The sequence below is a fragment of the Trichosurus vulpecula genome, chromosome 3 (assembly GCF_011100635.1).
Source record: "Trichosurus vulpecula isolate mTriVul1 chromosome 3, mTriVul1.pri, whole genome shotgun sequence".
Taxonomy (NCBI): Eukaryota; Metazoa; Chordata; class Mammalia; order Diprotodontia; family Phalangeridae; genus Trichosurus; species Trichosurus vulpecula.
In genome coordinates, this window is record NC_050575.1 from 45,760,036 (window position 1) to 45,904,214 (window position 144,179).

General features: G+C 37.6%; 2 protein-coding genes across 2 annotated transcripts; both read left to right on the forward strand.

Annotated features, from left to right (window-relative positions):
* The first annotated feature begins 284 nt into the window (after positions 1–284).
* LOC118842015 (ferritin light chain-like) lies at positions 285–35,381 on the forward strand. Its single transcript, XM_036749711.1, has 2 exons — positions 285–357; positions 34,966–35,381. Exons 1-2 carry the CDS (start codon positions 285–287, stop codon positions 35,379–35,381), a joined length of 489 nt encoding a protein of 162 aa, XP_036605606.1.
* A 22,479-nt stretch (positions 35,382–57,860) lies between these two features.
* On the forward strand, positions 57,861–58,537 carry LOC118841747 (myosin light polypeptide 6-like). The gene has a single exon (XM_036749338.1). It carries the CDS (start codon positions 57,883–57,885, stop codon positions 58,336–58,338), a length of 456 nt encoding a protein of 151 aa, XP_036605233.1. The 5' UTR covers positions 57,861–57,882; the 3' UTR covers positions 58,339–58,537.
* Positions 58,538–144,179: the final 85,642 nt, after the last annotated feature.

Consider the following 144,179-nt stretch of genomic DNA (forward strand, 5'->3'; position numbering starts at 1 on the left):
GAATAGGGCATGTGGAGCAGCCACTGATAAATGGAAATGATATATTAAAAATCACACTTGTGTAGGTCACTTTGGTATTCTTCAAAAATATATTGGAGCACATAACAAGACTTCCAGTCCAGGCCTTGGAACTTTGCCTCTTCTGCTAGACTGATAGGACCCCACCTATAAGAACCTATCTCCTAAGTAACAGTAAATGGCTCCATCCACCATGAGAGTCAAAATGATATTTCAATGGACACTAATCCAATAAAGGAGGATACCCTAGGCAACTAGATGGTACAATGAATAGAGCACTGGTCCTGGAGTCAGGAAGACAAATCCAAAAGCAGCTTCGGAAAGTTTTTAGCACCTCAGGTAAGTCACCTGACCTCTGCATGCCTCAGTTTCTTCAACTGTAAAATGATAGTATTAATAGTATATACTTCTCCGAATGGTTGTGAGGCTCAAATAAGAAAATACTTGACAAGTGCTTAGTACAGTATCTGTCTCATATAATTCTTGTTTTCTTCCTTCCCAGGTAAATACTTCTATTGGGCTGACCTCTAGGTTAGATGGTAGAGGGCAGAAAAAATCTACACATGCATCGATTCCTAACCTTGGCCCTGGGATAAACAAAGTGATCTTGGGGCCAAAGAGAAAAAAACTGGACAACCAAAAGCTCTCCCTTTTGGGAGTAGGAAAAATGGAGGAATTTAGTTGATACTTCCACTGTACACAATTTTTGTGGATATGTCAGCTCCCAAAAGATAGTATGTACTAAACAAACAAGCTGGAGTCATTATGCAACTAATAGAGGTTGGGGAATGGGTCAATTGCCAATTTGGATGTTGGCATGGTGAATCTATGTTGTGCTTTCATGGAACCACACCTAAAGACAAGGTAATTACCTATTCCTACCCCCTGCAGCTTCTTGTTCCAGTCAGATCTTTATCCAGCCAGATCCCACTTAACCTCTCCCCAAATATCAAAATGGTACTCTCTCCCCTCAAGACAAGAATTTTTCCCCTACAATCTGCAGCATCTTCATGCACGTAACTTCTCACGGTCAAGTATCCAGTCCACCAGAAGCCAGTCTGTGATGAATCAACAACATCATGAGGAAAGGGTAAGAATCTCCATTTCAATGACTTCTGGGATCTAGACTCCAGTAAAACTTAGCTGATAAGGTCGGACCACTTTCATAGAGTTTGCACTCTCCAGCCTTCCCTTCTTTCTTCTTGCTGCCAAGTCACTTGGGCTATGAAATGTTTGCCCATTCAGAAAGCTTCATATACACTGGAGAAATAGCTCAGGTCTCCTATAATTTGCAGGCTTACTTTCCACTAGGATGGTTCAGACAATTCCTTCCCATAAAGAGCTCAAAGGACCAAGAGGCAGTATTATTGAGAGATGCCTTGCTTTCTAACAACTTAAAGGAAGTGAAACTGTCATTATATCACTATGATGAATGTTTATTTACTTGGAAGAAAATGGATCCTCTACTGACTGGGTAATAATTCTGAGATGGTGGGTAAAGATGAAAGAGAGACTCCTTATTTCCTTGGGGAATAAGTTGACAACCCCTCCACAGAGGGTACTCAGTGGACAAAGACTTTAGTATCATTTCTCTAATGTAGTTTTCAAAGAGGGTAAGGTTTTACTTGGTCAACCACGAAATACTGTATAATGGAAAGCTTGGGAGAACATTTGGAGGAGGAAGAGGAAAGGGATGATTACCATATATAGTATTTTAAAGTTTGCAAAGCATTTCACAAATATTTTCTTATTTTATCCTCACAACAACCCTAGAAAGTAGGAAGTATTAATATCCACTTTTTACAGACAAGGAAACTAAAGCAAGGAAAGGTTTAAAGATTTGCCTTTAAAGAGGCTAAAGGCCATGGCTGCTAAGAATCTGAGGCCAGGTATGAAGTCCCTTCTTCTTGACTCCAAGTTCAGTGCTCTAACCACTATACTATCTGGCTACCCTGGAACAGACTGCATTCAAGAGGTTTATGATCTATTGGTCATTTTACTACAGATGGCATTGATGTTTGATTGTCAGCCATGCAAGAGATATCTGTGCGATGGTCCTAATTTTCCTGGTGCTGCTACCTTACATTAGGAAAAGAATCTATGACTATGCTGAAAGTGTGATCATCTGTGCTATTTCCCTGATGTTCCAGATACTGATCTAACTCATCATCATCACTTTTTATCAGGAGATGAATTGCTATTTGGGGCACCTAGGTGTCACAGTAGATGGAGCACTGGGCCTAGAATGTGAGTTCAAATCCAGCCTCAGACATTTACTAGGTATGTAAACCTGGGCAAGTCACTTGACCCTGTTTGTCTCAATTTCCTCATTTGTAAAATGAACTGGAGAAGGAAATTGCAAACCACTCCAGTATCTTTGTCAAGAAAACCCAATGGGGTCACAAAGATTTGTACATGATTTTTCAAAAGAATTGCTAATTTATGGAATTATGAAATGGGGGGTACATGCTTGGTTCTTTGGGTACTCGCCAGGAAAGAACATAATTGCAGCAGGAAGTGAGGCTTCAATCAAACTTTAATAAGATTCAGAAGGGAAAATGGCACACCTAGTCCAGAGACAAATAGCACAAAATAGGGAATACAGAGGCAGATGGTATGGGGACAGGGATGGGGTGCTGAAAGAAGGCAGGCAGCGTAGTGAAGAGAATGGGAAGGGAAAATGTCACAGAGAGTAGCTGTGTAATCACATAACTATGGATTGGAGTTGGGAGTACTAAGTAGCAAAGACCCAGATGGAGGTGGAAGAAGGTTCAAAAGGGTAGGAATTTGGAGTTTAATTTTTTATCAAGCTTTTATAAGGTTGGTAGGAATAAACTAACTCTTATGCATTACACCTTGGGGTTGTTTCATTAACACATACACATCCTCTCAAAGTTTTCAGCAATGTTTTGTGTGTTCTGCTGATCTTAATGTGGATGTCTAGAATTTATCTGAGATCTACATATCATAGGACCAAAAGGCCTTCACAGCAAGACCTAGCTGGCTTCCCCTAATGTAGCAAATAGTCTCAGACGTGGTTTTTGGTTACTACACGTTATAATTTACAAATTATGCTCCTGTGATCTTTGGGATTGTCTGTATGTGACTTCTAGATTCCCCTTTGAAATCTTACTTTCTGCTATTGTTACTTTATACTGACTACTCATAAACTTAGTTATAATACTAACTAGAAGGGGAAGAGGTTTTCAGGGGGACCAGAAAAAGATTCAGTATTAACACAGGGAGTCCATTGTGAACTGCCAAGATCTGACATAACCTAAATGCAACAAACTTTTGAAATCTGATGTTTGGTCCTGAAGGCAAAAGGAAAAGCCAAGAATTTCTGACACTTTTGGCTTCCAAAGATTTTCTTTTGTTTTTTTTCTATTTTCTATTTATGGTGACTTGTTGATGGGGTTGAGGAGATGTATGTAATTTTCTTTCTTCTTTCTTCCTTCTTTCTTTCTTCTTTCTTCTTTTCTTCCTTAATTCTTAATTTCTTTCACCTTAGTGCAGTCTAAGCTGGATTGTTATTGAGTAAAAACCACAAATGCATTTATACGGTGGAAGGGTCTTCCAGAAGAACCTTAGGGTCTTGCTACCATGGTATGTAATATGTCCAATATTTTTATGTATAACTAACTTATTTATTTTTACTTTTCAACATAAGGTTATGAGTTTTAAATTTTCTCCCCCTCCCTCTCCACTCCCCTCCCTGAGATGGTGTACAATATGATATAGGCTCTACTTAAATATTCAAAATAAACATATTTTCACATCAGTGATGATATAAACAAAAATTAGAACTAATGGAAGCAAAGAAAAGAAAGAAGGAACAAAACAAGAAAACAAAAGAAAAGAAGAGCAAATAGTATTCTTCCATCTGCATTCAGACTCCAAACTTCTTTCTTGGGATGTGGATAGCGTTTTCCATAATGAGTCTTTTGGTATTGTTTTAGATCCTTGCATTGCTGAGAAGAATTAAGTCTATCCAAGTCATTCATAAACACAATGTTACTGTAGCTGTACTGTCATTGTTACTTTTCTCCTGGTTCTGCTCATTTCACTCAGCATCACTTCCTATAAGTCTTTCCAGGTTTTTCAGAGTTCCATCAGATCATCATTTCTCATGAAACGATCACATTCCATGAAATTCATAAACTACAACTTGTTCAGCCATTCCCCAATTGATGGATATCCCCTAAATTTCCAATTCTCAGCCACCACAAAAAAAGAGCTACCACAAATATTTTTGTATGGCTCAGTGGAGCCAAGATGGCGGCTGGAAAGCAGGGACTAGCGTGAGCTCCCCGCCAAGTCCCTCCAAAAATCTATAAAAAAATGGCTCTGAACCAATTCTAGAATTGCAGAACCCACAAAATAGCAGAGGGAAGCAGGGCTCCAGCCCAGCACAGCCTGGATGGTCTCTGGGTGAGGTCTATCCCACACGGAGCTGGGAGTGGAGCAGACAAGAGCAGAGCCCAGCGTGGGCAGCACAGACCGACCAGACCAGGAGCTGGGCGTGCCCTAGCACCCTGAATCAGTGAGCTGCAGCAGTTACCAGACTTTTCAACCCACAAACATCAAAGACAGCAGAGAAGTTTAGTGGGAAAAGCTGCTGGGGACAGAGTGAAAAAAGGAGTTTGCAGTTCAGCCACCACCCAAGGGGCAGTGGGGGTGGGGCACCTACAGAACTACAGCTGCAGTTGCTTCCAACCCCAGGCCCACCTGGTGGGAGGAATTAAGTGGCAGATCAGAGCAGGAGTGAAGAGCCTGCTGAAGATCTAAGTCCAGTCCGGGTTGGGGGTTCTTGGGGAAGGATGAGTGCTGGTGTGGCAGAGCTGGCACACCCCACCAAGCTTGGAACATAGTTTTCTTAACTCTACAAGCAGTCGTACCCCACTGAAAAACTCAAGGGTCAGGTTAGTTGGCTCGGAATATGGCCAGGCAGCAAAAACGCACCCAGATTCAGTCTCAGACTCTGGAATCTTTCTTTGGTGACAAAGAAGACAAAAACATACAAACAGAAGAAGTCAACAAAGTCAAACAGCCTACAACAAAAGCCTCCAAGAAAAACATGAACTGGTCTCAGGCCATGGAAGAGCTCAAAAAGGATTTGGAAAAGCAAGTTAGAGAAGTGGAGGAAAAATTGGGAAGAGAAATGAGAAGGATGTGAGAAAACCATGAAAAACAAGTCAATGACTTGCTAAAGGAGACCCAAAAAAATACTGAAAAATAGACTAACTCAAATGGCAAACAGCTCCAAAAAGCCAATGAGGAGAAGAATGCTTGAAAGGCAGAATTAGCCAAATGGAAAAGGAGGTCCAAAAGACCACTGAAGAAAATACTACCTTAAAAATTATATTGGAGCAAGTGGAAGCTAGTGACTTGATGAGAAATCGAGATATTATAAAACAGAACCAAAGAAATGAAAAAATGGAAGACAATGTGAAATATCTCATTGGAAAAACCACTGACCTGGAAAATAGATCCAGGAGAGATCATTTAAAAATTATTGGACTACCTGAAAGCCATGATCAAGTAAAGAGCCTAGATATCATCTTTCAAGAAATTATCAAGGAGAACTGCCCTGATATTCTAGAGCCACAGGGCAAAATAGAAATTGAAAGAATCCACCGATTGCCTCCTCACGTAGATCCCAAAAAGAAATCTTCTAGGAATATTGTCACCAAATTCCAGAGCTCCCAGATCAAGGAGAAAATACTGCAAGCAGCCAGAAAGAAACAATTTGAGTATTGTTGAAAAACAATCAGAATTATCCAAGATCTAGCAGCTTCTACATTAAGAGATCGAAGGGCTAGGAATACGATATTCTGGGGGTCAATGGAGCTAGGATTAAAACCAAGAATCACCTACCCAGCAAAACTGAGTATCATGCTCCAAAGCAAAATATGGATTTTCAATAAAATAGAGGACTTTCAAGTTTTCTCAGTGAAAAGACCAGAACTGAATAGAAAATTTGACTTTCAAACACAAGAATCAAGAGAAGCATGAAAAGGTAATCAAGAAAAAGAACAAGAAAAAGAAATTGCAAGAGACTTACTAAAGTTGAACTGTTTTCTTTACATTCCTGCATGGAAAGATGATGTGCATGATTCATGAGACCTCAGCATTAGGGTAGCTGAAGGGAATATGCATATATGTATATATATATATATATATATATATATATATATATATATATATGTTTATGTATATATATGTATATTTGAGTGTGTATGTATGTATGTGTGTGTGTGTGTGTGTGTGTGTGTGTGTGTGTATATATATACACATAGAGAGAGAGAGAGAGAGAGAGAGAGAGTGGGCACAGGGTGAGTTGAAGATGAAGGGAAGATATCTAAAAGAAATAAAATCAAATTAAGGGATGATAGAGGAATATATTGAGAGAGGGAGATAGGGAGAGATAGAATGGGGTAAATTATCTCGCATAAAAGTGGCAAGAAAAAGCACTTCTGTAGGAAGAGAAGAGAAGGCAGGTGAGGGGGAATGAGTGAATCTTGCTCTCATCAGATTTGACCTGAGGAGGGAATAGGGAATACTATACATGCTCAATTGGGTATCTTACCCCACAGGAAAAAAGGAGGAAGAAGATTAAAAAAAGAGGGGATGATAAAAGGGAGGGCAGATGGGGGTGGAGGTAATCAAAAACAAACACATTTGAAGAGGGACAGGGTCAAGGGAGAAAATTCAATAAAGGGGAATAGGTTAGGAAGGAGCAAAATATAGTCTTTCACAACATGAGTATTGTGGAAAGGTTATACATGATGATACACATGAGGCCTATGTTGAATTGCTTGACCTCTTAGGGAGGGTGGGTGGGAAGGGAAGAGGGGAGAGAATTTGGAAATCAAAGTTATAAAAACATATGCTCATAAACAAAAAAAAAAGTTTTTGCATGCAACTAGAAAATAAGATACACAGGCAATGGGGTGTAGAAATTTATCTTGCCCTACAAGAAAGGAAGGGAAAAGGGGATGGGAGGGGAGTGGGGTGACAGAAGGGAGGGCTGACTGGGGAACAGGGCAACCAGAGTATATGCCATCTTGGAGTGGGGGGGAGGGTAGAAATGGGGAGAAAATTTGTAATTCAAACTCTTGTGAAAATCAATGCTGAAAACTAAATATATTAAATAAAAAAAAGAAAAACAATATATTTTTGTACATGGTTGTGTTTTCCCCATTTTTATGACCTCTTTAGGATACAGACCTAGAAGTGGTATTTCTGGGTCAAAGGGTATGCACAATTTTATAGCCCTTTGGGCATAGTTTCAGATTGCTCTCCAGAATGGTTGGATCAGTTCACATCTCCACCAACAATGCATTAGTGTTCCAATTGTCACACATCTTCTTCAACTTTTATCATTTCCCTGTTTTGTCACATTAGCCAATCTGATATATGTGAGCTGGTACCTCAGAGTTGTTTTGATTTGCATTTCTCTAATCAAAAGTGATTTAGAGCATTTTTTCATATGATTATAGATAAATTTAATTTCCTCCTCTGAAAACTGCCTATTCATATATTTTAAGCATTTATTAATTGGGGAATGACTTGTATTCTTACAAATTTGACTCAGTTCTCTATATATTTTTAAAATGAGGCCTTTATCAGAGACACTAGCTGTTTGTGTTTGCCAGATTTCTGCTTCCCATCTATTCTTGGCTGCTTTGGCTTTCTCTGTGCAAAAACTTTTCAATTTAATGTAAATCAAAATCATCCATTGTGCATTTCATAATGTTCTCTATCTCTTTTCTGGTCATAAATTCTTACCTTCTTCATAAGTCTGAGAAATAAACTATTCCTTGCTCTTCTAGTTTGCTTATAGTATCAGTCTTTATATCTAAATCATGTACCCATTTTGACTTTATCTGAGTATATGTCATAAGATGTTGGTATATGCTTAGTTTCTACCATATTGTTTTCCAGTTTTCCCAGCAGTTTTTCTTAAATAGTGATTTCTTGGCCTGGAAGCTGGAGTTCTTGTGTTTATCAGTAGATTACTGTAATCATTGACTATTGTGTCTTGCATACCTACCCTAATCCACTGATAACCACTCTATTTCTTAGCCAGTACCAATTAGTTTTGATGTTTGCTGTTTTATAATACAATTTAAGGTCTGGTACAGCCAGGCCACTTTTCCTTGCAATTGTTTTCATTAATTTCTTTGAGATTCTGGACCTTTTGTTTATCCAGATTAATTTTGTTAATTGTTTTTTCTAGCTCTAAAAAATAATTTTTGGTGGTTTGATTGATATGGCACTGAATAAGTAAATTAATTTAGGCATAATTGTCATTTTTATTATATTAGCTCAGCCTAGCCATAAGCCGCTGATATTTTTCCAAGCATTTAGACTTTTTTACTTGTGTGAAAAATGTTTTCTAATTGTTTCCGTATAGATCCTGAGTTTTTCTTGGCAGGTAGACTCCCAAATATTTTATAATGTCTACAGTAACTTTAAATGGAATTTCTCTTTCTATCTCTTGCTGTTGGGCATTGTTAGTAATATATGGAAATGCTGATGATTTATGTGGGTTTATTTTATACCCTGCAAATTTGCTAAAGTTGTTTATTATTTCAAATAATTTCTTACATGATTCTCTAGGATCCTCTAAGTATACCATCATATCATCTTCAAAGAGTGATAGCTTTGCTTCCTCACTGCCTATTCTAATTTCTTCAATTTACTTTTCTTCTCTTATTGCTAAAGCTAACATTTCTAGTACAATATTGAATAACAGTGGTAATGTCAATTAACATCCTTGTTTCACCCTTGATCTTATTGGAAATGCTTCTAGCTTATCCCCATTACATATAATGCTTGCTGATAGTTTTGGATAGATACTACTATCATTTTAAGGAAGATTCTATTTATTCCTATGCTTTCTAGTGTTTTGAATAGGAATTGGTGTTGTATTTTGTCAAAAGCTTTTTCTGCATCTAGTGAGATAATCACGTGATTTCTGTTACTTTTGTTGTTGATATGGTCATGTATGCTGATAGTTTCCTAATACTGAACCACCCTTGCATTCCTGGTATAAATGCTACCTGGTCATAGTATATGATCCTCATGATAAGTTGCTGTAATCTTTTTGTTAATATTTTATTTAATATTGTAGCATCTATATTTATTAGGGAAATTGGTCTATAAATTTCTTTCTCTGTTTTGGCTCATTCCAGTTTAAGCATCAGAACCATATTTGTTTCATGAAAAGAATTTGGTATAACTCCTTCTTTGCCTATTTTCCCAAATAGTTTATATAGTATTGGAATTAATTGTTCTTTAAAGGTTTGATAGAATTCACTCATAAATTCATCTGGCCCTGGAGATATTTTTCTTAGGGAGTTCATTGATGGCTTGTTCAATTTTTTTTTTCTGAAATGCAGTTATTTAAGTATTTTATTTCCTCTTGTGTTAATCTGGGGAATTTATATTTTTGTAAATATTCATCCATTTCACTAACATTGTCAAATTTATTGGCATACAGTTGGGCAAAATAGCTCCTAATTGTTATTTTGGTTTCCTCTTCATTGGTGGTGAATTTGCCCTTTACTTTTTTTATATACTGGTAATTTGGTTTTTGTGTTTTTTTAATCAAATTAACCAACACTTTATCTATTTTATTGGTTTTTTTTCATAAAACCAGCTTTTAGTTTTATTTATTGCTTCAATAGTGCTCTCACTTTCTACTTTATTAATCTCTACTTTGGTTTTCAGAATTTTTAATTAAGTATTTAATTAGGGATTTTTAATTTGTTCTTTTTCTAGTCTTTTTAGTTGCATGCTCAATTCATTGATCTCCTTTTTCCCTATTTTATTCATGTAAGCATTGGGAGAAATAAAATTTTCCCTAAGAACCACTTTCACTGCATCCAATAAGTTTTAGTATGTTGTCTCATTATTATCATTGTCTTGGATTTCTTGTTTGTCCCACTCATTCTTTAGAAATTCTGAAAACCAAAGTAGAAAAAAAGGAGAAAAAGAAATAATAACTATGCATAGTCTATCAAAACAAATTCCCATGTTGGCCATGTCCAAAAATGTATAGCTCATTATCAATTTTAATTTCATCACCTCTCCAGCAAGAAATGGGTGCCATGTTGAATCATCAATCCTCTAGATTTCTGCTTTGTTCTGATAGTTCTAAAATCTTTCGAAGTTTTTTTTCTCTAAAATGTCATCATCATATAAATTATTCTCCTAGTTCTTCTCTCCTCATTTTGCATAATTTCATAGAGATCTTCACAGTTTCATTGCTAACTATCCATTTTGTCATTTTTGTGGCACTTTTATATTCCAGTTCATTAATATGCCGTAATTTTTTTAATCCAACAATGCAGCATATTCGAAAGGGTACTAGACTTGGAGTCAGTAAAACTGGAGGTCAAACACTGTCTAAAACAGCTCACTTAACCTCTGTCTGCCTCAGTTTCATCAACTATAAAATGAAGATAATAATAGTACCTACCTCACAGGGTTGTTGTGAGGATGAAACAAGATAATATTTGTAAAGTACTTAGCATAGTACATAGTGGGTCCTTAAAATATGATTGTTTCCTTCTTTTAAATAATAGGGCACTCCAATACCTTCCAATTTGCCTACTATGAAAAAAAATTGCTATAAATATTACTATATATATGTATATAAATCTTTTTTTTCTTTCTTTTACCTCTTTAGCAAATAGGCCTAATAAATAATATAGCTGGATCAAAGGTGTATGCACAGGTTGCTAACTTTTGGGGTATAGTTCCACACAAGATTCCAGAATGATTAGATGGACTTAGATCTCCAGCAATAGGCACTAGTGTCCCTGCTTTTCCTCAGCTTTGCACTGCTAATTTTCTTCAAGGTCTACTTTATGGTTTTAAAAGAAGCGTTTCTTGATTTCCCCTATAGTTAATCTTCTTTCTTTCCTGAAATTACTTCACATTTACTTTTCTGTGTATATATTATAATGATATAAAAAGTTCTTAATAAATATTAGTTTGATTGAATTGAGAAAGCCTTGTATCACATATAAACATTATATACATATATGTGTGTATATATATGTATGTATATACATATATATACATATATATATATATACATGAAGTAAAATTCTCTAAATAACTTAAAAGTATAGAATGGAATTCACTCCATGTCTGAATAACTGTGTTAGACTGTTAGACTCACAGTTCTTCTCTCACCTTACACTGTTGTTCAGTGGTTCAATCATGTTTGAATCTTTGTGATCTCATGCACCATACCATGCCAATGCTGTCCATGGGTTTTCTTAGCAAAAATACTGGAGTGGTTTGCCATTTCCTTTTCCAGGGATTTAAGACAAACAGAGGCTAAGTGACTTGCCCAAGGTCACACAGTTAGTAAGTGTCTGAGGCCAGATTTGAATTCAAGTCTTCCTGACTCCAGGTCTAGCACTCTATCCACTGAGCTACCTAACTTCCTCATCACCCTACATAGATCACTCTACATACTGTCTTCCTATTCCTTTGAATTTTGCATACTAATGACAGCAAAAAAAATTTGCCTTCAGATTCTCCATTCCAGAAAGCAATTTTTACTATGATCTCAGTGTTAACTACCCAATCATACCCTTTGACCCAGAGAAGCCACTTTTTGTTGTTCAGTCATTTTTTAGTCATGTCCAACTCTTCATGATGCCATTTGGGGTTTTCTTTGCAAAGATCCTTGAGTGTCCTGTCATTTCCTTCTCCAGTAGACTTGTACAGATGAGGAACTGAGGCAAACAGGGTTAAGTGACTTGCCCAGGATCACACAGCTAGTAAGTGTCTGAGGCTGGATTTGAATTTTAGAAGATGAATCTTCTAGACTTCAGGCCTGGTACTCTCTCCACTGTGCCATCTAGTCACCCTAGAAATACCACTACTTAGACCTTATAATCCCAAAGAATCCAAAGAAAAACAACCTAAATATACGAAAATATTTACAGCAACTCTTTTTGTGGATGCAAAAAAACTGGAAACTAAGGACGTACACATCAACTGGACAATGCCTGAATAAATTATAGCATATGAATGTAATGAAGTATTATTGTGTTGTAAGAAAGGATAAAAGGGATGATTTCAGAGACATCTAGGAAAAACTGGATGAAGTGATACTGAATAAAGTCAGTAGGACCAGGAAAACTGTATATTTATACTCTTAGCAATAACATTGTAAAAAGAAATGAAGTTTTGAAAGAATTAAGAACTCTGATAAATGTGAACCCACCTCCTGATAAAGAGGTGAATGACAAAATACAAAGAATGAGACATAAATTTTTGGACGTACCAGTCAATGTAAGAATTCATTTTCAAATTTGTATTTTTTAAAAAGTTCACACATGCACACTCTTTCCCCCTTTGGAAAGAAGTAAACTAAGAGGAAGATAAATGCTTAATACTTGGAAAAAAATTCAAATATATAATGTATAGTTATGTATTTGAAGTAGGAAAAGTTTTAAACTCTGCCTTGTTTAAAGCCACTCCAATGCAATATCCCACAGATTATACCAAAAGTTATAATATCTATGGCAAGATACAGTCTACAAACTTGAAATATTAGAGCTAGCTATCCAAAAACGAATGTAAGGTTATGAATTTAGAGGTCTTCAAGCAAAGGCTGATTAATCATTTGTTTAGTGTATCATGATGGGGACTTACAGGAGTGGAAGGAGGTATGGTTTGGCCCCTGAAATGATGAGAATATTGCAATGATGAAATGTTATGAATCTGCAGGTTTTTTAAGAGCTGAACTAATTCTCAGTGCCCTTTATGGGGAAAAATAATAGAAATAATCTTTTTTCAGAGGTGGTATATAGACTGTTTTGAGCCTTCTATCTCTCAAATCTTACATCAAGAGAGAGAGAGAGAGATCAATAAATTGAGCACAAAATTAAAAAATACCTAGAAAAATAACAAATTAAAAATCCTCAATTAAATACCAAAATGAAAATCATAGGAGAGACTGATAAAATTGAAAGTAAAAAAACAAAACATTGAACTAAAAAATAAAACTAGGACTTGGTTTTATGAAAAAAGCAATAGAATATATTGGTTAATTTGACTTAAAAAAGAAAGAAGAAACCCAAATAAAAGGCATCAAAAATTTAAAAAGTGAATGCATTACTAATGAAGATGAAATTAAAGGAATAATTAAGAGCTATTTTCCCAATTATATGTCAATAATTTGACAATCTAAGTGAAATAAATGAATATTTACCAAAAAATTGCTCATATTAACAGAAGAGGAAGTAGAATACTATTCAGACCTTATCTTAGAAAAAGAAATTGAACTATTAATGAGCTCCCTAAGAAAGACTGCCCAGGATCAGATGGATTTATGGGTGAATTCTACAAAATATGTAAAGAACAATTAATTCGATTACTATATAAACTATTTGTAAAAACAGGCAAAGAAAGAGTATTACCAAATTTCTTTGATGATGCAAATATGATGCTGATACCTATAGCAGGAAGAGCAAAAACAGAAAAAGAAAACTAGAGACCAATTTCCCTAATGGATATTGATGCAAAAAAAATTTTAAATAAAATACCAGCAAAGACATTACAGCAATATATCACAAAGATCATACACTATGAATACGTGGAATTTATAGCAATGCCAGGGCTGGTTCAATATTAGGAAAATTGTCAGTATAAGTGACCATATAAACAACAAAAACCAAAAACTTTATGATTCTCAATAGATGCAGAAAAAAACTTTTGACAAAATACAGCACTCATTCCTATTAAAATACTAGAAAGCATAAGAATAAATGTAGCTTTCCATAAAATGTCAAGTAGTATTGATCTAAAACCATTAGCAAGCATTACCTATAATGGGGATAAGCTAGAAACTCCAGTAAGATCAAGAATGAAACAAGGATGTCCATTATCACCACTGTTATTCAATATTGTTCTAGAAATGCTAGCTATATCAATAAGAGAAGAAAAAGAAATTGAGGGAATTAGAATAAGCAATGTGGAAACAAAACTATTGCTTTTCAGACGATATGATGGTATAATTAGAGAACACTAGAAAATCAACTAAAAATCAAGCCAAAACAATTAAAAACCTGAGAAAAATTGTAGGTTATAAAACAAAACAAATCATTGTCATTTCAACGCATTACCAACAAAGTCCAGCAAAAAAAAAAAAAAGAAAGAGAAATGCCATTTGAAATAACTGCAGAGAGTATAAAAAACTTGGAAGTCTATTTGCCAAGACAAACCCAGAAACTGCATGAACCCTTTTCACACAAATAAAGACAAATTGGAGATGACTGAAGAAATATTAATTGCTCATGGGTAGGCTAAGCTAATATAAAAAGGGCAACTCGACCTACATTAATTTATTTAGTGCCATACCAAACTCTCAAAAATAATTTAATTTGTAAAGCCAGAAAAAACATCACGAAATTCATCTGGAAGAACAAAAGGTCAATAATATCAGTGGAATCAATGTTAAAAATGTGAAGAAAATCAGCCTAGCAGTACCAGATTTCAAACTATATTACAAAGCAGTAATCATCAAGTCAATCTGGCACTGGCTAATAAATAGAGTGGTAGAAACAGCACAGAATAAAATAGGTACACAATACACAGTAGTAAATGATCATAGTAATCAAGTGCATGGTATAACCAAAAGATCCTAGTTTTTGGACAAGAAATTATTTTGACAAAAGCTGTTTTTATTCATGAGAAACTAAGCAGAACTTATATGGCCCAGTAGCGGAAACGACCCAGCTGACTTCTCCCAACATTACCCTCCAAATACTGTTAAATAACTCCTCAAATCTAACATTGGAGCAGCAGAGCCAACAGTCAACAGTCAGAGTGAAACATTTTAGTGGTCTGTAACACTAGGATAGGAGTCAGTCCAGAGGATTGCAAGTACCCCTGCCAGGGGCATTGGAGGCAACTGTGTCAGAGGTGGGAACAGTAACAGTGTTGGGAGCTCTCAAGTCCAGAGACAGTATGGGGGAGGGGGTTGGATGAACAGTCAGAAAGAGATTACAGGGGATCCTTTGCTTGACTGGGTGCAGCTAGCACTGATTGGCAACTCTATTGACCATACAGAGTTCTTAGTTGCAGTTCTAAAGCAAAAAGGAGCACTGCAGCTTCAGGAACAGGGTAAAGAACATAGTGTAGAGCAGGAAAGAAGTATCCACATCTTTACCAGGATCATGCCACCTTGGAACAACCAAAAACTTACTGACCCCAGAATTAGCTGAAAACAGCAGATCAAAAAAGCCTAAAGCATCAGACCTCCCCAACCCCAGGTGACCAGATTCAAACTCCAACATAACATTGAAAGTAAAAGTAATAGGCTGTGGAAATAAGCAAACAAAAGCAACAAAAACAAAGAACTTGACTATAAAAAGCTTTAATGGCATAGACCAATATAAATTCAGAAAAAGGCAATAAAGCCACAAATAAAAATGCAAATTAAATTCAAGCCCAACAAGAATTTCTGGAAGAGATAAAGAAAGAGATACAAGCAGTACAGGAAAATTTAGGAAAATAAGAGAGAGTGATGCAAGAAAATTATGAAAAGAGAATTAATAGTTTAGTAAAAGAGGCACAAAAATTCACTGAAGAAAAGAATTCCTTAAACGACAGAATTAACCAAATTTTAAAAAAAGTTACAAAAGCTCACCAAAGAAAATAATTCCTCAAAATTTAGAATTGGGCAAGTGGAAGCTAATGACTTCAAGAAACAAGCCCAAAAAATGAAGCAAATATAAAATATATCACTGGGGGAAAAACTTACATAGAAAATAGATTTAGGAAAGTTAATTTAAGAATTATTGGACTACCTAAAAACCTAGATATTATATTTCAAGAAATTACAAAGTAATATCTTCAATTATCAATATTTTCAATTCAGAGGGTAAAATAGAAATGGAAAGAATCCACAGATTGTCTCCTGAAAGAGATCCCAAATGAAAATCCTCAGGAATATCATAGCCAAATTTCAGAGCTCAAAAAATAAAAAGGAAATATTGTAAGCAGTCAGAATGGTACAATTCAAATATTGTGGAGCTACAATAAGAATCATAGAAGATTTATTTGCTTCCAGATTAAAGGAGGAGGGCTAAGAACAGGATATTCTGGATGATAAAGGAGCTAGTATTACGACTAAGAATCACTTACCTGGAAAATGGCGAGTGGAAAGCAGTGACTAGCATGAGCTCCCCACTGAGTCCCTTCACAAACCTATAAAGAAATGGCTCTGAACCAATTCTAGAACTGCAGAACCCACAAAATATCAGAGGGAAGCAGGGCGCCAGCCCAGGACAGCCTGGATGGTTTCTGGGTGAGGTCTTTCAAGCATGGAGCTGGGAGTGAAGCAGAGCGGAGCAGAGCCCAGCATGGGTTGTGCGGACCAACCAGACCAGGAGCTGGGCAGAGCAGGCCCTAGCACCCTGAATCAGTGAGTTGTGGCAGTTGCCAGACTTCTCAACCCACAAACACCAAATACAACAGAGAAGAATTGCAAGAACCAAAAAATAGCAGAGGGAAGCAGGGCTTTAGGCCAGGACAGCCTGGATGGTTGCTGGGTAAGGTCTATCCCACACGGAGCTGGGAGTGGAGTGGAGCAGATCCCAGCGGGGGGCGGCATGGCCCAACCAGACCAGGAGCTGGGCGGAGCTTGCCCTAGCACCCTGAATCAGTGAACTGCAGCAGTTACCAGACTTCTCAATCCACAAACACCAAAGACAACAGAGAAGGTTAGTGGGAAAAGCAGCTGGGGAGAGGGTGATAAAGCTCATGGTTCAGCCACCGCCCCAGGGGCAAAGGAGGTGGGGCAGCTACAGAACTACAGCTGCAGTTGCTTCTGGCCCCAGGCCAATGTGGTGGGAGGAATTAAGTGGCTGATCAGAGCAGGAGTGAAGAGCCTGCTGAAGATCTAAGTCCAGTCCTGGCTGGGGGTTCTTGGGGAAGGAGGAGTGCTGGTGTGGCAGAGCTGGCTGTAATAGCTCTGAAATCAACAGCACATCTCCCCAAGCTTGGAATAAAGTACTCTTTACTCTACAAGCAGGCATACCCCGATAAAAAACTCAAGGGTCAAGTAATTTGGCTGGGTACATGGCCAGGCAGCAAAAATGCACCCAGATTCAGTCTCAGACTTTGGAATCTTTCTTTGGTGACAAAGAAGACCAAAACATACAGCCAGAAGAAGTCAAAAAAGTCAAACAGCCTACAACAAAAGCCTCCAAGAAAAAAATGAACTGGTCTCAGGCCATGGAAGAGCTCAAAAAGGATTTGGAAAAGCAAGTTAGAGAAGTGGAGGAAACATTGGGAAGAGAAATGAGAAGGATGTGAGAAAACCATGAAAAACGAGTCAATGACTTGATAAAGGAGACCCAAAAAAATACTGAAAAATATACTGAAGAAAACAACACCTTAAAAAATAGACTAACTCAAATGGTAAACGATCTCCAAAAAACCAATGAGGAGAAGAACACCTTGAAAGGCAGAATTAGCCAAATGGAAAAGGAGGTTCAAAAGACCACTGAAGAAAATACTATCTTAAAAATGAGATTGGAGCAAGTGGAAGCTAGTGACTTGATGAGAAATCAAGATATTATAAAACAGAACCAAAGGAATGAAAAAGTGAAAGACAATGTGAAATATCTCATTGGAAAAACCACTGACCTGGAAAATTGATCCAGGAGAGATCATTTAAAAATTATTGGACTACCTGAAAGCCATGATCAAGTAAAGAGCCTAGATATCATCTTTCAATGAATTATCAAGGAGAACTACCCTGATATTCTAGAGCCACAGGGCAAAATAGAAATTGAAAGAATCCACCGATTGCCTCCTCAAATAGATCCCAAAAAGAAATCTCCTAGAAATATTGTCACCAAATTCCAGAGCTCCCAGATCAAGGAGAAAATACTGCAAGCAGCCAGAAAAAAACAATTTGAGTATTGTGGAAACACAATCAGAATAATCCAAGATCTAACATTAAGAGAGCAAAGGCTTGGAATACGATACTCTGGAGGTCAATGGAGCTAGGATTAAAACCAAGAATCACCTACCCAGCAAAACTGAGTATCATGCTCCAAGGCAAAATATGGATTTTCAATAAAATAGAGGACTTTCAAGTTTTCTCAGTGAAAAGACCAGAACTGAATAGAAAATTTGACTTTCAAACACAAGAATCAAGAGAAGCATGAAAAGGTAATCAAGAAAAAGAACAAGAAAAAGAAATCTCAAGGGACTTACTAAAGTTGAACTGTTTCGATTACATTCCTACATGGAAGGATGATGTGTATGATTCATGAGACCTCAATATTAGGGTAGCTGAAGGGAATATGCATATGTGTGTGTATGTATATGTATGTATATGTGAGTGTGTATGTATGTATATATGTATGTGTGTGTATACACACACACACATATATATATATATATATATATGGAGAGAGAGAGAGAGACAGATTGAGAGAGAGAGAGGGAGAGAGAGAGAGAGAGAGAGAGAGAGAGAGAGAGAGAGAGAGAGAGGGCACAGGGTGAGTTGAAGATGAAGGGATGATATCTAAAAGAAATAAAATCAAATTAAGGTATGAGAGAGGAATATATTGAGAGAGGAAGAAAGGGAGAGATAGAATGGGATAAATTATCTCGCATAAAAGTGGCAAGAAAAAGCAGTTCTGTAGGAAGAGAAGAGAAGGCAGGTAAGGGGGGAATGAGTGAATCTTGCTCTCATCAGATTTGACCTGAGGAGGGAATGCCATACACACTCAATTGGGTATTTTACCCCACAGGAAAAAAGGAGGAATAAGATAAAAAAGGGGGAACAATAGAAGGGAGGGCAGATGGGGGAAAAGGTAATCAAGAATCACTTACCTGGCAAAACTGAGTAACAGAGATGTCTAACTTATTTGACCTACTGCCCCTTTTCGAAAAAAAAATACTCAGTGCCCTCCTTGAAATCTACTTTTTCTTTAACCGTTTTTTAAATTTTTATCATTTCAAAAAATATAAAATATATATTTTTAAATGACACTTCTTACATTTAATAATTTATTGTGAATTTGTGGGGTTTTTTTCTTGCACTGAAATTTTATAGCACAATATTGCATCATGTAATTGTATAGTGTTGTATCATAAAGCAGTCATTACTCACACATATTCTTACAGATGCATGCTGGACTTCCAGACAATGTGCAACACAGTTACCTGTCAACATGTGTTTGTTAAGACCTGTCTGTGGACTTGACCACTGTGCAGTTCTAACTTGCATTTTGTGTGTTTATTTGGAAAATAATGTAATCACTATAGCTTTAACTCTAAATTTCATTCCACATAGGAATGATTTTTCGAAAATGTTTTAATCTTTTCTTCTTTCCTTATGCTTCCACTGTCCCCTTATTTTTATCCAATGCCCCCCGTGGCACCTGAGGCTACTACTTCCCCCCATTCTAGCACCCCCAGGGGGTGGTATTGCCCACCTTGGGAACCTCTGCTGAGTATTCCATTGAGGGAGAAAATAGATATTTAATAAAACAGAATACTTCCAAGCATTCTTAATGAAAAGACCAGAGCTGAACAGAAATTTTGACATTCAAACAGAAGGCTCAAGAGAAGCAAAAAGAGATAAATGTGACATAGTAATCATAAGTTTAAACTGTTTACATTCCTATATGGGAAGATGATACATGTAACACCTACGAACTTTATCAATAGTGAATTAGAGAACTCTATATAGACAAAGAACATGATAGTTGATTTTGCTGAAATGATCTCTTTTGAAAAAAATGAAGGGATAACAAAGAAGGATGCAACAAGGAGAAGGGGCAAGGGAAAGGTGGAATAGGAAAATTTTCTCACATAAAAGAGACTCGCAAGGAAGAGATTTATAGTGGAGGAGAAATGGGAAAGTGCAATGCTTGAACCTCACTGAGGTGCAAAGAGAGAAGAATACACACACCCCCGAGAGAGAAAGAGAGCGAGAGAGAGAGAGAGAGAGAGAGGGAGAGGGAGAGAGAGAGGGAGAGAGAGAGAGTTGGGTATAGAAATCAATCTTACCCCATAGGGATATAAGAGAGAAATGGGGGGGGCAGCTAGGTGGCGCAGTGAGTAGAGCACCGGCCCTGGAGTCAGGAGGACCTGAGTTCAAATCCGGCCTCAGACACTTTACACATGTACTAGCTGTGTGACCTGGGGCAAGTCACTTAACCCCAATTGCCCTGCCAAAAATCAAAAAAAACAAACAAAAAAAAGAGAGAAATGGGATAAAAGATACAGTGGGGAAGCATAATCAGAAGGCAGGCAGATTAAGGGAGGCAGTGGTTAGAAGCAAAACAAATTTTTCAGGAATAAAAGGAGATGAATAAAAAGAGAGCAATAAGGATAAGCAGAAGAAAATAGGATGTAATGAAACACACACTAATTATAATTGAATGTGAATAGGGTGAATTCACCCATAAGACTGAGGTGGATTGCATGATAGATTAGAAATTAGAATCCAACAATATGCTATTTACAGGAGACATACTTGAAACAGAAAGATACATACAGAGTAAAATAAAGGGCTGGAGCAGAATCTATTATGCTTCAGCTGAGTAAGAAAAAAAAAGGCAGGGGTAGCAATCATGATCTCAGAAAAGAAGCAAAAGGCAAAAATAGACAGAATTAAAAGAGATAAGTATGTGTTGTGATCAAAATTAAGATAAAGGGAGGCACCAAGACCTGAGCATGTTCAATTTATTGATAAGTATAGCATTTACCAATAAAAGGGGATCGTACCTCATTAGCAAACCAAAATACCCTGAATGAGGACTGACATATTATTTTATGGATAAAAGGAGAAGAATCCAAAAATTAGTAGACAGCATCATAGTTAGGGAAAAGAAATTCATTATTAGATTAGAAGCATCAGAGATTTGGAGCATAGCATATTTGGTTGGAAATTTGGAATGTAGGGTTAGCAACAACCCCTCCTTCCATTTTGTCACTATGAAAAGCTCATTGGTGATGTCCAACTGCAAGGCTAGTTAGTGTCACAGAGATTACAAAGAAGATTTTCTTGAAGGGCAGCCAATGTTGCAGAGATAACAGACCAAATTCCTGGCATCCACCTACATCTTTCAAGAATAAAAGATTTCCTTGACACAAGGATAAAATAGTGAATAGCAGAAAAATTGAACTTCTAAACTGAGTTAAATCAGAGAGGAAATATGAACTTTTAAACTTATCTCAGAGAAAAAGAAATGTGATGTAGCGTACAAAATGTTGGCAGTGTTAGACAATAGAATCAATTGCAAAAATGGAGACAATATCAATTTCATTTTTTCACAAGGACACTACATTTTGCTGAAAGGTGAAAAGTGATATTCTAATTTATTTTAACATTTATTTAATATTTTATTTTTCCCCAATTACATTTTAAAATAATTTTAACATTCATCTTTTTAAAATTTTAAATTCCAAATTGTCTCCTTATACTCCCCACCTCATTGAGAAGGCAAACAATTTGATATAGGATATTCATGTGCATTCATGCAAAACATTTCCATTCATTTTGTAGAAGAAGAAAACCAGAAATGGGAAAAAAAAGAGAAAGTTTTTAAAAAAAACTGCTTTTATCTGCATTCAATTTTCATCATGAGTCCTTCAAAGATGTCTTGGATCATCCTGTTGCTGAGAATACATAAATTAATTTACAGTGGTGTAGTCACTATGTACAATGTTCTCCTGGTTCTTCTCATTTCACTTTGCATCAATTCATGTAAGTCTTTCTAGGTTTTTCTGAAAGCATCTTACTCTTCATTTCTTATAGTACAATAGTATTCCATTGCAATCATTTACTCTGGTCTTTTCATCAAGAATGTTTGGAAGTGTTATATTTCACTAAATATCCATTTTCCCCCAATGGATTATAATCATCTTTTCTGGGTAGGTGATTCTTGGTTGTAACCTAGCTTCTTTGTCCTCTGGAATATCAAATTCCAAGCCCTCCAATCTTTTATTGTAGACACTGATAAATCTTGTGTTATCCTTAATATGGCCTAACAATATTTGGATTGTTAGTTTCTGGTTGCTTATAATATTTTCTCTTTATTCTGGGAGCTCTGGAATTTGGCTATAATATAATATAATTTGGCTATCTATACTCCTGGGAGTTTTCATTTTGGGATCTCTTTCAGGAAGAGATTGGTAGATTGTTTCTATTTCTGTTTTGCACTCTCGTTCTAGAGTATCGAGGCAGTTTTCCTTGATCATGCACACAATAGCAGCAATACTGTATATTGATCAACTGTGACTTAACTATTCTGATCAATATATTGATCCAAGACAATTACAGAGGACATAGGATGAAAAATACTATCCACCTCCAGAAAGAGAACTGATTGAAGCATAATTTTATCACTTCATTTTATTTCCTTTTTTTTCACATGGCTAACATGGAAATATGTTTTGCATGATTTCACATGCATAATTGATGTCACATTCATTGCCTTCTCAGTAGATGGGGAAGGGGCTCAAGGAAGGGAAAAAATTGGAACTTTAAGTTTTTTAATATTAAAAATAAATGATAATTTTAAAAGAACAAATTATATGTGAAAATTGAAACTCTCATACTTTCAGATGAATTATATGTACACTGATCTGATGTTCTTCTTACAGGCCTGATATAAGCTTGACACCTTAAAATTTTCATATGAAATAAATTCAAGATGACAGAGATCATAATATTTTGTTTGACCTTATTAAATTTTGCTGCATCATATTACTAAGCAGGTATGAGCTTCATTACCTAGGAAAGTACTAAAAGAAACAATGGGTAACTTGGAACCTGGAAAGTGGGTAAAAAAAATTAAAACAAAACAAAAACACCTGTATTGGCAATCAAAATTGGCTCTTAGCGCTTAATTCAACCAAGTGCCTTGAAGAGTTTGGCCTTTATTTCCTTGATTAAATTAGGAGTCTTTGATGACTTCCTTGCCTCAATGGAAAGCCTAGGTTACATGGGTTTGAGTAACATGTTTGTGACATCAGAGGCTTTTAGACCACATGGGTTTAAGTCGCATTTTTGTGACGATTTTAGGTCACATGGGTGAGTCATGTGTGACTCACCCTTGACCCTGAAAAAGATATAAAACCAGAGATCAGCTTTCTCTTTTTCAGAGCTCTGACCCACAGCAGGAGCATTGTGTGACTCTGGGCCAGCCCTTGTCAAGCTCCTGGATGAACTCAGATGTTGGTAACAACAAATTGTATTTGGTCTGTCTGTTGATGTTTGCAATTTGTTTGTATTTGCTCTGAAGTTCAGGGTACTGGCTCTTTTCCCTGAACAAAGTGAATGATATTTGTATGCTGGATTAAAGTAAGATTGTTAACCCCTTAACATTGCTTTCCTTAGTAAAGCAGATCAAAAGAACCTGGGCTTGTAGCATTTTGTGAGCTGGTTGTTGTTGGTTTTTCACCCCCACAGCAGCTGCTAGCCAGATTGTCGAAACAACACCTTTGCAAATCTTCCCAAGAAACAAGATGAAGAGTTCGTCTTAGTGTAAGTGGATCAAGCTACACAACTTAAAGGGAATAGTCTAGGACACATCCCTTTGATTTAGAATTACAAGAAAAATGTTTCCTGGATGCAAACAATTTCATGACACAGACATGTAAACCCAAGTCAACAGAGCAACATACCTGTTGCTTAAATAGATATTAAGATGTTTACCCTGCTCCTTTTTGTTGTTGTTCTTACAATTATATAGTTATGCTTATTGTCTATTGTCTCTTACAGTGCCCTGAGCCTTTTGAAAAGTACCAGTGGGCCAGATTTAAGATAAAACTAGAAGTTTAAATACAGGTCATCCTTATCTGAGCTCCTTGTAAGATAACTGGAAATAATGTCCCAAAGAAAAATTCTTCTATTGAAAACTAGGCTCCTACTTCTAAGTGTGGATATTTTTGTCAAACAGTTACAACTATTCAAAACAATACTACCTATTTAGGAATGTGTAAAGGGTTAAAAATAATCACTGACTCCCAAATTAAAAATCCTGATTGTTAAGGAAACTTGTAGAAGTCAAGAGAAAACAAAGGAACTTACAAACTTGAGGAACATCAATACAGAGTAGTCTAGATTTAATTATACTAATGAAGAGGGAGAAAAATAGGAACCTCAATTTCATAATATCTTGACAAACTTACAATGTAGATATCGCCCCCCAAAAAATTTGGTGGTCTAACATTAGAAAGTACCTGACCCCTGTGTGTGAGGGGAAAAAAGGATTTATTACATTGGTTAGAATAAATTATTATTCTATTTAAATCCAACATTATATGAATAAACGTTGTCCACAGTAAAATGTCACCTGACCCCAACAACAAAGGAATTCCCGGGTAAAGGACATAAAACCAAAGGCTCTCTGAGACCATGGAAAATGAATAAGTCTCTGATTCTATGACTGAGCATGGGTGGGACTGAGCAATGTGGGATCACATCAAATGCAGTGACACAGGGTGTTTCCCCTGGGGTTCAGGTTGAACACAGTCCAGGCCCTGACTCCAGGTGTCAAGAAAGTTAAGGGGCTGTGCTTGGGTTTAGCCTAGAGGAAGTAATGAGGTAGGGTTAGAATTAGCCAAGATCGATGGCACCTGGAAAGCAGGGACTTGCGTGACCTCCCCACCAGGTCCCTCCAAACACCTATAAAAATGGCTCTGAACAAATTTTAGAACTGCAGAACCCACAAAATAGCAGAGGGAAGCAGGGCTCAAGCCCAGGACAGCCTGGATGGTCACTGGGTAAGGTCTATCACATGCGACTGGGACCAGAGTGGAGCAGAGCCCAGCATGAGCCACAACTGGACCATCCAGACCAGGAGCCAGGTGGATTAGGCCCTAGCACCCTGAATCGGTGAGCTATGAAAGTTACCAGACTTCTGTAGCCAGAATGGCCTTTGTTTTCTTTGAATGACTCAGCTCGCTTCGTTGAGCTTCCCTGGATGCTGGGGCTTGCTCTTCCGGGGCAGGACCAGACAACTTCCTGTGTGATGAGTCATGGGGCTGGCTGAGGGGAGGTGTTAACGGCTACACTAGGGGGAGGGGCCAAGTCAAGAACCAATCGGCCCTGGTCGTTCAGGCGGTGCTTGATGATGTTAAAAAACTCTATAAGAGGGGAGAGGACAGCTTGAAGATTCTCTTTTCCTTTTCCGGTTGGAGCCAGAGACAGTTACAGCGACAGTTACAGCGACAGTTACAGCGACAGTTACAGCGACAGTTACAGTTGCAGTCACAGCCACAGCCACAGACACAGCTGAAGCAGGAGCTGCCAGTAGCAGAGCTGACCTACGGGAGGAAGCTGAACACAGACTTCAGGCCAGTGGGGAATCTTATTACCATAGAGGGGGAAACATGATTTTGCTTTACGCAATCATGCTTCTCTGTAGCCTCCTGGTTACTCTTTCAAGGCGTACTTATTGGGCCTGGAAGCTTTTGATCAATATATCAAAATGGGGTTGCTGGTTCATGGGTTGGTTACTGTGGAGCCTAAATAAATGTTTTGATTCTTCTGCCTTCTACTTTGAGAGTTTCTTATATCCGGCGGTTCCGAACGTTTCAGACATGTTTATGATCCTCTTTGAGATTATAAACTCTGCCCTCCTAATACATTTGGCGACGAGGATGGGATCGCTAGGTATAAGATCTCTATTTAGAAGCAGAACAATTCCAGAGGAAGAGATGAATATCCCAGGATGGGAGGATCCATTTTATTCCTCCCTAGCAAAAGAATTGGCTAAAAAAGCTGGACCCTGTGAAAACTGGGAACCAAGGCTACGGAGAGGAGATCCTAGGGATTTGGAAAAGTGTTTACGAGAAGTTGGGATTCAGTCAGGGGCATCACTATCTAGGCAAAGCTGGATAGTGTTATCAGCCTACCGGCTAGTATACGAAAGATTGAGATTAAGTGAAAGACATGGGGGCACTCCTACCCCACAGGAAGAAGGGGAATCTCAGATAGCAGGAGACCAAACTGACTCAAATGAGAACTTTTCTATTAATGTGGCTAAGAGCAACAGGAGACCAAAAAAGCCCAGAGTGCATTTCAACCCAGCCCAGAAAGAGCCTGACTGCCTGCTTCGTCCTAGCCATGGTGGCAGAGGAAGTGAGTGGGGAGAGAATGAGACAATGTTAGGGGCTGAGGCACAAAACACTACTGGGGTTCAGGATGTGCCTCACACAGAGAATAGGAGATGGTTAAATGATCAGACAAGGGCTCGACCCATACAAAGGAGGAAGACAGAAACCCGAGGTGAAGATTCAGTTACAAGGGAAATTCAGGAAGATTTCTCACCGCAAGAGGTCACAGATATTTTGAGTAGATTCAGCCAAAGAATAGGAGAACCATTGATATCTTGGATGGTAAGACTCAGTGATCAAGGGGCCAGTGGAATATCAGTAGATGGGACAGACTGCATGAGATTCATAGGTATCAGCCATGATCCTCTAGTTCAACAAGCTTTTAGGGAACATCATCAGCAAGGAGATGGTGATAGCAGGACTACTCTGTTGGCATTAGCCGCTGTGGGATGCAATAAGAGATATGCTATTGATTCTATGTGGCCCACTGAGCACAGACCCTGGTATTCACTTAGAGATTGTATCATGAGACTAAAGGAGGAGGTAATGAAGACTGCCATTATGATAGGAACTGCAGACAAATATTACAATGATCCAATGGGACTGCCTCATAGGAACTTAATAATTAGGACAGCTCCCCCTGCTTATAAACAACTAATTTTGAATTTATTACTTGGAGAAGTAGGGAGCCATCTTACAACAGTGATAAATAAGATTTTACAGTTATATGACTTAGGTGACTGGGGAAGGGATAGATCTCCTCGAGAGAGAAGGGTGAATAACCAGCAAACTTGGCGCCAAAGGAGAGTAACAAGGAAAGAAATGTTTACTGCTTTATTGAGAGCAGGGGTAGGTTTTGAAATGATAGATGGAATTCCAACCAATGAATTATATAGAATGTACAGAGATAGAGGACTTGATAACACGAGAAATAGGGAAATAAGAACTGCTCCTGCAAATACTACAGATGTTGAACCTTCAAACCCAAGTGAATCACATGAAAGGGAATACTAGGGAACAGGCCGAGCCCCAGTCCAAATTAAGGAAATACACAGGCTGGATTGCAGACCTCACATTAACTTGACCATATATTGGAAAAATGGGTCAAGTACGGTAACTGAGGCATTAATAGATACTGGGGCCGAGGCCACCCTTATTTATGGAAATCCAGACAAATTCAGCCATGGAACTCCTATTACCATCACAGGACTAGGAGGGACTGAAATATCAGCCAGACAAGTTAAATTAATGATGAAAATTGGACAGTTGCCCAAGAAAGAATATAGTGTGGTTATTGTGCCTATTCCTGAATACATCATTGGAATAGACATTTTGAAGGGTATGACCTTAAATTTACCTGAAGGGAAATACCAATTTGCTGTGAGGAAAATAGGCATTAATGCAGTCTTAGTGGGGAAAATCAAGATGGATCCAATCACTTTGCCCAAACCTTCTGAAGTAATTACTTTGAGGCAATATCGTGTGCCAGGTGGGCAAGATGAAATTGCCAACACTATAAGAGAATGTGTTGAGGCAGGAGTGTTAGTCCCTACAACTACTCAATGGAACAACCCTGTCTGGCCAGTCCGAAAATCAGATGGAACATGGAGGATGACAGTAGATTATAGACAGCTGAACAAAGTGACTCCTCCCTTGTATGCTGCTGTTCCAGACACGGTTACTTTAATAGAGAGAATACAAAAACATGAAGGGACTTGGTATGCAGTTATTGATTTGGCCAATGCCTTCTTTATGATCCCAATAGACCCCAAGCAATGGAATCAGTTTGCTTTTACTTGGCAAGGCCGACAGTATACATTTACACGCCTGCCGCAAGGATATATTCATAGCCCAACTATTTGCCACAGGATTGTAGCTGAACATTTGGATGAATTAAAGTTACCTGGTGTACAGCTTACACATTACATAGATGACATCATGATACAGGGAAAGAATATAAAGGAGGTGGAGGAGAGTTTAGCATTATTAATTGACCATATGAAAAGCAAAGGATGGGAAATCAACCCCGCAAAGGTTCAAGGGCCAGCTCAAACTGTAAAATTCTTGGGGATACAGTGGAATAGAGGACTGCGAGAAATTCTCCCACAAGCTCGACAAAAAATCCAGGATTTTTCCACCCCTACCAATAAGAAAGAGGCCCAAAAGTTCATAGGGCTGTTTGGTTATTGGAGACACCACATCCCACATTTGGGACAGATTTTAAAACCCTTGTATAAAGTCACCAGAAAGAAATATGAATTTGACTGGGGACTTGAACAAAGTAGAGCTTTTGAGGAAGCAAAGGCTGCTATTCAATTAGCTCTAGACTTATGGCCTATGCAAAATGGGCCAGTGGAGTTACAAGTGACTGTACAAGATGACTATGCAAATTGGAGTCTGTGGCAAAAACAACAAAGCCGAAGTGTACCTTTAGGCTTTTGGTCAAGGAAACTGCCCTCATCTGGAGTGCAATATACACCTTTTGAGAAGCAGCTGTTAGCTGCATATTGGGCTTTAATAGAAACTGAGCAACTAACTCTGGGTCATGAAGTGGTATTAAGGCCTGGAATTCCAATTATGACTTGGGTAATGAGTACCCCAGCTTCTCACAGAATTGGACATGCACAAGAGGCAAGCATAATCAAATGGAAGTGGTATATTCAGAATAGGTCCAGAGCAGGCAAAAATGGAGTTTCTGCTCTACATGAATCTGTGGCGAACATTGATACTGAGAGCAATGAAAAGCCCCTTGAATCTAAGCAACAGATGGTACCATCCTTAGTGAAATGGAATAATGGATATGACGGACTAAATGAAGAACAGAAGAAACATGCTTGGTTTACTGATGGGACAGCAAAATATTTAGGACAGAAGAGACATTGGAAAGCAGTAGCCTATAACCCCTGTACAAGGAGAACTCTGGAAAGTTCTGGGATAGGTGGAAGTAGCCAATATGCTGAACTGATGGCAGTGCATCAGGCCATCAGAGCAGAGAAAGGAGGACAGTGTCATATATTTACTGACTTGTGGGCGGTAGCTAATGGATTAGCTACGTGGATGCCTATATGGAGGAATCAGAATTGGGAGATTCATGGCAAACAAGTTTGGGGTAAAGAGTTATGGGAAAATATATGGGACATGTCTTTGGTTACAGATCTGTCAGTTTTTCATGTTGATGCTCATGCAACCCTGACCACACCAGAACGTGAGTACAATGCACATGCGGATCGACTAGCAAAGATTGCTACTGAATGTATTGTCCCTACTCCGACTCCAACTGATGACCCAGCCTTAGCAAGATGGGTCCACCAGACTGCTGGCCATTTAGGGGTCCAGGCCACCCATCGATGGGCACAGGATCGAGGTATCAGTATTTCTCATGCGTTGTTAAAACAAATAACAGAGGAGTGTTGTATATGCCAATTAGAAAAAGAACGAACTCTTCCTAGGATAGTTACTGGAGAAATAGCAAGGGGAAAAGTTCCAGCCCAAATTTGGCAGATAGATTATATTGGCCCACTACCCCAGGATAAAGGATGTAAATATGTATGTACGTGTGTTGACACCTATTCAGGTGTACTAGTGGCTTGTCCTTATAAAGACGCAACTCAGAAAAACACCTGTAAAACTCTAGATATTGTAAGTTTATATTATGGAACCCCAATGCAGATTCAAAGTGACAATGGGTCACATTTCAAGGGCAAAGAAGTGAAAAGATATTGTGTGTTGAATAATATAGAATGGATATATCATATTCCATATTACCCACAAGCATCTGGGCTAATTGAAAGAATGAATGGATTGTTGAAAGAACAGCTGAGAAAATTAAGCTCAAATAATTCATATCGACATTGGAAGGATAATTTGTCTATTGCCTTACGTAATTTGAATAATAGGCCCTTAGGGGGAAGTACACCTCTAGCCAGAATGATGACCCCAAATCTGCAGATCAGAGAACAGCAAACATGTGAGATCCAAAACATTGAATTTTGGACTGTGAGGGAAGATGTCCCACTACCAAGTCCAGGAACACCTGGTTCAGCAGGATATGATTTACATTGTATAGAGAATTTTAGGTTAAATAGGAAAGAGATAAGAAAAACCCCTACTGGAGTATGTATGAGAATCCCCAAGAATCATCTTGGACGGATATTACCTAAACCAGGATTAGCGGCTCAAGGAATACATGTATTGGCTGGAGTGATAGATTCTAATTATCAAAAAGAAATTGTTGTGACACTCCAGAATATGGGTAAAAAACCTGTACAATTTTGTAGAAATGATAGGATGGTTCAAGTCATTATTATCCCCTGTGAAAAAATACCCTTTGTGAAAACTGACCCTCCTCCCAAAATAACTACTAGAGGGGCAAAAGGGGCTTGCTCCATTGATAGAATAAAGTCAGGAGCTAAGGTATGGGTAAAACGGAAGCCAGATGATATTCCAAAGGCTGCAGAAGTTATAGCCCATGGGAAGGACAACACTGTAACAGTTGTCTATTCAGGGGAAAATAATTACCAAATCGTACCCCTGAACCATATATTTTACCGTGAATAGGTTATAATAATAGATTCACAGTCTCCACAGGTATGGCTGATGCTGGTAAATGCCATAAGCCACTCAGAGGAAAGGTAACTTTGTGTGATTAACGGATGAAAACTTGTATATTTGGGGAAAGGCTGGGAGGACAATCTTAGTTTCTATCTAGGGTGGGATCCTCTTGGCTTCCTCATTATGTTCCTTTTGAAAAGAAACATTTCCCACCTGAGTTTGGCTCTGATGTTGGATCTTTGCATAACTGAAATCTCAACCAAACTTGAGATGATTTTATTTGAAGAATTATAGTCCATACTTGTCTATTCTTTTTGTCCTTTGTTTTGGCTAACCTTGTTGCTAGTTTTGTTTCCTTCAGGCTTAAGCACCCTGCACTTTCCGGTGACTGCCTAAGCATGTAGCATTCTTGGAATTCCTGCCAGCTCGTTAAAGAAATGACTTCTGGAATGGGACTTTTTGGGGGCAGGGCCATCTCTACATCCAATTTCAGCATGAAGAAGCTATGGAAAATGAGACCTTCACCCCTCACCCCAAGATTTTGAGCCCAATCGTTCAAGGGGGGTGGAAATGATGATAGTGTTCTGTTTACTTATTTTGTGTTATCCTTGCTGTGTTGTTTTATTGTTATGATATTATTGATCCTATGTAATGGATACAAGGATTTAGGGGTGGACATTTGAATTATTAATAATTATTTTGGGGATGATTGATTGAAGAGATTATCTTGCTGGGACCTAGGGGTGGATCACATTTGAATCGTAAACCAATATTTGGGAATGTCACTGAATGATATGTTTTGCTTTATTGTGAATGATATGTTTTAGTTTCCTGTATAATTGAATCACAATGTTCTAGGATATATAATTTAATTTGAATTATGATTGGATTGTGCATCCTAGAACATTGTGAGGGGTGGAGTGTAGCCAGAATGGCCTTTGTTTTCTTTGAATGACTCAGCTCGCTTCGTTGAGCTTCCCTGGATGCTGGGGCTTGCTCTTCCGGGGCAGGACCAGACAACTTCCTGTGTGATGAGTCATGGGGCTGGCTGAGGGGAGGTGTTAACGGCTACACTAGGGGGAGGGGCCAAGTCAAGAACCAATCGGCCCTGGTCGTTCAGGCGGTGCTTGATGATGTTAAAAAACTCTATAAGAGGGGAGAGGACAGCTTGAAGATTCTCTTTTCCTTTTCCGGTTGGAGCCAGAGACAGTTACAGCGACAGTTACAGCGACAGTTACAGACACAGCTGAAGCAGGAGCTGCCAGTAGCAGAGCTGACCTACGGGAGGAAGCTGAACACAGACTTCAGGCCAGTGGGGAATCTTATTACCATAGAGGGGGAAACATGATTTTGCTTTACGCAATCATGCTTCTCTGTAGCCTCCTGGTTACTCTTTCAAGGCGTACTTATTGGGCCTGGAAGCTTTTGATCAATATATCAAAATGGGGTTGCTGGTTCATGGGTTGGTTACTGTGGAGCCTAAATAAATGTTTTGATTCTTCTGCCTTCTACTTTGAGAGTTTCTTATATCCGGCGGTTCCGAACGTTTCAGACATGTTTATGATCCTCTTTGAGATTATAAACTCTGCCCTCCTAATACAGACCAGGAGCCAGGTGGAATAGGCCCTAGCACCCTGAATCGGTGAGCTATGAAAGTTACCAGACTTCTCAACCCACAAACACCAAAGACAACAGAGAAGGTTAGTGGGAAAAGCTGCTGGCTCAGAGTGAAAGGAGTTCCCAGTTCAGCCACCATCCCAGGGGTCAGCTGAGGTGATGTAGCTCTGAGGCTGCTTCCAAAGCTACAGCTGCAGTTGCTTCCAGCCCCAGGCCCACCTGGTGGGAGGAAATAAGTGGCAGATCTGAGCGGGAATACAGAACCAGCTTAGATCTGAGTCCAGTTCAGGTTGGCAGTTCTTGGGAGAGGAGTAGTACTGATGTGGCAGAGCTTGCTGTATAGAAAGAGCTCTGAAAACAACAGCACAGCCCTTCAAGCTTAGGACAAAGTACTCTATACTCTACAAGCAGTCATACCCCACTAAAAAACTCAAGGGTCAAGTAAGTTGGCTGGGAAAACGGCCAGGCAGTGAAAATGGTCTCAGATTCAGACTCAGACTTTGGAATCTTTCTTTGGTGACAAAGAAGACCAAAACATACAGCCAGAAGAAATCAACAAAGCCAAGGAACCTACATCAAAAGCCTCCAAGAAAAACATGAACTGGCCTCAGGCAAAAGCAAGTTAGAGAAGTAGAGGAAAATTTGGGAAGAGAAATGAGAGTGATGTGAGAAAACCATGAAAAACAAGTCAATGACTTGCTAAAGGAGACCCCCCCAAAAAAAAATACTGAAGAAAATAACACCTTAAAAATAGACTAACTCAAATGGCAAAAGAGCTCCAAAAAGCCAATGACATGGATGCCTCAAAAGGCAGAATTAGCCAAACAGAAAAGGAGGTCCAAAAGACCACTGAAGAAAATACTACCTTAAAAATTATATTGGAGCAAGTGAAGCTAGTGAAAATTTCTTATCTTATAAAGATAAGAAATCAAGAAATGATAAAACAGAACCAAAAGAATGAAAAAAGGGAAGACAGTGTGAAGTATCTCATTGGAAAAATCACTGACCTGGAAAATAGATCCAGGAGAGAGAATTTTAAAATTATTGGACTACCTGAAAGCCATGATCAAAAAAAGAGCCTAGATATCATTTTTCAAGAAATTATCAAGCAAAACTGACCTCATAGTCTAGAACCAGAAAGTAAAGTAGAAATTGAAAGAATCCACCGATCACCTCTTGAAAAAGATCCCAAAAGGAAAACTCCTAGGAATATTGTAGCCAAATTCCAGAGTTCCCAGGTCAAGGAGAAAATATTGCAAGCAGCCAGAAAGAAACAATTTGAGTATTGTGGAAACACAATCAGGATAAGACAGGATCTAGCAGCTTCTACCTTAAGGGATTGACGGGCTTGGAATATGATATTACAGAGGTCAAAAGAGCTAGGATTAAAACCAAGAATCAACTACCCAGAAAAACTGAATATAATACTCCAAGGCAAAATATGGATTTTCAATGAAATAGAGGACTTTCAAGCATTCTTGATGAAAAGACCAGAGCTGAATAGAAAATCTGACTTTCAAATACAAGAATCAAGAGAAGCATGAAAACGTAAACAGGAAAGAGATATCATAGGGGACTTACTATAAGTTGAACCATTTTGTTTACATTCCTACATGGAAAGATGAAATTTGTAACTCATGAGACCTTTCTCAATATTAGGGTAGTTGAAGGGAATATACATATAGACAGAGGGCACCTGGTGAGTTGAATATGAAGGGATAATATCTAAAAAATAAAAATAAAATAAAATTAAGGAGTGAAAGAGGAATATATTGGGAGAAGGAGAAAGGGAGAGATAGAGTGGAGCAAATTATCTCACATAAAAGTGGCAAGAAAAATCAGTTCTGTAGGAAGGGAAGAGGGGGCAGGTGAGAGGGAATGAATGAATCTTGCTCTCATCAGATTTGACCTGAGGAGGGAATAACATACACACTCAACTGGGTATCTTACCCCACAGGAAAGAAGGAGGAAGGAGATAAAAAAGGGGGGACAATAGAAAGGAGGGCAGATAGGGGCAGGAGGTAATCAAAAGCAAATACTTTTGAAAAGGGACAGGGTCAAGGGAGAATATTGAATAAAGGGGGACAAGATAGGATGGAGGGAAATATAGTTAGTCTTTCATAACATGGCTATTATGGAAGTGTTTTGCATAACGATACATGTCTGGCCTGTGTTGAATTGCTTGCCTTCTCAAGGAGGGTTGGTGGGGAAGGAAGAAGGGAGAGAATTTGGAACTCAAAGTTCCAAAAACAGAAGCTCAAAAAAGGGTTGTTTTTACCTGCAACTGGGAAATAAGATATACAGGCAATGGTTATAGAAATCTATCTTGCCCTAGAAGAAAGTAAGGGGAAAGGGAATAAGGGTAGGGGGAAGTGGGGTGACAGAAAAGAGGGCAGACTGGGGAAAGGGGCAATCAGAATATATGACATCTTGGAGTGGAGGGAGGGTAGAAATGGGGAGAATATTTGTAACTCAAAATCTTGTGGAAATCAATGTTGAAAACTAAAAACATTAAATAAATAATAAAAATATGAAGAAAATCCCCCCCATCACCAAAAAGTAAAGGTATCGCAATGGTATTGCATAAAGTAATCTGTACAGGAGAGATTGAGTAGAATGTAATCCAACATTCTAAAAACTTCTTTTCAGAAGCCAAGGCCTCTGTCAACCACCTGGCCAAACTGTACCAGCAGGCCTCCTACTCCTACCTGTCCTTAGGTTTCTATTTCAATTGGGATGATGTTGCCCTGCCTAGGGTGTCAGGTTTTTCACATGAGCTGGTGAAGGACAAACAAGAGGGCACAGAACACTTCATGCTGCTCCACAACCAGTGTGGGGACTGTATCCTCCTCCAGGCTATGCAGAAACCTGCCCAAGAGGAATGGGGCCTCAACTTGGATGCTATGCAGGCTGCCCTGAACCAGGCTCTCCTGAAGCTGCATGCCCTGGGCTGGAGGCAAGGGGAATCACACCTCTGTGACTTCCTGGAGAGCCACTACCTGGGCCAGAAGGCGAAGCCGCTGAAGTGCCTGGGCCACCACCCAACTTCCCTGTGCTATGTTTAGAAAAAGCCAACAGGGTGGGTGCTTGGGGTCCACAGCACTTCCCCACCCCCCACCATAGACAACTCCACCCTCCCTCTGGGTCCCAAACCATCCCAGGGGAATCCCAGCATATAAAGCACACTCAGCACCTTGCTGATTAGGAGAGGCCTATTTGTAGGAAGGCCCATACCTTTTTGCTATTAGGTGCTAAGCCCCAGGCCTGCATAGGGTGTACATATATATCCTGTAGGTAGCCATTAAGCTCAGACTAGAGAACTGTGGAGACTAGAGAGCTGTGGACAGTGAAGACTAGAGAGCTGTGGGGCTGAAAGTGCTTCAATGGGAAGAAGAATTAGAAGAAGAAGAAGAAGAAGAACAACAACAACAACAACAACAACAACAACAACAAGAACAAGAAGAACAAGAACAAGAAGAACAAGAACAACAAGAAGAAGAACAAGAACAAGAAGAACAAGAACAAGAAGAACAAGAAGAAGAACAAGAAGAACAAGAACAAGAAGAACAAGAACAAGAAGAACAAGAACAAGAAGAAGAAGAACAAGAACAAGAACAAGAACAAGAACAAGAACAAGAAAGAAGAGAGAACAAGAAGAAAAGGAAGGAAAAAAAGAAGAACAGGAACAAGAAGAACAAGAAAAAGAAGATGAAGAACAAGAACAAGAACAAGAAGAACAAGAAAAAGAAGAAGAAGACTATTCAGAGTAGAGGGATAGCTGTCAGAGATGGAGAACTGGAAGAGACACAGAGACAGAGAGAACTGGAAGGGCTCTGAGAACTGCAAGGGCTTTCAGAACTGCGGGAGGAGAGGATGCAGGCAAGCAGACAGTTAGGATTCATGAAAGAAAAGTAGTTAAGGTAAAGAAAAATGAAGAATTAGAGCACTTTTTTAAAAGTTAGTTTTGAAGTTGGAAGGCTTTAAAGTCCACTGGAAGGAAAAAAAAATAATGCAAGAGAGAAGGTTTAAGTAAGTAGAGAAGAGAAGAATGAGTGCAAAGTTAAAAGAAAGTTGGAGTCTGTTTGCAGTGACCATGAATAAAGGAGTTTGAAGTCAAGGGTCTGGAGTTTTGAAAGGAGGTTTGAGAAGGTTTTTTATTCCACTGAGATAAGAATATAAGAAACTTTTTGGAGGGATGTTTGTTGACAGTTTCAGTCAGACAATATTCTATAGTGTTATAACATTTACCAAATGGAAATTACAGAAATAAATTGGCAGCACGAAATTATATGAATATAGCATACTAAAAATCTATCCTAACAGGACCATTAGAAGGGCATACCCCAATTCTTAGAGCCTCATAGGATTCAAAATGAGGGGGATGGGAAATGGAGAATTCTACCATGAATCTTTGAAAGTGAGCTAACTGAAAACAGTGGGCTCTAAAATTGAAGGAGCCGGCAGCCGATAGCCCTTAGGAAAACTGAGATTTGGAATGTTATCAATTTGTGGTTATAAATCCAGATTGAATTTGGTTGAAGTTTTTGCTGAAATTAAATCACAATGTGGTCTCATTTACAGTGAGTTGTGTTCTCTTATTAGGATAATTGCAGCAAATACGTTTATATTTGGCATTAAGGCAAACCTGAGGTGAAATTCAGTCTCAGAAATGTATTACCTGTGTAATCTTAAGCAAGTCACTTCCTTTGCTTCCATTTCCTTGTCTGTAAAATGAAATGATACTAACACTACCTTCCAAGGTTGTTGTGAGGACTAAATTAAATAATATTTGTTAAGTGCTTAGCATAGTGCCTGGCACATAATAAATTCTATTTGTTAGTTATTATTATTATTATTATTATATTAATTAAGTGTAATTACTCTATACTGGATTTTGAAACTGATTGGAATATCAAATAGAAAAATGGTGATTTTTTTATACAAGAGAATTTGGAAATGCATTCAAATGAATTGATATTTGACTGGCAAAAAATTTTATGTTATATTTTTAAAATCCATAATATTGTTCATGTTATTTTTAAGCTTCTAATTTTTCTTATATTGTGATTTGGAGGAATCCATTGTATAAGCAATGCTGTTAATTTGAAAAATGATACCCAAAGAGTGTTGCAATTATATCATTAGAAAATTAACTTATCTTTTCTAGATGTAGTTAGATTATGAATTAGCTGGTCACACAATGTTTGAAAATGCTTCAATATTTAGTTGGGTATTTTTTTTCCAAAATGGATAATAGTAATAACTTACCATTTGGAGAAAATATAAGTAGCAGAGACCTCTTAAGTTGTCTTTGTGAGATTCTTTGGGACTTTCTATTTGGGTATAGTAAGATCTTATAAACTAAAGAAAGCTGTTGAAATTATGTTGTAATTTCTAAAGTAATGAAGTTGGAGAAACTGGGACCACTCCCAATGAAATTGGAGGACTTATAAGTTTGCAAATAGTAAAGAGTGAATTTTATCAGATAAATTATTTGACTATCATTATGAAAATTATGAAATTATATTTATTAATAAATACTACATACTGAAGTTATATCTTTTTATTCTAGACTTGAATATTAAAACTTAAATATATAATAACAAAAGAAAAACAACCATTATAAACTTAAAATATTAAAACTTAAATATGACAAGAAAAGGAAAAAACATGTCATGTGCATAGCAGAATGTAAGAGAGGATTCAAAATACATAGCAATAAATTTCCATTTCAAGAAGGCCTATATATTAACTACTACACGTTGTGTTAAAAGTTGTCCATCTTTTCTTTGCTTCCTTGTAGGTTTTCTTTTGTTCTCTGCTGTACACTTTTTACTTTGTTCTTTTTCTCCCACTTCCTCCTCTATTGTCCCCAGGCTACAATTAAGCATGGATAATTTATATAGAAGTATTAATATATACATACACATATACATGTATATACATATATACATACATACATATGTAAACATATGCTTCCCCTAAAATAGTCTACTCCTAATCTTTGTGTTTTGTGTTTGTGCGTATGTCTTATTTCTTATCCCTCCTAACTCCTCTAATTTACTTCTATCCAGCACCTTGCCTTCCCACTACTTAACCTACCCCTCCAACAATCCCTCACTTGTCCTCCCATTCCCATAAATCTAAACACCTTTCTATATCCCCTTTTAACCTATTCCCTCGCCCTCCCCTCTATAGAACTCTTCCCTATTCTCTCCCCTATCCTTATCCCCTAAGCATTTTATTTCTTTCTAAATTTGGAAGACTTTTATACTTTTCTAAATATGTATGTATTGTTACCTCTTGAACCTATTCCCCATGAAAGTAGGGTTCCAGAACTACCAGCCCACCTCCCCTATCTAATTCCTTTGTTTCAGGTTCTTCCTCTCACAACTTATTTGTATACTTACTCTTTTTAGCTGGTCCTGAACAGTTTTACTTTTTGAAGTCATATCATGCTCAGGTCTACTCCAAACTTTTTTATGAACTTATGACACATGGGGCATCATAATTTTTTATGAGCAATTATAATAATTACTAATAACAATCTTAGACATACGTTTTACATTTTACATACATTAAAAAGTAAACAGTCTGTCCTGAGTCCCTTGTAATTGGTCTTTGGTATGTACCTTGTATCTTTCTCTTGGCTCTTGTACGTCAAATCTTCTATTGATCTAATCTATTAACAAAGTCATGAAAGTCTGACAATTCATTAAATGTCCATTGTTTTCATTCAGGATTATTCTTAGCTTTGCTGTGTATAATATTTTAGGCTGGAAGCTCAGTTCTTTTGCTCTTCAATATATAGTGTTCCAAGACTTGTAGTCTTTTAGTGTTGCTATCACTAGGTCTTGTGTGATTCTCATTATGGCACTGCCATATTTAAATTGTTTTTTCTTGTTGTTGATAATATTTTATCCTTGAGCTGGGGGTTTCAGAATTTGACTATAATATTCCTGTGGGTTTTCCTCAAAGGATCTCTTTCAGGTAGTGATTGATGGACTTTTTTCTATTTCTACTTTCCCCTCTTGTTCTAATGCTTCAGGACAATTTTCCTTAATTATTTCTTATATTATTGTATCAAGATTTTTTTTTTGATCACTGCTTTCAAGTAGTCAGTTTTTCTTTTTTTATTCTTTTTATTAATTTGTTTATTTATAGTTTTAGTTCACAACATTCAGGTCCTCAGGTTTTTAAGTTTCAAATTTTCTCCCCCTTCCTCTCCTCCCCCCTCCCCACCCAAGACAGCCTGCAATCAGATATAGGCTCTACATAAACCTTCACACTAAACGTGTTTTCACAATAGTCAATTTGTAAAGAAGAACTATAACCAATGGAATGAATCACAAGAAAAAACAAAACAGAAACAAGGAAAAAACAAAAACAAAAGAGAGAGCAAATAGTTTGCCTCAATCTGCATTCTGACTCTGTAATTCTTTCTCTGGATGCGGATAGCTTTTTACATCATGAGTCATTTGGAGTTGTCTTAGAACCTTGTATTGTTGAGAAGAGCCAAGTCAATCAAAGTTAGTCATCAGAGATACCATGTTTCTCTAATAGTGTATAATGCTCTCCTAGTCTGCTCCCCTCACTCAGCATCAAATCATATGAGGTTATTCCAGGTTATTATGAAGTCTGTCTGCTCCTCATTTCTTACAGCACAATAGTATTCTATTACACTCATGTACCACAATAGTTCTTCAGGATACAGCCCTAGAAGTGGTATTGCTGTGTCAAAGGGTATGCACATTTTTATAGCACTTTGAGCAAAGTTCCAAATTGCTCTCCAGAATGGCTGGATCAGTTCACATCTCTACCAACAGTGCATTAATGTTCATTTGCATTTCTCTAATCAATAGTGATTTAGAGCATTTTTTCATATGACTATGATATCTTTAATTTCTTCCTCTGAAAGCCACCTGTTCATATCCTTTGACCATTTTTCAATTGGGGAATGACTTGTATTCTTATAAATTTGACTCAGTTCTCTGTATATTTTAGAAATGCAGCCTTATCAGAGACACTGGTTGTAAAAATTCTTTCCCAATTTTCTGATTCCCTCCAAATCTTGGTTGCATTGGCTTTGTTTGTACAAAAACTTTTCAATTTAATGTAATTAAAATTATCCATTTTGCATTTCATAATGTTCTCTATTTCTTGTTTGGTCATAAATTCTTCCCATCTCCAGAAATCTGACAGGTAAACTATTCCTTGCTCTCCCAGATTGCTCATAATATCAGCCTTTATATCTAAATCATGTACCCATTTGGACTTTATTTTGGCATATGGTGTGAGATATTGGTCTATGCCCAGTTTCTGCCATACTATTTTCCAGTTTTCCCAACAGTTTTTGTGAAATAGTGAGTTCTTATCCCAAAAGTTGGACTCTTTGGGTTTATCAAAGAGTGGACTACTACAGTCATTGACTACTGTGTCTTGTGTACCTAACCTGTTCCACTGATCCACCACTCTATTTCTTAGCCAGTACCAAGTAGTTTTAATTACTGCTGCTTTATAATACAGTTTAAGATCTGGTATGGCTAGGCCACTTTCTCTAGCATTTCTTTTAGCTTATTCCCTTGATATTCTGGACCTTTGTTCTTCCAGAAGAATTTGATTATTATTTTTCCTAGCTCTATAAAATCATTTTTGGTAGTTTAACTGATATGGCACTAAACATCAGTTTTTCTTATGAGATGTTTCACATTCTCTTCTATTTTTTTTTTATTCTTTATATTTTGTTTAATTATTTCTTGATCTGTTATGACTTCTCCGGCTTCCCCTTGCCCAGGTTGGATTCTTTCTCCTTTGCCTATGCATTTTTTTGTAATAGCTTAATTTTTTGTAATCATCTCTAGTCCTGGGGTATGAAGGATGATGCCTTGGCATCAGATCCTGCTTCAGCTCACCTCTCTGACCTTTAACCCATTCTAATACCTCCAGCCTCCTGCATGTGTCCCACATTCCCACTGCTTCTGCACTCACTGGGCATGTGTTGGTTCCTTCTTGCCTTCTGCCACATCTCTGCAGTACAGCTGGGTCTGGTGTTCCTTGTCAGCAGAGGTACCCTCAACTATCCTTAACTGTCCTGGGGTAAAAGTTCCTGTGGCTGAGGCCAAGGCAGCCTCCCAACCTGGCTAACCCCAGGGCTTGCCACTTGTTTAAGCCATCCCTAGCTGGGAGGTGTCTACTTTTCACAAAGACTAAACCTCTTCCTAGGATTTTTCTTCAGATCTTCTCTGATTGTCCCAGGAGGACCCCTTTTTGCACTCCTCTTATTTATTTTTAGCACTCACAGTTTTATCTTTCTTGTGAAGGAAAATCTTGAGAGTATGGAATTTTCTTCCATGCCTTCTTCCCATAATCCTCTCTTTGAAGTTATATCTTTGAGCTGACTTTGTAACAAAGGACCTTAGATTCAAAGATTTCTTTTCTGCCCTAAAGGTTAATAAGTAACACAAATATCTGTTAGTTTAGAGACTTACAGTAGCCAACATTTTTCTGGTATTTTTAGTCTACTATCTCACGTATTTACTGTATGTATGAAATCTCAGAATGTGATTATTTTTAATTTATACATGAAGGACAAGTAAAATGTGCTTAAATGTGCTTAATGTTACTGTTACTGCAGCATGAGGAAAATAATAACCTATCCCTAAGCTAGTGAAATTGGTGAAATTTTGCTATTTCAGGTAAAATCTCTTGGGACTTGTAATGGTAATCAGGGCAGGGGTTTTTGCTGTTCTTCTCGTGCCTTTAATGAGTCTGGCCTTGGTTTGAATGGGGCAGGTAAAGTAGGATCTTTTGTCTGGGAGTGTTTCTCAGCACTGAGACAATCTAGAGTCACTGAATTGTATATGACGTGATGTTAGTGGTTGGGGCTTTCCCACACTGGCATTAGTGATTTCTCACACCCTAGATGGTGAGCCTGGAGCCCTCAGGGTCCTGAACAGGGTATATGTACTGGAAGGTTAGTGTTTGACTTTTAGGGTACACTCATTGAAAGAATGTGGGTGACAAGACTCCAGGCAAGCCCTTGAACCCACACCCCCACCCCGGCTTTCTAACACAGTTGTTGATGCTTCTCTGGTAACTGAATTGTGATCTGAATCAGACAAGGTCTGTCTGTTGATGTTTGTAATTTGTTTGTATTTGCCCTGAAGTTCAGAGGGCTGATCTTTCCCTCCTGAACTAAGTGAATGATATATGTATGTTTAATTAAACTGGGATTGTTAACCCCTTAAAGTTGCTTTCATTAGAAAAGCAGATCAAAGAACCTGTGTTGGCAGCCCTCCTGTGTGCTGTTGTTGGTCTTACACACCCATGGCAACTGCTAGCAACATTGTTGTTACAGGACTCTAAATTGTTATTGTTCTGAGTTTTTATTTCAGATAGGATTGTCAGAATTTTCATTAAGCCAATAGTCCACCATTCAATGGAAATGGGTTACAGCTAGCAAGTATTTGAGGCCACATTTGAACTCATGTTTCTCTGACCCCAAGTTCTACACAGTATTCATATGCCACTTAGTATCCTATGAAATGATGGAAGACAGCATTTCAAAGAATACTGAATATATGAATTGATTCAGAGTGAAGTTAGCATAACAAGCACTATAATTTATACAAATACAATTGTATTGTTGAGAAAAAAGAAACAAACTTTGAAAGAATACATCATTGCACTGACTGGTCAAGCATGTTATCAGCTCATGACAGACAGGTGATAGACTCAAAATTTAGAAAGCGACATACATTTGTGGACATAACTACTGGTGCAGATGAATTTTTCTCGACTATGCTTATTTGTTAAAAACTGTTTTTCTTTTTCCCTTCAGTTTTCCATGAGGATGAGGGTTGGGAAAGCAGTTGAGTTAACTACGGTGATATCAAAAAAAGGGAGTCTGAAATTGTTTAAATACACAACAGTGAACAGGAGGAAATTAAGCATGAAACAAGCAAGAAAGTAACATGTGGAATTTATTACATTTAAAAAAAAACTAGAAGCATGGAATTCATGATTTCTTATACAATTCTCTTTTATGTTCTTTTGTCATATGGAAACTTTTTTTTTTTTTTGCTTTTTAAGTTCAGAATAAAAGAAAACAATTAAGTAAAAAATTATATGCGTGGACAGAGCAAGTTTACTGAAATTGGCTATAGAGGCAGGAAAAAAAAATCAGTTTATTGTAAGCCGGGTCTAAAGTGACCTCATGAAAATGCCTTTGAGACAGAAACAATCCTGTGCGAAAAGTCAGAGAAGTTGAGAGAATGAGCACAATTTTTGCAAGCAAGCCTACAAATCAGCCCTTTATTTCTCAAGATGTTTTTATTTCTCAATTTTTGCACTGAGGAGAAATTTCAGGTCTATCATTCCCTCCATATAGCTGAGAACAGAAAGGCCCTGAAGAGAAGGAACTATTTATGTGGCAGAGATCACAGCAAATTGTTCACTGTCATTACTTCCATACACAAAACTGAGCATAGTAAAGAACAGAGGGAAATCATAGAGAGTAGTCAGAAAGATAAAGGCCTGAAGCACAAAGGAAACCAAGAAAAAAAATAAACATTGCTGTGAAACCTCAGCCTCCTGTGAGACAAGACCTGTACTTTCTCCCCACCCTTTCCTCCAACTAGCCATTTTACCTCTCCCCCCAATTCTCTCTCTCTCTCTCTCTGTCTCTCTCTCTTTCTGTCTCTCTCTCTCTCTCTCTCTCTTTCTTTTTCTCTCTCCTCTTTCCCTTCCTTCTGTCTACATAGGGTACCACACCCTTACCTGCTGGTGCTCTGCCCAAAGGGAATGTAAATTTTAATCTCTGATTTTTTTTAACTCCAAGTCACTCTTACTCTCATTGATTAGCAAACAATAGGTCCTAGACTGAGCCCTATTTGGTCATTGTTCGGGCCCTGGTTGGCTTGAGTTCTCAGTACACAACTTCTTCCTCAAATGTTCCCCTTGTGTCAGAGAGACTGGAGGAGAAAAAAATGGTCAAATGAAAAATTTCTTTACAGTAATTTAATTAAATTGTGTTTTAATAAATGTTTTGGCTGGGAGCAGCCAACATTAATTTTCCTTGGTATACACAACACACTTTTAAGCTTAATCTGTATTTTTAACATTTTCTTCATCATTTTCCTTAGATAATCAATGAAATAAGAAATCAGGGCCTGATTTATAGAGTTTGCCTGTTTTGAAGATGTAAATGCAAAAGTCCCCAGCTCTCTCTAGCTCATTCCAGCAGGCTCCAGACAACCCCTGGACTTGTGACCATCAAAAATGTCAATCATTTGAGTCTGTAAGTGAGGCTGTTTGACCAAGAACAGATTTCTCAAATCTGCCACTGAAAGAGCTGTATTAAGATTTTTCTAATTTTTTTTAATTCTCATAGCTCACAGATATATTCTTTTTATTTTCTCTTAGTCTAAAATTTGAATCCTGTATGAGACCAATAACCCTTTGAGCTTAGGGTGGTGGAAGGGGGAGTACTCTAAGAGTGTTTACATGTAGCACCTCTTTGTGAAAAAGGGATAATGTAGCCATTAGGAAAGCAAGCACATTTGCATTTCATGGTATAACAGACATGTTATAAATAGGTTGAACAAAAGGTATCTTTCAGCTTCAGACATGTAATGACTTCTGCCTAAACCCAACCACCTGCAAGGCCAATGTATATATATATATATATATATATATATACATAAAATGTTTGAGAATCAATATTCAGAGAAAAGGGAAATGCGATAAGTTTGAGTCCATGAGAATCTGATTACTCAGCCTTCAAGAATGTCTTTTTCTTTTCCCTGAAGTTTTTGTTCTTTCTTTAGGTTCTGGTCTAAAGGTTTACCAAATAAGAATAGGGTCACTGTTACCTGCTTTCCTTTACTGTAAGAGAAAGGAGAGGGTCTCCCCCTCCCCTTACCTTATTCTCCTTCTATAGATTTATAGATGCCACCTCAGCAGTAATTATTAACTAGGGGAAGTGGGAGTTGGATTTTTTTTTGTGCTTTATTTCCTGGTTCTTTATTTCAGATTGTAAGCCCACCTCCCAGCCAACGGTGAGAAGGGACAGAGGCGGGTGGGATTTTCTTGCGTTAGGAGTATATTTATTGATGCTTTGTCCCTTGTACCCTGCCTCCTCCTGCTAGTTCCATTCTGGCAGAGGATGCCCTTTTCTCACAAGAACTGAATAAAATTTATTTCTGTTCCCACCCTGAAATGGCTCTTTATTAAAAATTATTTTTTTTATAATTGGTGAGGGTCTTTCATCCCACACAGTAGTTTGGAAGGGGTCCTGGCAGACAGTTTTGCTTTTTTTTTTCTTTCTCAGGAATATCTTTAATTGTCGACTGTTTTTGATATGCAATGCAAAAATCCATAAATTTCAAAGAAAATGACATACAAAAGTCTGTTCACAGATATAAACACCAAAGACTGACTATTAAGCACAGAATATAATTCTGTTTTAATGTAATTCTTAATTATTTATACATAGAAAAAGCCCTGGGAGAAGTCAAGATGGAACAGTAGAGGCAGCAAGCAGCCAAACCCTCCCAACATTCCACTCTGCAACTTTAAAATAACAAGTCAAATTGAATTCTGGATAGCACAGCCAACAAAGTATTGGGATGAGAGAGATAATTTCCAGCCTAAAACAAATTAGAGGTTGAAAGGAGATATCTTTGACACCAGGGTGAGAGCCAGCTCGGAGTGCACACTGTGACAACACCAACAATGGGCCTTTGAGGTGGCTGTGACAGAAGCAACTTCAGGAACTCTCATCCCAGAGACAGTAAGGAGACAACTCATAATAGATTATTAGTGGACCCTGAGCAAGAACTGGGTGCAGGACTGGGTAGTTTTTGGCAACTGCAGTGCTGACATATAGTTCAGAGTCATGTTCCAGGGCAGAGAGGAGTGGGTGCAGCTGCAGGGAACTAGAGGCTCTTGATGCAGTTCTAGGATCAAGAGGAGCACTAGCATTTGCCACTATAGGACACCAGGGACCCTTTTCCTGGGTAAAGACCAGAGATCAGACCAGGAGAGCAGTAATCACACCTTCCCCCAATCACACCACATTAGAAGTGTCAAAAACTTAACAGACCCTCTAAATTAGCTCTGAAAATAGCAGCAGAAAAAGTCTGAAACTTGGAACAGTGCCTCCCTACCCCCAAGTAAGCAGAGCTCAACTTTAACATAAAGTTCACACAGGGAGAAGGGCTCTAATCTATTGATATTGAGTTTTCTTGCAGTTATCTTGCCTTCCATCTGCCACTGTTGTTGAATGAGAATATTTAGCTTGAAAAAGATAAATCTATGATCAGTCCATCACTCTGCATCACAATCATTCTCACAACCTGTCTGTCTCTTCTCCTTACCATGACACAGTATATCAAATGCCAATGTTTGCTGCAAGGATGCATCCAAGAAGTTTTATTGCATTTAGGTAAATGGAAGACAGTGTGAAGGCAGTGATGAGAAGGTCATGAGATGCACAGGTCTTTAGTAGTAAGTGACTGTTACTATTGCTGCTTCTGACTCCATTCCTCCCAAGGGCTTGCTGCCATCTCTAATGATCTGTGCCTAATCTAGCATTAAACATCCTGAATTACAATTATTATTGTCCTCTTTAGGCACATTAATGATGAGGGTCTCCAGGTCTTAATAAAATTTTCCTTGACCTCATCAGGGTTTGTCATGGTGGAAACATATGCATTGATGATGTTGGCATGGCACTTTCCTGTAAGTGGCAATCTCATCATGACTCTGTTGTTCACTCCTTTTGGGAGGCATACAAGTTTGTTGACTAGATTAGACTTGATTGTGAAACCTACCAGCTCCCTATCACTGTGGCCACACCAGAAAACTCTGTATCCTGCTGTGACTTTAGTAAGCTGATCTTCATTTGCCAGCTTTGTTTCATTCAGGACTGCTATCTGGATGAGGTGAATTATCTCACAATGAGATCTGTTCATCTTTCAGGTCTATCATATTGCTTATTGTCCATAAGCATGCATACATTCCATGTACCAATGGTAAGTGGAATCATCTTCACAAAATGGAAACTTCCAGGAATATCATACATTTTTTGTTTTGACCACAGGATTGGATCCTCATCTGCCACAGTAAACAGGCCAAGGTTAGGTTAAGTGAAGAAGTCAAATATTGGGGCACCTTTTCTAGCCCCTTCCACATACCAAGAAGTGACTAGTGTGGTCCTTAAAAATAGCTGCTCAGACACCCAGAAGGCTGCTGAATCCCACTGTTGCTTGAATCCAGTGAGAAGACAACCCGATACCTTTGATCACCTGTGTACAGGTTGGAAGAGCTAATGAAAGAGATGACTGGCAGAGGAAAAATTGGGAAAAGAAATGAAAATGATGCAAATTGTGAAAAATGAATTAAACATCTTGGTAAAAGAGGAGAAAATATGCTGAAGAAAATAAAATTTTAAAAATAGATTTGGCCTAATGGTAAAAGAGGCACAAAACTGTACTGAAGAAAAAAACTCCTTAAAAAGGAGAACTGGACAAATGCAAAAGAGAAACAAAACCTCAATGAAGAAAATAATTCCTTAAAAATTAGAAATGGGGAAATAGAAGCCAATGACCCCATGAGACATCAAGAAACAAGAAACAATGTCAAAATAAGGAAAAAAATAGAAGAAAATGTGAAGCATCTTTTGGTAAAACCAACTAACCTGGACAATAGAATTGAAGAGAAATAATTGGAGAATCATTGGAATACCTGAAAGCCATGGTCAAAAAAAAGAATCTATATGTCATATTGCACGAAATTATAAAGGAAAATTGCTCTCCTATCTTAGAAGTAGAGGGTAAAATAGACATTGAAAGAATCCACTGATCATGTACTGAAAAAGATTCCAAAATGGAAACTTCCAGAAATATCATAGCCAAATTCTACAGTTGTCAGGTCAAGGAGAAAATATTACAAGCAAGCAGAAAGAAACAACTCACATATAGTGGAGCCAGTCAGGATAAACCAATATTTAGCAGCTTCCTCCTTAAAAGAGCATATGATATTCTAGAAAGGAAAAGAGCTAGGATTACAATCTTGAACAACCTATCCATAAAAACTGAGAATAATCCTTCAGGGGACAAAATGGACATTCAAGCATTCCTAATGAAAAGACAAGAGCTAAATTTTTAAAATGACATTCAAACACAAGACTTAAGAGAAGCATAAAAAGGTGAAAATGAAAGAGAAATCATAACGGACTTAAAAGATTAAATTGTTTATATGGGAAGATGATAGATGTAACTCCTAAGAAATTTATCATTATATGCTATAAGATGTCTAAATAGACAAATGACATAGGCCTGATATTATTATGCTGAGATGATGCCAAAATAATGAAGGACTGAGAAAGATGGATGCACTAGGAGAAGGGGGAAGAAAAATGAAGAATGGAGAAAATTACCTTGCACATGAAAGAGTTTTGCACAGGAAGAAGTTTTGTGCAAGAAAGCATTTTGGTGGGGGTTTTTTGGTTCCATTTCTATTTATTACAAATTAGCTCAAATCTTTCCATCTTATTCCTAAGAATATTATGAGAAATTGTGTTTAATATCTTGTGGAAATCCAGCCCACAGTATTAGACTGATCTAGTTAGCCTTACCAGAATTGGAAAAGGGACAATCTAGCATGTTTTGTTCTTAAAAAAAAGAATTTAAATTAATTTGTTAATTAAATTGTTTTAGTTTTCAACATTCATTTTTATAAACTTTTGAATTGTAAACTTTCCTCCTTCCTTCCCCTCTCCTCTCCCCAAGAAAATTAGCAATATGATATAGGCTATACATGTATAATCATATTAAAATTTTGAATTGTAAACTTTCCTCCTTCCTTCCCCTCTCCTATCCCCAAGAAAATTGGCAATACAATATAGGCTATACATGTATAATCATATTAAATATATTTCCACATTAGTTGTATTGTAAAATAAGAGTCAGAACAAAAGGAAAAAACCATGAGAAAGGAAAAACAAAACAAGAAGAGAAAATAGTATGCTTCAATCTGTATATAGACCACATAGTTTTTTCTCTTGATACGGATAGCATTTTCCATGATGAGTCTTTTGGAATTGTCTTAGATCTGTAAAAATTGATTCTCAGCTTTCTGCTCCCCTTCTAATCTTGGTTGCACTGGCTTGTTTGTGCAAAAACTTTTTTAATATAAGGTAATTAAAATGATCCATTTTGCATTTCATAATGTTCTCTATTTCTTGTTTGGTCATAAATTCTTCCCTTCTCCATAGATCTAACAGGTAAACTATTCCTTGCCCTTCTAAATTGCTTATATTATCACCCTTGGTGTCTAAATCATGTACCCATTTTGACTTAATCTTCATATATGTATAAGATGTTGGTCTATGCCAGACCTGCACAAGCTGCAGCCCTCTACAATTTTCGCAGGCATCCTGAAATCCTTTGGCAGGCCGCAGGTTGTGGAGGCCTGGTCTATGTCTAGTTTCTGCCGTACTACTTTTCCAGTTTTCCCAGCAGTTTTTGCCAAATAGTGAGTTCTTTTCCCAGAAGCTGGAGTATTTGGGTTTATCAAACAGTAGATTACTATAGTCACTGACCACTGTGTCTTGTGATCCACCACTCTTTTTCTTAGGCAAATAGTTTTGATGTTGCTGTTTTATAATGCACTTTTAGATCGGGTACAGCTAAGCTACCTTCCCTTGCATTTCTTTTCATTAATTCCCTTGAGATTCTGGACTTTTGTTCTTCAGATGATTCTTGTTATTATTTTTTCTAGTTCTGTAAAATATTTTTGGGGAATTTAATTGGTATGGCCCCGAATGAGTAAATTAGGATTGTCATTTTTATTATGCTAACTCAGCCTACCCATGTGTATTGTTAATGTATTTGTTAATACAATTTGAAGATCTTTCCCTCATATTAATGGGCCCATGTGCCCTGTCTGAGTCAGATGGAAGTCTGAGTCACATGAACCTGTGGGGGGAGGAGCTTGCTGAATGGGTGGAGCAGGAAGGGATGGAGCAGAGAGGGTGGAGCAGAGCTGAGAGAAGGTGAGACAGAGCAGTCAGAACTGGAAGAAAAAGGGACACAGAACAGCAGCTAGCATGACTGAGAACCAGGGAGTGATTTTGCTTGAGGGTATTCTTTTGTGGGAAGACCCTAGCAGAGGGAAGGCTTGGGGATGTCAATGCCCCTTGCATTGATAATGTATATAATTTCTTTGTTGCTATGATGGATTTGGCTTTCTGCTGTTGGTATTTGGCTTTCTGGTTTTTGAATAAATGTTTTGGTTTCACATTCAACGAAGAGAGTCTGTTATATTTTATGATTCAGAACTATACCAGCATTGGCTGTGGGTATCACATTGTTGCCATGAGCAACTGATCTTTTCCCAATTATTTAGATCTGATTTCATTTGTGTGAAAATTATTTTGTGATTGTGTTCATATAGTTCCTGGATATGTCTAGGCATGTAGACTCCCAAGTGTTTTATATTGTCTACAATTACTTTAATTGGAATTTCACTTTCTATCTCTTGCTGCTGGGCTTTCTTGGTAAGATTCAGAAATTCTGATTATTTATGTGGGTTTATTTTATATCCTGCAACTCTGTTAAAGTGGTTAATTATTTCATGTAGCATTTTGCTTGCTTCTCTAGGATTCTCTAAGTATACCATAATATCATCTACAAAGTGTGATAATTTTATTTCTTCATTGTGTATTCTAATTCCTTCAAATTCTTTTTCTTTCCTTATTGCTAAAGCTAAAATTGCTAGTACAATATTGAATAACAATGGTAATAATGGACATCCTTCTGTAACAACAGTGTTGCTAGCAGCTGCTGTAGGAGTGTAAGAACAATAACACCAGCATACAGAAGGGCTGCTAGCACAGGTTCCTTGACCTGCTTTTCTAAGGAAAGCAACTTTAAAGGGTTAACAATCTCACTTTAATTAAACATACATAAATCATTCACTTAGTTCAGGGGGAAAAGTCAGCACCCTGAACTTCAGAGCAAATGCAAACAGAAATGACAAGCTGTAATCATAAACAGAGCAAAATAACCCAAATCAACAGACAAGCTTCTATCTGTCTGACCATAGCAATATATACACAGTTACCAAAGAGAGAAGCACCAATATCTGGGTTTTTCAAAGCCACAGGACTCCTTAATGGCTACCCAGAGTCTCCACACCAACACTCCTCCAATAAGTGAGCCCCAAACAAAATGCTAAACTCAGAGTATATACACCCTTTTTCAGGGCCTGAGGGCTTCACACCTCCCCAGGGCTTCACACATCTCCAGGGCTTCACACCTCTCATGACCTAATTAGCAAAAGGGTGTGGGCCTTCCTACAAAGGCAACACTCAGTTAAAGGCACTTGGTTGCCTTAGTGCTAAGAAGCACTCCAAAAGAAAAAACGACAAAAAGTCCCACTTTGCTTGCCTTTACACCTTGTTTCACCCTTGATTTTATTGGAAATGTTTCTAGCTTACCCTCATTACATATAATACTTTTTGATGGTTTTAGATAGATGCTACTTATCATTTTAAGGAACACTCAATTTATTCTTATGCTTTCTAGTGTTTTTAATAGAAATGGGTGTTATATTGTGCCAAAAGCTTTTTATGCATCTGTTGAGATAATCATGATTTCTGTAAATTTTGTTATTGATATCATCAATTATGCTGATAGCTTTCTTAATATTGAACCAGACTTGTATTCCTGGTATAAATCCTACCTGGTCATGGTGTATTGTCCTCATGATGAGTTGCTATAATCTCTTTGCTAATATTTTATCTTAAATTTTTGCATCTATATTCATTGGGGAAATTGGTCTACAATTTTCTTTTTCTGTTTTGACTCTTCCTGCTTTAGGTATCAGCACCATATTTCTATCATAAAAAAATTTGGTAGCACTCTGCCTATTTTTCCAAATAATTTATATAGTGTTAAAGTTAATTGTTCTTTAAATGTTTGGCAGAATTCACTTGTAAATCCATCTGGCCCTGGAGATTTTTTCTTAGGGAGTTCTTTGATGCCTTGTTCAATTTATTTTTCTGAAATGAGGCTATTTAAGTGTTTTATTTCCTCTTCCACTAGTCTGGCCAATTTATATTTTTATAAATATTCATCCATTTCACTCAGATTGTCACATCTGTAGGCATTCAGTTGGACAAAATACCTCCTAATTATTGTTTTAACTTCATCTTCATTGGTGGTGACTTCACCCTTTTCATTTTTAATACTGGAAATTTGTTTTTATTCTCTCTTTTTTTAACCAAGTTATCCAAAAGGTTTATCTATTTTATTGGTTTTTTCATAAAACCAGCTCTTAGTTTTATTTATTAGGTCAGTAGTTTTCTTAATTTCCATTTTATTGATCTCTCCTTCAATTTTCAGAATTTCTAATTTGGTATTTAATTGGGGATTTTTAATTTGTTGATTTTCTAGCTTTTTTAGTTGCATGCCCATTGATCTCTTTCTATATTGTATTCATGTAAGCATTGAGAGAGATAAAATTTCCCCTAAGAACTACTTTGGCTGCATCCCATAAATTTTGGTATGTTGTCTCATTATTGTCATTCTCTTGGATGAAGTTATTGATTCTTTCTATGATTTGTTGTTTGACCCACTCATTCTTTAGGATTAGATTGTTTAGTGTCCAATCAATTATTAGTCTATCATTCTATGGTCTTTTATTACATGTAATTTTTATTGTGTCATGATCCGAAATGAATACATTTAATATTTCTGTCTTTCTGCTCTGGATTGTGAGGTTTTTATGCCCTCATACATGGTCAATTTTTGTATAGGTGTCATGTACTGCTGAGGTAAAGGCATATTCTTTTCTACCCCCATTCAATTTTCTCCAGAAAATTGTATCTGGCTTTTCTAAAATTCTATTCACCTCCTTAATTTCTTTCTTTTTTATTTTGTGGTCAGATTTATCTAGTTCGGGAAGGTGGGAGGGTAGATCCTCCACTATAGTTTTGCTGCCTGTTTCTTCCTGTGACTTCCTTAACCTTTCCTCTAAGAATATGAATGCAATACCACTTGGTGCATATATCTTTAGCATTGATATTACTTCATTGTCTATGGTACCTTTTAGCAACATGTAATTTCCTTCCTTATCTCTTTTAATTAGATCTATTTTTGTTTTTGCTTTGTCTGAGATCAGGATTGCTACTCTTGCTTTTGTTTTTTACTTCAGCTGAAGCATAATATATTCTGCTCCAGATTTTTTTTACATTTACTCTGTGTGTATCTCTCTGCTTCAGATGTATTTCTTCTAAACAGCACATTGTAGGATTATGGTTTCAAATCCACTCTGCTATCAGCTTCTGTTTTATTGGAGAGTTCATCCCATTCACATTCACAGTTATGATTACTAACTGTGTCTTTCTTTCCATCCTGTTTCCCCCCATTTATATTTTTCTATCTCCTTTCTTCCTTTCTCTCCTCACTAGTGTTTTGCTTCTGACCACCCTCAATATGCCCTCCCTTCTATCAGCCCCACTTCCTTTCCCTTCCCCTTTCCCATACTACTTCTTCCCTCCCTTCTTTCCCTCTGCTGTAATAGGTATTTGTGCCTCTTCATGTGATGTAATATACCCTTTTCTGCCTCCTCTTTTCTCCTTTTCCCAGTACAATCCTTTTTTCACCCCCTAATTCTTTTTGTATCATCACATCAAAGTCAACTTATACCCACACCCTCTGCCTATGTATACCCCTTTTAAATGTTGTAATAAAGATAGAGTTCTCAAGAGTTACAGGTATCATCTTCTTATGTAGGAATGTAAATGGCTTACCCTTATTGAATGACATTTTTTTCGTGTTTACCTTTTTATGTTTCTCTTGAGTCTTGTATTAGAAGATCCAATTTTTTGTTCAGCTTTGGTATTTTTATCAGTAAAGTTGGGAAGTCTCTGATTTCATTGAACGTCCATCTCCTCACCTGAAAGATTATGCTCAATTTTTCCGGGTAGTCGAGTCTTGGTTGTAATCCAAGCTCCTTTGCCTTCCAGAATATCATATTCTAAGCCCTCCAATCATTAATGTAGAAGGTGCTAGGCCCTGTGTAATCCTGATACTTAAATTGTTTCTTTCTGGTTTCTTGCAGTATTTTCTCCTTGATCTGACAATTCTGGGATTTGGCTACAATATTCTTTGGAGTTTTCATTTGGGGATCTCTTTCAGGAGACAATCAGTGGATTCTTCCAATAACTATTTTATCCTCTGGCTCTAGGACCTTAAGGGCAGTTTTCCTTGATAATTTCATGAAAGATTCTGTCCAGACTCTTTGTTTAATCATGGCTTTCAGGTAGACCAATAATTCTTAAATTATCTCTCTTGGGTCTATTTCCCAGGTCAGTTGTTTTTCCAATAAAGCATTTTACATTTTCTTCTATGTTTTTCTTTCTTTTGATATTGTTTGACTGATTTATGATGTCTCATAGAATCATTAGCTTTCACTTGCCCAATTCTAATTTTTAAAGAATTGTTTTCTTCAGTTACCTTTCAGTTTTCCATTTGGCCAATTCTATTTTTTAAGTGGATTTTTTCAGTGAATTCTTGTACCTCCTTTTCCATTTTGCCAATTTTGCTTTTTTAAGGAGTTGTTTTCTTCAGTGGATTGTTTTTCATTTGACCTATTGTAATTTTTAAGGAATTATTTTCTTAAGTCAATTTTTGTCCTTCCTTTTCCAAGCTGCTGACTTTCTCTTGCATATCTCTCTTTTCTTCTCCCAATTTTTCTTCTACCTCTCTTATTTCACTTTTAAAATCCCTCTTGAGCTCTTCCAAGGAGGATTTTTGGGACTTTGACCAAATCATATGCCCCTTTGAGATTTCACACGTAGGTATATTGACAATTTTGCCCTCTTCTGAGTTTCTATTTTGATCTTCCCTGTCCCCATAATAAGAATCTGTGGTCATTGTCCATTTCTGCTTTTTGTTCAGGATGTTTCCTTATTTCATTGCTTTTAAAGTTAAGCTCTCCTGCTGGAGCACAGGGTCGCAGTTCCAGGCTTTTTGTGGTGGCAACCAGGGGTCTTGTCACTGACTTTGTGTGCTGGGGCCTCAGGCGATGGCAGCTGGAGGCTGTAGAGGTCTGGCAGCTCTCCTGGTCCTGAGCTAGGGTCCTAGTGGCAGCGTCTAGCATATGCTGAGGCCAGGTGGGGTTTTTTTCTGTTTTTCCCCATGGTCACACCAAAGCATGTGAGGGTCTAGTCTCTGGAGGACATCTGCCCACCCTAGACTGCACTGAAGTGAGTGGAGGTCTGGGCACTGGAGAATGCTTGCCTGCCCAGGCCTTCACCAAAGCACATGGAGGTCTGGATACTGGAAGACACTTGCCCATGGGGGTTTCTGCACAGGAGCATGTGAGCTAGAGTCTGCCTGTTCCCCTGGCTGTGCTATGGCATGTGGGGGTCCTGGTATTGGCATTTGCCTTCTCCACTGCCCTGGGGCTCAGGATCTCTTGCTGGTTTGCTGAGGTGAGTCTTGTTGCTAGCTTTCTGGGATGCTTCCTGGAAAGCACTCCCCTTTTACCCAAGTGAGATGGACCTTTCTTGCTGATCTTCCAAGTTTCTCAGGCTAAAAAGATAGGCTGCCCTATCTTTCCACTGGTTCTTCTGTTCCAGGTTCTTTCCTATTTTCTGGTTTTTACAGAGGTCAATAAAGAAGAATAACAGCAATTTACTGCTTGCTCCACCATCTTGGCTCCTGGAAGTAGGAAAGAGCTTTTATAGTGGAGGGGGAAGTGGGGGGGAGGGGTAGAATGCAACACTTGAAACTATATCCTCATCTGAACAAGTTCAAAGTGGAACAAATATATACATATGTGTATGTATGTTTGTATGTTTGGTGTATATGTAAATATGTGTGTAAGTATATATACATGTACACAAATGTACATATAGACAAACACAATCAATTGGGTCAGAAATCTATCTTAGGGGGAAGAGGATGAGAAAAAAGAGGGATACTAAAAGGGAAGGTGGGCCAAGGAAACAATGATCACAAGCAAAACAGATTTTTGAGGAGGGATAGGACAACAAAGAAGAAAAGGCTAAACAGAAGAAAATATGATAAAGGAAAATATACAATTAGTAATCATAAAGGGGAATAGAAATGGGATGAACTCATTTATAAAAGAGAAATGGATGGTAGAATGGATGAGAAACCAAAATTGAACAATATGTTATTTACAAGAAACACCCTTAAGACAGAAAGATACACATAGGAGATAACAGATCCAGGGAGGCGGAGCCAAGATGGCACCTGGAAAGCAGGGACTAGTGTGAGCTCCCTGCTGAGGCCCTCCAAAAATCTATAGAAAATGGCTCTGAACCAATTCTAGAACTGCAGAACCCACAAAACAGCAGAGGGAAGCAGGGCTCCATCCCAGGACGGCATGGATGGTCTCTGGGTTAGGTCTATCCAGCACGGAGCTAGGAGCACAGTGGAGCAGAGCCAAGTGTGAGCAGCGTGGACCAACCAGACAAGGAGCTGGGCGCAGCATGCCCTAGTGCCTTGAATCAGTGAGCTGTAGCAGTTACCAGACTTCTCAACCCACAAATGCCAAAGACAACAGAGAAGGTTAGTGGGAAAAGCTGCGAGAGTGGAAGGAGTTTGCCTTCGGCTATTGCCGCAGGGGCAGTGGAGGTGGAGCAGCTACAGAACTACAGCTGCAGTTACTTCTGGCCCCAGGCCCACCTGGTGGGAGGAATTAAGTGGCAGATCAGAGCAGGAGTGCAGAGCCTGCTGAAGATCTAAGTCCAGTCCAGGTTGGGGGTTCTTGGGGAAGGAGGAGTGCTGGTGTGGCAGCGCATCCACCCAAGCTTGGAACATAGTTCTCTAAACTCTAAAAGCAGTCATACCCCACTGAAAAACTCAAGGGTCAAGTTAGTTGGCTGGGAATATGGCCAGGCAGTGAAAATGCACCCAGATTCAGTCGCAGACTTTGGATTCTTTCTTTGATGACAAAGAAGACCAAAACATACAAACAGAAGAAGTTAACAAAGTCAAAGAGCCTACAACAAAAGCCTCCAAGAAAAACATGAACTGGTCCCAGGCCATGGAAGATCTCAAAAAGGATTTGGAAGAGCAAGTTAGAGAAATAGAGGAAAAATTGGGAAGGGAAATGAGAAGGATGAAAGAAAACCATGAAAAACAAGTCAATGACTTGCTAAAGGAGACCCAAAAAAATACTGAAAAATATACTGAAGAAAACAACACCTTAAAAAATAGACTAACTCAAACGTCAAAAGAGCTCCAAAAAGCCAATGAGGAGAAGAATGCCTTGAAAGGCAGAATTAGCCAAATGGAAAAGGAGGTCCAAAAGACCACTGAAGAAAATACTACCTTAAAAATTAGATTGGAGCAAGTGGAAGCTAGTGACTTCATGAGAAATCAAGATATTATGAAACAGAACCAAAGGAATGAAAAATGGAAGACAAGCGGACAGATTGGAGCCGTGGAGAGAGACGGAGCCATTACATAGTGCAGCGGCGGCGGCAGTACGAGCGAGCGAGCGAGCAGCAGCACGGCCAAGATGTGTGACTTCACGGAGGATCAGACCGCAGAGTTCAAGGAGGCCTTCCAGCTGTTTGACCGAACAGGGGATGGAAAGATCTTATACAGCCAGTGTGGGGACGTGATGCGAGCCCTGGGCCAGAATCCTACCAATGCTGAGGTGCTCAAGGTCTTAGGGAATCCCAAGAGTGATGAGATGAATGTGAAGGTGCTGGACTTTGAACACTTTCTGCCAATGCTGCAGACCGTAGCAAAGAATAAGGACCAGGGCACATATGAAGACTATGTAGAAGGGCTTCAGATGTTTGATAAGGAAGGGAACGGCACAGTCATGGGGGCTGAAATACAACACGTCCTCATCACCCTGGGTGAGAAGATGACAGAGGAAGAAGTGGAAGTGTTGGTGGCAGGGCATGAAGACAGCAACGGTTGCATCAACTATGAAGAGCTAGTCCGGATGGTGCTGAATGGCTGAGACCAACTCCTCTTTCCACAAAGAACCCCCTAACTTTCTCAGTGTGAAAATCATCCTCTTGCCCCTGAAGCAACTAACTACATTTTCAGGGTTACCAACATCCTTACTTCCAACCCCCACCATAAAATATGTCCTCTTTGGCCTATTTGCTCTCTGCTTTCACCAAATAAAACTTGCTAACTGCTCCTAAAAAAAAAAATGGAAGACAATGTGAAATATCTCATTGGAAAAACCACTGACCTGGAAAATAGATCCAGGAGAGATCATTTAAAGATTATTGGACTACCTGAAAGCCATGATCAAAAAAAGAGCCTAAATATCATCTTTCAAGAAATTATCAAGGAGAACTGCCCTGATATTCTAGAGCCACAGGGCAAAATAGAAATTGAAAGAATCCATCAATCGCCTCCTCAAGTAGATCGCAAAAAGAAATCCCCTAGGAACATTGTCGCCAAATTCCAGAGCTCCCAGATCAAGGAGAAAATATTGCAAGCAGCCAGAAAGAAACAATTTCAGTATTATGGAAACACAATCAGAATAACCCAAGATCTGGCAGCTTCTACATTAAGGGACTGAAGGGCTTGGAATATAATACTCCAGAGGTCAATGGAGCTAGGATTTAAACCTACCCAGCAAAACTGAATATCATGCTCCAAGGCAAATCTGGATTTTCAATAAAATAGAGGACTTTCAAGCTTTCTCAGTGATAAGACCAGAGCTGAATTGAAAATTGACTTTCAACACAAGAATCAAGAGAAGCATGAAAAGGTAATCAAGAAAAACAACAAGAAAAAGAAATTGCAAGGGACTGACTTTATTTATATTCCTACATGGAAAGATGATGTGTATGATTCATGAGACCTCAGTATTAGGGTAGCTGAAGGGAATATGCATATATATATATATATATATATATATATATATATATATATATATATATGTTTATGTATATATGTGTAAGTGAATGTGTCTGTATGTATATATGTACGTGTGTGTATATATATATATATGTATATATAGAAAGAGAGAGAGAGAGAGAGAGAGAGAGAGAGAGAGCAGACACAGGGTGAGTTGAAGATGAAGGGAAGTTATCTAAAAGAAATAAAATAAAATTCAGGGATGAGAGAGGGAATATATTGACAGAAGGAAATAGGGAGAGATAGAATGGGGTAAATTATCTCACATAAAAGCGGCAAGAATAAACAGTTCTGTAGGAAGAGAAGAGAAGGCAGGTGAGGGGGAATGAGTGAATCTTGCTCTCATCAGATTTGACCTGAGGAGGGAATACCATACATACCCAATTGGGTATCTTACCCCACAAGAAAGAAGAAGGAAGAAGATAAAAAAGGAGGGGATGATAGAAGGAAGGGCAGATGGGGGTGGAGGTAATCAAAAACAAACACTTTCGAAAAGGGACAGAGTCAAGGGAGAAAATTCAATAAAGGGGATAGGTTAGGAAGGAGCAAAATATAGTTAGTCTTTCACAACATGAGTATTGTTGAAGGGTTATACATAATGATACGCATGTGGCCATGTTGAATTGCTTGACCTCTTAGGGAGGGTGGGTGGGAAGGGAAGAGGGGAGAGAATTTGGAACTCAAAGTTTTAAAAACAGATGTTCAAAAACAAAAAAAAAAAAGTTTTTGCATGCAACTGGAAAATAAGATACACAGGCAATGGGGAGTAGAAATTTATCTTGCTCTACAAGAAAGGAAGGGAAAAGGGGATGGGAGGTGAGTGGGGTGACAGAAGGAGGGCTGACTAGGGAACAGGGTAACAAGAATAAATGCCATCTTGGAGTGGGGGGGAGGGTAGAAATGGGGAGAAAATTCATAATTCAAACTCTTATGAAATCAATGCTGAAAACTAAATATATTAAATAAATAAAAAATACAAAAAATAAAAATAAAAAAAGAAAGATACACATATAGTTAAAATATCAGACTGGATCAAAATGTATTATGCCTCAGCTGAGATTTAAAAAAAAGACAGGAGTAGTAATCATACTCTCAGACAAAGTAAAAGAAAAACAACATAATTAAAGAGATAAGCAGGGAAACTACATTATGCTAAAAGATACCATAGTCAATGAAGTAATATGAATACTAAACCAAACAGCATAGCATCCAAATTGTTAAAGGAAAAATTAAATGAATTAGACAGCAAAACTATACTAATCAGGGACCTCAACTTTCCCTCTCAGTACTATGTAAATCTAACTATAAAATAATAAAAAAGAAGTAAAGGAGATGAATAGAATCTTAGAAAAGTTAGATATGACAGACCTCTAAAGAAAACTGAATGGGAATACAAAGGAGTTTACTTTTTCTTAGCTCTGCATGCACCTTCACAAAAATTGACCATGTATTAGGGCATGAAACCCCATAGCCAAATGAAGAAAAGTAGAAATATTAAATGCAATATTTTCTGACCATAATATAATAAAATTATATTCAATTAAAGGCCTTTGAAGCATAGATTAAAAGTTAATTGGAAACTAAATAATCCAGTATTGAAGAATGAATGAGTCAAAGAACAAATCATAGAAATAGTCAACAATTTCACTAATGAGAATGACAACAATGAGGCAATATACCAAAATTTGTGTGATGTAGCCAAAGCAATACTTGGGGAAAGTTATGTCTCTAAACATTAACATCAATAAAAGAGAGAAAGAGCAGATAGATGAATTGGACATGCAACTAGAAAATCTAGAAGAACAATTTAAAATCCCCCATTAAACACCAACTTGGAAAATCCTGAAAATCAAAGGAGAAATTAATTAAAGTTGAAAGTAAAAAAAATTATTGAACTAATAAATAAAGTTATGAGCTGGTTATATGAAAAATGATAAACCATTGTTTAATTTGATTTTTTAAAAGAAAAAAAGAATGCCAATACCAGTATAAGAACTGAAAAAAGCTGAATCCACTACTAATAAAGAAGAAATTAAAGCCATATTAATGGCTATTTTGCCCAACAGTATGCCAACAAAAATTATAATCTACGTGAAATGGGATGAATATTACACAAATGTAAATTGCTAAGATTAATGCAAGAGGAAATGGAATAAATTAAATACACCATAAATGAGTTTCTTAAGGAAAGCGAAACATTTTGTTGTTCAATCATTCAGTCATGTCTGACTCTTCATGACTCCAATAACCATAGTATGCCAGGCCCTTCTGTCCTCCACTATCTCTCAAAGTCTGTCCAGGTTCACGTTCATTGTTTCCACGATACTATCTAACCATCTCATCCTCTGCTGTCCCCCTTTTCCTTTTGCCTTCAATCTTTTCCAATATTACAGTCTTTTCCAATGAGAGCCATCTCATCATGTGGCCAAAGTATTTAAGCTTCACTATTTGACCTTCCAGTGAATAGCCTGAATTAATTTATGTACTGGCTTATTTGACCTCCTTGATGTTCAAGACTCTCAAAAGTCTTCTCCAGTGCCACAATTTGAAAGCATCAGTTCTGCAGTGCTCAACTTTCCTTATAGTCCAACTCTCACAGCCATACAGCGCTACTGGAAAAATCATAGTTTTGACTACATGAACTTTTGTTAACTAGGTGATGTCTCCACTTTTTAGTATGTTGTCCAGATTTGCCATAGCTTTCCTTCCAAGGAGCAAATGTCTTAATTTCATGGCTCTAGTCACTATCCTGCAGTGATCTTTGAGACCAAGAATATAAAATCTGAATATATATGTATATTTGTATGTACATATGCACATTATACATATATGTTCACAGCCCATACACACATATATTGACTCTTCTGAAGGCTTCAAAAATTTCAAATGATATAAATATGCACAAAACTTTTTCTAAAATTTTAGTAGTAGCAAAGTGGTAAAAGATTACTACAACAGAAGTTTGAAAAGAATTGGCAATAAAATGAACAAAATGTTAATTTTAATTACTACCTGTAATTAATGTATATATCACATCTTTTTTAAATCAACTAACATTTGCTAAGCACTTTCTAGGTGAAGCACTAGGTATGCAAAGATAAAAATTAAACATTCTCTATTGTCAAGAATGTTATACTCTTAGAAGGATATAGCATAGACTCAGACACATAAATTCAAGATAATTTGAAAAAGGTAAGGGAACTAATAACTGGGGACATTGGGTAAGCTTCTAAATAGGAGTTAGCAAATAGTGTATGAGAAGGGAGGGAGTAATATGCCCAAAACATGGAAGAGAAGACTATTCAAATGTTTGTGAATGTGTATGTGTTTCTGTATAGAGATAGGCTGGGTATCTAAGAGCATTAGCCCTTACTCCACACTTGCTGTATACAATAGGGATTAAATTTCTTTAAGCCAGGCAGCTAGGTGGTGCAGTGAGTACAGCATGGGCCCTGGAGTCAGGAGGACCTGACTTCAAATCTGACCTCAGACACTTGACACATTTACTAGCTGTGTGACCTTGGGCAAGTCACTTGACCCCAATTCCCTGATTTCCTGCCTGCAAAGAAAAATGCAAAAAAAAAAATTTCTCTAAGCCCTGGTGTCCTTTCCTATAAAATAAGGATAAAATAATTATAGTATCTACCTTGAACCATTGTTGTGAGGAAAACATTTTAAAACTACAAAATATTAAAGAAATGTGAGCTGTTTTCTCCCATCTGCTTATTGAATTGTCTTTCACCCAAACAACCACCATGAAATTTTTATATGTTAAATTTTCTTTTTTAGAATCACTTAAAGGCATTGATATTTATGTAACACACATTAGCACCTTATCAAAGAACAAAATATTTTTAAAATATATTTACTACCAAATGGGCAAAGTTATGTAACTGCATGCATATTATAAGACTGATCATTCAAATACAATTTTTCTATCCATATTAATAAAATAGCACCATTGTAGGATATGATCTCAGAGATGGAAATAGGGCAAATATATAGAAGTAAACAGAATTAATCCTAGGTAAAACTATGAAGTAAGTTATTTTTTATATGTATCATCTCCCTTTCAGCAAATTCTACCTACTTTTCATCATCTTTCTGTTCTCTCAATGTCCAATATTCTCATGCTGAGTTTGAGACTCAGACTTGATGTCACAAATCAATAACATTGTATTGTGAATTAGTGTTTTATTGTGTTCTCTAAGGAATATTGTCAATAAAGGAGTCTGACAGGTGTGAAAAATGATTTTCTTTAGTATTTGGAGACTTAAAGTCCCACCCACCTGCCCAGCCCCCTTCTCCCAAAGTTCTTCAGAAGGCATTACTGATCTTGAGATTGCATTGAGTCAAACCCCAATCCAAGCCTGAATTGATTTAATCAGAGTTGTGGAAATGCCATTGTGTTCTCCTCAGACTTGGGTTGAGACCAATTCTTCTGCCTAGATAGCGCAAGGCTGGGAGTGGTCTGGTATGCTGGGAGGGTGGTCTGATAGAACAGGTTATTTCCTCTCTCAGGAGGTAAAATGATAGCAGGTATATAAACTGAACACCCAAACCTCCAAATCGAGCCAGTTCTAGACTGTAATTCGTATGCAATACAATGTATGTTGCCAGCTTGTGAGAGAAATTAAACATGGACACAACCTAATTTTGTTTGTCTTTCTTAGAACAATTCTGTGAAAGGGTAACATTTAAATAGTGCCACATGACTCGATTTGGAATGGGCTCCCTGACAGCACTTGGACTGGGCACCCATAGGACTGACTTTGCTCCTGAAGTCCCAGCTCCAAAGGGTGTGAGTCTTATCCCCCGAAATCCCTGCTCCTTACTCAGACTCCCTGTATCCGGTTTCAGCACACTTTTCTCTCCAAGCCTCTCTGGCAGCACAGACCTCAAGAGAGGCCTCCTGGAAGGTAAGGATATCCTTTATAATTTGGTTATAATTTGGCTATGGGTCAGTCAGAATCCAAAATTGGGGACCTGGCTAACAAAAACTACCACTTCTTCAATATCATTCTGTGGTACTGGAAAAATCAGTTATTGCTAAGGAGACCCCTGAGAAAACCCCAGTTTGCAAAATAAAGAATGGACTCATACCTTTTGGCATTTAGCAAATGTCCCTGGGGCTCTGTGACTCCACCAAGGAATGTCAATAAGATTATCCCACTTAACAATAACGTGTCAGAATCTTTTGATCTGTCAGGACCTCTGTTCCCGTTCCCCTGGACCACCCACCACCCTGTGACCTGGCCTGTAAATTTCAAGAGATAATTAACCACTGCACCCTGAATTTTCTATATAAACTACTTCTTCACCCCAATTTGGGGGCTATTCTGATTTGGGTTGAAGCTCGAATGGACGCTGGCTAATAAATTCTCTATTTAAAACTTATACACTGTGGAGTGTCTCACTCGCTCTTGGTATAACAATTCTAATGACCACAAATATTGCCAGCAGTGGTGTCAATTGTCTAAAGACAATTCTGAATTATGTTGGCCCTGTGGTGTTCCTTTGACAAGTCCAGATTAATATACTAAAGATAACTGTGAATTTGACCAGGCTTATTCTAATTCTAAATTGGTCTATCTTAAAAACAAACTAAGTCTAAAAAGCCAACAAAAAATTAGATCTATGCACACTCTGTCTTGTCATTCTGTCTGACTGTGTCCCTGTCTAAAATGTTTCATGTTTGTGATGAAAGTTTTAGAATACAACCAGAAAAATTTCTAAGGTCTGTAATTAGAGACAATACTGGGAAATAACTCCAACCTTAGGCTTTCAGCAGGAGATTAGACTCTTTCGGGAGCTCCCAACACTGGCCAAGTTGGGATATGAAAATAAAGTTAGATAACAAGTAACAGAATTGAAAAAGCAAGGTAAGACTCTCCTAGAAGTTAATTGGAAAGTGAAATCAGCTAGTGGCACTCTTATACTGACAAGGATCTAGAGCAAGCAGACCAAGATAGCAAGGGCTGAGAGAGAAAGCTGACAGTTTGAATTCAGGTTTAATTAGATCCTAAGGCTAAAGTTGATAGATTATGTTAAAATTAAATCTAAAGAACTGTCTGCACCTCTTCCTGCAGTGTATCGTATAGCAGGGCAATATGTCTAAAACTGCAAAAATAAGGGTCTTTCTGTCTTTTAGGTCACTTTGATCACAGCTTTCATTTCATAGCCTTAAATGTGATCACCTTAGGATTTCGGTGATTTGTTTAAAATGTATATTAACATTATAAAAAATGTGAAGGGTGTGAGAGAAATACAGCCCTCTTGATTTGTAAATTATTAAGCATTAACTCCTTCCAGATTCTAACAGGTGCAGAGAAGCAGAACAAAATTGGGGGGAGTATGACTTTTAATTTAGAATGTAAATGAAAGTGGAGGTAGTCTGAGTAATGGGTTTGAAAGATTTGGAATGAGAAATAAAGGCTTGAGTGAAAATATGAAAGGTAGAGAGAGGCTCTTGTGCCAGCTTCAGATGGTTTAAGCATGCTGAGAGAGTGTGAAGAAGTTTGATTTTGTTTCAAGTAGAAATATTGAAAGTGGAAATTTTGTAGCTTGATTTGAAAACTAATAGACAAAGTTATAGAGGATTAGAAAGAATTATGTCCACCTACCTTTCAGGATAATCTGTAGGAAACCTTATTAAATCTAACATTAAACAAATATTGGCTATGGTAACAATATTGGTTATTGTGATTTGACATGATTATATGAAATCTTAAAATGTTTCCTTGTATTGTTCAATTAATTATTAAGTTAACTCTGGAAGCTCTGGGGAAACTGACCACACCCTGTCAGCATTAAATCAAATTCCTTAGGTCTTTTTTTTTTCACCTGGGCCAAAAGCAGCAGTACAACCTAGTCTTAGAATATTGGTCCAGCATATTATAAGCTAACCTGACAATAACAAGTGTGATTTCAAATTGTTTGTAAAACTTTATATGCATTTCCTATTATATGCAGCCTGAAATTCCCAGGATAGAATAGAGAGCTGGAATGCTTAGGGGCAGATCTTTATTTGATAAGCCTCAGGGAAAAAAAGGAGACAGGACTTCATCTCTGTAAGGAAGTATGGACAAAAGATTATTCAGAGCTGGAATTGTCACCTTGTGTCTTTTTAAGGGAATGTATGCATTTACAGATATTTTTTTTAAAAGGCCAACTGAGGCAAATAGGGTAACTGATTTGCCCAGGATGACATAGCTAGTGTCTGAGGCCAGAGCTGAACTCAGATCTTTCTGACTCCAGGCCCAGTACTCTATCCACCATGCCATCTAGCTGCTAATATAATAATAATGATGATGATCCAAGAAGCAATACTGGAAAGGGAAATTCCATTTAAAATAACTATAAATGCATAAAATATTTAGGGATCGATATACCAAAAAATTTTTAAAACATATAGATAGATTAAATTAGAAAATGTTCTTCATAGCACAAATGCATTGTTGGTAAAGTTGTGAAGTGACCCAGCCATTCTGGAGAGCAGTTTGGAACTGTGCCCAAAGGGCTATAAAAATGTGCATACCTTTTGACCCAGCAATACCACTTCTAGGGCTGTAGCCCAAAGAGATCATAAAAATGGGAAAAGGATGCACATGCACATAAATATTAAGAGTAGCTTTTTCTGGTGGCCAAGAATTGGAAATTGAGGGAATGCCCATCAATTGGGGAATGGCTGAACAAGTTGTGGTATATGAATGTAATGGTTATACTATTGTTCCATAAGAAATGATGAACAAGCAGACTTCAGAACAACCTGGGAAGACTTACATGAGGTGATTCTGAGTGAAGAGAACAGAACCAGGAGGACATTATACACATAGTAACAGCAACATTGTGTGATGGCTAACTTAGATAGATTTAGCTTTTCTCAGCAATGCAGAGATCTAAGACAACTCCAAAAGACTTGTGATGGAAAATTCTATCCACATCCATAAGAAGATCTATGGAGTCTGAATACAGATTGAAGCATACTATTTGCTCTCTTTCTCTTTTTGTTTCTTCTATTTTATGGTTCCTCCCATTGGTTTTATTTCTTTTTACAACATGACTAATGTAAAAATATGTTTAATATGAGCTTATATCAGATTGCATGCAATCTTGGTGACAGGGTAGGAATAGAGGGGGAAAATTTTAGAACTTAAAATCTTATGGAAGTGAATGTTGAAAACTAAAAGTAAATTAATTAATTAATTTTTTAAAAAGGAAAATTTTCCTCAAAGAAATAAACAACAAAAATATAGCTGGAAGAATATTATGTTGGAGCCATGCCAACATAATTTACAGTTTTAATGCTATACCAAACCAACTATCCAAAGGCCACTTCACAGAACCTGATAAAATAATAACAAAAAATATCAAGGGAGATAATGGGGTAAAAAAGTCAGAATGAAGGAGTGTAACACTTCCAGACATTGAATTACATCATAAAGGAGCTATGAAAACCATTTTGTATTAGTCAAATAACATAGAAGTAGATTAATGGAGAAGGTCAGATAAGAGAGAATCAGAAAAAAAAAATGGAACTTTGCAACTCATTCAATAAACCTGAAAAAAAACATAAATTACTTAGGAAAGAACTTTTATTTAATAAAAACCTGTTTTTTTTTTTAAAAAATGGACAGCAATCTGGTAGAATTTAGGCTTAGGCCAGCATTTTAGCCTTATACCACAGTAAATTCAAAATGGATAACTAATCTGAAATATTTTCTGTGCATTCCTATATAATAATTTACTTGTTTCAACCCTTTTACATATTCATTTTCTTGACATTCTATTAGCATCTATTGATCCCTTCCTTAATATAGAGCAAATATTTACATCAAATAAAAATGTAAATTAACTATATCCAGAAAACATTGAAAATGTACTAAAAACCCATATATACAAACAGCTCTATGGGTTGACAAAGGTCACAAAGGTATTTGTACCAAAATTAGAATTCACACTCAAGGCTTCTTATAACAAAGCTAAATGATTAGTCTCTAGGATTAGCTCCAAAAACATTTAATTGATGGTATGACTGAAATAATATGGAAAGAATAGCAACAGAAAAGAATAAAGAAAAGGAAAATAAGAATGAGCATAAAATATCCTCAGGAATATTTTTGTTAATCTTTCACTTTCTTAGAAATTTATGATTTTAAGGATGCCTTCATATACAACTCCCCATTTGCCCTCACCAAATTATATTAAATAAATGGGAAATTTTGCAAATGAGAAAACAGATGAAGGACGATTTAGTAAACAATGAGTGGTGAAAAACAAGCTGGGAGTATATAATTCAAATCTACTGACCCCCGGTCTACTGGGTCTATCACTATGCCACTCTACCTCATGAATTCCAAATAAATAAGGAGAAAGCTAATATAAATTACTGAAATGTTTAAAATGTATGTATTATTTTCAAATATTGCACATAGAGTAACTAGAACTAAAATTGGAATGAGACCTTAATGAATAGAAAATTGATTTTTAATTAGCATATTAATTATACATAGGTACTTCTAAAATGCTTGAAGGTACCCTAAATTCATGTTATTTTAGGATCCTATGACACTACCCACAATCTTGTTTATAATCCCACACTGTTTAGTAAATGTTTTCTTCATCATCGTATAAGGATGAAAAAACATCAGTGCACTATATGAAATAATAAAGCATTCTGAAATAGTAAGTTTCACATCTTATTTACTTTGTTTAATGTGTGGATAAATTAGATACATCAACATTGTTTTAATACATATTTTATTACTATATGTTTTTTGTTCTACATATATTACCATATTTCACTGTATAATTGTTGCCACCACATAATTTCCACACCCTGTTTTTTCAGTCCAAAAATTGATTTATAATATTTCATCACATAATTGTTGCACGGTATAATTCTGTTAGTCATGTCACTTAAAAGGTAAACAGAGCAGCAGTGTATTCACCAGTGGCATATGTATAAGCATTTATTTCTTGCACATTGCAAGCACTTGTCATGTTTTCTTTAGAGAGCTGCAATACTAACAGTATTGTCACTCAACCCAATGAAAAGCCATAGGCACAAGGGGAGCAGGTGGGCAGGCAAAACTGTCATGAGTAAGTCATGTAATGTGGTAAGATTTGCGTCTTCCCATGCTAACTAAACTGTATAGTTTGCCAGCAACACATCAACAGGCAAAGCATTTCTTTCTGATTATGGGTAAATATAAAAACTGTTCTGCATACTTCAAGCTGAAAGTGATTGTGTTTGCTGAATAGCATGGAAACAGAGCTGTGGAAAGACAGTTTTCAGTGAGTGAAAAGCTGGTGCTAGACTGGAGAAAACTAAAAGACAAGAAATAACAGCACAATTTTTTTTTCAAAAAACAGCTTCACATAATGGTCGCACCCTACTTTTTGCAAAAAAAATTGTCATAAAATCTACAATGATTATGTGGTAAAATATGGTATTGTTTTTGCCAAACTCTATGATGATGAGTCTATATTTATACATCCGAATGAAGAATGAAGATTACATATTTACAAATAATTTAAATCAGGGGATTATAAATTGATCTGCATTGTATGGTGCTAATTTGAATTTCTAGGGAACATTAAAGCCATGTTCTCATTCTGTTCTTCACTTAACTTTTTTGCTGGACAACATAGAAAATAATTTACCTTTTAAGAAAGTTTAATGTTCAGTTATATCTATAAATTTCACAAAACCTTTAAGTTACCAAATGAGCAGTAATCCTTTGCTCTGTTATTTAAAATTTCTTAACTCTAATCATGTCTTTTGTTTCTCATGTTCAATCAAGATATTAAGCTAATTATTGCCAACTGAAATAATATGACTATCTGATAAGGCAATAGCAAGGTCAATCTCAAAGTTACACATATGATTAGGAATCTTTTATTGTTTTTCAAATTAGTATTTTTTTTCTCAAAAGCTTTTCTTCAGTTATAAAAGCAAAACTCTCTGAGAACTAGAGGTTCTGTTTTTAGACTTTGATTTCCCAAGCACTTGTTATCCCAGTATCTGGAACATAAAGATTGTACAAAGGAAATTTATAATAGAAATTTCTAGTGTATAAACAAAAGATGAAAAGAGACAGTTGACAATAGAAGAAGTATAAAATCAATCAACAGGTATACAGTTATCCCTTCCACGTTGCAGGGGTTAGGAGTATGGCACCTGGAAAATCCCCATAAAATTTTTGGCCTTCTCTTCACACCATAGAAGAAGTCCGATGTTTTTCTTTTTCTTTTTCTTCTACAGGGTATTTATAGTGCCATATTATAACATTTGGGTTAAGTATTTGTCTATTTGTCATCTGCCATGTATTTTCTTTGGTTTCCACAAAACTCCCCAAAAATTCCCATTTAATTTTTTATGCCAGCCCACAATTATTGAAACCACGATGGGGAAAGTTGTGATGTGGAAGGGATAACTATGTATCTTTAAGGAAAAATTAATACATTTAATCCCAAAGTTATGTTAATGCATGGCCCAATATCAATAATTTTAAATGAATTAAAGTATAAGAGAAACATAAAGGCTTTAATAATTGTATATCAGTATATAGTTAACAAACATAAGCAGGTTGCATACAAAGATTGCTATATTTATAGTTCGCATACGTGAAAGTTGTATCACATAAGTGATAGAGTGCTAGTCTTGAATCAGCAAGCCAGATCTTGTCTAAAACACAAACTTTGTGGCCCTGGGCAAACTACTTTGCCCCTCTGAATATTAATTTTCTGACCTGGAAAATGAGGAAGCAGTTCAATTCAATAAATATTTCTTGAGCGTATGGACACTATGCTAAGATATGATGATCCAAAAATGAAAATGTTTACATTCCACTTTTTGCACATACTTCACAGGGTATTGTGAGGATTAAGTGAGATAATTTATGTAAAGTACTTTGAAAAACTGAAGGAAACTAATATTGTAACTAATCAATAAACATGTAGTAAGATTTTATTATGTATCAGGAATTGTGCTAAGCTTCAGAGCAGTGTTTCTCAAAATGTGATCTATAGAACCATAGCTATCCTAAAGATTCTTTCAGGCAGTACACTAGTTCACAAGAGACCCAAAAGTTCAATGAGACCAAAAGTTTAAAAACAAAAGAATTAGAGATAGAAAGAAAAAGCAAAAAAAAGCCTAATGTGGTGGAGGCAAAATATAGATAAATTGGTACACGTAAGATACATATAGAGTAGAAAAAAGGTTACTTATAATGGGAAAGTAATTGGCAACTAGGTGGACCAGGAAAGACCTACTATAGGAGGTAGTACTTGAGCTAAGCCTCAAAAAAACCAGGGATTCTCAAAAAGTAGAGGTTAGGAGAGAGGGCATTTGAGTACAGAGGAGCTGAGATGGGACATGGTCCATTGTGTCTGAAAGAGAGAGTAAGCAGGACAGAATTGTTGGACTTTAGAGTGTGTGGAAAAGAGGTGATGTGTTAAAAGATTGTAAAGATGAAAAGAGTGTCAAAATGTTAATAATTTCAAATGCCAATCCCTAGAAGAGTTTATTAGAGGTAATAGGGTAATAGTTTATTGAGTAGGTGGTTATATTACCAGACCTGCACTTCAGGAAAATCACTTGGGCAACTGAGTGAAGGTTGGATTAGAATGGCAATAGATGAAGAAGGGAGAATAGCTAAAAGCTATTGCAAGATTCCAGGCAAAAGGTGATGAAGGCTTGAAGAAAGTGAACAAGGGCTTATATGACTAAAGGGAAGGAGATTAAGAGATGATAGTGAAAAAGTAATTACAAGCTATAATAATAATAATAGTAGTAGTCATAATAATTGCATTTTTATAGTGTCTACTTTGTACTAGACACTGTGCTATGATCATTTAATTCTCAAAACAACCCAGGGAGGCAAACATTATTATTATCCTCATTTTAAAAGAGATTGAGGCAAACAGATGTAAAATGACTTGCCCAAGAGTACACAGCTAATAAGTGTCTTAGATCTTACTGACTCCAGGTTCAGCACTCTATCCACTGCAACACCTTGCTGCCTTTCTATTGGCAGCAGTGCGAGTGATAGAAAGGAAGGAGAGGATAAGATTAAGATTGTAAACTGGGTGGCTAGGAAGATGGGTTGTTGTTGACAGTAATATAGTATATGGGATAGGTACTTCCAGAATTCCACCAGAATAAAGTGGTGATTTTTGGAGAAAGATAATGAGTTCTCTTTCAAATATTCAAGCCTGAGATATCTACAAGATAGTTTGAAATGTGCAATAAGCCATTGGTGATGTGAGATGGAAACTCAGAAGAACTAGGGCATAGAAATGAAAACTGAGCTGCTGAGATTACCAAGTGAAAAAGTAGAGAAAAGAAATGAGAGCCTAGGACAGAGGCTTGTAGGAATTCTAAAGTACTTGAACTTCCATGATCTCCTATGATTTTCACAACCACTCTGGAAAATAAGCAAGGGCAAAGGCTTTTTAGCCCATTTCACCTGAGACTCTCTGACATTATATGACTTCTTGAATCAGAAGTCCAGAGCCAGAAATAAAATCTCAAGTCTTTGATACTAAATAACCACTTGATAGCCACTCAATGTGTACAACCTAACTTCAAATCACTCTACTAGGTAGGAGGTGGGGAGATAACAAGACACAGTCCTTATGAGATGCAACATGCTCAGCAAATAAGAGTTGGCCTTGAAACAAGAAGATCTAAGTTCAGGTGCTACCTCTGATATATTGGTTGTGTGTCCCTGGACAGGTTACTTAAACTTTAAGTGTTTTAGAAATATAAAGAGTACAGAGCAGTTCCCAAAATGCATTGGTAGAGGGAGTTTCCTTATCATTGAGTTCCCTGTACCAATGAAACTTCAGGTCTGGTTACTATGCCTACCCTCATGGAACTTGAGGCAGAGAAGGGGCATGGATATGACTCATATGCAAAGACATGGTACTACAGTTGTAATAAGATCTAATATATGGACAAAAAAAAAGCTTAAGGGTGATACAAAATTGCTACAAGAGATTAGATAAAAGATAATTGCTTCTAATTGGTAATAGAAAGATACAGGCAAGATTTCATATTGGAGGTAGTATTTGAATCTTGAAGGATAGGTAGGATGCCAACAGGTAGATGTCACTGTACTACTTACAGTATGCTAGGAGCTTATGGTATTTGTATAATTTGTCAGACACATGAGTATTTTGTGCTGTGCTCTAAATTGCTGCTGCTACTTCTCCCCTTCCAAACCAAGAGAGATTATATGTGTGTGGTGTGTGTGTGTGTGTGTGTGTGTGTGTGTGTGTGTGTGTAGGATGTTGTGGCTGTGAGCCACTGTGCATTTTATTTTCCTCTTATACAAGCCCCTAAGTCTCATTATAATTATAAAAGCTCTGTCCAGTGACCAAATGTTCTATCACTAGAGCACAAGGTAGAGTGCCTCTATTGCCTCTCCAAAGGCCACTAAAGCTGTTGTTTGCTTCATTTCTAATTCATCCCTCTCAGTTTATGTATATCTTTTGAGTGGGCATTTTTACAGTCTGGTACCTGGTATTTAACAGGTCCATTTAAATCCATTTTTTTCTAAGTCTTCCACAGGCATGCTCTTTTAATATTCCCATGGAGCACAGAAAGTAGCAGGTGTTTTCCTCCCTGTTTTATACATAGAGAAAGCTATTCAAAGGTACCCTTAAGTGATTAATGTCACAAGTAAGAAAACCAAAGTCTTAAATGTGTATCTAGGAAATGATGTTTAAAAAAAAACCACAGGAAATTACTCGGGGGCAGAGCCAAGATAGCAGAGTGAAAATAGGGGACTTGGCTGAGCTCTTCCCCAAATCTCTTCAAACACCTGTAGAAAATGACTCTAAACAAATTCAAGAGCTACAGAACCCAAAAAATGACAGAGTGAAAACAAGTCTCCAGCCCAAGACGGCCTTGATGGTTGCTGGGAAGGTTCTATTGCACTGTGCTGGGAGCAGAGCCCACCCCAGCATGCCTGCACAGACCAGGCCTCAGCAGACTGATGGAGCAGGCATCAGGGCATTGAATCACTAAGATGTGAAGTTTTAGGACTCTCAATCCACAAATGCCAAAGACGATGTAGCAGGTCAGTGGGAAAACTTTTTTGGACCTGAGTGAGAGAAAGGGAACGATCTGGCCCCAGCCCTGGAGTGGAGGAGGTGGCTGCAGCAACAGCAGGAGCAGCAGCAGCAGAAGTGGCTGTTTCCAGAGACTCCAGGCCCACAGACAGAGGGGGGAAGCTAGTGGTTGTTCGGAGCAGGAGTGCAAGGATCTCTTTCTGGCACTGAGGCAGGATTCTCTTGCTTTGGCCTGCTTTGATCTGGGTCACATTCCTGGTTGGTGGTCCTGGGAGGAAGAGGAGCACAGGGTGTGACAAAGCTTGCAGTGGCTGTGAAGAGAGAGGTCCTCCTCCTGGCACTTACAAGGCAGAAAAGAGACCAAAGGCACCAGCCAGAGAGGAGTAAACACCTCTCCTTAGCTCATATCACCCTGAGAAGAATCGAAAATTTACAGATGCCTAGAAGAGCTCTGAAACAGCAGTGCAAAAAACTCCTGAAGCTTGGGACAGAGCACTCTCCACCACGGAACAGAGTCATGCCTTGACAAAGAGCTCAGAAGTCAAGTGTATTGGCTGGGAAAATGAGCAGACAGTGTAAAAAGAAAAACCAGACTATAGAATCTTACTTGGTGACAAAGAAGATCAAAACATAAAGCCAGAAGAAGAGAGCAAAGTCAAACAGCCTACATCAAAAGCCTCCCAGAAAATAGAATTGGTCTCGGGCCATGGAAAAGCTCAAAAAGGATTTGGAAAATCAAGTAAGAGAGTAGAGGAAAAATTAGGAAGAAAAATGAGAATGATGGAAGCAAATCATGAAAAACAAGTCAACACCTTGCTAAAGGAGACCCAAAAATACTGAAGAAAATAACATCTTAAAAAAATAGACTAACCCAAATGGCAAAAGAGCTCCAAAAAGCCAATGAGGAGAAGAATGCCTTAAAAAGCAGAATTGGCCAAATGGAAAAGGAGGTCCAAAAGCTTACTGAAGACAATAATTCCTTAAAATTAGAAGGAGCAAGCTAATGACTTCATGAGAAATCATGAATTATAAAACAGAACCAAAAGAATGAAAAATGGAAGACAATGTGAAATATCTCATTGGAAAAACTACTAACTAGAGAATAGATCCAGGAGAGATAATTTAAAAATTATTGGACTGTCTGAAAGCCATTATGAAAAAAGAGCCTAACATCATCTTTCAAGAAATTATCAAGGAAAACTGCCCTGCCATTCTAGAACCAGAGAATAAAATACAAATGGAAAGAATCCACCAATCACCTCTTGAAAAAGATCCCAAAAAGAAAACTCCTAAGAATATTGTAGCCAACTCTAGAGTCCTAGGTCAAGGAGAAAATATTGCAAGCAGCCAGAAAGAACAATTCGATTATTGTTGAAGCACAATCAGGATAACACAAGATCTAGCAGCTTCTACATTAAAGAGTCAAAGGGCTTGGATTATTATATTCCGGAGTTCAAAGGAGCTAAGATTAAAACCAAGAATCACCTACCCAGCAAAACTGAGTATAATATTCAGGGCAAAATATGGATTTTCAAGGAAATAGAGGACTTCAAGCATTCTTGATGAAAAGACCAGAAGCTGAACAGAAAATTTGACTTTCAAATACAAGAATCAAGACAAGCATGAAAGGTAACAGAAAGAGAAATCATAAGGGACTTACTAAAGTTGAACTGTTTACATTCCTACATGGAAAGATGATATTTGTAACTCATGAGACATTTCTCAGTATTAGGGTAGTTGAAGGGAATATACATACATATTTCTGTATGTATGTGTATACATATATGTGTATATGTGTGTGTATGTATATATACATACATATATACATGTATGTATATATACATACATATATACATGTATGTATATACATACATATATACATGTATGTATACATAAGGCACAAGATGAGTTAAATATTAAAGGGTGATATCTAAAAAAATAAAATTAAGGGGTAAGAGAGGAATATATGGGGGGAAGGAGAAAGGGCAAGATAGAATGGGGTAGATTATCTCACATAAAGAGGCAAGAGAAAGCTGTTATAGTGGAAGGGAGGAGGGGGTAGGTGAAAGGGAATGAGTGAATCTTACTCTCATCGGATTTGACTTAAGGAGGGAATAACATACACTCAACTGGTATCTTACCCTACAGGAAAGTAGCAGGGAAGATGATAAGGGGAGGCGGTTGGTGGAAGGGAGGACAGAGTGGGGGAGGGAGGGGTCAAAAGCAAACACTTTTGAAAAGGGACAGGGGTCAGGGGAGAAAATTGAATAAATGGGGGACAGGATAGGATGGAGGGAAATATAGTTCATTTTTCACAACATGATTACGGAAGTGTTTTGCATGGCAATACATGTATGAATTGCTTGCATTCTCAAGGAGTGGGGGTGGAGAGGGAGGAAGGGAGAGAATTTGGAACTCAGAGTTCTAAAAAACCATTATTAAAAATTGTTTTTACATGTAACTGGGAAATAAGATATACAGGCAATGGGGTATTGAAATCTATCTGGCCCCTCAAGAAAGTAAGGGGAAAGGGGATGAGGGAGGGATGAGTGGGGTGATAGAAGGAAGGGTAGGCTGGGGAAAGGGACAGTCAGAATACATGCCTACTTGGGGTGGGAATGAGGGTAGAGATGGAGAAATTTTGTGACTCAAAATCTTGTGGAAATAAATGTTGAAAACTAAAAAAAATTAGTAAAAAAATACTACTGAATTTGAAGTCTGGACATATGATTTTCAGTCCTACTTCTGCCACATATTACTGGCATAACCTTGGTCAAATCGTTTATCCTCTCTGGGTCGTTTTCTCAGATGTACAATAACAGGATGAGTACAGATGAGATTTAAGGGCCTCAATGATACTGACATCATGGTGTTCTGGATACTGAGCTGGGCTTAGAGACAGAAGAAATAGATTTAAAACCCATTTTAGATAGTTACTAGCTATGTGATAATGGGCAAGTCATTTAATCTTCCAGAGTCTCCATGTCATCAGCCATAAAATGGGAATCATACTCTACCACATTACCCTCCTAAAGTTGTAACAAAAGCACTTTTCAAACTACATTGCTAGTTAAATGTAAACTATAATTATTATCTAGGTGTCAAAGAGGTCTACTGCCCCTTTTAACTCAGACAACTTCTACGGTATCTTCTGGTACTCATATTTTTTTAAATTTTTTTCTGAATTTTGGATAGGCTACTATAAATATGCTAGATTATAAGTGTTTAATATTTTTCAAAATCATATCTTTAGTTTTTCATTAGATTTCATCAGAAATTCCTTTCCATAAAAATTAATGAGTTTTGATACATCTCTGACCTTAGGGATGTGTGTATACTTTCTACCCATATTTCCTGACAGCCCTGTATGCCTTTACAGCCTTTGCAATTTTTGACCACATCTTCTCATCAGTCTTCCATAGATGATCTAACAAAATTTTGGTTATATACCATCTGTATCCCCTTCTCAAATTACAAGTCAAGTTAAGACAGATGGTATGTTAAATGGTGGGGATACAAAGAAAGCTCACCCCCCAAAAAATTAACAATAGCAACTACACACACATGCATGCACTAGTTTCTACTATCAAAAAGCTCACAGTCTATTTGGAAAAATAGGTGAAGAAGGAGTCCTACCAAACTCTTTTTATGACACAAACATGGTACTAATACCCAAACCAGATAGAGTCAAAACAGAGAAAGAAAATTATAGACCAATTTCCCTAATGAATATTGATGCTAAAATTTTAAATAAAATATTAGCAAAAATATTGCAGCAACTCATCACAAGAATAATACACTATGACCAGGTAGGATTTATTCCAGGAATGCAAGGCTGGTTCAATATTAGGAAAACTATTAGCATAATTGACCATATCAACAACAAAACTAGCAGAAACCATAGGATCATCTCAATAGATGTAGAAAAAGCCTCTGACAAAATACAATATCCATTCCTATAAAAAACACTAGAAAGCATAGGAATAAATGGAACCTTCCTTAAAATTATAAATAGCATCTACCTAAAACCATGAACAAGCATTATTTGTAATGGGATAAGCTAGATGCATTCCCAATAAGATCAGGGGTGAAACAAGGATGTCCATTATCACCCCTACTATTCAATTTGGTACTAGAAACGTTAGCTGTAGCAATAAGAAAAGAAAAAGAAACTGAAGGAATTAGAATAGGAAAAGAAGAAACTAAATTATCACTTTTTGCAGATGATATGATGATTTATTTAGAGAATCCTAGAGAATCAAGTAAAAACTACTTGAAATAATAAACAACTTTAGCAAAGTTGCAGGATATAAAATAAACCCACAAATCCATCCTATACATTACTGACAAAGCCCAACAGCAAGAGATAGAAAGAGAAATTCCATTCAAAATTGCTGCAGATGCTATAAAATATTTGGGAGTCTATTTGCCAAGACAACCCAGGGCCTATATGAACATAACTATGAAACACTTTTCATGCGAATAAAGTCATATCTGAATAAATGGAAAAATATCAGTTGCTCATGGTTAGGCCGAGCTAATATAATAAAAATGTCAATTTTACCTAAATCAATCTATCTATTCAGTGCCATACCAATCAAACTATGAAAAGATTATTTTACAGAGCTGGACAACATTATAACAAAATTCATCTGGAAAAACAAGAGGTCTAGAATATGTAGGGTATTAATGAAAAGAAATGCTAGAGAAGTGGCCTAGCCATACCAGATATTAAACTGTACAGAGCAGCAGTCATCAAAACTACCTGGTACTGGCTAAGAAACAAAGGTGTGGATCAGTGGAATAGGATAGGAATACAAGATGGAGAAGTCAACAACTATAGCAATCTACTCTTTGATAAACCCAAAGAGGCCAGCTTCTGGGCTAATAATTCACTATTTCACAAAAACTGTTGGGAAAATTGGAAAATGGTAGGACAGAAACTGGGCATAGACCAATATCTTACACCATATACCAAAATAAAGTCAAAATAGGTTTAGGATTTAGGAGTAAAGGTTGACACTATAAGTAATTTGGGAGAGCAAGGAATAGTTTACTTATCAGATTTATGGAAAAGAAAAGAATTCATGACTCAACAAGAGATAGAGAGCATTAAAATGCAAAATGGATAATTTTGATTATGTTAAATTGAAATGTTTTTGTACAAAAAAGCCAATGCAACAAAAATTTAGGAGGGAAGCAGAAAAATGGGAGAAAATCTTTACAAGTAGTATCTCTGATAAAGGCTTCATTTCTAAATATACAGGGAACTGAGCCAAATATATAGGAATACAAGCCATTCCACAATTGAGAAATCCTCAAAGGATATGAACAGGCAGTTTTCAGAGGAAGAAATTAAAGCTATCTATAGGCATATGAAAAAATGCTCTAAATCACTACTGATTAGAGAAATGCAAATCAAAACCACTCTTAGATACCACATCTCTCCTGTCAGAATGGCTAAAATAACAAAACAGGAAAATGATAAATGCTGGAGAGGATGTGGGAAAATTGGAACATTGTTGCATTGCTCGTGGAGTTGTGAGATGATCCAGCCATTTTGGAGAGTAATTTGGAACTATGCCCAAAGGGCCACAAAATGTTCATACCCTTTGACCCAGCAATACCACTTCTAGGGTTGTATCCCAAAGAAATCACACAAGCGGGAAAAGGACCCATATGTACAAGGATATTTATAGCGGCTCTTTTTGTGGTAGCCAAGAATTGGAAATCAAAGGGATTTCCATCAATTAGGGAATGGCTGAACAAGCTGTGGTATATGAAGGTAATGGAATACTATTCTGCCATAAGAAATGGGGATGATACGGACTTCATAACAACCTGGAAAAACCTACACGACATAATGCTGAGTGAGCGGAGCAGAGCCAGGAGAACACTGTACACAACCACAGAATATATCTGTGGATTCCGTGTGGACCAACCCTGACAGACTTCACTCTTCTCAGCAACACAAGGTGCAGGCACAACTCCAAAGGACTCACGATGGAGAATGCTATCTACATCCAGAGAAAGAACTATGAAGTTTGAATGCAGATTGAGGCACACTTCATGCTTGCCTTTTTCTCTTTCTTTTGTTTTTGTTTTTGGGTGTTTTTTTGTTTTGTTTTGGTTCTGTTTCTTCTTTCTCATGATTCATTCCATTGGTCATAATTCTTCTCCGCAACTTGACTAGTGTACAAATTAATTCAATGTGAAGTTATTCATGGTAGTTATATATATGAGATTCTATCCATCTTTGGGAGGGAGTGCAAGGAGGGGAGAAAATCTGGAACTCAAAATTATGTAGAACCATCTGTTGTAAACTAAAAATAAAAATAAATATTAAAAAAAGCTCACAGTCTAATGGAAGGACAGCATACAAATATGTACAAACAAGATTTGGACCAAATAAGTTGGAGTTGATCTCAGAATACACTAAGATTAAAGATTGGGAAAAGCTTTTGTAGATGGTGATAACTCTAGCTGACATTTGAATGAAGCCAAGGAAGCCAGGAGGCAGAGATAATAACAGAGAATTTGAGGCATGGTGTTTAATCAGAAAAATTGAATGGACTCTGAGAGAATGTCTTGTTCTAGAAACAACAATTAAGGTCAGTGTAACTAGATCACAAAATAGTGGAAGGGGTTAAGTATAGGAAGAGTAGAAAGATAGGAAGGGGTCAGGCTATGAAGGGCTTTAAAAGCAAAGAGGAAATTGATTTATATTGGATCCTGGAAGTAATCTAGAGTGGTTGAAGTTTTTTTAATAGGGACAGAGAGGTGAGAGGGTATATATATAGTCAGAACTGTGCTTTTTTGTTGTTTTGTTGCTCACTTGTTACAGTCATGTCCAACTCTTTATGATCCTATTTGGGAGTTTCTTGGCATAGAAACTGTAGTGGTTTGACATTTCCTTCTCATTCTCTTCAACTCATTTTACAGATGAGGAGACTGAGGCAAACAGGGTCACATGACTTGACCAAGGTCCCACAACTAGTAAATATCTGAAGCCAGATTTGAACTCACAAAGATGAATCTTCCTGACTCCAGGCTCAGCACTTTATCCACTGCACTACCTAACTGCCCAAACTGTGCTTTAGGAATATCAATTTGACAGCTGAGAGGAGGATGAACTAGAGTGATAAGATGCTTGAACTAGTGTGTAGAGACTATAGAACTAGACCATTGCCTTTTATGCTTACACATACATCCTTGATGATGTTAAGGCAGTTGTTATGCTCTTTTTTGTATTCATTCAAAAAAAAGTTTCCAAAGATGTCCAATAAGCTTTTTCAGGCTATTTTCTTCTTCCACAGATAACTTTGTTGGAGGATCTCTGGAATTAATTATATGCATTACTTTTCTAGAAGTAGGAATGAAGGCTTTAAAAGCAAAAAGAGATTGACTTATATTTGATTCTGAGGGTGATTTGGAGTCACTGAAGTTTTTTTTTTTAGATAAGGACAGAGAGGTGAGAAGGGTGTATAATATAGTCAGAATTTTGCCTTTTGTTAATGTTTTGTAAGCTGCATGATCAGCTTAATTGTGGCCAGATGAAGTGTTTAGATGATTCAGAAAAGAAAAACTCCTGGAAAGCAAATCAGGACATCTGAGTTCTAGTTCCAACTTTGCTACTAATTAACTATAAGACTTCTGGGAAATCCTTTCCCCTTTCTGATCCTCAGCTTTCTTATATGTGCAGTAAGAGGGTTGGGCGAGAAGATTAATTCCTAAAGTTGTGCTAACATTCAATGATTATCTATGTATTATTGGGACTCCACTCACAACACTGAATTTTGAGTCAAAAAAGGACATAGGCTTGAATCTTATCTCTTCTACAACATGTCTATGGGACTCTGTTCAAATCATTCCACCTTCAATGGGCCTCAGTTTCATCATGTGAAATGAAGGGAATAGGATTTCTAATGTCCCTCCAAATTATAAATCTTATAATCCTACAAAAGTCCTTGCTTTAGCGCACTGAAGTTATCATCATATACCTGTAGGCTCCAGGAAATCTGGACACTGTCATAGATTAGATCATTTATCATGTGGGTGAAATTCTATCAACCATTTAGCAACACGTATGTGTTAAGTACCTACTATATGCAAGGGCACTGTGCTAAACTCTAGGGATATAAAGGAAAAACAATACATATTCAAAAGGAGCTCATATTATTTTATTTTTTATTTATATTTACATGCATTTATAATCATGCCCCCCAAAATGTACGTCTCTCTACATTTTAAGTTCATTACATCTCTGGTTGTAAGTGAGGGCATGTTTCATTCTTAATATTCTGCATCTGTGGCTCACTATTACATTGATCAGTGTTCTAACATCTTTCAAAATTGTTTTCCTCTACTTGGGGAGGGAGGGAGAGGGAGGGGAGAAAATCTGGATCTCAAAATTATGTAGAACTGTGTGTTGTAAACAAAATAAATAAATAATATAGATAGATAGATAAAAAAGAAAAAAAAAGAAAAAAATTGTTTTCCTCTATAGCATTGTCATTGAATAAATTGTTCTAGTTATATAATTGTTCTAGTTCTATATGATTTTACTCTGTATCAGTTCATAGACACCTTCCCAGTTTCCTCTAAAATAGTCCATTTTGTAATTTCTTATGGCACAATATTATTCCATTATTTCAATATACCATAATTTGCTTAGCCATTCCCCAATCGGAGAACATCTCCTCTTTAAAAAAAAGAGCTGCTATAAAATATTTTTGTACTTAAAGATCCTTTTCATCTTTTTTTAAATTTCTTTGAGTTATATGCCTAATAGTGGTTTAAAGGAACTCACATTCTAACGAGGGATATACCAAATACATATGAAAAATACATAAATGTAATGTGAATAACTATATGTGCAAAGTAGTTAAATACAAATATACTATACTTCCAAGTTGTACTGTAGCAGTGGAATTTCCTTAAATTGATTATGTTGCTAGAAATAAGAGTTCCAGTCTTTGGAAGATGAAACAGAGCTCATGCCCTACCTTTCTACACGGAATTAGTGAAAATAATTATTCTGAACAGTAGAGAAAGTTGAGAGATACCACACCCATATCACCCTCTTTCCTTTTTTCCTCTAAGCTGGAACTTTTTGTTGTAGATTTGTTGGTGGTGGTGTTTTCTATTTGGGCAAAAAGAAGTTGAGAGATTTTGGATAGCTAAAGAGACAAGCTGAGGAGAACTAGGGGGTTAGTACTCTTTAATGGCTTGATGTCATTTTATTAAAGAAGAGCTGGGAAAAAACTCATCTTTCCTCTATCATGCTCCACCAGGAGAAAAAACTACTCTTCAAGGCTGGCAAATTACATGGTTTACAGAATCTCAGAGCTCTGAAGGAACTCAGAAGACAATTATCCCAAAATATACCTGAACAACCATCCCTTCTACCATTTTTGAATCAAAAGGACTTTCAGCATTTACTTGACTTGCAAGTCATAGTACCATCTTCCTGGTGTCCTGGTCCTTTTCAAAATGAAGGACAAACAACAACAACAAATACAACAGATACAACAACAGCAGAGAAGATCTCAAGTGCAGGAGAACCCACTACTTCTCAAGGGAGCCAATATCACTTTTGGACTGCTCTAAACATCATGAGGTTTTATTCTTACATGGAACCTAAGTCCTATCTCAGCAATATCCCCTCTGGGGATAATTAGAACAAGTTAACAATCCCTCTTCTATATAATAGCTCTCAACTACTAGAAGATTGTTATGATGGACCCTACCCAAATCTTTCCTTCTCCAAGACAAAAAGAAAAAAAATTCCTTCAATTAATGCTTGCATGGCATATTCTTGCCATCTTGTTTACCTTCTGCTGGGCGATTTCCTATTTGTAGATGTCCATTCTTTAAATATGATGTACAGAATTAAACATGGTACTCCAGTTATTTCAGGTCAGAGTTAAGAAATTAATATTCCCTTGTCTGTACACTATGTCTCTCTTAATAAACCCTAAGATTACACTATTTTGTTGGTTTTGTGTGTATGTGTGATTGTGTTTTAGCAGTGTGTTCACACCATTGATGCACATGAAGGTTTCCATCCACTAAAATCTGGGAGCTTTTTCAGAAATTATTGTCTAATTTATATCCCTGTTCATGTGCATGTTGATATTTTGAATCCACTTATAAGAGTTTACATTTATTATATGAAATCCATTAGCTTTGGCCAAATACTCTAGTCTATTGAGATCTTTTAAGAATGTGGACTTGTTTTTCCAATGTGTCATCTATTCTTGCTAACCTTGTGCATTCCACAAATTGATAAGCACATCAACCATGTCTTTAGCCAAGTCACTGACAAACATGCTGAAGCAAGCACAGCCAAGGAGAGATTCGTTAGGCAATTCCCTAGCAATGACCCTCTCCACATGAACCTATTATAACAACTTTTTGTCTGGGCAATTCCCTAGCAATGACCCTCTCCACATGAACCTATTTATAACAACTTTTTTGTCTGGGCATATATCGAGAACTCCACTTAAGTGTACAATCATCTAGTCCATATCACTTCATTCTCTTCATAAGAGTAACATGAGAGATTTTGTCAAATTCCCTAAGACTGGGTAAATTATGTCTACCTGAACTCTCTAATCTACCAATCTAGTAAGTCTGTCCAAAAACAGTTTGATCTGTTCTTTTTAAATTTTCATTCAGCAATCATTAAGCTAATTAGCTTTTAATTAACTTTCTTATTTCTAAAGCAGAAATGGTTTTTTTATATGTATTAATCAGGAACCTAATGTCAAAAAGCAATAATATTGTGTTTTTTTCTGCCAATGTTAAAATTGTATCTAAAGTCTTGCAGCCTAGCAGATAATTATATTTTTTGGACAAAGTTTGTTGATTTTCATTTTAGCACTATAGTGTTTTTCCAACAAGGCTCACATAACTACTGAATTTTCCCTTTTCAAAAGCAAACCAGTTGACCCTGAAACTGTCTGACAACATATACAACATTCCACCACCATAGTTCTCAATTTCTCTATAGGTAGCAGAAAGTGTACCTCCGAATGTTCCCCTGAACGAAGACTGGTCATTACACTTAATCCAAATTTGACAGTTTCAGCAACACTTTTGTTAATATTATTTTAGTTTTTGTGTATAATGCTCTCTTGGTTAAACTTACTTTGTTCTTCATCAGTTCATGCAACTCTGAATTACTCATATTTATCATTTCTTATGGTATAATAGTATTATATTTATCACAGTCTGTTTTAGTCATTCACCCAAATAACAGGTACCTATTACTGATGAAGACAAGAACTCTGATATAAGTTCAGTGCTGTACCCCTCCCAGTCCCCAAATTTATGTCACCTACTATCACCTAAGATCTGTTGCAATTAATTTTATGCATACTGAGGTTGTTTTTCTTTGACCTCTTTGAGATGGAGGCTAAAGAAAATTATCACTGGGTCAAATACACCTAGTTTATTGACATTAGGAGCCTAGCTCCAAAATGCTTTGTAGACTGGCTGCACCAATTCATATAGCTCTACCAACAGTGCCTGTTCATAGACTCTGTAGCATTTTTTCCATTTTCTTTTGTCAGCTTTAACAATTTGACATGTATGAAGTTGAATCTCATAATTCCTTTAATTTGCATTTCTCTAATTATTAGTGATTTCAAGCATTTTCATATAGTTGTTGATAATTTGGATATCTCCCTTTGAGAACTACTTGTTAATCTTTTGACCAATTGTGAATTGGAAAAATGGTTCTTATAAGATAAATTAGCTGCAAATTTGTTTCCCCTTTTAATTGATTCCCTTCTAATCATAGTGACTACTCATTGTGGTTTTGTTTATGCAAAAACTTTCAAATTTTCTTTAATCATAACTGTACATTGTATTTTATGTGACCCTTCCTATGCCTTGCTTTGAGTCTTGAAATCTTCACTTATCCATAGATCCAAAAAGTAATGTCCTCTTTGTTCTTCTAATTTGTTTATGATGTGACATTTTATATCTAAGTGTGATGCTAATCAGTGATTAAAGCTCTTTCCCCCATTCAATAGGCCTCAGGTGGGGCCAGTTAAGGGAAGCTTGATTAGAGGTTTGTTTGTAGGCAGGCCTACACTCTTTACTTACTACTAAGCCCCAGGGCTACACACTTTTGCTGATTGGGAGTGAAGCCCTCAGGCCCTAAAAAGAGTATATATACCCAGAAGGTAGGCATTGTAAGGTCGGAATTCAGAATTCAGCCCAAGGAGGAGAAGGAAGAACTCTGGGATGACAGAGCTGCAGAGAGAGTATGGAGCAGAGAGTGGAAAACAGGGAGTTGCAGAGATCAGAGAAGTGAGGTGGGGGGAGAAATGCAGGCAAGCAGACAGTTGGGATTCTGAGTGTTTGCAGGGAGGTCCCAGCAGGCAGGGGAAGGTTACAGGATGATTTGGTTCCTTGCTATAATGCTGTGTTATAATCCCTTTGTTGTTACATTGAGGTGGATTTACTGGTTTTGGAATACAGTTACTACTATATCGACCAGGCTTATTGGTTCTGGAATTGGATCGTCTGCTGTCTAAATAAATGTCATACTTCTCCTGCCTTATACCGAGAGAATTTCTTATACTTTGTGATTACAAAGACACAGGCATGTTCATGGTCACCTTAGAGGTCATGAATCTTGCCTTACTGATATACTCTGTCATTTGGAGTTATACAATGTAAAATATAATAATATTATTTTATAATGCTAATTCCAAAGTCTAAGTTCAGGCAGATTGAATTCCAGTAGATCCAGAGGTTTTTGCCAAATAGTGAGTAGTTGGGGTGCAGGGTGTTTTCAGGAAAGTCCTCTGGTGTGAGGGCTGCCAAGCCCTTTTCTGTGCTGCTTTCCATCTTTAGTGTCCACCTGACTCACCCAACTCTCACCTGCAGCTCCAAGAAGCTGTAGCATGAACTAAATGGAAAACCATTTTAGCAGATGGGCTAAATCAGGCTGAGGATAACTGAGGAGTCTCAAATTCTTCAATGAGCTGGGGGAAAGAGGTGTCTACCCTAACTATGTGAAGATGTCCCCTGGTGGAATGGGTATATTAGAATGATTTGTTCCGACACCCATGAATATGAATGAAGCAGGCACTGTGGAGCGCTTACAGCTTGGTTAGACATTGAAGATGCCAAGGTCATCCACTGCATCCCAAGCCATCATCATGACTTTGTCTTGCCACTGGACTTTGATGACTCTGGAAGAGAAAGTGAGGCCAAAACTCTATATAACTCTGCCTCACTTAAATCCAATCTATGCCCAAATCAAAAGACATACCATTTTACCATTTTTACCTACCTCAAAGCACTGTGGCAACAGGCAAGTGATGAAGCAGCAGGTGTGGATATACCAGAAGTTGTAGTCACAATCCTGCACATAAGTGGCACAAATCATAGAATCACCTTCTGACTGGACTGAAGTAGCAGTGGATTCAGCAGCCTCCAGATGTCTGAGCAGATTTTTTGAAGAACCACACCAATTACCTTCTGTCATGAGGAAGAGGCTAGAAAAGGTGCCCTAAAAATTCTCTGCTTCACCCAACCCTAGCTTGCTTACTGTGACAGGTGGGGATCCCACTCTACAGTCAAAACACAAAAAAATGTACAAAAACTTGTGCAAAGATAATTCCACTCATCATTCATACACGGAATGTGCACACGTTGATGGACAACACAAAATCTGTAGACCGGAAAGATAAACAGTTGTTGTTGCAAGAGAACTGAGCAGGTTTACACCCAAATAACAGCGCTGAGTGAAACAAGGTTGGCAAATGAAAGTCAGCTTACCAAAGTTGGAGCCAGATAGGATGTTTTTTTCTAGTGTGATTGCAGTGAAAGTGAGAGCTGAGAAGTTTTACAATCAGTACTAATGTAGTCAACAAGTTTGTATGCCTCCACAAAGGAGTGAACAACAGGTTCATGATGATGCAAACTGCCTCTTGCAAGAAAGTGCTATGCTGAGGTGCCACCAAGATGGTGGAGTGAAAGCAGGGACATGCCCAAGCTCTCATAAATTCTTTCACATGCCTCTTGAGAAGCAGATCTGAACAAATTTGAGAGAGGTAGAATCTACTAGGAGACAGAATGTGGCAGATTTCCAAGCCAGGAAAGCCTGGAAAGTTGACAAGAGGGGTCTGTTTCATCAGGCTGGGGCAGCACTGAGCATGCAGAACTACCCCCAACCCTACCAGACCACCATGCTGGAACAGGAGGAGGCCCAGCCCGCCGTCTGCAGTGGCGATCCCTCTCGAGCTGAACTTCAAATTGAAGAAGAAGTTTTGAATGTCATTAGGGTCCTCTTGTGTGGCAAAGTGCCTGATGCTGATTCTATGCTGATTCCATATGAGATTTAGGGGGTGGGGGAACCACTGTTCATACAAAAACTGACTGAATTTTTCCAAGTTATGTGGCAAAAGGAAGTTATCCCGCAGGAGTTCAAGTATGCCTCCATTGTCCATCTCTGTAAAGGTAAAGGAAATAAATTGTCCTACTATAATTGTAGAGGAAGGTCTCTCTCTTAATCGTTGCTGGCAAGATTCTTAACAGAGTCCTCCTTAATAGGCTAATCCCTCACCTGGAAGACAAAAGCCAAGCGACTTCAGAAAGGGCTGAAGAATAGTTGATATGGTGTTTGTGGTCCAACATCTCCAAGAGAAATGCCAGAAGCAAAACAGAGGTCTGTATATTTGTATATTTGTTGATCTGACTCAGGCCTTTGATACTATCAGTCATGAGGTCTTGTGGAAAATTATGGCAAAATTTGGTTTGCTGGGGAAGTTCATCAGTATCGTACATCAGTTTTATAGTGGCATGTTTGCACGAGTTCTGGAAAATGGACAATGCTCTCACACTTTCCCATTTACCAATGGAGTGAAGAAAGGCTGTGTGCTTGCTCCCATGCTTTTTAGCAAGTTGATTTCAGTAATATTATCAGAAGCCTTCAATGAAGACAAAAATGGCATCAAGATTAGCTAGTGAAGGAAGAGTTGGTGTGTGATTTTTTGTTCACAGATGATTGCGCATTTAATGCAGCTTCTGAGGCTGAGATGCAATAAATATGGATTGATTCTCTGCTTCTTGTGCTAATTTTGGCCTAACAACCAACACCAAGAAAACAGAAGTTCTCCATCTTCCAGCACCACATGTGTTGACCACCAGTTATAGGAAATGGAAAAATTCTGAATGGATAGATTGAGGTGGATAAATTCACTTACCTTGGCAGTATGCTTTCCAGAGATGTACGCATAGATGATGAGGTTGATGAACGCATTACCAGAGCTAGCTCAGTGTTTGAGGCTCCAAAGGAAAGTGTGAGACAGAAGAGATATTAGTCTTCTTATCAAACTGAAGGTCTATGGAGCCATCGTGCTAACCTCATTGTTGCATGCCTGTGAAACCTGGACATTATACCAATGCCAGGCCATGAAACTGAATCACTGCCATATGAATTGTCTTAGATTCTGAAGATCACCTGGCAAGATAAGGTACCAGTCACTGAGGTCATTTCTCAAGCTGAACTGCCAAGCATTCAAACTCTACTGTGGTGAGCCCAACTCCAATGGGCTAGCCATATTGTTCAAATGCCAAAAAGACTATTTGATGGATAACTCACACGAGGCAAATGCTCACACAGAGGTCAGAAGAAGCAATAAAGGACACTCTCAAGAATTCTGGAATCGAAAGGACTACCCAGAATAGCATGTTCTCATCAAAAAAAAAAAAGGCAGTGTGTTCTATGAGCAAAGTAGAATTGAGGTAGCTCAAAAGAAATGTGAGCTGTGCAAATTTAGAAAAATATCTACTTCAAATGTTCATGTGGACTATTTGTACCCGACCTGTGGTAGAACCTCCAGAGCTCATACTGGTCTGATTAGCCATAATCAGACACAGTATACCTTGACTCCAACTTAGTGATGTCATTTTGGTCCTCTTCAAGAGTGAAGGACAACAACCAACCAAACATCATAGTAGCTAGAATCTTTGGATTTATCAAACACTAAGCTAGTAGGTTATTTTGTTTCTACTATATATTTAATCCTTTCCATTGGTTGACCTCCACATTTTTTAACCAGTCCCAAATCATTTTAGAATTATTGCTTTTTTAAATTTCTTGGCTTAGTTTTAATATTTCTTGTTGTCTCATAGACATGCTTCTTTTTTATTTTAGTCTAATTTTATAATCTGTTACTAAAGTACTGTATCCCTTGTAAAAAAAAAAAGCATTATATCTCTTGATAAATCAAGTATTTCATCCAAAGCTCTCGTTTCTTTACCAGTTAAATGCTCACTGGTAGGTGTGCCCACCACAAGTGTCTCCCCATTCAAGTCTGTCACCAATCAACCACTAAAATTATTTTCTAACACATAGGTCTGACCATGTCACAACCCCTACTCATAAACTCCATGGCTCCCTATAAACCTCCAGGATCAACAGTAAAATCCTCAATTCAAAGCTCTTCATAACCTACTCCCCCCCGTTTCTAGTCTTCCTATTCCCACCCTCCCTCTCCACCCATGATACGAACAGAGAGCCTACCGAATGTAAAATGGATAATTTTTATGATCCCCACCCCCTCCCAAAAAGACCTCTGTGATTCAATGGCACAGGCCTCCTTGTTGGTCCCCAAACAGAACACTCTGTCTCTCACCTCCAGGCATTTCTCTGGCTATCCACCATGCCTGCAATGTTCTCCTTCTTCCTTCATTGAACTTACATGGCTTCCTTCCAATGTCAAATAAATCCACTTTTGAAAGGAAGCCTTTCCCTATTCTTCTAATTTCCTATTTATCCTATATGTACTTATTTGTATACATCTCCTTCATTATATTTCTGGCCTATGGGCAGAAACTATCTTTTGCTTTTCTTTGTCTCCAGAGCTTAGCACAATGCCTGAACACAGTAGGGTATTTAAGAATGCTAATTGACTGATGACCTGAATTAGGACATCAGAAGTGAGTTTACAATGGTAACAAATGTAAACATACAGAGAGGGGGTGGGGTAGAGAGGAGGGAGGGAGAGAGAAGAGAGAGAGGAGAGGAGGAGAGAGGATCCATTCTCAGATGATCTGTGTGGATTTAAAAAAATAAAACAGAATAGGTCCACTACCCCTTATTTCAAGCTCATTCATTAATTCCTGTGAGATTGTGGGCAAGTCACTTTACCCTAACTCTGAACCTTAGTTTCTTTAGCTAAATGAATCAATTAGATTATATAGACAAACTCTAAAGTCTTTTCTTCCCATGTCAAATGTTCTTTATTCTAAAGTTAACATTCAATTCAACTGCTGTAGAAGACAAGAGGAATAGGATCAAGTACACATATGGAAGCTTTGACTATTGGATAGAACAATTAACCTACAACCAGAGATTGGAATGAAGGAAATAGAGGGGATGATTCAAAAGGATATAAGAAGAAGAGGGTAGAAGATTGAGTCCTGGGAGAATGGACTCAATTTTTTTGGTAGAGTATATGAGGGGAGGTTCTCAAGTGAAAAAGTGGTGTAAGAGAAGAGCATAGCATGGAAGACTTGAGAAGAGAAGGTTTGCAATAGCCACAGTGGAGTGTAACAAAAGATTATAAACTATGTAGGGTTTTGGGCAGGAAAAAGTGGAATTGGTTGAATTCTGATAGGACAAATAAAACAACTGCCACAACATCCAACACCACTGTCCCTTTGTTATGCATGTTAGGCTTTTTTTTTTCTTTTTTAGCTTTATCTTATTTTTCTCAATAACATATTTAAAAAATTTAACATTCTTTTTTAAATTTTGAGTTCTAAATCCTCTCTCTTCCATCCTTCCCCATTTGAGAATGCAAGCAATTTTGTACAGTATACATGTGAAGTCACACAAAATATTTCCTATTAGCCATGTTGCAAAAGAAAACAGAACCAAAATAAAATTAAAAATATGCTTTGATCTATATTTAGATTCCATCATTCTTTCTCTGGAGGTGAACAATATTTTTCATCATGAGTCCATCAGAATTGTCTTGGATCATTATATTGCTGAGAATACTAAGCATTTACAATTGATCATCATACAATATTGCTGTTACTTGTGCACAACATTCTCCTGTTTCTGCTCACTTGACATTGCATTAATTCATATAAGTCTTCCTAGGCTTTTCTGAAACCATTCTGCTCATCACTTCTTACAACACAATCATATATCACAAGTTGTTCGTCTATTTTCCAACTCACAGGCATTTCATCAATTCTTTGTCACCACAAAAAGAGCTGCTATAAATATTGTTGCTGTGAATATTACATGTCCTTTTCCATTTTCTTCGGATCTCTTTGGCATATAGATCTGGTTATGGTATTGCTGGGAGAAAGGATATATAAAAATTTATAGTCCTTTGGCATAGTTTTAAAATGCTCTCCAGATGGTTAGATCACTCTATGCATGAGTGGTATATTTTTTCCACATCCCCTCTAATATTTGTTATTTTCTTTTCTGTCATAAAAACCAATCTGACAGGTGTGAGGTGGCATCTCAGAATTATTTCACTGTGAACTTTTCTAATCGATAGTGATTACATTTTTTTAATATGACTATAGATGAGGTGGAGCCAAGATGGCCACATGAAAACAGCATCTTACTGAAGCTCTCTCACAAATTCTGTCAGATACCTCTAAAAAAGTGAATCTGCACAGATTTGAGAGAGTTAGAAGCCACAAATAGACTGAGTGGGGCAGGAGCGCTGGGTACTGAATGTTAGCGGACCACACCAGAACAGAAGCAGCAGAGGAACCAAGCCAGCATACCACTCTAGGAGAGTGCTGGGAGTGAGAAACATGGGAGCAGGAGTAGGCCCAGGGTGGAAGTACTGGCTATGGTGGCAATCCATCCCCAGACCTCTCAGCCCAGGACAGGAGTCTTATGGAGCTACTGGAGACACCAGCACAGAGGCTGGAGCCATGGGAGCAACTACCCTGAGGCCTCCAGACCACACACAGTCTAAAAGTTTGAAACTCACCTTCTCAAACTTCCAGGAGCCATGACAAGATAAAATGGCTCTCCCTCCCTTCCTCACCTAAATAATAGCCCCTCAGGAGAAACACTAAAATAGAGACCAGAAGTGGGGCTTCAGCAGCCTTGTAGCTCAGGAAGCTGGGGAGTCTCCCTCTTGTGGTGGCAGAAGGTGACTAGTGCAGGGAGAGAGGTGTCCCAGCAGGCCCCACATCAGCAGAGTGGGAGTTTCTGAGCTCCAGAGGGGTGGAGCCAGCAATCGTCAACACCAGGACCCCAGACATGCCTCTGCACAGCCAGGGGGAGTGGCAAACACCAGAACAAACCACAGCTGAAACCACCTACTTGGGCAGGCCCAGAGGAAGAAGAGACTTTCAGCAGCCATACCACCACTCCCCCACAACTCATGACAATAGATGCCACAGCACAGAAAGCCAGTGAGCTCCAGAAGCAGAGATCCACTTTAGAAGCTGGGGTTGGGGGAGGGGGCAGAAGACAAACACCATGAAAAAGGAAACCAGAAGACCAATACTATTGATTCATATTATGGAGATAGGGAACACCAAAATACCAATCAGAGGAGGACAGCATTGACACTGTACCCACTGAAACCTCAAAAGGGAATGTGAATTAGTCTCCAGCCCAAAAAGCATTCCTGGAAGAGCTCAAAGAGGATTTTGGAAAAAACAAATTAGAGAGGTAAAAGAAGAGAACAAATCTTTAAGAAGTAAAATTGGCAAAAAGGTTAGGAGGTTCAGATATATTTGTAGAGAATAACTCCTTAAAAAGTAAAATTATCAAATGGGAAAGGAGATATAGAAGCTAAATGAAGAAAATATATATTAAAATTAGATGGACAAATAGAAGTTAATGACTCTATGAGACACTAAGAATCAGTCAACAAAATCTAAAGAATGAAAAATAGAAGCAAACATGAAATATACTGATTGGGAAAACAACTGACCTGGAACATAGATCTGGGAGAGATATCTAAGAATTATTGGTCTACCAGAAAGCCATGATGAAAAAAAGTCTGGACAGTATCTTCCAAGAAATCATCAAGGAAAACTTTCCTGAGGTCCTAGAACCAGAGGGTAAATTAGTCATCAAAGAATCCACCAATTACCCCTGAAAGAGATCCCAAATTGAAACACTTCAAGAAATATTGTAGCCAATTACAGATTATCATGATGGTCAAGGAGAAAATACTGCAAGCAGCCAGAAAGAAACAATTCAAATGTCACAGAACTACAGTCATGATCACACAGGACCTTACAGGTCTTACATTAAAATATCAGAGGGACTGAAATATGATGTTCCAAGAGGCAAAGGAACTTGGACTACAATCAAGGATCACTATCCAGCAAATTGAGCATAATCATTCAGGCAAGGAGACCATTCAATGAAATAAAGGAATTCTAGACCTTCATGATGAAAATGCCAGAGCTCAAAGGAAAATCTGATCTTCAAATACAAAACTTGAGAGATATAAAAAAGTAAACAAGGGGCAAAACTATGTTATTCAATAAGGAAAAATTGTTTACATCCTTATATAGGATTATATTGATTTATATATGATATATATGTGAATATATGCCAGTCTTGAGAATGGTACAGTTATTATGACAACAGAAAGGGATATACATAGACTGAGGGTGTCAGTATAAAGTAACTGATGTGATGATAAAAAACATAATTAAGGAGGGCAAAAGGATTGTTCTGGGAGAAGAGGTAAGGAGGAGGTAGAAAAGGTAAATTAACTCACATGAAGAGGCACAAAAACCTAGAGGGGGAAAAGGGAGGGAGAAAAACAATGTTTCAGTTTTACCTCTCATTGGATTTTGTTCAAGGGAAGGAATAACATACTTTGATAAGGTGCAGAAATCAACTTTCCTGCAGGCAGTAGGAGGGGAAAGGGGAAAGAAAAGTGGGTTGAATAGAAAAGGATGGAAGAAGTAGCAGGGAACAGGATAAGATAATGGAGGGGTGTCATTAGGGAGGGTAAATTGAGGAAGACAGTGGTCAAAAACAAAACTCTTTCAAGGAGTTGAAGGAAGAGGGAGAATAAAAGCATAAATGGGGGTGGGGGAATAAGATGGAGAAAAAGACACAGATAGTAATTCACAATTCTGAATGTGAATGGGATGAACTCTTCCATAAAACAGAGGTTGGATAGCAGAATGGACTAAAAGCCATAACCTTACAGTGTGTTGTTTACAAGAAACACATTTGAAACAGGGGGATACACACCGGGTAAAGCTAAAAGGTTGGAGTAAATATATTGTGGTTCAGCTAAAGTAAAAAAAGAAGGAATAGTGTCCTGATCTCAGACAAAGCAAAAGCAAAAGATCTAATTAAAAAGAGATAAGGAAAGGACATGATATTCTGCTAAAAGGCACCATAGACAATGAAGCAATATCATTACTTAAAATATATGCACCAAGTGGAATAGCATCCAAATTCTTAGAGAGAAGTTAAGAGAGTTACAGGAAGAAATAAACAGCAAAACTATACTAGTGGGTGTTTCAACAATCTGGCTAGCAGCTGCTGTGGGAGTGAAAAACCAACAGAAGTCCAACAACAAGAATGCTGCCAAAGCCCAGGTTCTTTTGATCTGCTTTACTAAGGAAAGCAATGTTAAGGGGTTAACATCTTATTTCAATCCAACGTACAGACATCAGTCACTTAGTTCAGGGGAAAAGTCAGCACCCTGAACTTCAGAGCAAATACAAATACAAAGATACATTAGAAACAGACCAAATCACAATTCATAGTTACCAGAAACCAAGTCTGGACCTCCGGCAAGCTGGAGGCTCTTAACTACAGCTGCCTGGAATCTCCACATCAGCACCACCACGAGTGAGAGCCCTGAGCAAATAGCTCTGTCTTCTCTTGTTATACCATTTCAGATGTTGTCAAATGTCATCTGAATGACCAGAACTTAGGCTGCTATGATTGGCTCTGGAGTTAGCACCTCCCCTTAGGACCCTGGAAGCTTCACACCCACATTGGCTTAGCACCTAGTAGGGGTTTGGGCCTGGGGCTTAGCACCTAGTGAGACACAATGAAATACACTGAATTAGTCAAAGGAAACAAAAGCCAAACTCTTCAAGGATCCCCAATACAGTGGGGGACCTCAACCTCCCCCTCTCTAAACTTGATAAATCTAACCTCAAAATAAACAAGAGTCAAGAAGGTGAATAGAATTTTAGAAAAGGTACATATGATAGACCTCTGGAGAAAACTGAATGGAATAAAAAGTAATATAACTTTTTCTTAGAGGTACATGGCACATACTCAAAACCTAACCACGTACTAGGGCATAAAAACCTCTCAATCCAGTGCAGAAAGGCAGGAACAGTCAATGCATACTTTTAAAACCTTGATGCAATTAAACTTGTTTGTAATAAAGGACCATGGAAAGATGAACTAAAAATTAATTGGAAACTAAATAATCTAATCCTAAAGAATGAGTGGGCCAAAGAAGAAATCATAGAAACAATTAACAACTTCATTCAAGAGAATGACAATAATGAGACAACATACCAAAACTTATGGGATGCAGCAAAAGCAGTACTTAGGGGAAGTTTTATATCTCTAAATGATTACATGAATAAAATAGATAAAAGGAGAGGAACGAATTGGGCATGCACTGAAAAAACTAGAAAAAGAACAAATTAAAAATCCTCAATTAAATACCAAATTAGAATAGTGAAAACCAAAGGAGAGATTAATAAAATTAAAATCAAAAAAACTACTGAAACTGAAAGCTGGTTTTACAAAAAAGCCAATAAAATTGATAAAACTTTGGTCAATTTGATTTAAAAAAAGAAAGAAGAAAACTAAATTACCAGTATCTCTTTTTTCCCTTCTTTTTTGGTTTCATTTCTCCTTTCTCATGATTAATTCCATTAGTTATAATTCTTCATTACAACTGGATTATTATGTAAATAATTTCAGTGCAAAGGCATATGTAGAACCTACATTGGATTACATGCCACCTCAGAGGGGTTTGGGGAAGAGTGGGAGGGAGAGAAAATTTGGAACCCAAATACTTGTGGAACTGAGTGTTGTAACTAAAAATTAAAAAAAAAGAAATTTAAAAAGAGAAAAAATATGACTATAGATAGCTTTGGTTTCTTCTGAAAACAGCCTGTTCATATTCTTGAACCATTTATCAATTGGAGAATGACTTATATTCTTATAAATTTGACTCAGTTCTCTATATATTTGAGAAATAAAGTCTTTATCAGAAAACTTGCTCTTTTCTGCTTTCCTTCTAAGTGGTCTTGTTTGTGCAAAAACTTTTTAATTTACTGTTAAAATTATCCATTTTACATCCTGTACTGTTCTCTGTCTCATATCTGGCCATAAATTCTTCCTTTATCCATAGAACTGATAAGTAAGCTATTTCATGCTCTCCTAATTTGCTTATGGTGTCACCCTTTATGTTGAAATCATGTACCCATTTTAACCTTGTCTTGGTACATAGTGTCAGATGTTGGTTTTTACCTAGTTTCTAACAAACTGCTTTCCCATTTTCCCAGCAATCTTTGTCAAATAGTGAGTTCTTGTCCCAGAAATTTGTATCTTTACATTTATCAAACACTCTATTACTACTATGTATTGTGTACCTAATCAATTCCACTGATCAACTACTCTATTTCTTAGCCAGTACCAGATTTTTTGATGATTACCACTTTGTAATATAGTTTGAGATCTGATGTGTCTAGGCCACCTTCCTTCACATTTTCCCACCATTTATTCCCTTGAAAGTCTTGACTTTTTTCTTCTAAAGTAAATTTTTTATTTTCTAGCTTTATAGAATAATTTTTGGTTGTTTGATTGGTAGGTATTGAATAAGGTAATTAATTAAGTTAGAGTTGTCATTTTATTGTATTGACTTGGACTATGTGAGCCTACTGGGAAAAAGCCATAAAGTTCATTAATAGTAAATAGCCATAAAACCCTAAACTCTGTGAACATGGTGACCTATTAACAATCATAACTTAGATACTAGGTCATAACTTAAACATTGAGTCATTACTTATATACTATGACCTATGAAAGCCATAAACAAGACTGTTGCGACCTACACGTGACCAGGAACAGGATCGACACACAAACTTATGTTTGGGCATAATACTGGCTTAAAGACTCCTAAGCTAATTACTAAGCAAAACAAATATCCACCATCAGTAGTGATTCACACTCTAGAGCTCCTTCTCCTTTGTCTGTCTTCTATAATTACCTCTGGGATTTGGGGGGTTTTTAGCAGGGATCCAAAAAATTGTCTTGCTGAGGCCCGGACCAAAGATTACCTCTGTTTGTAAGTAGTCATAATGGTTGGTTAAACTACTACCTACAATCGATACAGAGATACTTGGCTTTCATGTGGGGGGTAAGGGAAGAGGGGAAAGGTGGGGTTGAATGTTGGATACAGTTAGACCATCACCTAAGTACGGGGACACTCTGAACCTACCAAAAGGTCTAGAGTCCCTTCTGATGGAATTATGTTCCATCAGATAGGGAAAAGGAGGAAGAAAGTAGTGGCAGTAGGTTAGCCTCTCCTCACAGCATTAAAAAAACCACTAACAAGTTTCTAGACTCTGAGGCTCAGGATGAAAGTTGCTGAAAAAATTCCAGACGAAATATATAGAAACACTAGTTTGCCAGTCAGCCAGGTTGAAACTGTGAGAGAGTTATCCCTCTCTCATGCTCTCTCTCCCTATATCTCCCTCTCCTTCTCTTCTTCTCTTCCTCCTTCCCCTTCCCCCTTCTCTCTGTCTCTCTCTGTCTCTGTCTCTCTCTGTCTCTCCCTCTTCCTCCCTCCCTCTATCCCCTTCTCCCCCTCTCTCCCTTTCCTCACCCCCTTTCCCTTTCTCTCTCTCTCTCTCTCACTCTCTCTCTCTCTCTCTCTCTCTCTCTCTCTCTCTCAGTCTCTCTCTCTCTCTCTCTCCCCCCACCTGTCAAAGAGCCTGTAAAATTCTCAGGCCCTTCTGTCAATTACTGCCTAGCAACTCCCTTCATTCATCCATTCATTCATTCATTCATTCTCAGAATTCCAAGCCTCCAGAGCTGGAAAAGACAGGAGAGGCCATCCAGTCCTCCTGTAGCCAAACAAGCATCCTCGTAGCCCGCACCAAAGGCCCTCAAGCATCAGCTTAGAGAGTCCCAATTAGGTAACTCTTGACAGACCATTCCACATGCTCACATCCTTTAGCAAACCGCGATTAAGCCCTACTTGTTAAAGCATCTTGATTGGGCAGGGCATCAGGGGGAAAAAGAGTAAAGATCAAAAAAACAAACAAAGAAACAACCCCTGCCTTACTCAAGGGATGTAGTGGTGACAAATGGCATCCTAACCCAGGTTACTTTCATGTGTAATTGACATGAGCTCAACCTTGATCGTGAACTAGCCCTTGCTGCCTGTTGAAGGGAGCAGCCCTTGTGAAGAAGGAGCCTGACACCCTCTGCCAACACCACCACCACTGCCACCACCAACCACAGAGGAGCTGCCACCCTTTCAGCAGAATGGAATTAAAGGATCTGATTATAACCTGTGAAAATAAGATGCAGACAGAGTTTGACCCTATCTACCCCTAGCTGGTGAAAGCCTTCTGTCCTCCCTGGATCTCCCTTGAACTACTCAAGCAGAAAAAGGCCCAGATTTCCCCAAGGAGCTCCAGGTTACACTGCCCAGCTCAAAAAAATATAGCTTATGTCCAGATAATACAAGACTCTGGTTGGACTCTCACTTGCACTTTGGAGCATCTTTCTGGAACCAGGCTCCCCATAGGCCCCCTGGGCCGTCGCAGCTTCACAGAATGCAATGCTTACAGCCTTTGGAGGCAGGACTCAGCACAAAAACTGAAGAGAATTCTGGCTGCTCCAGGGGTCAGCTCCTGCCTGACTTGGAGCCCACACAGATACAGGGGCCAGGGACCTATGTCACTCCCAGTCAGATGATCAACATCCCCAAACCAAAGACCATTGGCCTCCTACCCTCTTAAGCGCTCAGCTAGATCCCATCCCAAGGCCAAAATACTTAACTATAACCCTTGACCAACCCTGTCCCTGGACCGTGAGAGGTCTGGTCCAATGCTGGCTACCTTTGCTTTACTATTGTCACCCTGACTTAGTCACTTCCCTTTCCTCAGCCTCAGTCTTCTTCTCTCTAAAATGAGAGGCTCCTACTAAATGATCCTTGAGGTCTCTAATTGTTCACAGTGTGTAATACTTTGTATTCCTACCTTTTAAAATTGGAAAATAAAGGGATGTCCTCATGGGAAATAAAGAAACTGAGAGAATCTCTTTCTTATTCTCTTCTTCTATCCCTGGCTGACTGAATCAGCCTGGGTGGGTTAACAGAAGAGAAAGAGAGAGAGAGAGAGAGAGAGAGAGAGGAGAGAGAGAGAGAGAGAGAGAGAAAGAGAGAGAGAGTTTCCACAATCCAGTTAGCAGCTTCTATGGGGGTGTAAGATCCACCCACAGCCAGCACCCAGAAAGCTGCCAGCACACTGGGAAAGCACAAGTTCTTTTTTTGTTTTGTTTTGGTTTTTGGGTTTTTTTGGGGGGGGGCAGGGCAATTGGGATTAAGTGACTTGCCCAAGGTCACACAGCTAGTACATGTGACAAGTGTCTGAGGCCAGATTTGAACTCAGGTCCTCCTGACTCCAGGGCCAGTGCTCTACTGACTGCGCCACCTAGCTGCCCCGCACTAAGTTCTTTTGATCCGCTTTAATAAGGAAAACAAGGTTAAAGGGGTTGACAAGCTTACTTTAATTCAGCATACAAATATCATTCACTTAGTTCAGGGAAAAAAACCAGCACCCTGACTTCAGAGCAAATTACAAAAAATTACAAACATCAACAGACAGACCCACTACCATTCATAGTTACCCACATCTAGGTTCAGCCCGGGAGCTCAGAGCAAGGGCTGGCCCAGAGTCACGTGCCACCACTGCTGCGGGAATGAGCTCCAAGGAACAGAGAGCCAACATCTTTTTCAGCGTCAGGGATAGTCACACATGCGACTCACCCACGTGACCTAGAATCGTCACAAAGAGGTGACTTAAACCCACGTGGTCTAAGAGCCTCTGCTCTCCCAGACATGTAAACTAGGCCCTCCTTGGAGGTTAGCCCTACCTTGGGCCCCACCTTAGTGCAAATCCACACCCACTAAGGTTTTACACCTAATAAGGGTTTGGGCCTGTGGGCTTAGCACCTAGTAGGCTCAATGAAATACACTAAATTACTCAAAAGGGAACAAAAACCAAACTATTCATGTCTGGGAAGGGGGAATCTTTTCCCCTCAGATATAAGAAAAGAATGTTGCTTCATTGATTATGGAGAGATAGGTAGGTTTGGGGGCTGTATTAGTGAAAGTTTGAAGGTTTGCACTTTGGCGTAAGAACTGACACTTAAACCCTTTCCTGGCTCACAAAAAGAGAAGATCGCTTCACTGATTAGAGACAGGAAGAGTGGAGGGCTGTGTCAGTGAAAGTTTCAACATGAAGAGAGGGAAGAGGCTGCATTTTGGAACAGAACCTGGCACTTACTTAACTCTTTCTAGCTCACACAAATGGGAAAGGTTTGTGTGAATTGGGAAACAACAAAAAGCTAACTGAGTGTGATTAGAATATCTAGTTAGAATTTAGGGGGGTTACAAGCTAAAATTAAGTACTGTTCAATTTTAAAATAACTTTTTAAATTGAGTGTGTGTTAAAAGTGGAAAAAGAAATCATAGAGAGCTACAGGCAATGGATAAGCTATGAGTTCCTTCTGAGATTGTAGAACCAAGATTTGAATTAAATTAAAATATGCTTTTAAGTGTGGATAATTGGGGTAGATAAAATATTGATATCAGAATGCCACTTTTACAATCTCTGGGAGTGGACTGGCTGGGAATAATAATGTGAAGTGTTTGGGAATAATAACATTTGTGTAAAATATAATACAACAGGCAGTATTAAAATCATGACCCCAGAGGATGGCAGCTGGAAAGCCGGGACCTGTGTGAGCTCCCCACCAGGTCCCTCCAAAAACCTATAAAAATGGCTCTGGACAAATTCTAGAACTTCAGAACCCACGAAATAGAAGAGGGAAGCAGGGCTCCAGCCCAGGACAGTCTGGATGGTAACTGGGTAAGGTCTATCCCACGGATCTGGAGCAGAGTGGAGCAAAGCCCAGCATGGGCTAAGCCCGGATCAACCACAGCAGGAGCTGGGCAGAACAGGCCCTAGCACCCTGAATCAGTGAGCTGTGGCAGTTACCAGACTTCGTCAACCCACAAACAGCAAAGACACAGAGAAGGCTAGTGGGAAAAAGCTGCTGAGACAGAGTGAAAGGAGTTCACAGTTTGGCCACTGCCCCAGGGGCAGCAGAAGTGATGCAGCTACAGAACTACAGCTCCAGTTTGCTTCTGGCCCCAGGCCCACCTGGTGGGAGGAATTAAGTGGCTGATCAGAGTGGGAGTGCAGAGCCTGCTCACATCTGAGTTGCAGTCCTGGTTGGCAGTTCTTGGGGGAGGAGGAGTGCTGGTGTGGCAGAGCTTGCTGTGTAGAAATAGCTCTGAAAAACAACAGCGCAACCCCTCAAGCTTGGACAAAGTACTCCAAATTCTGCAAGCAGTCATACCCCAATGAAAAACTCAAGATTCATGTACTTGGCTGGGAACATGGCCAGCAGTGAAAACAGACTCAGATTCAAACTCAGACTTTGGAATCTTTCTTTGATGACAACGAAGACCAAAACATACAGCCAGAAGAAGTCAAAAAAGTCAAAGAGCCTACATCAAAAGCATCCAAGACAAACATGAACTGGTCTCAGGCCATGGAAGAACTCAAAAAGGATTTTGAAAAGCAAGTTAGAGAAGTAGGGGGAAAAATTGGGAAGAGAGATGAGAGTGATGTGAGAAAACTATGAAAAACAAGTCAATGACTTGCTAAAGGAAACCCAAAAATACTAAAGGAAATAACACTTTATAAAATAGACTAACTCAGATGTCAAAAAAGCTCCAAAAAGCCAATGAGGAGAAGAATGCCTTGAAAGGCAGAATTAGCCAAATGGAAAAGGAGGTCCAAAAGACCACTGAAGAAAATACTACCTTAAAAATTAGATTGGAGCAAGTGGAAGCTAGTGACTTGATGAGAAATCAAGATATTATAAAACAGAACCAAAGGAATGAAAAATGGAAGACAATGTGAAATACCTCATTGGAAAACCACTGACTGGAAAATAGATCCAGGAGAGATAATTTAAAAATTATTGGACTACCTGAAAGCCATGATCAAAAAAAGAGCCTAGATATCATCTTTCAAGAAATTATCAAGGAGAACTGCCCTGATATTCTAGAGCCAGAGGGTAAAATAGAAATTGAAAGAATCCACTGATCACCTCCTGAAAAAGATCCCAAAAAGAAAACTCCTAGGAATATTGCTGCCAAATTCCAGAGGTCCCTGATCAAGGAGAAAATACTGCAAGCAGCCAGAAAGAAACAATTTGAGTATTGTGGGAACACAATTGTGTGGAAAACACAAGATCTAGCAGCTTCTACATTAAGGGACTGAAGGGCTTGGATGATATTCCAGAGGTCAATGGAGCTAGGATTAAAACCAGAATCACCTACCCAGCAAAACTGAGTATCATGCTCCATGGCAAAATACGGATTTTCAATAAAATAGAGGACTTTCAAGCTTTCTCAGTGAAAAGACCAGAGCTGAATAGAAAATTTGACACAAGAATCAAGAGAAGCATGAAAAGGTAAACAAGAAAGAGAAATCATAAGAGACTTACTAAAGTTGAACTGTTTTGTTTACATTCCTACATGTAAAGATAATGTGTGTAATTCAAGAGACCTTTCTCAGTAGTAGGGTAGCTGAAGGAAATATACATAATATTTAGACAGAGGGCACAGGGTGAGTTGAATATGAAGGGATGATATCTAAATAAATAAAATCAAATTAAGGAATGGGAGAGGAATATATTGAGAGAGAGAGAAAGGGAGAGATAGAATGGGGTAATTCATCTCACACAAAAGTGGCAAGAAAAAGCAGTTCTGTCAGAAGAGAAGAGGAGGAAGGTGAGGGGGAATGAGTGAATCTTGCTCTCATCAGATTTGACTTGAGGAGGAAATAACATACACACTCAGTTGGGTGTCTTACCCCACAGGAAAGAAGGAGGAAGGGGATAAAAAAGGGGGGTGATAAAAAGGAGGGCAGATAGAGGGAGAAGGTAATCAAAAGCAAACATTTTCAAAAAAGGACAGGGTCAAGGGAGAAAACTGAATAAAGGGAGACTGGATAGGAGGGAGCAAAATATAGTTAGTCTTTCACAACATGAATATTGTGGAAGGGTTTTACATAATGATACATGTATGACCTATGTTGAATTGCTGGCCTTCATAGAGAGGGTGGGTGGGGAGGGAAGAGGGGGGAGAATTTGAAACTCAAAGTTTTAAAAGTGGATGTTCAAAAAAAAGTTGTTTTTGCATGCAACTGGGAAGTAAGATATACAGGCAATGGGGCATAGAAATTTATCTTGCCCTGCAAGAAAGTAAGGGAAAAGGGGATGGGGGGGGAGTGGGGTGACAGAAGGGAGGGCTGACTGGGGAATGGGGCAATCAGAATATATGCCATCTTAGTGTGGGGGGGAGAAGGTAGAAATGGGGAGAAAATTTGTAATTCAAAATCTTGTGGAAATCAATGCTGAAAACTAAAAATATTAAATCAATAATTTTTAAAAATAACAGAAAAAAGAAATGAGGAAACAAAACAAAACTATCACTCCTTACAGATGATATGCTGTTATGGAGAACCCTAAAGGATCAACTGAAAAAGTAGTTGAAACAATTAACAACTTGAGAAAAGCACAAGGATATAAAGTAATCCCATGTAAATCATTAGCATACATTATCAACTTAACCCAGCAGGAAGAGAGAGAAAGAGAAACTGCATTTAAATAACTCCAGATAATATGAAATATTTAGGAATCTACCTGGCCAGACATACACAAGAACTATATGAACACATTACAAAGCAATTTTCTTACCAAAAAAAAAGGTATCTTAACTGGAGAAATATTAATTACTCATGGGTAAGCTGAGCCACTATTTTAAAACTGACAATTCTACCTAAATAAGTTTACTTATTCAGTGCCATACCAATCCAACTACCAAAGAATTATTTTGTAGATCCAGGGAAATCTGTAGTTAGAGCTGAGAAAGGAACCCCAGTTCACCTTTCCAACATCTCTCAAATATACCTCTTTTCTCTTCTCTGACACTGCTTGATCATTACAATAGCCTGCTTTTGGTTTGCCTTCCTCAAGTCTCTCCCTACTCTAATCTATTTCCTTTTGACCACTAAAGTGATTTTCCTAAAACACAAATATGATCACGTCACACCACCCCCTTCTTCTCTATTGCCTGCAGGAGTAAAATCAAAAATGTTCTGATTGGTATTCAGAGCCCTTCATAAGCTAGCCTCCTCATATGTTTCCAGGCCAGTAAGGTGCAAACCTCTCCAACATATACTTTTCAATTCAGTAATGCTGAACTCCTGGCTGTTCCACAAGACACTTGCTCTCTGTTCCAAGCATTCTCTCTAGCTGTCCATCATTCTAGGAATGTGCTCTCTCCTTAGTTCTAACTACTTACCTCCTAGGCTTCTTTTAAGGCCCAACTAAAATTCTACAAGAAGTCTTCCCCAACCCCACACAATTCCAGTGCTTATCCATTTTTAATTATTTCCTATTTTTTCCTGTGTATAGCTGCCTTTGTATATATTGGTTTGCAAGTTGTCTTTTTCTTTAAGATTATAAACTCCTTGGCCTCTGTGCCCACAGTGGCATGAATATATGATGAAGTAATTGACACAAAAAGTCACAAACATGGGCTAGGCAAGTAGTATAGTCAGGCTACAGACTGATTTTAATGGAGTTACTGGCAGTATTTTATACAGGTTATTGCTGAGTTATCCTGAATTCAAAGAAGAGTACAATAAAGCATTGGTTAAGTTTTTTATCTCCTTGTTCCTGGAAGTAAGACACTATTTTTCCTCAAGGCTAACCAAATTGAAACATTTATGTTCTCTTGCATATAGATAACCAGACTGAAACATTTTTGTCATCTCCCATATAGATAATGAGCTACAAAGGCAGCTTTTCTTTGCCAAGTCTTCTTACCCTAAAACTGGCTTTGCCGTGTACAGACCCATTCTCAGTAGACCCGGCCTTGCAGAGGTCTAAGAAACCTAAACAGGATATAGCTGGCTCCCCACATGCCTCTTTTTGTATCATCAGCATTAGTACAGCGTCTAGCACAAAGTAAGTGCTTAATAAATGTTTATTGACTGATTGGTTGCTATTCATAACCAAAACTTGTTCAGCCTTTCCCAATTTTGGATATCCCCTCGGTTTCAGTTTCTTTACCACCACAAAAAAAGGGGCTATAAATATTTCTTGTGCATATGGCTCCTTTCCTCTTTCTTTGATCTTCTTGGGGTATAGCCCTTATAGCAATATTGCTAGGTCAAAGGGTATATACACAATTCCATGCTCTTGGGGCATGGGAAAACTTATTTTTTAAAAGAACGTATTCTAAAAGTAAAGTTAGAATGAAATGTAGAGTACATGAGAGTATACTATTTGAAATACGACTAGAAAGATAAGTTGGAGTTACATTGTGGATGTTGTTAAGTGACAGACTGAACAGTATTCCAGGAGTAGTAGGGACCTACTGAGTATTTGAGCAGGGAGTGCATAAGAGAAAAGTGCAAGTAGGCAGGGGAGAAAGAAGGAGATTTAAGATGAAAGTGATAAATGAAAGAAAATCATATTGGAATATATAGGAAAGATAAGTGGAGCTGTTAAACAAGCAAGGAGGAAGGCTTGTTTTCAGGAAATGTTAGGAAAAAGAGTCTCCCAGTGGGCAGCTCCTTCCCCTCCCAGATCTATTTTTTTAAAAAGAGGTCATTCTTTGCCTCATTTCTTACTAAGCCTTAATCACTGAATGGGCACTGCCTCAGTCAAACTGAGACCTGTGAAAGACCTTAACATCCCCCACTGCATCCCCAGCCAACTCCAGTTGTCCTAATCCAGAAGTGGCTACTGGATTCAGATGGTTCCAGAGGAGAACATGAGACTCATGGCTTTGCACAGCCCTCCCTCACTTAAATCCAATTCACTTGCATCTCATGGCATCATCTCCCTGATGTTATGGTCCTCTTTGAGAACAAAGGACAAACAGGAACCTCTGTGAGTAGAGAAGCATCTGCCCACTGGGGACCAAACTTCTAGCTGGGCAACATGGCTGGCTGGCTTGCTTTCTCTCACTCTTTTTCTTTCTTTTTTTTCTTTCTTTCTTCTCTCTCCACACAGGGTATCACACCCTTACCTACAGGTGCTTAGCCCAAAGGGAATATAAATTTTAATCTCTGAAACTTTTTTCTTTTTTTGTTTTGTTTTTTTTCTTAAATATCAGCCTTAACCCCAAATCACTCTGGCTCTCACTAATTGGCCAACAATGGGTCCCAGGCCAAGACCTACTTGGTCATTGTGAGGGCCCTGCTTGGCTCAGAATAAATCTAAATAACAATTGTTTCTGTTTTGGCCAGAAGCCCTGGGTAAATTCTCCTCCCAGATCTATTTTTTTAAAGAAGCCATTCTTTGTTTCATTTCTTATTAAACCTTAATCACTCAACGGGTGCTGCCTCAGTCAAACTGAGACCTGTTAAAGATCTTAGCTTGAAAAAGTCAAGGTTCCCCATTGTATCCTGGGTCACATTCAATTGTTCAATCCATATCTGGCAACTGGACCCAGATTGTTCCAGAGCAGAAAGTGAGGCTAGTGACTTTCCAGCCCTCCTTCGCTTAAATCCAATTCACTTGCATGTCATGGTATCACCTTCCCATCGAGAATGAAAGACAAACAGCAGGAAAGAAAAGAGAATGGGTCAAATCGCGAAAAGTATTTTAAGAATTTTTTAAAAGGGATGAGATTCCTGGTGAAGATGGAAACAAAAAAGTTCATGGAAGAGTGTGGCTCTCCCATATAAACCCAGAATGTGTGTGAAAAGGGCCCAGATCAAGAATTACAGAAAGAAAACTTAAGAGAAACAAAATTAAGCTGGTCTATCTAGTACACAAGTAACAAAAATACCTCAGAGGGTATAGGAGAGGTTATACAAGGGAAACCAGCATGAACTCTGGTAAACAAAGAAAAAAGTGGAGGCCAGTAGAATGGTTGCATTAAGGAAGCCAATGAGAACCACAATACAGGAGCTAGAAGCCAGAAAAATGATGGAAAGAGATTATACCAGGAAATCCAGTGCAATTCCCACAGATAGTCCTGAAGCCAACTGGCACAGTAGGGTGCAAACCAGTATGAATTCCAATAACTGGAGAACTGAAGTGAGATTTCTGCCCTGGCATGTCAGAATAAAAGTGAAAGATAGAGTATGTGACCCTACAGGTCAAGCCAAAAGGAGACAGGTGTAAGGTTGGGTGGGACTTTTTTAGTTTTCTCTTTTGGAGCACTTATGTAATCAAGTGTCTTTGATGAGTCTGGCCTTGTTTCTTTGATTAACTCGGGAGTCTTTGATGACCTGCTAGCCTCAATGGAAAGCTTAGTTTCCGTGGGTTTGAGTTGCATGTTTGTGACATCCTTTGACCCTGAAGAAGCTCTTATGTCACATGGCTTTGAGTCTCATGGTTGTGACACCCTCTGACCCTGAACGGGTATATAAACTCAGAGGCTAGCATTTTGTTTGGGGCTTTCACTCACTGGAAGAGTGGGGGATGATAGAAGGGAGGGCAGATTTGGGGAAGAGGTAGTCAAAAGCAAACACTTTTGAAAAGCAACAGGGTCAAAGGAGAAAATTGAATAAAGGGGGACAGGATAGGATGGAGGGAAATATAAAAAATATTTAAGTCTTTCAAAACATGACCATTATGGAACTGTTTGATATAATGATACACATATAACCTATATTGAATTGCTTGCCTTCTCAAGGAGGGTGTGGTCCTAAAACCAAGGGTAAATAGTCATTGAAAAAATCCACTGATCTCCTCCTGAAAAGAGATCTCAAATTGAAAACACCAAGGAAGACTGTAGCCAAATTCCAGAATTATCAGATCAAGGAGAAAATACTGGAAAGAGCCAAAAAGAAACAACTCAAATATTGTGGAACCACAGTCAAGATTATCAGGACCTTGCAGCTTCTACATTAAAAAATCAGAGGACTTGTAATATGATATTCCATAGGGCAAAGGAGCTTGGATTGCAACCAAGGATTAATTACCCAGTGAAATTGAGCATAATCTTACAGAGGAGGAGATGGACATTCAATAAAATAGGGGACTTCCAGACTTTCCTGATGAAAAGAACAGAGCTTGGGGTGGGGGGGAGCCAAGATAGTGGCTGGAAAGTAGGGACTTGCCTGAGCTCCCCAAAACGTCCCTCCAAAAACCTATAAAAAATGGCTCTGAACAAATTCTAGAACTGCAGAACACACAAAATAGCAGAGGGAAGCAGGGATCCAGCCCAGGACAGCCTGGATGGTAACTGGATGAGGTCTATCACGCACAGAGTAGAGGGGAGCAGAGCTCAGCGTGGGAGGCAGCAGGACCAGCCAGACCAGGAGCCAGGCAGAACAGGCCCTAGCACCTTGAATCAGTGAGCTGTGGCAGTTACCAGATTTCTCAACCCACAAACACCAAAGACAACAGAGAAGGTTAGTGGGAAAAGCTGCAGGGGACAGAGTTCGTGGTTCGGCCACTGCCCCAGGGGCAGCGAGGGAGGTGCAGCTACAGAACTACAGCTGCAGTTACTTCCGGCCCCAGGCTCACATGGTGGGAGGAATTAAGTGGTGGATCAGAGCAGGAGTGAAGAGCCTGCTGAAGATTTGCATCAGGTCCAAGTTGGTGGTTCTTGAGGAATGAGGAGTGCTGGGGTGGAAGAGCTGGCTTACATAGAAATAGCTCTGAAATCAACGGCACATCCCCTCAAGCTTGGAACAAAGTATTCTTGCTCTACAAGCAGTCATAACCTGCTGAAAAACTCAAGGGTCAAGTAAGTTGGCTGGGAACATGGCCAGGTAGTGAAAACGCACCCAGATTCAGTCTCAGACTTTGGAATCCTTTTTGGTGACAAAGAAGACAAAACATACAGCCAGAAGAAGTCAACAAAGTGCAAGAGCCTACACCAAAAGCCTCCAAGAAAAACATGAACTGGTCTCAGGCCATAGAAGAGCTCAAAAAGGAGTTGGAAAATCAAGTTAGAGAAGTAGAGGAAAAATTGGGACGAGAAATGAGAATGATGCAAGAAAACCATGAAAAACAAGTCAATGACTTCCTAAAGGAGACCCAAAAAAATACTGAAAAAAATATTGAAAAAAACAACACTTTAAAAAATAGACTAACTCAAATGGCAAAAGACCTCCAAAAAGCCAATGAGGAGAAGAATGCCTTGAAAGGCAGAATTAGCCAAATGGAAAGGAGGTCCAAAAGACCACTGAACAAAATACTACCTTAAAAAATGAGATTAGAGCAAGTGGAAGCTAGGGACTTGATGAGAACTCAAGACATTATAAAACAGAACCAAAGGAATGAAAAAATGGAAGACAATGTCAAATATCTCATTGGAAAAACCACTGACCTGGAAAATTGATCCAGGAGAGATAATTTAAAAATTATTGGACTACCTGAAAGCCATGATCAAAAAAAGAGCCTAGATATCATCTCTCAAGAAATTATCAAGGAGAATTGCCCTGATATTCTAGAGCCAGAGGGTAAAATAGAAATTGAAAGAATCCACAGATCGCCTCCTCAAATAGATCCCAAAAAGAAAACTCCTAGAAACATTGTCACCAAATTCCAGAGCTCCCAGGTCAAGGAGAAAATACTGCAAGCAGCCAGAAAGAAACAATTTGAATATTGTGGAAAAACAATCAGGATAACACAGGATCTGGCAGCTTCCACATTAAGGGACCAAAGGGCTTGCAATACGATATTCCGGAGGTCAATGGAGCCAGGATTAAAACCTAGAATCACCTACCCAGCAAAACTGAGTATCATGCTCCAAGGCAAAATATAGACTTTCAATAAAATAGAGGACTTTCAAGCTTTCTCAGTGAAAAAGACCAGAGCTGAATAGAAAATTTGACTTTCAAACACAACAATCAAGAGAAGCATGAAAAGGTAAACAAGAAAGAGAAATCATAAGGGACTTACTAAAGTTGAAGTGTTTTGTTTACATTCCTACATGGAAAGATGATGTGTATGATTCATGAGACCTCAATATCATAGTAGCTGAAAGGAATATGCATATATATGTGTGTATACATATATCTACATATGTGTGTATCTATGTATGTAGATATGTAGGTGTATACACACACACACACACACACACACACACACAAAGGGCACAGGGTGAGTTGAATATGAAGGGGATGATATCTAAAAAAATAAAATCAATTTAAGGGATAAGAGAGGAATATATTGAGAGAGGGAGAAAGGGAGAGATAGAATGGGGTAAATTATCTCGCATAAAAGTGTCAAGAAAAAGTGGTTCTGTAGGAAGGGAAAGGGGGCAGGTGGGGGAGAATGAGTAAATCTTGCTCTCATTGGATTTGACCTGAGGAGGGAATACCATACACACTCAATTGGGTATCTTACCCCACAGGAAAGAAGGAGGAACAAGATAAAAAAAGGAGGGGATGATAGAAGGGAGGGCAGACAGGGAGGAGGTAATCAAAAAACAAACACTTTCGAAAAGGGACAGGGTCAAGGGAGAAAATTCAATAAAGGGGGATAGGTTAGGAAGGAGCAAAACATAGTTAATCTTTCACAACATGAGTATTGTGGAAGGTTTTACATAATGATACGCATGTGGCCTATGTTGAATTGCCTTCTTAGGGAGGGTGGGTGGGAGGGGGAGAGAATTTGGAACTCAAAGTTTTTAAAAACAGATGTTCAAAAACAACAACAAAAAAAAAGTTTTTGCATGCAACTAGGAAATAAGATACACAGGTAATGGAGCATAGAAATTTATCTTGCCCTACAAGAGAAGAAGGAAAAGGGGGATGGGAGCAGAGTGGGGTAACAGATGGGAGGGCTGACTTGGGAACGGGGCAACCAGAATATATGCCATCTTGGAGCGGGGGGAGGGTAGAAATGGGGAAAAAATTTATAATTCAAACTTTTGTGAAAATCAATGCTGAAAACTAAATATATTAAATAAATCTAAAAAAGAAAGAAAGAACAGAAAAAAATAAAAGAACAGAGCTCAAGGGAAATTTGATCTTCAAATACAAGACTCAAGACAGGCATAAAAATGTAAACAGAAAAGGCAGAAAAATTATTCAATAAGGACAAACTCTTTACATTCCTACATGGGAAGATGATACTTACAACTCTAGAGGACTGTATCTTTATTACATCATATAGAAAGGAAATATATATACAAGAGGGGTGGGTTAAGTTGATTTCGATGTGTTGATAAAAAACCTAAGTTCTGAAAAAAAAACCATAATGGGAGAAGAGAAAGGGTAAATTGCATCACATGAAGAGGCACAGACACATATTACAGTAGAGGGAAAGAAGGAGGGTGATAAGCATAGTTTGAGCTTTACTCTCATTGGATTTGGCTCAAGGAGGGAATAATATATTCAGGTATAGAAATCTAACTTGCCTATTGGAAGTTGGAGGGTAAAGTGGAAAGAAGAGGGAGGGATGGAAGGGAGGGAAGAAGTGGTAAAGGAAAAGGGAAAGAAAAGGGAGGAGGCTGTTAAAAGGAAGGGCAGATTGATGGAAGAGGTGGTAAAGAAGCAAAACTCTAGCGAGGAGGGAAAGGGAGAAGGGAGAAAGAAAAGCATAAACAGATGGGGGATAGGATGGAGAGAAAGACACAAATAGTAATAATAACTGTGAATGTGAATAAGATGAACTCTCCCATAAAACGGAAGGAGATAAAAGAATGGATTAAAAATCATAATCCTACAATAAGTTGTTTACAAGAAACACACTTGAAACAGAGGGATACACACAGGGTAAAGGAAAAAGGCTAGAGTAGAATATATTATACTTCAGCTCAAGTTAAAAATCAGGGGTAGCAATCCTGATCTCAGAAAAAGCAAAAGCAAAAAATAGTTCCAATTAGAAGAGATAAGGAAGGAAACTACATCCTGCTAAAAGGCACCACAATAAAGCACTATCATTACTAAACATATATGTACCAACTGCTATAGCATCCAAATTCTTAGAGAAGAAGTTAAGGGAGTTACAGGAAGAAACTCACAGCAAAACTATGCTAGCGGGGGACCTCAACTTCCCCTTCTCTGAACGAGATAAATCTAAGCACAAAATGAACAAGAAAGAAGTTAAGGAGATGAATAGAATTTTAGAAAAGATAGATATGGTAGACCTCTGGAGAAAATTGAATCAGTGCAGAAATGATATACATTTTTCTCAGTGTTATATGGCACATACACAAAAATTGAACATGCACTAGCGCATAAAAACCTCACAATCCAGTGCAGAAAGGGAGAAATATTAATGCATCCTTTTCAGTTCATGTTGCAATAAAAAATTATATTTAATAAAGGGCCAAGGAAAGATAGACTAAACATCAACTGGAAACTAAATAACCTAACCTAAAGAATGAGTAGGTCAAACAATAAATCATAGAACCCATCAATAACTTCATCTAAGAAATGACAATAATGAGACAACATACCAAAACTTGTGGGATACAGCAAAAACAGTTCTTAGGGGAGGTTTTATATCTCTAAATGCTTACATGAATAAAATAGAGAAAAAGAAGATCAATAAATTGGGCATGCAACTGAAAAAGCTAAAAAAAAGAACAAATTAAAAATCCCTAATTAAATACCAAAGTAGAAATTCTGAAAACCAAAGGAGAGATTAATAAAATTGTAATTAAGAAAGCTAATAAACTAAAAAAAAAAAGGCTAAGACCTGATTTTAAGAAAATAAAAACAATAAATTAATAAACCTTTGGGTAATTTGATTTTAAAAAAGAAAGAGAAAAACCAAATTGTCAGTATCAAAAATGAAAATGGTAAATTCACCACTACTGAAGAGGAAATTAAAACAATAATTAAGAATTATTTTGCCCAACTATATGCCCATAAATTTGACAATCTTAATGAAATGGATTCATATGAAAATATAAATTGCCCAGATTAACAGAAAATGTATTAAAATACTTAAGTAACCCCATCCTATAAAAAGAAATTGAAGAAGCCATCAATGAACTCTCTAAGAAAAAAATTGAGGGCCAGATGGATTTACAAGTGAATTCTATCAAACATTTAAAGAACAATTATGTAAGGGGTTGGTGCCAACCCTGGGGCTGTTAGGACCCTAGCACTTGGCCTGTTTCCTGGGTAAAACCAGACAGGCTTAGTAGGAGTTGGAACAGCAGGCTCCCAGAGGGAGGGCCTCCACCCTTAACAGCCCCTGTAGTCATCCTACACGTGCAGGCAGAGTCTGTCCACAAGGGACTCACAAGCCCAGAAGGAGGGACCCAGCTGGCCATTACCTAATGCTCTTGAACCAGTGCCTAACACAATGCCTGACACAATGCTTTGTTACTTTACTTACTGGAACATCTTTGATACTTTATGGGGACATCCTGCCTCGTGTCTCACATAGTTCATACAGCTCTGATGCCATCTTGCAACATACCCGAGCATTCCCATGCCTCTGTAGATACTGTAGGGCAGCATCCCCCCTTGTTCCAATACCCCTACAGAAACCACGTTGCAACAGTCCTAATCTTTCCCATACGCTTGTAGAAACCATAATGTATCATACATTGCAACAATCCAGATCCTTCCCATGCCGATATCGATACCCATACTGGATCAAAGTGCAATAATATACACGTACTGCAACATTTCTATCCTGTCCCTCTGCAACATATCTGTTCCTTCCCATGCTGTCATCCCATTGGACACCTGCTTCTGCTCATGTAGTGCAAAACCCTATAAAACTGGATGATTTCTCCCAATAAATTGGAGTTGTATCCACTCTGACTCCTGCCTCATCCACTGCGTCCTGAGATTGGACTGCTTGCTGGTCAAGGACCCCCAACACAATTAATTCCAATGCTATATAGACTATTTGGGAAAATAGGTGAAGAAGCAGTCCTACCAAATTCTTTTTATGATAAAAATATGGTACTGATACCTAAACCAGGAAGAGTCAAAACAGAGAAAGAAAATGATAGACCAATTTCTCTAAGGAATATAGATGCAAAAATTTTAAATAAAATATTAGCAAAAAGATTACAGCAACTTATCATGAGAATAATCCACTATGACCAGGTAGAATTTATTCCAGGAATGCAAGGCTGGTTCCATATTAGGAAAAACTATTAGCATTATTGACCGTATCAACAGCAAAACTAGCAGAAACCACATGATCATCTCAATAGGTGCAGAAAAAAGCTTTTGACAAAGTACAACACTCATTCCCACCCATTCCTATTAAAAACACTAGAGAACACAGGAATGAATGGAGTCTTCCTTAAAATGATTAATAGCATCTACCTAAAACCATCAGCAATTATTATATGTAATGGGAATAAGCTAGAAGCATTTCCAATAAGATCAGGGGTGAAACAAGGATGTCCATTATCACCCCCATTATTCAATTTGGTACTAGAAATGTTAGCCTTACCAATAAGAGAAGAAAAAGATATTGAAGGAATTAGACTAGGCAAAGAAGAAACAAAGCTATCACTCTTTGAAGATGATATGATGATCTACTTAGAGAATCCTAGAAAATCAAGTAAAAATCTACTTAAAATAATAAACAACTTTAGCAAAGTTGTAGGATATAAAATAAACCCACATAAATCATATGCATTTCTATGTATTACTAACAAAGCCTAACAGCAAGAGATACAAAGAGAAATTCCATTTAAAGTAGGGGGCAGAGTCAAGATGGCAGCTAGAAAGCAGGGACTCACTTAAGCTCTCCCCCAGGTCCCTCCAAACACCTGTAAAAAATGGCTCTGAACAAATTCTAAAGCTACAGAACCCATAAAATAGCAAAGGGAAGGAGATCTCCAGCCCAGGACACCCTGGTTGGTCACTCAAAAGGGTCTATCCCACTGTGCTGGGAGTGGAGCACAGCCCAGGGTGGGCCGCACCAGGACCAACCACACCAGGAATCACACAGAGCAGGCCAGAGGGCCATGAATCACTGAGCTTTGGCAATTGCCAGGCTTCTCAACCCACAGACACCAAAGACAACCAAGCAGGTTAGTGGGAAAACTGCTGGATCAGGGTGAGAGAGGTGCATGGTCCAGCTCCAGCCCCAGGGGTGGCAGAGGTAGCATGGTGGCAGTAATACACAAGCAGCAGCGGTAGTGGCAGCAGCAGCAGGAAGCTCCTGTGACTACTTCCAGAGATCCAGCATCAGCTGCTTCCAGAGTCCCTGGCCCACACGGAGGGAGGAATCAAGAGGCGGATTGGAGTGGGAGTGCAGGGAGAGCTTTACTGGTGCAGAGGAAGGGTCCTCTTGCTTTGCCCTGTTTGGATCTGGGTCATGGTCATGGTCCTGGTTGGTGATTCTTGCAGGGAGGAAGAGCATGGACATGGCAGAGCTTGCAGTGATGGTGGAGTAGAAGTAGGTCTGAAAATTGCAGTGTAGCCCCTCAAGCTTGGGACAAAGTGGTCTCTATTCTACAAGCAGTCATACCCTGACAAAAAGCTCAAGGGTCAAGTAGTTGGCTGGGAACATGAACAGGCAGTGAAAAAGGACAAAGATTCAGACTCAGACTTTGGGGTCTTTTTTTGGTGACAAAGAAGATCAAAACATACAGCCAGAAAAAGTCAACACAGTCAAAGAGCCTACATCAAAAGCCTCCAAGAAAAATATGAATTGGTCTCAGGCTATGGAAGAGATCAAAAAGGATTTAGAAAAGCAAGTAAGAGAAGTAGAGGAAAAATTGGGAAGAGAAATGAGAGTGATGCAAGAAAATCATGAAAAACAAGTCAATGACTTGCTAAAGGAGACACAAAAAATACTGAAGAAAATAACACCTTAAAAAATAGACTAACCCATATGGCAAAAGAGCTCCAAAAAGCCAGTGAGGAAAAGAATGCCTTGAAAGGCAGAATTAGCCAAATGGAGAAGGAGGTCCAAAAGACCACTGAAGTCTACCTGCCAAAACAAACCCAGGAACTATATGAATGCAATCACAAAATACTTCTCACACAAATAAAGTCAAAACCAAATAATTGGAAAAACATGAGTTGCTTGTGGGTAGGCCAAGTTAATATAATAAAAATGACAATTTTGACTAAATTAATTTACTTCTTTATGCCATGCCAATCAAACTAAAAGATAAGAGTGATGCAATAAAATTATGGAAAGTGACAACAGTTTGGTAAATGAGTCATAAAAAATTACTGAAGAAAATAGTACCTAAAAAACAGAATAGGTCAAATGGAAAAGGAGGTACAAAAATTCACCAAAGAAAAGAACTCCTTAAAAGCAAAACTGACCAAATGGAAAGTGGTACAAAAATTCACTGAAGAAACAATTAAAAATTAGAATTGGATAAGTGAAGCTAATGACTCCATGAGACAGCAAGAAACAATAAAAAGTCAAAAGAAAGAAAATAGGATAAAACATGAAATATCCCATTAGAAAAAAACAACTGACCTGGAAAATAGATCAAAGAGTGATAATTTAAGAATGATTGGACTACCTGAAGGCCAGGATTAAAGAAAGGGCCTAAATATCATGTTTCAAGAAATTAAAGAAAACTGCCCCCCAGATATCTTAGATCCAGAAAGCAAAATAGAAATTGAAAGATCACCTCCTGAAAAAGATCTCAAAATGGAAACTCCCAGGAATATTATAGTTAAAGTCCAGAGTTCTCAGATCAAGGAGAAAATGGTAGGAGAGGATTCTGGGAAGATGGCGAGCACATAAGAAAATTCTAGGCTCTCCAGATTTTCCCCACAAACAGGACAAAATAGCACCTCAGGGCAAACGCAGAGCAGTAAAAATAAACAAAGGTTGGGGCAGAACAGTAGTCCTCATGGGACAACTAGAGAATAACTGAAGAAAAATCCCAGTACTGAGGTTTGGTCCCTGTGAAATCTAAATACCTCCAGGCTAGTTTTGCTGAAACAGCAAGTGGAAAGGCCTAGGGTTAACTGGGTTAGGAGGTAGCCTCAGCCCAGCCACAGGAATTTTCACTTCCTGGACAACGTAGGGAGTTGGGCATCTGAGCAGGGGAAGACTGAGGGAACCTTTGCTGATAAAGACGCAGCTGTAGTGCTCAAAAGTGGCCCTGGGTGAAAAGGAACCAGCACATACCAGGTGAGTGCAGAAGCAGTGGGGCAGTGACATCACTGGTTGTGGACACTTCCAGGAGGGCAGAGTTCTTGGTTTTGGTTCCAGGTCAGGGGGGTGAGAGCTGAAGAAGTACCTGAGGCCAGAGGTACCATATCCCATACCCCAAGACTAGAGGTGATTACAACAAGTTGCTCTAAGTTTTAAAAATAATGAGCAGGCAAAGGAGAAAAAACCCAACCATAGGAAGTTACTAAGGGAATAAAGAAGACCAGAATTCATCTTCAGAGGAGGATACTGAAGCAAAAAAAGCCTCTCCTGTCCCAAAGAGTGGCATGAAATGGTCACCTGCCCAAAAGGAATTCACAGAAGAACTTTAAAAAAATCTTTAAAAATCAAATAAGAGATATTGAGGAAAAACCAAAGTGTAGTTTCTTAGCCAGGGCCCTTATCATCTGGCTTTAGTCATAGTTCACTGCCTCCCAGGTCTGAGCAGATGGAAGACTTGGGATCCCAGAGCCCCAGTTATACTCTTCTCTTCAGACCTGTCATAAAGTCATGTTCTTCCTGGGAATCTACTTTAAGCCATTTCATGACTAGCACAAAGGCTATAAGAAGAATGAACCGCACAGTAGATTTAAGTCCTATCACCAAAGGTATAGAGGCCCATCATCTGAATGTGTGAAGGTGTTTTAAAAACTTGAGTGGATCTTCCTCACAAATGAAAATCTTAATGTTTTCTATGATAAAGTTTCTGTGATATTGGAATTTATTGTTTTTTGAATGTTTAATAGAATCTATTTGGCAGCTCTTTGCTTTGGGAGTTTATTAATGGTTTGTTCCATTTATTCTTCCATGAACTGAATAATCTATTTCTTCTTTTGTTAATCTGGGCATTTTATACTTTTGTAAGCATTCCTCCATTTCCTCTAAGATATAAAATTTGTTATAATATTTCTAAAACATTTACTTTATTTCCTCTTCAATTGTTCTAGTCTTCTTTTTCAGTTTTTATATGGACAATTGGTTTTCTCTCTTTTCAAAAATCATTTTAACTAGGGAGGAAGAGTCAAGATGGTTAGGTGAGAGATAACAATTTTTGACTTAGCCCCTTCAGAATCTCCTCTACAACTGCCTAGAAAGCACACAAAACCAAATTTTGCTCCAAAAAAAAAAACAAGAAAAAAACATTAATTTTTCCTAGTCCGTGGCAGCTTAGGAAGATAGAAAGATACATTGCACTAGAGCTGGCCAGGAGCATAGTGCAGTGTTGTGGTAGCAGGCAGTAGGCAGCAGTCAGAGTGGGAGTGGGCTGTGGTGGGGGCAGCAGTGATGGGGAGCAGCCCAGCACACAAGGACTTTAAGGGGACTGAACATCTGGGAAGAAAAATAACCTAAGGGACCCCTGTACTAGCAAATAGGAACAGGAATGGGTGCTGTCTAGCTCAATCACTGATTACTTAGTTCTAGGTCATACAGTTCCAGGGAAGAAATGGTCACTAAGGACCAGGGGCCCTATATGTATGAGGAGCAAGGAACAAGTTCCAGAAACTTAGCTGTGTGATATTGAACCCAACAACAGAGTAATGACTCAGTTCTAACTTTTGGTCCAGAATAAGTATGCAATGGAATAAATCAAGTCAGGAGACCAAAATCAACAGGAACCAATAGCTTGGTTGCCTACAATCTACAGAACTTAGCAGCCAGCTAACAATTTCCGAGGACAGCAATTCTATATTGAAACTCAACCACACAGACGCAAAATAATTAAAGTGGGTCAGGAAATTTCAGCGCATAGAAAAGAAGGCAGTGAGCAGACTTCTCACATGATACCACTATGGAAGCACAAAAAGCTGACAGCCCAAACTGAGCACTGAAAGCAGAAAAAGGAGATAAAAGATAGAAGATTGGGCCAGACATCATCTCTAGAGGTTAACAGAACAACACTAACATAAACTCCAAAGTCAAGGAGCAGGCTGAGAAATTGAGAAGAAAAATTAAAACCTGACCATAAAAAGCTACTATAGTGACAGCTCAAGACACAGAATGAAAGACAATAATTTGAAAACATCTAGAGGAAAGAAAACTTCAAATTAGACACAATTCATAAACAAAAATTCCTAGAAGAATTAAAGAAAAAGACAAACAAGAGCAAAAAAATTTTTTATTTTTAAAATTATTTTAAAAATCAGATAAAAATAAAGGAAAAACTGGGGAGAAATGGGAGTTCTGCAAGAAAATTATGAAAAGAATTAGCAGTTTAGTAAAAAAAAAAAGTAAAAATAAATTTTAAAATTAAATTAAAATTGACTATTAATTATTATGCTCCAGCTGAAGTTCTTTTAAAGGCAAGGGTATCAATCATGACCTCAGACAAAGCAATTAGGAATTCTTTAAAAATTATTTTTTGAAAATTAGAATTGATGAAGTGAAAGCTAATGACACCATGGGACAACAAAGAAAAATAAAACAAATTTAAAACACTTGAAAAAAATTGAAGAAAATATGAAATATCTCATAGGAAAAACAACTGACCCGGAAAATTGACCAAGGAGAAATAATTTAAGAATCATGAGACTACCTAAAAGCCATAAACAAAAAAAATAGCCTAGACAGTATGTTTTTTAAAATTATAAAGGAAAACTGCCCATCCAGCTTAGAACCAGAGGGCAAAGTAGAAATTAAAAGTATCCAATGGTTACCTTCTGAAATTCCAAAATTAAAGGTACCAGAAATTTTATAGGCAAAATCCAGAAAATACTGCAAGCAGTCAGAAAGAAATAACTCAAACACTACATAGCCAAAGTCAGAATCACACAAAATTTAACAGCTACTGCTGGTAGATTTTTGTTTCTTTTTGTCTCATAAGGGAGAAAGGACTTGAAATATGATATTCTGGAAAGCAAAGGAGCTATAATTACAAACAATAATAACCTACCCAGCAAAACCAATTATAATCCTATAAGGAAAAAAATGAATATTTAATAAAATTGAAGTGGTTCAAGCATTCATAATGGAAAACCACAGCTGAATAGAAAATTTGACTCCAAATACAAGACTTAAGAGAAACATAACAATGTAAACATGAGAAAGGAATAGTAAGGGACTAAACAAGGTTAAATTGTTTACATTCCTATATTTGGAGATGTATATATAATCTCTAAGAATGTTACCATCTACTATTAGAGGAAGTCTACTTAAAGGGCATGGGTCTAATTTTATTATGTTGAGATGATCTCAAAGAATAATGGAAAAGTGAGAAAGAGTGATGTACTGGGAGAAAGGGGAAGGGAAAGGAAGAATAGGGAAAATTGTCTCACATAAATGGGGCATGAAAGGAAGAATTTATAAAATGGAGGAAGAATGAAGAGGGGATGGAGCAAGCAACATTTGAACCTCACTCTCATCTGAACTCATCTAAGAAGGAAACTATTTACATATGCATAAAAATTCATCTTACCCACAGGGAAGTAGAAAGGAAAGAGGTTAAGAGAAACCAGAGAAGTGGAAGGACATATTAAGAGAAGCAGTGGACAGAAGCAAAAGAGGATGGGACAGGGTAAAAAAAAGAGAAGGATAATATAAGCAAACAGGATGGATAAAATATACTAAAAATATAATATGTGTATCTGTGTCTGTGTCTCTACACACATAAAGAAATAATACGATGTTTGTGATCATAGCTGTGTATGTAAATGGTATAAACTCACCTCAAAATGGAAATGGAGAATGGATTAGAAACCAGAATCCAACATATGTGGTTTGAAGGAAACACTTGTAACAGAAAGATGCACCTGGAGCTAAGGGCTATTATGCTTCAGATGAACTATTTTAAGGGCAAAGGCATCAATTACGGCCTCAGACAAAGCCAAAGCAAAAATAGACCTAATTAAAAGTGATAATCAAGGAAACTATATTTTACTCAAGCTTAGCATAGACAATGAGTTAATACCAGTACTCAACTTACATGAATGAATGGCAAAGCAAATTCCTTCCAAATTTTGGAAGGAAAAGTTACATGTGTTGGAAATAGAAAGTAAAATTATAACAGTAGAGGAACTAAATTTAGCCTTCTCATACCTGGATAAATCTATAAAATAAAAAATCAAGAAGTTAAGGAGATGAATAGAATTTTACAAAAGTCAGATATGAGAAACCCCTGGAGAATACTGAATGGGAATAGGAAAAGAATATGCCTATTTCTTAGCCGTGCATGGCATCTTCACAAAAATTGACCATGAATTTTAGGGCATAAAAACCTTATAAACAAATGCAGAAAAACAGAAATATTGAAAGAATCATTTTTGATCATAAGGCAAAAAAAAATCATTTTTAAAAAGAAATGAAGGAAAATTTAGAATTATACAAATTAATTGGAAATTAAATAATATTCTTGAAGAATGAGTGGGTCAAAGTATAAATCATAGAAACAATAAATAATTTTATTAAAGATGACAAAAATGAGATAATATGGCTCAAATTATAATATAAATAGATTATTGGCTAATTGATTCAGAGAAAGAAAGAAGTAATCCAAATGATAATAATCATTCTTGTTGAAAACACTAGAAAGCATAGGAATAAAGTAAGCTTTTCTTAAAATGATATGTAGTATTTACCTAAAGCCAAGATCAAATATCATTAGAAATGGGGATAAACTAGATGTCTTTCTGACAAGATCAGTGGTAAATCAAGTTCTATTATTATTATTATTATTATTATTATTATACAATATTTTACTAGAATTTTAGCTATAGCAATGACAAGAAAAAGAAATTGAAGAAATAAGTACAAGTAATGAGGAAATAAACTATCCTTTTATGCAGATGATATGATAGTTTACTTACAGAACCCTAGAGAGACAACTAAAGCTAGCTAAAACAACTAATATCCTAGCAAAGTTAAAAAACAAGATATAAAGTAACTTCACACAAATCATCAGCATTTCTATATATTACCAAAAAAAACAGAAGGAAGAAATAGAAAAATTATATTTAAAGTAACTACAGACAATATGAAATACTTGGGAGTCCCCCTGCCAAGGGAGACACAGGAATTATATGAACAAAATTATAAAATACTATTCACACACATAAAGACAGCTCTAAATAATGAGAGAAATAATAATTGCTCATGGATAGACAAAACCAATATAATGAAAATGACAGTGCTACCTAAATTAATTTACTTATTCAATGCAATACCAAACTACTAAAAAAAATACTTTCAAGCTAGAATAAATAATAACAAAATCCATAAGAATGAATGGTCAAGAATATCAAGGAGATCAATGAAAACGATGAAAGGAACAGGAACTAGCAGTAACGGGTTTCAAATTGTACTAGAAAGCTGTAATCATCAAGATAATTTGACATTGGATAAGAAATAGACTAGCTGATCAATGGAACACGTTATCTATACAATAAATTTAAGACAAATGAGCACAACAACCTTGTAACCAGTAAATCCAAAGATCCTAGCTCTTAGATAAAAAACTCACTATATGAAAAAACTTCTGGGAAAACTTGGAAGTAGTCTGGCAGAAACTGGGCATAACAAAATATCTCATGACATACGTCAAGATAATCTCATAATGAGTATACGGTTTAGACATGTAGAGTGCCTTAATAAGCAAATTGGTAGAGCATGGAAGAAATTACCTGTCAGATCTATGGCTAGTAAAAGATTTAATGATGAAACAAGACATAGAGACTTCTCTGGAAGATAAAATGTACAATTTTGGTTACATAAAATGAAGATATTTTGCACAGACAAAATCATTGCAGCTAAAATTTGAAGAAAAAATGGAAACCAGGAAAAATTTTGAAGCAAGTTTCTCTGATAAAGTTCTCACTTCTGATACACAAACACATGTAGGAAACTGAGTAAAAATTATAAGAATAAGAGACATTCCCCAATTAATTAATGATTCATAGATGTGAACAGATTCCATAAGAAGAAATCAATTATCAATAGCCATGTAAAAAAATGGTCTAAATGACTATCAGGGAAACGCAAACTAAAACAACTCTGAGGTAGCACTTCACAACCCTCACATTTACTAACATGACAAAAAAAGGAAAATGACAAATGCTGGTGGGGTTGTGCACTAGTCTGACTATTCTGGAAGGTAAAATAGAACTAAGTCTAAAAGCTATTGATCTGTGAACATGTTTTGAACCAACAACATCACTACTATGTCTATACCTGAAAGATATCAAAGAAAAAGAGAAAATACCCATACATACATAAGCATTTATAACAGCTTTTTTTTGGTGAGAAAGAATTAGAAACTGAGGGGTGGCCATCAATTAAGGAATATTATTGTGCTATAATGAAGCAGATGGTTTCAGAAAAACCTGGGAAGACTTATATGAACTGATGCAAAGTGAAGAGAGTAAAACAATTTATACAGCAACAACAATATTGTGATGCTAATCGACTGTGAAAGACATAGTAACTCTGATCCACACAGTGATCCACTACAGTTCCCAAAGACTCGTGATATAAAATGCTTTCCACTTCCAAATACAGAATTGATGAACTCAAGTGCAAATTTAAGCATATTTTTTCTCTTTCCCTTTTCTTGTGTTTTTGGGGGAATGAAAGGGAACATGGCTAATGATGAAATTTGTTTTGCATGAATTCATGTGTACAATAGGTATATTATTTCTTGTCTTCTCAATAAGTAGAGAGAATTTAGATTTGAAAATAAAATAAAATTGAACTTTAATATTATATTAACTAAAAATTGGTCTATGTTGTTATTTCCCTCAAAAAAATCCTAGGTTTATTTATCAATTCAATTTTGATTTTGATTTCAATTTTATTCATCTCTCCTTCAATTTTAAGAATTTCCACTTCATGATTTATTTGAGATTTTAAATTTTTTTGTTGTTTAAGTTTTTTTAGATGCATGCCTTATTCATTGGCTTGTTCTTTTTCTCTTTTGTTTATGAAAACATTGAGAAAGCATTCCCAAAGTAAAATGGAGAAGAGACCTGTGTCCAGGGATGGCTACCCAGAGGAAGGAATGACCTCATTTTATAGGTTGAGTACTGAGTGAGGAACAAGTTCAGAGGCAAATAACAACTATGAGGCTTGGACTCTGGAGGAGAATGGGGTCTCCATTCCAGCCTCCAGCCTAGTCTGAAGCCCAAGGAATAACCAGGGCAACAATCCCTAACCAAAGTTAAATCAATAATTCTGTCACTCTGAACAAGTAATGTTTTCTAGATGATTGATAGTCTCCACATAGCTGACAGTGTTTCATATCTGTGCTGATAATACATTAGTCTACTGAAACTCCAAAGAAAAGTCTAGCTCATAGCCAACTGCTCAGACTCAAACCCAGGTCTAGAAAATGCAAAGCTCAAATTGGGGGCAGAGATCAGACTTGCCCATGATCAGACCACTTTGAGAGTACTAAAATATTGCATCTCCTGCCTGAGCTGTCCAAAATAGAATAACATTCAACAACCCCAATAAATCAGCAGCATAATCTTAATCATTTCTTCAAGAATTGTGCAGATCCTGGCCCTACCATTAATTCTGAATTCAGGAAGCAGACTAGAAGAACATGTAAACAAAAAGAGAATTCCACCATAAAAAGCAATTATGGTGGTAGGACATCCAAGACACAAATCCAGAAGAAAACAACTCCAAAACATCAACAAGCAAAAGCCTCAAGAAAAAAAACACAATGTGAATGTAAATTCAACTGAAATTACTAGAAGCGAGGTACTCAAGAGTTTTTGAAAAAGTTAACATTTTTTCTCTATTTTTTATAAGTTTATTTATTTTTAGTTTTCAACATTCACTTTTATAAGTTTTAAATTTTCTCCCCTTGCTTCCCTCCCCCTCCTCAAGAAAGGATGCCATCTGATATAGGCTCTACTTATACATTCCTATTAAACATATTTTCACATTAGTCATATTGTATAGAAGAATTAGAATGAATGGGAGTAACCACGAGAAAGAAAAACGTAAAACAAAACCAAAAAACAAAACATGCTGCTTCAATCTGCATTCAGACTCCATATTTCTTTTTCTGGAAGTGAATGACATTTTCCATCATGAATCTTTTGGAATTGTTTTAGGTCCTTGCATTGCTGAGAAGAGCTAAGTCTATCAAAGTTACTCATCACACACTGTTGCTGTTATTGTGTATAATGTTTTCCCGGTTCTACTTACTTCGCTAAGCATTAGCTCATATAAGTCTTTCCAGGTTTTTCTGAAGTCTGCCTGCTCATCATTTCTTATAGCACAATAGTATACCATTACATTCATATACCATAACTTGTTCAGTCATTCCCCAATTGATGGGCATCCTCTCCATTCCCAGTTCTTCGCCACCACAAAAAGAGCTGCTATAAATATTTTTGTACATGTCTGCTCTTTTCCCATTTGTGCAATCTCTTTGGGATACAGCCCTAGAAGTGGTATTACTGGGTCAAAGTGTATGCACATTTTTCTAAATTGCTCTCCAGAATGGCTGGATCATTTCACAACTCCACCAACAATGAATTAGTGTTCCAATTTTCCCACATCCTCTCCAACATTTATCATTTTCCTGTTTTGTCACGTTATCCAATCTGATAGGTGTGATGTGGTACCTTAGAGTTGTTTTGATTTGCATTTCTCTAATCAATAATGATTCAGAACATTTTTTCATATGACTATAGATAGCTTTAATTTCTTCCTCTGAAAACTGCCTGTTCATATCATTTGACCATTGAAAAAGTTAAAATTATTCTTATAAATGAAATGAGAGTGCTAGAAGAAAAAAAAACAGAAAAGAACTAAGAATGATGGAAGCAAGAATTGGAAGTGGAATTAACGACTAAGCATGAGAGGTACAAAACTTCTTGAAACAATAAGAAATATTGAAGCAAAGTCAAAAGATTGAAAAAAGAAAACCAAAGACATCTCATAGCAAAAATAACTTACGTTAAAAACACATCAAAGAGAGAAAATTTAAGGATAATTGGGTTACTTGAAAGTTATGGCCAAAAATAATAACCTAAAAATCATATTTCAAGAAAATATAAATAGAAAGCTGTCCAGATCTCTTAAAACCTGAGGGCAACATACAACTCCACTGATCAGCTCCTAAAGAACTCCCAAAATGAAAACTACCAAGAACATTATAGTAAAAAATAGTCAGAAAGAAAGCATTGAAATACTGAGGAATCACAGAAGCGCATACATGATTTAGGAAGTACTACTTTAAGGGAGTAAAGAATTTGGGATATACTATCCTAGAAGGCAAAGGATATGTAGGCTTAAAATCAAAAATGATATACCCATAAAAACAGTATAATTCATTCATGAAATAGAGGACTTTTAAGAAATCCTTAGGATATGATCAAAGCCATGTTAAAATTTTGATGTGAGTCAAGAGAAATCAAGAAATCAAGAAAAACATAAAAAGTACACACAAGTAGAAGTCTAGAAAAATAAGAAGGAAGAGACTGGGTCACATGAACTCTCATATAAACCTAGGTAGGTATACAGTTGTATCCACACAGCTGGATAAAAAAATTCCATTTCACTCAACAATGAAATAGAAATGAAAGGGGAGAGTAAACAAACAAACTCTAAGGATGTACAAAATAGTTTTTTGTAGCAGCAAAGAACTGGAAACTGAGAAGGTGCTCAACAATTGCAGAATGGCTAAATAAGTTATAGTGTCTAAATATAGTATATAGTATATAAATGTCTTATAGCATTATGCTACAAGAAATGATAATGGAAATGGAGAAAATTGGTAAGGCAGGCATGAACTGACGCAAAGAGTAGAACCAGGAGAACAATTTATACCAGTGAAACAATACTGCAAAGTCAAACAACTCTGAAATACATAGCTATTCTAATCAGCATAAAGACTAGCCATAATTCCATAATAATGAAATGAATATGAAATGCTACCTGCCTCATGATAAAAAGGTGAAAACCTCAGAGTGTAGAGCACAGTGAGACATTTTTCTGGACATGACCAATGTAAAAATTTGCTTTGCTTGATTATGCATGCTTGTAATAGGGGTTTTTTTCTTTCTTTCTCACTTTTTTGTAGTCAGGGAGAGAAGTAAAATTTTTCTTGATTGAAAATAAATAAAAAATTTTTAAATCAGGGTAATATTATTTCTGTAATATTTGTATACTTCTTCTAAGTCGAAAGTTATATGAGAAAATAACTGGGCAAATTAGTTTCTGGAGAATTACTTTAGTTCCTCTTCAACTGTCATAAGTTCTTTTATTTCCATTTAGATATGAAAATTTTACATACAAAAATTCTCTTTTTAAAATCAGGTTAGTGGGGCAGCTAGGTGGCACAATGAGTAGAGCACAGGCGCTGGAGTCAGGAGGACCTGAGATCAAATCCAGCCTCAGATACTTGACATATATACTAGCTGCATGACCTTGGGCAAGTCACTTAACCCCAATTGCCCTGCCAAAAAAAAAAACAAAATAAAATCAAGTTAGCTAAGTATATTTTGTTCATTTTTACAAAAGCAACTGCTAAATTTGTTTATCCATTAAATGGCATTTTTATCAAAACTTAATTAATTTCTAGTTTTCCAAATTTCTACTTTGTAAAACAACGGTATTGTGCATAGTAATCTCATATTAAAGAAAAGAAAGTGATTCAACCAATTTTCCATATTTCTCGTTGCCGGATCTCAAGTGGCAAATAATCTACATAATGATATTTTCTTTCAGATAAGGCTATAGATAGTACAAAAAAGCAAAGCAAAGGAAATTACAATATGTGCAAATGTGTTATAGGTAATAAATTAATATCTACTTAATTCTTAAATTTTAATTTTAATATATCTTTAATGTTTGTGTTGCTAAATGCGTAATTTTTAATATTTATTTTTGTGTTCCAAATTTTATCCCTCCCTCTCTACCTTCCCCCTTCCCTGAAACAGTAGGCAATTTGAATACCAACACTCTTTAGACACTAACTAAATAGCATAGCATCTAAATACTTACAGGAAAAATTAATTAAACTAGAGAAAGAAATGCATAGTAAAGCAGAAATAGTGTAGAGCTCAATGAGCTTTCATACCTAGATAAAGCTAGCCCAAAGACAAATAAGGAAATTAAGAAAGATTAAAAATTATAAGACTCTAGGCATTACTAAATGGGAATAAAAAGTGATTTATTAACTTTTCAGCTATATATGCAGCATCTATGAGCTGAACAACAACAAAAAAGGTAGAAAATCAGAATATTAAACACATCATTTATTGTTCGAAACACAATTTAAAAAATGTAAAAATCTCTTGAAGAAAAAATTGAAAAGTCATTAAAAGTCATTCTGGAAAGCTATGCAGAGCCAAATTTAGTAACCAAAAAGTTTTTAAACTGTACATGTTCTCTTCCTCACTATATACTAGACATATACACATAAGGAATTAAAGAAAAATTGAAAAGATCTGTATGTTCAAAAATGTAATAGATTGGGGGTGGAGCCAAGATGGCGGCTGGAAAGCAGGGACTAGCATGAGCTCCCCACCGAGTCCCTCCAAAAACCTATAAAAAATGGCTCTGAACCAATTCTAGAACTGCAGAACCCACAAAACAGCACAGGGAAGCAGGGCTGCAGCCCAGGACAGCCTGGATGGTCTCTGTGTGAGGTCTATCCCACACGGAGCTGGGAGCTGGGAGCGGAGCGGAGCAGAGCCCAGAGTGAGCGGCGCGGACCAACCAGACCAGGAGCTGGGCAGAGCGGGCCCTAGCGCCCTGAATCAGTGAGCTGTGGCAGTTACCAGACGTCTCAACCCACAAACACCAAGACTGCAGAGAAGGTTAGTGGGAAAAGCTGCAGGAGTGGAAGTAGTTTGAGGTTCGGCCACCTCCCCTGGGGCAGCGGAGGTGGGGCAGCTACAGCTGCAGTTGCTTCCGGCCCCAGGCCCACCTGGTGGCAGGAATTAAGTGGCAGATCAGAGCAGGAGTGCACAGCCTGCTGAAGATCTAAGCCCAGTCCAGGTTGGGGGTTCTTGAGGAAGGAGGAGTGCTGGTGTGGCAGAGCTGGCATATGCCCCCCAAATATGGAACATAGAACTCTTTAGTCTGCAAGCTGTCTACCCCAATGAAAAACTCAAGGGTCAAGTTAGTTGGTTGGGAATATGGCCAAATAGTGAAAACACACCCAGATTCAGTCTCAGATTTTGGAATCTTTCTTTGGTGACAAAGAAGACCAAACATACAGCCAGAAGAAGTCAACAAAGTGCAAGACCCTACACCAAAAGCCTCCAAGAAAACATGAACGGGTCCTAGGCCATGGAAGAACTCAAAAAGGATTTGGAAAAGCAAGTTAGAGAAGTAGAGGAAAAATTAGGAAGAGAAATGAGAAGGATGCGAGAAAACCATGAAAAACAAGTCAATGACTTGCTAAAGGAGACCCAAAAAAATACAGAAAAACACACTGAAGAAAACAACACCTTAAAAAATAGACTAACTCAAATGGCAAAGGACCTCCAAAAAGCCAATGAAGAGAAGAATGCCTTGAAAGGCAGAATTAGTCAAATGGAAAAGGAGGTCCAATGGACCATTGAAGAAAATACTACTTTAAAAATAGATTAGAGCAAGTAGAAGCTAGTGACTTTATGAGAAATCAAGATACTATAAAACAGAACCAAAGGAATGAAAAAATGGAAGACAATGTGAAATATCTCATTGGAAAAACCACTGACCTGGAAAATAGATCCAGGAGAGATAATTTGAAAATTATTGGACTACCTGAGAGCCATGATCAAAAAAAGAGCGTAGATATCATCTTTCAAGAAATCACCAAGGAGAACTTCCCTGATATTCTAGAGCCACAGGGCAAAATAGAAATTGAAAGAATCCATCAATCGTCTCTTCAAATAGATCCCAAAAAAAAATCTCCTAGGAATATTGTCACCAAATTCCAGAGCTCCCAGATCAAGGATAAAATACTGCAAGCAGCCAGAAAGAAACAATTTCAGTATTGTGGAAACATAATCAGAATAATCCAAGATCTGGCAGCTTCTACATTAAGAGATTGAAGGGCTTGGAATATGATATTCTGGAGGTCAAAGGTGCTAGGATTAAAATCAAGAATCACCTACCCAGCAAAACTGAGTATCAAACTCCAGGGCAAAATATGGATTTTCAATAAAATAGAGGACTTTCAAGCTTTCTCAGTGAAAAGACCAGAGCTGAATAGAAAATTTAACTTTCAAACAAAAGAATCAAGAGAAGCATGAAAAGGTAATCAAGAAAAACAACAAGAAAAAGAAATTGCAAGGGAATTACTAAAGTTGAACTGTTTTATTTACATTCCTACATGGAAAGATGATGTATATGATTCATGAGACCTCAGTATTAGGGTAGCTGAAGGGAATATGCATATATATATATATACATATATACATATATATATACATACATATATGTGAATCTGTATATATGTATATATGTATGTGTATATATATATATAAAGAGAGAGAGAGCAGACACAGGGTGAGTTGAAGATGAGCGAAGATATCTAAAAGAAATAAAATCAAATTAAGGAATGAGAGAAGAATATATTGAGAGAGGGAGATAGGGAGAGAGAGAATGGGGTGGATTATCTCAAATAAAGGTGGCAAGAGGAAGCAGTTCCGGGGGAGGAGGGGAGAAGGCAGGTGAGGGGGGAATGAGTGAATCTTGCTCTCATTGGATTTGACCTGAGGAGGGAATACCATACACACTCAGTTGGGTATCTTACCCCACAGGAAAGAAGAAGGAAGAAGATTAAAAAAGGGGGGGATGAGAGAGGGGAGGGCAGATGGGGTGGAGGTAAGCAAAAACAAACACTTTGGAAAGGGATCAGGGTAAAGGGAGAAAATTCAATAAAAGGGGATGGGTGGGGAATGAGCAAAATATAGTTAGTCTTTCACAAAATGAGTATTGTGGAAGGGTTATACATAATGATACACATGTGGCCTATGTTGATTGCTCGACTTCTTAGAGAGGGTGGGTGGGAAGGGAAGAGGGGAGAGAATTTGGAACTCAAAGTTTTAAAAACAGATGTTCAAAAACAAAAAAAAAAAGTTTTTGCATGCAACTAGAAATAAGATACACAGGCAATGGGGCATGGAAATTTATGGAGTGGGGTGACAGAAGGGAGGGCTGACTGGGGAACACGGCAACCAGGATATATGCCATCTTGGAGTGGGGGGAGGGTAGAAATGGGGAGAAAATTTGTAATTCAAACTCTTGTGAAAATCAATGCTGAAAACTAAATATGTTAAATAAATTTAAAATTAAAGAAAAAAATGTAATAGATTCCATTTCTAGTAACCAGAAATTTAGGTTTTCTCATACTAAAGAATGGTAAAAAAAAAAATTTCTACGTGGATGCAATGGAATATTATTGCTACAGAAGAAAAGATAAAATGCACAGTTTCAGAAAAATGAGGGAATTACTATGAAGTGATACATATTTAACTGAGAAGGTGTAGATGAACAATTTATACAATTAAAATAACATTAAAGAGAAAAACAATTTTGAAACTTTTAGAAATGTGACCAATTCAAAAAAAAACTACGTTGAAAAGACTAAAGATAAAACATAGGCACTACTTGATATTAGAAGTCATGAACTTAAAAGGTAGAGAGACATTCATTTTCAGTCATGAAATTTATTCTGCTAGGCTATTTAAGTATTTTTATGAAGAGAGTTACAATTGTTTCAATTCTGTTAGGGTGGAAAGATTATAACTGCCTAAAAATAAATATTTTAATAGTTTAGGTTGTTTTAGTCATGTCGAACTCTCCATGATCCCATTTGGGGATTTCTTTTTTTTTCTTTTTTTCTTTATTTATTTAATATTTTTAGTTTTCAACATTGATTTTCACAAGAGTTTGAGTTGCAAATTTTCTCCCCATTTCTACCCTTCCCCCCACTCCAAGATGTCATATATGCTAATTGCCCCGTTCCCCAGTCAGCACTCCCTTCTGTCACCCCACTCCCCCCCCATCCTCTTTTCCCTTACTTTCTTGTAGGACAAGATAGATTTCTATGCCCCATTACCTGTATATCTTATTTCCTAGTTGCATGCAAAAACTTTTTTTGAATATCTTTTTTTAAAACTTTGAATTCCAAATTCTCTTCCCTCTTCCCTCCCCACCCACCCTCCTAAAGAAGGCAAGCAATTCAACATAGGCAACATGTATATCATTATGTAAAACCCTTTATTTTGCACCTTCCTATCCTATCACCCTTTATCCAATTTTCTCCCTTGATCCTGTCCCTTTTTGAAAGTGTTTCCTTTTCATTACCTCCTCCCCCATCTGCCTCCCCTTCTGTCATCCCCCATTTTTAATCTCCTTCCACCTTCTTTCCTGTGGGGTAAGGTACCCAATTGAGTGTGCATGTTATTCCCTCCTCAGGTCAAATCAGATGAGAGCAAGATTAACTCATTCCCCTTCACCTGACCCCTCTTCCCTTCCTACAGAACTGCTTTTTCTTGCCACTTTTATGTGAGATAATTTACCCCATTCTGTCTCTCCCTTTCTCCCTCTCCAATATATTCCTCTATCATCCCTTAATTTGGTTTTATTTTTTTAGATATCATCCCTTCATATTCAACTCACCCTGTGCCCTCTGTGTAAACATATAAGTATACTCCCTTCAGCTACCCCAATACTGAGGTCTCATGAATTATACACACCATCTTTCCATGTCGGAATGTAAACAAAACACTTCAACTTTAGTAAGTCCCTTATGATTTCTCTTTTTTGTTTACCTTTTCATGCTTCTCTTGATTCTTGTGTTTGAAAGTCAAATTTTTATTCAGCTCTGGCCTTTTCACTGAGTAAGCTTGAAAGTCCTCTATTTTATTGAAAATACATATTTTGCCTTGGAGCATGATACTCAGTTTTGCTGGGTAGGTGATTCTTGGTTTTAATCCTAGCTCCATTGATCTCCAGGATATCATATTCCAAGCCCTTCAGTCCCTTAATGTAGAAGCTGCTAGATCTTGTATTATTCTGATTGTGTTTCCACAACACTCAAATTGTTTCTTTCTGGCTGCTTGCAATATTTTCTCCTTGATCTGGGACCTCTGGAATTTGGCAACAATATTCCTAGGTGTTTACTTTTTGGGATCCTTCGAAGGAGGCGATCAGTGGATTCTTTCAATTTCTATTTTGCCCTGTGCTCTAGAATATCAGGGCAGTTCTCCTTGATAATTTCTTGAAAGATGATATCTACGCTCTTTTTTTGATTGTGGCCTTCCAGTAGTCCAATAATTTTTAAATTATCTCTTCTGGATCTATTTTCCAGGTCAGTGGTTTTTCCAATGAGATATTTCACATTGTCTTCCTTTTTTCATTCCTTTGGTTCTGTTTTATAATATCTTGATTTCTCACAAAGTCACTAGATTACATGTGCTCCAATCTAATTTTTAAGGTAGTATTTTCTTCAGTTGTCTTTTGGACCTCCTTTTCCATTTGCCTAATTTTGCCTTTCAAGGCATTCTTCTCCTCATTGGTTTTATGGAGCTCTTTTGTCATTTGAGTTAGTCTATTTTTAAGGTGTTATTTTCTTCAGTATTTTGGGGGGCTCTCCTTTAGCAAGTCATTGATTTGTTTTTCATGGTTTTCTCTCATCACTCTCATTTCTCTTTCCAATTTTTCCTCTACTTCTCTAACTTACTTTTCCAAATCATTTTTGAGCTCTTCCAAGGCCTGAGACCAGTTCATGTTTTTCTTGGAGGCTTTTGATGAAGGATCTTTGACGTTGTTGACTTCTTCTGCCTTTATGTTTTGGTCTTCTTTGGCACCAAAGAAAGATTCCAAAGTCTAGGTCTGAATCTGAGTCCATTTTCACTGCCTATTCATATTCCCTGGCAACTACTTGATCCTTGAGTTTTTCATCGGGGTATGACTGCTTGTAGAGTAGAGAGTACCTTGTCCCAAGCTTGATGGGCTGTGCTGTTGTTTTCAGAGTTATTTCTACACAGCAAGCTCTGGCACACCAGTGCTCCTCCTCCCCCAAGAACTGCCAACGTGGACCCGACTCAGATCTGAGCAGACTCTGCACCCCCACTCTGATGAGCCACTTAATTCCTTCCACCAGGTGGGCCTGGGGTCAGAAGCAGATGCAGCTGTAGTTATGCAGCTGCACCACCTCCACTACCCCCGGGGCAGTGGCCGAACCGCGAACTCCTTTCACTCTGTCCCCACAGCTTTTTCCCATTATCTTTCTCTGTTGTCTTTGGTGTTTGTGGGTTGAGAAGTCTGGTAACTGCCACAGCTCACTGATTCAGGGCACTAGGGCCTGTTCCACCTGGCTCCCGGTCTGGTTGTTTCAGGAGCAGCCCATGCTGGGCTCTGCTCCGCTCCACTCCAAGCGCAGTGTGATAGACCTTACCCAGTGACCGTACAGGCTCTCCTGGGCTGCAGCCCTGCTTCCCTCTGCTATTCCATGGGTTCTGCAGTTCTAGAATTTGTTCAGAGCCATTTTATGGGTATTTGGAGAGTCCTGGGGGAGAGCCCTAGGCAAGCTTTCTTGCTTTCAAGCTGCTTTCTTGGCTCAGCACCCCATTTGGGGTTTTCATGGCAAAGACACTGAAGTGGTTTGCCAATTCCTTCTCCAGCTCATTTTACAAATGAGGAACTGAGGGACACATGGTTAAGTAACTTACCCAGGGTCACACAGCTGGTAAGTGTCTGAGGTCACATTGGAACTCAGGTCCTCCTGATTCCAGGGCCTGCTGTATTGACTACACCACCTAGTTGCCCAAATATTTTAATACAACAAGGAAATTAAAAATCAGCTGGAGAAAAAATAATGTAATTCTAATGACTGTGGACCAAGGCACAAATTAGAGAAAAATAAAAAATTTTACCAAAGATGAAAAAAATGAGGAAGAACAAATTACTGTATTGAAATGTAATTTACTAATAACTTGGTGAAAAATCAAAATCCCCAACCAAGCAACAAAGTAAAAATTGTAAAAATTATAAAAAAAGGTAAATAAGTTTGAAAGTAAAAGACCATTGAATTGATCCATAAAATTAAATGTTTAAAAAACAAATAAACCACAGGCAAAGTGATTAAAGGAGGAAAGAGGGGAAGGAAGTTGTCCTTGTCAAAAAAAAAAAAGAAAAGAATTCTCAATACTTGAAGAGCAAATAAAGGAAATTTTCAGAAATGATTTTGCATTATTAAATGCTAACACAAATGACAAGTTAGAAGAAAAGGATGAGTACATATAAAAGTTTAAAATACACAGATCAACAAGAACAGAGATTATTTAAATAAATTAATATCTGAAAAAATAATTAAAGGCGTGAATGAACTCCAAAGAAAAAATGTATACAATGAAATGTATTTACAAGTGAATTCTATCAAACATTCAAAAGGAAAACCAACTTAATTATAATATTATATAAAATATTCATAATATTAAACAAAGAAGGCACACTATCACTTTCTGTTATACAAATATGGTTTTGATACCAGAACCAAAGAGAGAAAAAGCAGAAAAAGAAAACTATTGAATTAACTAAGGAACACTGATACAAAAAAATTAAATAAAATAATTGCAAAAGCTACAAAAAGGGGGGCAGAGCCAAGATGGTGTCTGGAAAGCAGGGACATACCTAAAGCTGTCCCCCAGGATGCTCCAAACACTTATAAAATGACTCTGAACAAATTCTAAAACTGCAGAACCCATGGAATAGCAGAGGGAAGCAGGGCTCCAGCCCAGGACAGCCTGGATGGTCGCTGTGCAAGGTCTATCACACCACGCTGGGAGCAGAGCAGAGTCCAGTTTGAGCTGCACCTGGAACAACCAGACCAGGCGTCAGGTGGAACAGGCCCTAGTGCTCTGAATCAGTGAGCTGTGGCAGTTACCAGACTTCTCAACCCACAAACACCAAAGACAACAGAGAAGGTTAATGGGAAAAAGCTGTGGGGACGGAATGAAAGGAGTTCCCAGTTCGGCCGCTGCCCCTGGGGCATCAGAGGTGCTGCAGCTACTGCATCTGCTTCTGACCCCAGGCCCACCTGGTGGGAGGAATTCAGTGGCAGATCAGAGTGGGAGTGCAAAGTACTCTCTACTCTACAAGCAATCATACCCCGATGAAAAACTCAAGGATCAAGTAGTTCCCAGGGAACATGAACAGGCAGTGAAATGGACTCAGATTCAGACTTAGACTTTGAATCTTTCTTTGGTGACAAAGAAGACCAAAACATAGAGCCAGAAGAAGTCAGTAATGTCAAAGAGCCTCCAAGAAAAACATGTGAAATATCTCATTGGAAAAACCACTAACCTAGAGCATAGATCCAGGAGAGATAATTTAAAAATTATTGGACTACTGGAAGGCCGCAATCAAAAAAAGAGCATAGATATCATCTTTCAAGAAATTATCAAGGAGAACTGCCCTGATATTCTAGAGCCACAGGGCAAAATAGAAATTGAAAGAATCCACTGATCACCTCCTCAGAAAGATCCCAAAAAGAAAACTCATAGGAATATTGTTGCCAAATTCCAGGGCTCCCACATCAAGGAGAAAAAACTGCAAGCAGCCAGAAAGAAGCACTTTGAGTATTGTGGAAACACAATCAGGATAACAAAAGATCTAGGAGCTTCTACATTAAGAGATCAAAAGGCTTGGAATATGATATTGCAGAGGTCAATGGAGCTAGGATTAAAACCAAGAATCACCTACCCAGCAAAACTGAGTATTATGCTCCAAGGCAAAATATAGATTTTCAATAAAATAGAGGACTTTCAAGCTTACTCAGTGAAAAGGCCAGAGCTGAATAGAAAATTTGACTTTCAAACACAAGAATCAAGAGAAGCATGAAAAGGTAAACAAGAAAGAGAAATTGTAAGGGACTTACTAAAGTTGAAGTGTTTTGTTTACATTCCTACATGGAAAGATGATGTGTGTAATTCATGAGACTTCAGTATTAAGGTAGGTGAAGGAAATATACATATATAGAGAGACAGAGGGCACAGAATGAGTTGAATATGAAGGGATGATATCTAAAAAAAATAAAATCAAATTAAGGGATGAGAGAGGAATATATTGGAGAGGGAGAAAGGGAGAGACAGAATGGGGTAAATTATCTCACATAAAAGTGGCAAGAGACAGCCATTCTATAGGAAGGGAAGAGGGGTCAGGTGAAGGGGAATGAGTTAATCTTGCTCTCATCTGATTTGACCTGAGGAGGGAATAACATGCACACTCAATTGGGTATCTTACCCCACAGAAAAGAAGGAGGAAGGAGATAAGAAGGGGGGACAAAGAAGGGAGGGCAGACACAGGGAGGAGGTAATCAAAAGCAAACACTTTGAAAAAGGGACAGGGTCAAGGGAGAAAATTGGATAAAGGGGGATAGGATAGGAAGGAGCAAAATATAGTTAGTCTTTCACAACATGAGTATTGTGGAAGGGATTTACATAATGATACACATGTGGCCTATGTTGAATTGCTTGCCTTCTTAAGGAGGGTGGGTGGGGAGGTAAGAGAGAAGAGAATTTGGAACTCAAAGTTTTAAAGGTGGATGTTACAGAAAAAGTTTTTTCATGCATTTCATGGAAATAAGATATACAGGCAATGGGGCATAGAAATCTGTCTTCCCCTACAAGAAAGTAAGGGAAAAAGGAATGGGTGGGAGTGGGGTGACAGAAGGGAGGGCTGACTGGGGAACGTGGCAATCAAAATATAGGCCATCTTGGAGTGGGAGAGGGTAGAAATGGGGAGAAAATTTGTAATTCAAACTCTTGTTAAAATCAGTGCTGAAAACTAAAAATATTAAATAAATAAATAAATTTTTAAAAAGCTACAAAAACATTAAATAAATCTATAAGCACATTTTAAAAAGCTAAAAAGAACAATAAATAAATAAATTTTTAAAAAACTATAAAAGCATATTATATAATATGTTCGAGTTGGATTTATATCAGGGTTGTAAGGTTGATTCAATATAAAGAAATATAAATGAAATAAATCATGTTAATAATATAAATAATAAGTACAAGACTATGTCAATATAAACTGGAAAGACTGACAAAATAAACATACACATTTCCATTAAAAAACTATTGAAAAATTGGAATGAATGGATTATTCCCTGATAAAGTAAATACTATTTATCTAAAATCAATTGCAAATATCATACATATTGGAGAACAGATGGAGACCTTTCCATAAAGATAAAATAAGAAGGGAAAGGACAGCAAAGGAGAGATGGAAATAAGCATTTATATATATTAGAACATATACTATGTTCCAGACACTGTGCTCAGAGCTTTTTATAAATATTATCTCATAGGATCCTCACAACAACACCTCAAAATGGATGCTGTTATTATTTTACAGCTAAGGAAACTGAAGCAAATGGTGGTCAAGTGACTTACCTGAGGTCTCACAGCTAGTAAAGTGTCTTAAGGTCACATTCGAAATTGGTCTTCCTAACTCCGAGGCTCAGTGGTCTTTCTCCTGTGTCACTAACTGCCTCTATGGGTAAAGATGTTTATTATCACCACTGCTACTTTACACTGCCATTTTACATAGTGCTATAAGTGGTAACTACAGCAATAATACAAGAAAGAGAATTTGAAAGAACAGGCAAAAGGGAAGCAAAATTATATTTTATAGATAATATGATGATTTATTTTTTTAATTTAAATTTATTTATTTAGCATATTTAGTTTTCAGCATTGATTTTCACAAGAGTTGAAATGGGGAGAAAATATGATGATTTATTTAAAAAACATTAGTCAGTAAAAAATTATTGCAACTATAATTCAGCACAGGTACATGATATAAATCCACACAAATCAATAGCATTCCTGTATGTTACCAATAAAATCTAACAAAAAGAAAAAGAAACTCCATTCAAAATAATTATAGAAGTTATAAAATATTTGTGAGTGCATCTATCAAGATTCTCCCGGTAACTATGAATTCCACTCTAAAATGCAATTTTCAGGGGAAAAGACAATATAAAAATAATTGAAAAAAATATTAATTATTCATGTGTATGTCAGGAAAATGGAATAACAATATTACCTAGGCTAATTTCACTTTTTCAGTGCCAAACTAATCAGATGGCCAAAAGATTATTTACAGAGCTAGAAAAAATAAAAACAAAGTTCATCTGGAGAACTTAAAAAGTCAAGAAACATGAGGGTAATAATAAGAAAAAATGAGAAATAGAATCAGTATCATTTTTCAAACAATATTGCAAAGCAGTAAATATTAAAAAACAATCTGGTGCTAGTTATAGGGAAAGAGACCCATCATTGGAATAGAATACAGAAGCCCAAAAAGTATTCACTAAATGCAAAGTTGATGTGTAGTGGGAGAAAGACTCACTCATTATTTAATAAAAATTTCTGGGAAAATTAGTTGTTTGGCAGAAATTAGGTATAGATCAATATAATACAATGATAAACTCCAAAACATATACATGAGAGCCAAAAAAGATGATATTATAAGCAAGTTGGAGAAGCGACGAGGAAATTGCAGATTCAATGAGGGAGGAAAGATAAATAACTAAAAAAGCACAAAGAAGATCCCAAAGATAAAAAGGACAGTTTTGATTAAATAAAATTTAAGAAGTTTTTGCACAAATTGAATATAGTTAGAATTAGAAGGAAAACAGGGAATGGGGTGGCGGGTCTTTGTAGAAACTTTCTGTGAAAAAATATTATATCCAAATGTATAAAAGTGAATAGCATTCGCCAACAGATAAATAAAGCTCTCAAGGGGAGAAATCCAAGATTTTTTTCAAAAGCATATATATTGTCCAATCACTAATATGAAGAGAAATTAAAATTAAAACCACTCTGAGGTACAATCTGACACTCATCAGAGGGGCAAAAATAACCAAAAAAAGAAATTACAAATTTGAAATTCAAAGAATTAGGTGGAGGAAAATGTAAGCAACAACACTATAGAGCAGAACAACTTTGAAAGACATTTGGAATCTAACTAATGCAATGAAAATCACAAGTCCAGAGAACTAAAAATTAAACACACTACCCTTTTTCTGCCAGAGAGGTGATGGATTCAAGGTGCAAAATGAGAATATAGTTTTGCTAATGTAGGAATTTGTTTTGCTAGACTGTACATATTTATAAGAAGTTTTCCCCCCTATAGTTCAATAGTAGGGGCATACATAATAATACTCTAGAAATTACATAAACAAATTTATTAAATTCATAAATTCAGACATGATAATGAAGTGACTTGCCTCTGGAAGACAGGATCAGATAAGAAGTTCAGTAAGGAAAATGGGGTGGACCCTAGATTCAGGCAAGATAAACAGTAGAAGTGTCAGCAATGTGTAAGTAAGTCAATTACACTGAAAGAGAAATAACAAGAGATGTGAAATCTCAGCTGAAATATTGTTGAACAATTAAAAAATAGGCCCTACATCATTTCTATGAAGTATGATGATAGGACTAAAATTAATCTGTTTCTTTCAGATGTGTAAAAAGGAGAGGAGGAGAAGAGTTGTTTCTGAATCTAAGGATCTCTGTCCCTACCTTCTCTCTGAAACCTATCCATGTTAGAAAAAGACTATTATTTTAGCCTAATGGATCAAATCTTACACACTTTCAAACCTTTTCTGGAAAGGGAGAAAAGGAATAGTTAAACATTTATATTTCAAAGGCCCCCATTACTTGGAAAATAAACAGAAGTGGAGATCTAATTTATTAACTCGACAAGCACTTATCGGTTACCTAATGAGTGGAAAATCTTGTGACAGATGTTCTAACTAGTAGTAGATGTCAAAAAAGTAGAATGTATATGAAATAGTTTTTATTCAGAAATAATGCAAAATAAGATTTAACAGTGAGAAGCAGAAACATTGTTGGAATGTGTAATGTGTCTTTTATTATTTACTGAACTTGTCATAATCTCAGCCACAGGTTTGGGTGGCCAAAAAAGCCCTGAGATTTATAGTTCCTTCCAATTTGAAAAAAGAGGAAATTAATGAGAGATCTCCCTTGATATAGATGGACCCTAGTTTTTCATATATGCACTACTGCAGAGTTTTGGAGAGTTAAAGAGAATAAGGAGAGAAGGGAGAGATTTCAGTTGCTCTATGGCAGCAGATGGAGTCTGCCATATCTGCAGTTTCCTACTTCAATTCTATAAGAGGTGACTTCAAAATGGACAAGCCAGGAGGTATGTGACTGTGTATTTTATGTCAGGTATTCATTCAATGGGCAGGAACACAAGAGAGAGACAAACCAGTCCCTGCTTCCCTTACCTTATTTCTAATTAATTATGTGTGTGTGTGTGTGTGTGTGTTTAGAGTCTGTTAAAAATACATTTGCCAAATTTAATATTATTTCTTATAAACATCTATTGTTGATTCTATCCTCAAGTTGCCTGGACTTCCTTTGTTTGAGGCATGAGGGGGCACAATGAGAGCAACACAGGAAAAAGGGGCTTTCATAGTGATGGGCTAGAAGGTCATCTCCCAGTACAGTTAGAAATTTGGTCTCTAACTGGGGACATAAGCATGAGTCATTTGATAATGACATGTCCAAGGAAACACTTACCATAATGTTGGCCATAAAAATAAAGAAATCTTCCCCATAGATATGAGGTTAAGAGTTACTATGTCATACAATATTATTATGTAATCAGTAATATGATATTTATTTAAGCCTAAGAGACTAGAGGCAATGATAGTGAGAAAAATAATGAAAGATGATGGGAAAAGAAGTTTCTCTGATTTAATTAATACACTGAAATGGAGGCTCAGAGCAAAATTATTAATTGATTAAAGTGTGTGTTCTATTCATTATTTTTAAAATATACTATCTATTTTAATCAGTCAAAATTTGCCTTTTCATCCTCCCATTCCAACCCATCCCCACCCAACTGAGAACATAAGAAAAATAAGACATATTACAAATAATTAATCAAAACACCTCTCCACTGTGGCCATGTCCAAAAATAACATTTGTCTCATTATACAATATGAGACCTTAACTTCTCTATTAGGAGGTGAGTAGCATGTTCTATCATTAGTCCTTTGGAATCTCAGTTGGTCATTATGCTGATAAAAGTTCATTACAATAATATTCCATCATATTTATATACCAAAATTTGTTCATCCACTCCCCAATTTGAAGGCACCCCTTTATATTCCCATTTTTTCCACCTCCGAAAGAGATATAAATAGTTTTTATCCTTAGAGTTTGTTTTGCTAATTAGGATTAATCTCTCTCTTAATCTACCTCTCTCCTAATTCTCCCTACCCTTTCTTCCATTTCTCTCCTACCCAACTGTTTGTGTATATTCTTCCTTCTTGCAACCACTTCAGATGACAGGGAGGTTCAACTGTCAGCTCCTTTCCTACAACTCCTCATCCTTCTCTGTATAACTGTACATCCTTTGTATAGCTGTACATCCTATTTGTGAGATACTTTTCTCTGTTACCACCCCCCAGTGTTATCTCACTTCTCCTCTCTTTCCATTCTTTTCTTAAGATACCAAAATATAACAGA

Excerpts from the sequence above, each read along its gene's own strand:
- LOC118842015 (XM_036749711.1), top strand. The coding sequence starts at position 285 with ATGAATAGAGCACTGGTCCTGGAGTCAGGAAGACAAATCCAAAAGCAG. Across the intron at positions 358-34,965 it reads GAAAGTTTTTAGCACCTCAG|AAGCCAAGGCCTCTGTCAAC; the intron begins GTAAGTCACCTG and ends ACTTCTTTTCAG.
- LOC118841747 (XM_036749338.1), top strand. The coding sequence starts at position 57,883 with ATGTGTGACTTCACGGAGGATCAGACCGCAGAGTTCAAGGAGGCCTTC.